The sequence below is a fragment of the Mytilus galloprovincialis genome, chromosome 1, assembly GCF_965363235.1.
Source record: "Mytilus galloprovincialis chromosome 1, xbMytGall1.hap1.1, whole genome shotgun sequence".
Taxonomy (NCBI): domain Eukaryota; kingdom Metazoa; phylum Mollusca; class Bivalvia; order Mytilida; family Mytilidae; genus Mytilus; species Mytilus galloprovincialis.
In genome coordinates, this window is record NC_134838.1 from 93,844,014 (window position 1) to 93,966,385 (window position 122,372).

The 122,372-nt window shown below is 31.2% G+C and overlaps 5 protein-coding genes across 10 annotated transcripts in view; 2 read left to right on the forward strand and 3 right to left on the reverse strand.

The window, feature by feature from the left end:
- Positions 1-893: 893 nt before the first annotated feature.
- Positions 894-25,893, reverse strand: LOC143045229 (transketolase-like protein 2). The gene is made up of 12 exons (XM_076217589.1): positions 25,690-25,893; positions 15,338-15,455; positions 13,154-13,267; positions 12,758-12,855; positions 12,095-12,286; positions 7,664-7,791; positions 6,882-7,078; positions 6,129-6,242; positions 5,302-5,509; positions 4,745-4,959; positions 3,654-3,870; positions 894-1,445 (listed from the first exon to the last, which is right to left on the reverse strand). Exons 1-12 carry the CDS (start codon positions 25,794-25,796, stop codon positions 1,273-1,275), a joined length of 1,881 nt encoding a protein of 626 aa, XP_076073704.1. The 5' UTR covers positions 25,797-25,893; the 3' UTR covers positions 894-1,272.
- Positions 25,894-41,839: 15,946 nt separating this feature from the next.
- LOC143045237 (transcription cofactor vestigial-like protein 4) lies at positions 41,840-77,346 on the forward strand. Of its 2 annotated transcripts, none has more exons than XM_076217609.1 (5): positions 41,840-42,179; positions 62,167-62,359; positions 67,396-67,754; positions 73,664-73,849; positions 75,337-77,346. In XM_076217609.1, the coding sequence occupies exons 1-5, from the start codon at positions 42,113-42,115 to the stop codon at positions 75,564-75,566; spliced, it is 1,035 nt and encodes a 344-aa protein (XP_076073724.1). In that variant the 5' UTR covers positions 41,840-42,112; the 3' UTR covers positions 75,567-77,346. The 2 variants fall into 2 exon arrangements, with proteins under 2 accessions (XP_076073724.1, XP_076073716.1); XM_076217601.1 differs by lacking the exon at positions 41,840-42,179 and adding an exon at positions 55,388-55,852.
- Positions 77,347-84,344: 6,998 nt separating this feature from the next.
- Positions 84,345-92,794, reverse strand: LOC143045246 (mitochondrial import inner membrane translocase subunit Tim17-B-like). The gene is made up of 7 exons (XM_076217624.1): positions 92,697-92,794; positions 91,525-91,624; positions 90,485-90,548; positions 87,888-88,016; positions 87,418-87,453; positions 86,446-86,520; positions 84,345-84,988 (listed from the first exon to the last, which is right to left on the reverse strand). The coding sequence occupies exons 1-7, from the start codon at positions 92,720-92,722 to the stop codon at positions 84,903-84,905; spliced, it is 516 nt and encodes a 171-aa protein (XP_076073739.1). The 5' UTR covers positions 92,723-92,794; the 3' UTR covers positions 84,345-84,902.
- A 2,137-nt stretch (positions 92,795-94,931) lies between these two features.
- Positions 94,932-102,956, forward strand: LOC143045255 (dolichol-phosphate mannosyltransferase subunit 3-like). Of its 2 annotated transcripts, none has more exons than XM_076217633.1 (6): positions 94,932-95,013; positions 99,045-99,084; positions 99,857-99,979; positions 100,521-100,550; positions 101,039-101,116; positions 102,798-102,956. In XM_076217633.1, exons 2-6 carry the CDS (start codon positions 99,082-99,084, stop codon positions 102,855-102,857), a joined length of 294 nt encoding a protein of 97 aa, XP_076073748.1. In that variant the 5' UTR covers positions 94,932-95,013; positions 99,045-99,081; the 3' UTR covers positions 102,858-102,956. The 2 variants fall into 2 exon arrangements, with proteins under 2 accessions (XP_076073748.1, XP_076073755.1); XM_076217640.1 differs by lacking the exon at positions 94,932-95,013 and adding an exon at positions 95,037-95,060.
- An 11,518-nt stretch (positions 102,957-114,474) lies between these two features.
- The window catches only part of LOC143045270 (uncharacterized), an 18,179-nt gene continuing 10,281 nt past the window's right edge, over positions 114,475-122,372 (reverse strand). For all 4 annotated transcript variants that reach the window (XM_076217674.1, XM_076217653.1, XM_076217661.1 and 1 more), the window contains exons 3-4: positions 119,777-122,372; positions 114,475-119,143 (exon numbers count right to left, since the gene is read on the reverse strand). The exon at positions 119,777-122,372 is cut by the window's right edge and continues 98 nt beyond it. In XM_076217674.1, coding sequence (XP_076073789.1) covers positions 115,611-119,143; positions 119,777-122,372 — 6,129 coding nt within the window. In that variant the 3' untranslated portion in view covers positions 114,475-115,610. The remainder of the gene's footprint in view (positions 119,144-119,776) is intronic.

A 122,372-nucleotide genomic window follows, 5' to 3' on the forward strand; every position in this document is an offset into this window, starting at 1 on the left:
AGTCAAAAGACCATAACTCTGCACAAAATTATCAGGTTGGAACAAAATTCAAACTTTAATCTGTAACTTGTCATGATAAAACATTAAGACAGTACACCAAATATCAAATAAATATCTTCAATAATGAAGAAAAACTGTGGAAAACTACTTTGCTGAAGTGACTGATGAACAGACGGAGTGCAAACCTATAGTCCCCTTTGACCTCGGTGTTAGGGGACAAACAATACTAAAGCACATAGTGACATCATAGAAGATTAAAAACAGCTAACAAATTATGAACAATATTTTATTATATCAAATGTAACCACAGATTTACATTAACAGGGTTATAAAAACAACTAACATATTGTTAACAGTAAGCTGTTTAGCACTTTAAATTATAAGAAATATGTTATATGCAAACTATATCGGTTGCTGTCATTTTTCCATACATACTCAATTTTTATAGATATAAATTTTCATTTTTTTTTTCATCTATCACATTTTTTTTTCACAAATCATATTTGCAACAGATACTCATAAAAAAAAAAGAAGAGAAATTAACCTTTATTTCTCCAGATATTTCTTTCTAAAGCTTAATGAAATTTCAATTCACATCTGATAAGATGTTTCAATGATAGTGTTTCAATCAGCCAATACAAGTATCAATTATTCAAAACCTGATTTTATTTAGTTGTGTAAAACTAATGATAAAAGTCTATCACATAGAATAAATATGTTTAAGTTTTGTTTACAGCAGTTATAAGGAAAAATGAAAGCTACCATATACATTTCACAGATTACTATACTTTAACATAGCACTTAATAGATCAGAATCATTATAATTCACATTTATATATCCTAAATGAAAAAATGGCCATGGTCGTATCAATACAATATGAATAATAATACTTACATCAAAAGAGGGTAAATATTGTGTATTTAAAGAAGCTAGCAAAAAATAGGCAGTTTAATAGCTTATAATTTTACAATTGCAATTAGAGAATACAAATTTTTATCTTGTTACAATATTACTACAACTCTATAGTCTCCTGATTATGTTTAACTCATTTACTACAATACTAAATTACTTTTTCATGATAAAAATTCAAAAATTCAAAATATAAATTATTCAAAAACAGAAATATCAAATTTTACTCCCTGTATTTTTTTTTAACCAATAATAATTATCTAAATCTCTATTAGAATTCATCAAAAACATAAATGTCTTAAAAAATGTGATGACACAATTAGAAATGTAAGGTCACTAAAAACATGTTAAACAACCAAGATCTATGCAGATAAAATCTGATTGACAGCTTTAACAATACAGTTAGCACTGATTCCAAAACGCTCAATTAACTCTGCTGACTTGCCACTACGGGGAATATCCTGTACAGCTAACTTTTTGACAGTGATGTCACGACATTCACTGACAGCTGAGCATACTGCTTCACCAAGACCACCTATAAAGTAAACAACAATATTATTATTTATATAAAAAAGATGCATCTAAAACTTTTATTTTGATTATAGCATCTACCTACAGATCGAATGCAACAAACATGCTTCATTTTAGTAAATTCTTATGCTACGTCTAAGTTAATTCTTATGCTACGTCTAAGTTAATTTTATGCTACGTCTTAGTAAATTCTTATGCTACGTCTTCGTAAATTCTTATGCTACGTCTTAGTAAATTCTTATGCTACATCTTAGTAAATTCATATGCTACGTCTTAGTAAATTCTTATGCTACATCTTCGTAAATTCTTTTATGTCAAATCCAAGTCATGCACAGTAGCTTTAGAAAGATATTGTGGTGGAATTTATTGGTTTTGGAAAATGTGTTGTACAGAAAATAATCTTTATCTCCTTAACTTAAGTATTGTAAGCATCAATACAAGCTTTCGAATTTGCTCCCTCAAGTCAATGACCAAATGAAGGAACAAACAAAACTAGATATCATTGAGATGGGAGCCATCTCTGTGGGCCATGCTGTGAATAATGTGTGGTCAAAATTTGTTATCTTTACTATAGGAAATGAGATTGTCTATTGAAACCAAAGTTTTTGACATTGAACTTTGACCTAGGAAATTGTACATACATGTACATTATAACACACCCTCTGGTGTTACTTAATATACATGTCAAGTATGAACTTTGAAATCATAATGGTTCTCAGGATATAGAGCAGACACGATCTTAACCATAAGACATGGGGTTTTCTACTGAAAAAAAAAAGATCTGACCTTGACCTTTGACTAGGAAGTTGTACATACTTTATGACACACCCTCTGGTGATGGTTATTATACGTGTCAAGTATAAACTTTGAAATCATAAGGGTTCTCTAGATTTGGATCAGACACAACTTGTTATGAAGGGACAGACTGATCACTGTGTGTAGGGTGACCCGCCGTTCAGCTAATTAAAATGTCATTTCTTCAGATGGCATCTCTTGATCTTGAAGAAGTAGAGGTGTCAAGTAAATTATAACAAAACAGAAGTATGAAAATAAATGTTTGGTGCTTATACTTCTCATCTACACTGTACTTGTATGTAGCAAGACCTGTCACACCATAATTACTTTATATAGCATGTTGTGTGTGTCAACTGTTACCATGACAACAGAGACATTTACTGTCTGATTCCCTCCAGGATTGGAATCAGTCAACTGGCAGTTTGTAAGAATGTATTTATGCTCATGATATGAAAAAGCAGACCTTTTTGAATTGGGGAAACTTTTATTCTAATTCTCCTCTACAATTTTTGTCAAAACTAGATAGCATTCAGATGGGAACTCTCTCTGTGGGCTCTGCTGTGAATAATATGTAGTAAAAAATGTATCTTTACAATAGAACATGGGGTAGTCATTTGAAATCAAAGTTTTTTACCATGACCTTTGACCTAGTAAGTTGTATATAAATTATGACACACCCTTTGTTGTTGGTTTATATACTTGTTGAGTATAAACTTTGAAATCCTAACAGTTCTCAAGATATAGAGTGGACACGATCTTTACCATAGGACATGGGGTTGTCAACTGAAACCAAAGTTTTTGACCTTGAACAATGACCTAGAAGGTTGTTCATAAATTATAACACACCGTCTGGTGTTGGTTAATATACATGTCAAGTATAAACTTTAAAATCGTTACATTTCTCAAGGTATAGAGCAGACACAATCTTTACCATAGAACATGAGGTTGTCAACTGAAACAAGTTTTTGACCTTGACCTTTGACCTAGGAAGTTTTACATACATTATGACACACCCTCTGGTGTTGGTAAATATACTTGTCAAGTATTAACTTTGAAATCTTAATGGTTCTCTAGATATAAAGTGGACACAATTTGGTATGGACAGACTGACTGATCACTGTGTGCCAATCAACCTAATTATTTGTGAATGATCAGTTTTAATAATTTAAGGCTCACATCCATTTTTCAAGTGTTTAGAACAAACAAACAAAAAACAAATCTGAGTAACAGGCTCATGTATCTAAAAGAATACCCAACTGAATTTCTCCATCCAAGCCTTTAAGACATTTGTATTTTGTAGAACACTAGAATTAGTGATTCACATATACCCACAAAATAAAAAATAATAGCAATGAATCCAAATTACACAGTACATCATTTACTCAAAAAACATTACCAATACTAAGTTATATCTTACCAAATGGATAATGATCCTCTACAGTGATGATCTTTCCACCTGTTGCTCTAGCACACTTGATAATAAGTTCAGCATCTATAGGTTTCACTGTAAATGGATCAACGACTCTGATGTTAATACCATCAATAGCCAGCTTATCTGCAGCTTTCAGGGCCTCTTCCAATGTAACACAACAACCAATCACAGTTACTGCATCATTGGCACTCTCTCGTACTATCTGATAACAATAAATTTCAATATAGTTTAGATACAAAATGAGACTATATACAACTGTATCATCAAAAGAGTCCATGTTTTTACATGTACCTGGTCATCATATTTCCTATTATCCTGATTTAGAGTAATTTCTCGCAATTTGATTGGCTGATATTGTCCTAATAACAGAATAAATTTCAGTACAATTTTTTATCACGTCAATTGGAATTATCTCCCTTATTTATTACGTCAATTGAAATTATCTCCCTTATACCATTGACCTAATAAAAAAAATGAGTTGCTTTAATCATAATATTTTTTTTATTTTTCATAGTTTTAGATTAAATATCTAAAATATATTTGTTGATGTTATTCTAAAATTTAATTTCAATATAATAATATGTAATATAACAAAATCAGGATAAATTCGTTACACAGTGTTCAATTGTCCTAATACGAAATTTATCGGGTCAATAAAATTCATATCGGGTTTGGCTTCGCCTCACCCGATATGAATTTTATTGACCCGATAAATTCTCGTATTAGGACAATTGCACACTGTGTAACTAATAATATTGCTCAAATTCAAACCTCACAATAACAAAAAATAATCTGCAAGACATAAAGCAACCACTGTCAGCCTTTTAGAGAATATAGTTCATTTTGTACATAAAATATCAATAGCATGTATTTTGGTACCACTATTTTCATTATAATTTAATTTATTTTGAAGTTTAATTTGTCAGACAAAAACTCATTTGAAAACCCACACATAATTCACATAACCTGATAAATGTACATACAGGCAAACAGTTCTTTTTAATAATAACATATGTTTACCCAAAGTGATCACACCATCATAAGTCCATTGAAGTTGTTAGAAGTATACTACTCACCTTTCCTTTGCCTACAGCAAATGGTTCTTCATTATCATACAAAACTGCAGAGTTTGGTCTACTAGTTCTGATAAATGTAACACCTTTTGTGTTGGCAGCCAGTTCTACAGCCCTCTCACAGGACACAGCATCACTAGGATAGAATACTGTGGAGCCTGGGATACTTCTAAACATGGATATGTCTTCTAATGCCATCTGAGATGGACCATCTTCACCTGGAACCAGTCAAATTACAAATGTATGTTGATGTGGTTTAAAGCTTATATCACTTATACACAATATCAAAAGTGTTACAAAGGCTTCTAAATTTATTTTGACAAATGTTGTAACAATCTGCAAATTTCCTTTTTTCCCCCTCAAGAATCTGTTAAGATCACAGATGTGGTTTCTCTTGGACATAAACTGATAAAAGTACATTACAAAGTGATTTTGCTAGTTATAATAACATGATTATCTATGTTAACTTCTAATTAAATATAGGATGAGTTCCTTAAAATCGTTTCAGACAAAAATCAAGGTGTTTTTATTTTAATGTTATCATTTTAAATTAATCTTACCAATAGAGACACCAGCATGTGATCCTACAAAATTGACATTGGTTTGAGATATGGCTCCCATTCTGATTTGATCAAACCCTCTACTCAAGAAACAGGCAAATGTGCTGACAAAAACAACAGCTCTGTCACGACAGGCAACTCCTATACCAGTTCCTATTAGATTTTGTTCAGCGATAAAACATTCAATAAATCGATCTGGGAATGCTTCCTGTTATAGAAAAAAATAAAATAAAATATAAAGTGTTTTCTCTAACATCAAATAATTACCACCCACCATGCCTTAATTTATTCCTATCAAATAGGGGCAGTTTCATTTAAACATATAAGATACTGTGGGTTTCAAAGTTAAGGATACTCACGGCCAAAATTAATACATTTAGTATAGCCAGAACTTCAACATATAAGATAGTCCCAATTTATTCATATAAGATACCCTGGACTTTCAACATGTATGATACAGATGATCTAAACAAACATATAATTTCTAGAGCTTAAACTGAGTCGATACCTAAGATTTTAAAAGCATTCAAAAAATAAAGGTATGGCACCCATGGAACTGGAGATAAATTACTTAGAATTCATTAATATTCGTTGGATACTAATTTTCGAGAATTTCATTGGAACAGGGAAACCACGAATTTAAATGTTTAATGAATTACAAATTTCCTAAAGGAATGTATGCAGACTTTGCCAAAATCATGAAATAAAATATCAATGAATATGCAAGATTACCTCAATCCACGAAAATTGATACCAACGAAAATAAATGAATCCACAGTAAAAGAATCAATTGAAGATTGGAGTTTGTATTGACGTTATAAATTTACCTTGAATTTGATGGAGAAAGTTGAGTTCTTGACATCCCCATCCATTGCCACTACACGGTCATTATTTTTTCCTATTTTGACTAAAGCTGTGCCATAGGCTGCTCTGGTGGCTACCTAAAATAAACCAGATAAAATTGTCAATTAATTCACCCTTTTTCATTGGATATTTGAATAAAGGAAAAAGGTTAATTTATATAGACAAAAAATTTATTGTATACATGTACCAAGTTTCCGTGTTAGTTAATATTCAAACGGTGTCATGCAAATTATTGTGCTGAAAATTTTTCACACAACATTAGTAACCTTAAAATGCTAAGTAAATGGTATATGTGTTATGAAGCAACTCTATAAAATTTCCTTCCAATTATATTTGAAATTGCACAAAATTTGGGGTAAACAAATTTGCATTGTTTAAAAGTGTAAAAGTCCTGGTTTTAAAAAAGGAAATGCTTAAAAACAATCTAATCAAATAAGGGACAAGTTTATGACCTAAAATAATTTAGGCAATTTTCAACAATCGAAATCATCCCCTGTGGTAGAAATGGGAAATTCCTTTGTTTTGCCATTTGACTGAAAACAAATCTAACAAAAGAATGAAATATGTTTTGCACATAACACATGGTTTCAACAGATTCTGTATGTTCTACACAAAACTCATTACAACTGCTAATGCACATAACCTTTTGTAAGGATGAGACAAACACATAATACAAAAACAATAGTGAAAGTGAGAAAAGTAACAAGCAAACTTACTGTTTGACCTTTCTTGTAATTTGGAGGTTCAGATAAAGCCACATTTTTAATACTGACTGCTGGGGCATCATCTACAATAGCAGCAGGTTTTAGTCCATGAGGTCCTTGGTTGGACATGTTATCTTTAATAGCTTTAAGGGCATTAGCTGACTCTTTACCTAGAGCCTTTCCATGCCAATTCATCTGATCTTCAATACCTGAAAAATTAAATTTAGTCATTTGAACATGTTTTACACATAAGATTTTTAGCTAACCTTATTTTTTTAAATTAAATAATTAACAGATATATTTAAGGGCTATAACCCCTGTAAGGAGTCTTCTGACAATTTTGGTCAAACAGGTAGAAGGGTAGAGCTTGATATTTCTAACATTTAGTATCAACAGATATTATATAACAACTAACAAAATGACAAACTGACAAACTGAACAAGGTATCAGTCATAGAGAACTCACATTTCCTGGAGGGGAGTTTAATGCCCCTTTCAACTACTAACTTTGAACTATCTTAGTGGACTAAAACTAACTATCTCCCCTTCCAGAGAAAAAAATATCCCAAAATAAACAAGTATTTTTGAAAAAGCTTCAAACAGTATCCTGATGATCATAAATCAGTACTAATTGTAGTAATTGAGATAAAATAATTGTTGTAATTTATCTTTAATACTATCTATATGTAATTGGCACTTAAGCACAAAGTCCTATTTTTAACATCTTGGCACTAAGCAGCCTCTAACTTGATTTATTCTCCTTTTTTAATATTTTCAATATAATGTCAAACTTACCTGGAATACCTTTGCCTTTAAATGTTTTAGCCACAAGACAGGTAGGACGACCAGTTACTGTAGAAGCATCATAGAAAGCTTTACACAGAGACTCAACATCATGTCCATCAACAATATAAGTGTTGAATCTGATCAAATCAAAAACATTTCAATATCATTATCTCCGTCAACAATATAGGTGTTAAATCCAATCAAATCAAAAACATTTCAATATCATTATCTCCGTCAACAACATAGGTGTTAAATCCGATCAAATCAAAAACATTTCAATATCATTATCAACTGGTTATACTATAAATTACAAGATGATTATGTTTTTCCATATATTTGTATCAATAAAGTGACTAAACAATTAATCAAAAACTGTCTCTTTGAACAGCTGCCTGAAAAAAAATTGAGTTAGTAATTGTAACCAGGTGCTCCACAGGGTGCAGCTTTATACGACCGCAGAAGTCGAACCCTGAACATTTAGGGCAAGTATGGACATCAACATTCATGCTTGAATTTGGATTGCGATAAAATTTTTGACATAATATGAGTTTCTGACACAAAACAAATGTCAAGATCTTACAAATCTATTGCGCAGTATTGTACACTTAAAGATTTCTTCTTTTAACTTGTCAAAAATTTGGAATTTGAGAAAAATTGAAAACAACTACCACCCCCCTTTTTTGCAATTAGTCCAAAACCTGACATTTCTTTATACATATTATACAAGTAGTGTAAAGGAGGTAAATCTGAACATACCCAACATTGTATGTTAAATGTTTTAGAATTACCTCCCTTACCCTGCTTTTAAAATGTCTCAATTGTCCATTGACCAGAAATACCCAGTTTTCCCTCTTTTTTGCCTGAAACATTTTGAGCCATAATCCCCCGAAGTCGATACTAACCATCCATTCATGGTATGGAAACTTGTGGTTTAATTTCAGAGAGATTCGTAACTTAAACATAAGTTATTGTTTGAAAACTACAAAAATGATTATTTTGGGCCCCCTTTTTGGCCCCTAATTCCAAAACTATTGGGACAATAACCCCCAAAATCAATCCCAACCTTCCTAGAAAAATGCTTGTTTTGGCCCCTTTTTGGCCCTTAATTCCTAGACTATTTGCCCAATAACCCCTTTAAAACAAATCCCTTCTACTTATGGTAATAAACATTGTGGTACAATTTCAGAACAATTGAAATACATTTTTACTAATACACAACTTTTTATCCTGAAACTAGATAAATGCTGTTTTTGGCCCCTTTCTGTCCCTAATTCCTAATCCTTTAGGATCATAACCCCTAAAATCAATCCCAACCTTCCTTTAGTGGTATTGAACCTTCTTGTAAACACAAGTTATTGTCTGTAAACTAGAAAAAATGCTTCTTTTTGGCCCTTTTTTGGCCCCTTATTCCTACATATTCAGGAAAATTAACCCCAAACTGAATCCCAGCCTTCCCTATGGTAGCACTCCACAGTTAGAAAATAAAATTAAAAATGAGCCACAAAATGTTTTATCATCTCCTATTCCTGGATTTCTAATACATTAATCTAACTGTTTGTCTTGTACTTGTGCATATGTATGTAATCAGTATATTCCATAGATTTGATTTTCAAAAGTTAAAAGAGTGAAAATTAATTCCTTTTATGTGTATCCATGGCAACATTCTGCATTTATTTACCATAAAATATTGCAAAAAGGGGGGTGGACATGTCACATATCCCCTCAAAATTTGGATCAAACTAGAATTTCAATGCCTTTGAGTGATACCTTTTTAGAAACTGTTTTCATAAATCTTCCTAATGATCAAATAAAAAATGGGTGTCTTTCGCCTCATTTTTTCGTAAAATCCAATCACAAACTTCGTGCGATAAAAAGTTGGAAAAAAACATTACAATAATTGCCGGACCAATGTATGGTAGGGACATGCAAATACGGACTGTCATACAGAAAACAGCCTATATTACATACATTACATAATTTTGATGTTCATATAAACCCAATACAAAGGCTATTTTAATACTCAGCTATCCAAAAATGAATTTTATTGCACACTAGCTCTCATATTTGAAAAATCCACAGGGGCCAAAATGCGAAACTACACACCTAACTGTGGAGTGCTACCTTAAGGTGAAATTTTTCCACTTCTGCCTTAATTTTTATTATATTTTCTGTGTTCTACTAGCTGTTACGATGAAAATAATACCTTAGTTTTTAAAATTGGTTCAGTAATAAAGATTTTATGAAGGTTAGCAGTTGATGTTGAAACGCGACAAAAAGTGATTTAAAAATAAATGCTGGATCATAGTGAAAAACTTCAAGTCTGTCTCATTTTTGGGTAAATTTCTAAAACTTTTCCTATTATCTTAATTTAAAATCATAAAATTACCTTAAAAGAGGACAAATTGTACAATTTTTAGGTATTTGAAAGCACTTATAGGTCAATTTTGCTGTAAATAGCATACCTAACCTTGGTTTAGAAGCTCTCAAGCAGGGTATAAATTTCTAGCAGTACTGACATCATTAAATTTAATTAATGCCAAATTATAATATAAAATCCTGCTAAAAATGTTTATTTGACTTATTTGCATTCAAAAATATAAAGCGATACATTTTTAGGATATCATATAAAGCGCAAAATTTGGTTACAATGGTGAAGCTAATGGAGTACAAATTTAAGACCGCAACATGTCTAAGTGTCAAAATGTGTATATTTGGTTGCTAAGGACAGTAAACAATAAAATAAACATAAATTGCATTCCTAGTAGATTTTTTACCTTCAGAACTAAAACAAGAACATAAAAGACTAAAGATTTGTGGTCAATTTTATCTTAAAAAGTGCATTTCTGTGCTTTCTGATGTGCCATAAGGTAGCACTCCACAGTTAGAAAATAAAATTAAAAATGAGCCACAAAATGTTTTATCATCTCCTATTCCTGGATTTCTAATACATTAATCTAACTGTTTGTCTTGTACATGTGCATATGTATGTAATCAGTATATTCCATAGATTTGATTTTCAAAAGTTAAAAGAGTGAAAATTAATTCCTTTTATGTGTATCCATGGCAACATTCTGCATTTATTTACCATAAAATATTGCAAAAAGGGGGGTGGACATGTCACATATCCCCTCAAAATTTGGATCAAACTAGAATTTCAATGCCTTTGAGTGATACCTTTTTAGAAACTGTTTTCATAAATCTTCCTAATGATCAAATAAAAAATGGGTGTCTTTCGCCTCATTTTTTCGTAAAATCCAATCACAAACTTCGTGCGATAAAAAGTTGGAAAAAAACATTACAATAATTGCCGGACCAATGTATGGTAGGGACATGCAAATACGGACTGTCATACAGAAAACAGCCTATATTACATACATTACATAATTTTGATGTTCATATAAACCCAATACAAAGGCTATTTTAATACTCAGCTATCCAAAAATGAATTTTATTGCACACTAGCTCTCATATTTGAAAAATCCACAGGGGCCAAAATGCGAAACTACACACCTAACTGTGGAGTGCTACCTATGTTATATGGAAACTTGTGGTACAATGTCAGAGCGATCCATACAGTTACACACAAGTTATCGTCTTGTAACTAGAAAAATGCTTGTTTTGGACCCTTTTTGGGCCTTAATTCCTAGACTATTTGCCCAATAACCCTTAAAATGAATCCCAACCTTCTACTTATGATAATAAACATTGTTGTACAATTTCAGAACAATTGACATACTAATACACAACTTTTGTCCTGATCCTAGATAAATGCTGTTTTTGACCCCTTTAGGCCCCTTATTCCTAAACCTTTAGGACCATAACCCCCAAAATCAATCCCAAGCTTCCTTTTGTGGTTATAAACATTGTGTTAAAATTTTATTGATTTCTTTTAAGGTAGTTCGCTTCTCAGTTTTAAAGTAATTAACTTTTCAAAACACTAGTTTATATTGATAGGGGATTAATAAAGGAATCCAAAGAGCAAAAAAAATATATAGGTCACTGTGCTTGTGTTCGAAATATAAGCCATTGAAATTTTGGCGGGAAAATATTCTCTCTTGACTTTCCATAGCTTTATCATTGACAAGTTTAAGGTGTCAAAAACTATTAAAAAGTAATTAAAATTTTATAAGACTTTTACAGATGACTTATCATTATACATGTAAAAGATTTACAAAAAGAAAAATGGGGGTCACAGGGCAAATTTTTTCAATGCATTCAAGTGGATAAAACCAGAGGGTTCCGAAAATCTGACAAAAAACCCAAAACATGACAAGCCAGCTTCCTCAACTTGTTCAAAAGTTATTATCAGGAAACAATCCGTCTTCAGTTGATGCTGATGACGTGATACCAATATATACAACCAAATTTTTTTTAATTTTTGCAGTCGTATAAAAAAGTTATTTAAATGAAATAGTTCCCAAACAAGCTGAAATAATTTACCCAAAAGCTTCAGCTCTTGCTTTGTAGGTTGTAACTTCATGCTGAAGGCTTGTTGGATCACTCTGACCAAGTCGATTGACATCAAAGATAGCCACAAGATTGTCCAGTTTGTAATAACTAGCAAATGCCATGGCTTCCCACACAGATCCTTCAGCACTCTCTCCATCTCCCATCAAACAAAACACACGGTAACTGAAAACAACAGTAATTAAAGCATTACATATTTTAGCAAACGATAAAAATATTTGATTGAGCAAAAATTGTTACAATGCAAGATCAAAACAGTCAAAATAAAACCTAGGAATTTAAAAGTATTCCATACATAATAGTGAGGGTCAAATAAGGACCAATCAAGTAGATAGTATGCTGCATTAAGTATCCCATACTATTTGTTTTGTTAGAAACATGTAATGTTGATGAAGGTCATAGAAAAAAACAAAAAACTAAAATATATAAAGAGCCATTTTACAATTTTTCATATAAATATGAACTCTAGATATAACCCCAGTCTTTTTTTCTATCTGTTGGTTTACCATGCACCCATTATATAAAGCATTCTCTCTTATTCTTTTTGGTAAAATCATCAAAGTAGAATTCGAAAATATTAATGACCTGCTTTAACTTTTCATTTGTTAACGTTTAAAATATACTGGCTATGTGTACCTTGCTTTGTCTATATACTTTCCCATGTAAGCCATACCAACAGCACAACTTAATCCCTGACCCAGTGATCCAGTGGCTACATCAACAAAGTTCAACCTCTGAAATCATTTGAACAGCAACATTAATTTTACACAAATTAAAGTAATTTAATTATTAATGTGATTTGCTTGGATATTTTACAATTTATTCTTTTGCAAACATATGACCCTTACAAAACTTTTCGGCTGTCATACATTCATGCATTATCCACAACAGTGCATATAGTTGCTTGTGCAATACTTAATACCATTTAATCAAATTCAACAAAAGCAATAATTTTCAAACATGAGATGATATGACCCTTACAAAAACTTTTCGGCTGTCATACATTCCTCCACAATAACTATATAAACTTACAGGTGTTGGATGTCCCTCAAGATCATTGTCTAATTTACGTAAGTTCAGAAGCTCTGCTGTTGGGAATAGTCCTGCCTCAGCCCAAGCTGCATACAGGATTGGAGCTGCATGACCCTATAAAAATTACATAAACTTACACAATAATTTTAGAACATAGGAATTGTAAGTTGCACTGTGTTAATACAGCTGTTTCATAAACCACACCTCTTTTGGGGGAGATATATAATATTCATAGATATTTTAGTTTTGTGTACATACTGGTTCCCAGATCAGTGGCGGATCCAGAACTTTTCCTAAGGGGGGGCCTGCTGACTGATCTAAGGAAGGGCCCGCTCCAGTCATGCTTCAATGATTCCCTATATAATCAACCAAATTTTTCCCACGAAAGGGCCCCCCCCCCCCCCCCCCTGGATCGGCCTATGCAGATATGATCTCTATGTTTCATCTTATAGACAAATAACTTGGGAATGTTACCAGTATAAATGCACAAAGTATGTGGTGGAATTGAATTCACAGTATGACATTAATGTGAAGGGAAAGGTGGTGCAGAATTTGAGTATAAGTTTAAACTCTTAAAACAAGTTTGAGGCATATAAATGTACAGCTCTATGATTTGTTTGACCTTTGAATAACAAGAGTGCACACGCTGAAATGTCTCACCTTCTATACTAATCATTGATATTATGTTGATAGTCCTAAGTATAAAGCTAAGCTTTATTACAACTGTCACATAAACTTAACATTAACCAAGATAACTAAACAAAGACCAATGAACCTTGAAAAAGAGGTCCAGGTCAGATGAACCATGCCAGGCAGACAGGTACAGCTAACAATGCTTCTATACAACATATATAGTTGACACATTACTTATAGTTTAAGAAAAATAGACCAAAACACAAAAACTTGACACTGTGCAATGAACCGTGAAAATGAGGTCACGGTTAAATAAAACCTGCTCGACTGACATAAAGATCATAAAATATTTCCATACACCAAATATAGTTGACCTATGGCATATAGCATTAGATAAAAAGACCAAAACTCAAAACCTTAACTTTGACCACTGAACCATGAAAATGAGGTCAAGGTCACATGACATCTGCCTGCTAGACATGTACACTTAACAATCATTCCATACAACAAATATAGTAGACCTATTGCATATGGTATGAGAAAAACAGACCAAAACACAAAAATTTAACTATAACCACTGAACCATGAAAATGAGGTCAAGGTCAGATGACACCTGCCAGTTGGACATGTACACCTTACAGTCCTTCCATACACCGAATATACTAGCCCTATTGCTTATAGTATCTGAGATATGGACTTGACCACCAAAACTTAACCTTGTTAACTGATCCATGAAATGAGGTCGAGGTCAAGTGAAAACTGTCTGACAGACACGAGGACCTTGCAAGGTACACACATATCAAATATAGTTATCCTATTACTTATAATAAGAGAGAATTCAACATTACAAAAAATTTTAACTTTTTTTTCAAGTGGTCACTGAACCATGAAAATGAGGTCAAGGACATTGGACATGTGACTGACGGAAACTTCGTAACATGAAGCATCTATATACAAAGTATGAAGCATCCAGGTCTTCCACCTTCTAAAATATAAAGCTTTTAAGAAGTGAGCTAACGCCGCCGCCGCCGGCGGATCACTATCCCTATGTCGAGCTTTCTGCAACAAAAGTTGCAAGCTCGACAAAAAAGTACATGTAGTGCATATCAACTTTCCGTTCTAGGATATAATTTTAAATGAAACTTCATAGTAAAAGTTGGCAGTTTAAGCTGTAAAGGGTGTTCCTGTCTGTATTTACAGAAATGCAACCTTTAACATAACTGAACAATCATACCTCCACCTAACATATTTCTCCAGAATGACAGGTGAACCATGAAATTTCACATGTATTTTTTTTCCATCCAGTAAATTTCTTTCCCACGAAAGTAAAATAATCCACAGCTGTTCAAGATATATATGAACTTGATCAACAATGGCATTTTCTTATCATGTAATTTATTTTTATGAAACAATATTTAATAGAGAACTTGTTTTTTTTTTTATATTTAAGATTATAGAGTCATATTTACTTTAAAAGAAATCAGATCTATTTAAATACATTTTATATTTGTTATTTTATAAGGTACTAACATGCAATGTTATAACACTAACCTTTGACAAAATAAACCTGTCATTAGAAGCACCTCGTGGTTCAGCAATGGTGTATCTCATAGTATTGAAAAACAATACAGACATTATCTCTGCCATAGAACAACATGATGTTGGATGTCTAAAATAAATAAAATTATGAAGTTATGAAACATGTCCTTACATCTGACATTCTAATGTGCTATGTTGCTTCTTGCATAGGTAAATGACAAAAGACAAAGGTCATATGAAGTTCTTAACTTCTTAGGGATCACCACTGAATAAACAATGAGTTTACAGTGACTTGACTGTTAGTGTTGCTATTCAGAAAATGCAACTCATTCAAAATTTTGACCAAATTGCAATTTGTTTTATTAAACCAAATTGTTCAACTGGTCTAAATATTGAACAAATTGTTCAGCCAAAATGTGAAATAGCAAGGTGATAAAATAAAACATACTTACAATCCTATAAGACTTTAACTCCACTTTAATGATGTTGTGACAAAATGAGTTTATCAGTTTGTATAGGCATATTATAGTCATTTCCATGGTGAAGGAACTGTCATTATTTTGAATTGCTATAAAAATGTCCAAGCTAAGCTTACCTATAGTTTTTCTTTCTAAAAGTATTCTATATGCTTTGATTACCATAATCATATTTGAATATTTATAAGCTTTATAATAAAAATAAGAATAAGAAGATTTGGTATGATAATCAGATTATGAGACAACTTTTCTCCTTAGAACAAAGAACCAGGATGTATTAAAAACAACTTGATGTAAACTATCACATGTATAGTTTGAAAATCACAAAAATAAACTACTGCTATTGTATTTTCAACAATTAATAATTTCAAATATAAGGCTTCGTGGTAAAAATGTCCTACAGGTAAATATAAAAGATCGAGATTGTTTCTAAACCAATTAATTAGGAACAAAGAACATTTAACCTTTTAATTCTTAACTAGTCTCAGGTAAAAAAAAAAGAAAAAAAAAGAAGAAAAATAGCGAAGATGCCATATTACAGGTATAAAGTTTTCTTTGATTTTCCATCAAAGGGGTATACATCTATTCATGCAGGTTCTACTATCAATTTTATTAACGCTGAGTCATGCACAATGTTATGACACAAGCAGGAAAATTCCTCTTATAAAGACATCCTTTAACTTATAGATTTACGGCCAAATCCTGTTAGCCTATTTGTTTGTAAAATCAACGAAACTATTGTTTCTCTCCTTACTTAAAAACATTAAATGTGGTTTTTAAATTGAACAACAGCAAAATATTAATCGATCACAGTTAAATTTTTGTTTCATATCAACTTTTTCTTCCTTTTTGTCAATAGATAAAAAAAAAATACAATCTCCTAATATTTTCCTTGCATGTTAATATTAACAGCATACATGTAGGTCTTTTTTCTAGTTCAAAATACAACAAAAAATATTTATGATAAAGAAATAAAAAATCTAAATAGCATTTTTTTAATTACATTTTATGGCTTCCCTATCATGTTTACCTATTGCTATAACTATAAAGGAAGTAAAAGTCATTTTTTTATCAATAGAAATAAAAACTTGAACAAAATTGAGACTTGTATTACCTAGGTGAAATCATGTTTTTGATCTATTCTGAGTTTAATATAAACATAATTAATTTCACCTTAAAAGGGGTTATGACAAAACATGTTCATAATTATCTTTTACAAATACCATTATGGTTTAAATACATATATATATACACTGCATTTTACAGTTAACATAAAAATTCATGGAAATTCTGTCAAAAAAGTGTTTGATCAGGAACAGTATTTAATTTAAACCTCCCTCCTTTTGTATTAAAGATCATGAAACAAAATTAAAAAGTGAGCTATCTAAATTTAAGTTCATGTTAGTCACGCTTCTTGGGTATATTTTCAAATTTAAAAAAAATCTTTAATTTATAAACCCAAGTTTTTGACCTGTTAAAAATTTTAAATTGTCGAATAGTGAAAACCATTTTTCAAAATTGAAAATAAATACACAAATGATGCTTGATTTTACCATTGGCAATCTTGATCATTGAGGCAATTGATTGAAAATTGTATTTGAATGCAGGCAAACGTCTTACTGACTTCCATTTTAAGTGAAAATTGTATTTGAATGCAGGCAAACGTCTTACTGACTTCCATTTTAAGTTTGTTTTTTGTTGTTTTTTTTTTTTTTTTAAGGTTTCATATTTTATTGAAATCTGTACATTTGTAAGTTGAATACATCGAATACCGGTATCTTATCCCGGCCTCGTTAACATTAGTAAATAACATATATATGCAGATATTAGTATTTGTTAGTAATTTACACATTATAATGACATAATAAAACTAGAGGGTCCAAGGACCCTGTGTCGCTCACCTGATATTTTTATTTACAATTGTTGCATGATAAATGCAACTGTTGTACTGTTGTTTAGTTTCAGAGATATAATACTAAAGAGTGCATTTGAAACCTATGTTTTATTTCAGCCATGTGGGCAGGCAGGGTCATCATACACAGTGGTCCCTGGATATCCTAGTGGTGATTTAAACCAAGTTTGTTTAAATCCGACAGTTGTTCAGGGGAGAATTTTTGTAAAATTTATCTAACAAGAAATGCAAAGTAATGAGAAAGTTGTGAAGTAGTTTTGTTGTTGCGCAACCCCCCCCCCCCCCCCCCCCCCCCCCCCCGCCTTTGCCAAAAAAAACAAAAAGGTAATAAAAAATTATCATATATGGGCAATCTATCCTATAAATGATTTCTGCAAAATTCAGTTGATTGTGCAACGGTTGTATAGCCAGCTGAGGTCGTTAAAAACTCTCTTTCTTTTGTTGTTGCAGATAGATCTTGACCTGATAAACAATTTTACCACATGTCAGATTTGCTCTAAATGCTTTGGTTTTTGAGTGATAAGCCAAAACTGCATTTTACCCCTATGTTCTATTTTTAGCTATGGCGGCCATCTTGGTTGGTTGGCCGGGTCACCGGACACAATTTTTAAACTAGATACCCTAATAATGATTTTGGCCATGTTTGGTTAAATCTGGTCCAGTAGTTTCAGAGGAGAAGATTTTTGTAAAAGATAACTAAGATCTACGAAAAATGGTTAAAAATTGACTATAAAGGGCAATAACTCCTAAAGGGGTCAACAGACCATTTTGGTCATGTTGACTTATTTGTAGATCATACTTAACTGAACATTTTTGCTGTTTACAGTTTATCTCTATCTATAATAATATTCAAGATAATAACCAAAAACAGCAAAATTTCCTTAAAATTACCAATTCAGGGGCAGCAACCTATCAACAAGTTGTCCGATACATCTCAAAATTTCAGGGCAGATAGATCTTGACCTGATACACAATTTTACTTCATGTCAGATTTGCTCTATATGCTTCGGTTTTTGATGATAAGCCAAAAACTGCATTTTACCCCTATGTTCTATTTTTAGCCATGGCGGCCATCTTGGTTGGTTGGCCGGATCACCGGACACAACTTTTAAACTAGATACCCGAATGATGATTGTGGCCAAGTTTGCTTTAATTTGGCCAAGTAGTTTCAGAGGAGAAGATTTTTGTAAAAGATAATTAAGATTTACGAAAAATGGTTAAAAATTGACTATAAAGGGCAATAACTTCTAAAGGGGTCAACAGACCATTTTGGTCATGTTGACTTATTTGTAGATCTTACTTTGCTGAACATTTTTGCTGTTTACAGTTTATCTATATCTATAATAATATTCAAGATAATAACCAAAAACAGCAAAATTTTCTCAAAATTACCAATTCAGGGGCAGCAACCTATAAACGGGTTGTTCGATTCATCTGAAAATTTCAGGGCAGATAGATCTTGACCTGATAAACAATTTTACCCCATGTCAGATTTGCTCTAAATGCTTTGGTTTTTGAGTTATAAGCCAAAAACTGCATTTTACCCCTATGTTCTATTTTTAGCCATGGCAGCCATCTTGGTTGGTTGGCCGTGTCACCGGACACAATTTTTAAACTAGATACCCTAATAATGATTTTGGCCATGTTTGGTTAAATTTGGCCCAGCAGTTTCAGAGGAGAAGATTTTTGTAAAAGTTAACGACGACGGACGACGACGACGGACGCCGTACGCCAAGTGATGAGAAAAGCTCACTTGGCCCTTCGGGCCAGGTGAGCTAATAAAAATATATACCATAACAGAAATAACAATTTGAATGTTCCTTAACAATCTAAATAGCTTAAAATTTACTATACTTTAAATAACAAAACATACAGGATATATATATATAAAAATATGTTTGAAGTAGAAAAAGAAAGAATAAATACACAAAATCATAGTGAATTCTGCATTATCTAAGACCAGATATTGGAGAGAACTGGTAATTAGAGAGAAAAAAATATAAAAAATAAAAAAAAGTTTTGCCTAGATGAATTTTGATTTAAAACATCCTATCCTATTTCTGTCAAATTTAAACATAAAGGTTTGCTTCTATGTTTGTACATTTATTTATTAGTGAAAGTATTCCACATTTCATCGAAAAGTTCCAGTTTCTTGTTTCTTACAGCAATGTGTTTCTCAATACAGTAAAGATCCTGTATTTTCTTTTGCACTCCAAATAATGTAAGTCTTCTCTTAAAATATTTACAACTAAAAATATAATGTCTGATATGCAGAAAAATCAGGTTGGTCACATTTCTACTAAATGCTTTTGAGATATCTCCAAAAATACAATTTTGAATAGTAAACGGAATACTTACACCATTTGAAAGAAACCAATGTTTAGTTTCATTTAAAAATATTTGTACAATCTCACAATTCCAAAACAAGTGTTCAATTGTTTCATCTTCTTTTTGACAAAATGTACAATTTGGGTTATCCATTATTTTTATTTTTATTTTATACAATAATTTGTTTGTTCCTAAAATACGCTGATTGATTCTATACTGTAAAAGAGGGACGAAAGATACCAAAGGGACAGTCAAACTCATAACCATTGCAATTTGGTATTATTTGTAACTACAAAAGGTAGTCTAAAAATTTCTTTCCATTCCCCTTTTTCACAATTTATAATTTCATCCCATTTTCTTTGCCCATTTGATAATATATTATTCTTGATAAGTATTGAATACATATCTTTTGTTCCCCTTGAGCTTCTCAACAAAATTTTCAAAAGGATGGAATAAATGGAATCAATAACTTATAATCATCAACAGCATAGTTTTTTGCTGCTTTTTTAACAGCAGAAATAATACTGTTATATTTCATAGCATTTTCTTCAATATCAAAATTTTCCTTTAACTGGGCAATGGAGAGAAATTTTCCATTTTCAGACATAATGTCATTTATGGAACAAATACCTTTGTTAAACCATTCTACATAAAAAGCTGGTTTATTACCAATTTTTATACATCTATTGAACCACAATGAACTTGACAAAAAATAATCCCATGTATGGGTTTCTTCTTTAGTAATAATCATATCCCATGCATCAATAACATCCTTCCAAAATTTGTTTTTTACATTATTTTTAATTTGGGATAAATATCTGTTTCCACTTTTGAATAGTCTATCTCTATTTACTGTTGACAAAAATACATTTTTCCATTTACATTCTGAACGAAAAAGTTTTCTAACCCATGTTGACTTCAAAGCTATGATAAATAGGTTAAGATTAATCATTTTTAAACCTCCCTCACAATAATTTTTTTGTAATATTTCTTTCTTTATCCTGTGCACAGGTGAATCCCAAATAAAGGTGTAGCAAATTTCATTAATCTTTTTTATAATCGCATCCCTAGGATTTGGTAATGAGATAATTAAATGATTTAAGACAGGTAGAATTAAAGTTTTTACCACAGTTATTTTACCAATAACAGTAAGATTTCTCCTAGACCAAGATTTAATTAATTTCTTTATGACCAGAAGTCTCTGTTCATAATTTATATCAACAATTTTATCTAAATCTACATCAAAATGAATTCCCAGTAAAGTAAAATCTGTTTAACCCCAGGATAACTTTCTTTCAGGACATAAGACATCATTACTATATTTTTTGTTCCCAATCCAAACTACTTGTGTTTTTGTGAAATTGATATTAAGCCCAGAAAGTTTAGCATACCAATCTAATTCAATTAATGCTGCATTAAGAGACTGTTCACTTCCGTCTAAAATTAATGATGTATCATCGGCAAACTGTGATAACTTATGTTCTACTCTCATCACATTTATTCCACAAATTTTTTTATTTCCCCGAATTCTGATTGCTAAAATTTCTGCACACAGTATAAATAGATAAGGTGATAAAGGATCACCTTGACGGCAACCACGTCCTACCTTAAAAAAATCTGAAAGGTTACCTCCTTGATTAACAGCAGATGAAATATTTTTGTAGAACACTTTAACCCATTTTAAGTTTACTTTCAGTCAGACAAAATGGTCCAGTCGGTTATAAAAAGCCATCGTTTTTGAAAAAAATCTATGAAACAAAAAACTCCATGAGACAAAAGGTTAATAAAACTATGTTTTTATTTTATGCTCTTCAAAAAAAATTTTGTTTAAGCATTTGAGCAGGCAATTTCCCTCTTTTGAAATGGTGACATTCTGCAGGGTTCTTAATGAAAACCCTGTTAAACTAAAGTTACATGTATTGTCCAGAAACTAAATGTCTTCGGACGACAACAACAACGATGACTTGATAGCATTTTCAATCTAAAAATTCTTTTGAGGTCATATAAAAAGTGAAAAATCTCCTAAATATTACCAATTTAGTGGCAGCAACTCAACAATGGGTTATTGATTCATCTGAAAATTTCAGGACTGATACATGTACATGAAGATCTTGACCTATTGAACAAACTTACTCCTTTTCAGAATTTAACCCCTAGGTTCTATTTTTAGCCATGGCAGCCATTTTTGTTGACTGATGAAAACTTCAGAAAAAAAAGTTATAAACAAGATACTCTAAGGAACATTCAATTAAAATGTTGAAGGTATTTTGCCCAGTAGTTTCAGAGAAGATTTCTTTAATAGTAAAGGACAATGAAGATAGACACCAAGTGATGGCATAGGCTCACATGTTACCCGAATTGCTGAAGTGAGCTATTTAGCCTAAGAAAAAACATACCAGAATGCTTTTAAAAAAAGAAATTCCCAACAAAAATTGTAGATGGACATCTGTTCCATTACTAAAGTAGGGGGAGCTAAAACATTTTTGTTGGACATGATCACAGGATTGCCAGTTAGGAGAATGAACTAGAAGCTCTAACATGTCTAAAGAGCCTGTGTCACTCACCTTGGTCTATGTGCATATTCAACAAAGGACACTCTGCAACATTGAAGATTAGAATAGAATTTGTGACAAAAATCATTTAGTCTGTTTAGTTTTTGCTTAAAAAAACAAAGGGGAAAATATCCTTATTTAAAGGGGCACTTACAACGAGAAAAATAGAAAATCTAAATAGGATTTATTTAGTTCAATCATTAATGAAAGTGAAATAATGGAATAATGATTTGCTTTTAGCAGCAAGTATAGTTCAATTTATAAGCTAAGAAACATTGAAGATTAGTTATTCACCTGCAAGTAACCCAAATAATTCAGTCGTTATATTCCGCTGATCTACAAAGGCTACATTAACGCCTGAACGTCTTCCTGGATAAGGACTATCAACAGGAAAAATTCACACCGCTATGCAATATGGGAAGTTGGCAGCTAAAGAAGGAGGAGATTCGGATTTTAATTGGTTTTAAATGATGTAAACTGATGTTAATTGATGTTAATTAATTTTTATCGGATTTGTGTTAATTGAACACACGTGTTTGGTAAGACAATTACAAGACAGTTGCGCAGACTCATTATCCTGATGACCGCCGATTGGCTCTCTCACAAAGAGCAGGCGACGCGGTCAATGATTATAAGGAGTTCAAGCCCACGTTTGGGAGAAAATCGGACACGGAAAGGGCTTGAATTATTCGAGTTTACTTGCAAGTGAATAATTAGACCTCATTGAATTTGTAGCCTCACCGGACACAATTACAAATGATTTTTGAACTGTGATTAATATTTTTTTTATGTAGACTACTTTTCTAGAATTGTTTATACCATAGAATTTAAGATGTATGAGGGCTTTCCATTTTGCATCATATCCCACATAAATTTTTATTCACGTTAGGATACTATAGTAAGATTTGCGTGACCCTGTTTTACAGGTCAAGAGAGCCACATATGGACGCAATTCCGAACAGCACTATATTGATATATCTTGCAGAAGAAATCAATGACAACAGTCTAGATTCAGAGATGCAAACAGTTTTTTTTTTCCTGTCAGACAATGGGGCCTACAGGGTACCAAGTTTTGCCAGACCCATCAAATTTCTGCCAGACCCATATTTTCACTCAAAAATCAAATGAAATTATGCTATTGAACAAACGTTAATTTTGATTTTGTTGATATTATTATTATTTTAAAATAACCTGTGATTCATAACAATTGTAGTTTATTGAATAATACATTACATAATATTGATCTGATTAAAAGTTATTCTTCACAAGAGTACTTGGAAACAAGATAGTCATTGGTAGTTTCATTCTGTTCAAATTCAAAATCTGACTCATAGTCGTACAAAGACCGCTTTACAGCTTTATGAACTTGAATAGGTGACTGGTTTGGTCTTTTACCGGGTTTCGACCCACTTACAAATTTTATCGGCCATGACATATTTGATAATTTCCTGAACTTATCAACTATGCTTAATAGACCTCCTTCCTAGAGAGCGAATTTCTAAAACAAAAAACATGACGGAAATACGGAGAATTGTTCGGGGCGAGATGGACAAGGTACGAAAGACTATTACTGGGCGGAAATACTGGTTCCCGGAGTTAGAAAATGCGGGGGAACAGGACATTTACTTTTATTAAAGATGATCGCAATTTTATAAACAAAATACTCTGCTGGGGCCGACGGGGATTTCAGTTTTGGCGTACCCAAGCGGACTTAAATATTGCCGGCCATCAGGTCCTGCACAGCTACGAGTTTTGCCGGACCTGCATAAATTCTGCCCCTTAGGTCCGACGGGTCCGACGATTAGTTGCATCTCTGCTAGATTGATAAAGCATACATTAATCTTTATCTCAAACACATTTTCATAGGAAAATAAGATGCACAATTTTGTTTTTTACTTCAATTACTTCAGCAGTGGTTGCAGACGAAATGTCGGTTATGTGTAATGGAAAGATTTTTGATTTTTTTTTTTTATGTAAGTTCTTCCTTTAAAGGAGCACTAAATTCAAGTTTATCCATTTCGGTGGTGTACTTATCCATGTTATCATTCATCTATGAATTTTTTATATAGGTCAACATTTCTTTCGGAGTTTTCTACACTTTTCAATAAAATTAACATATTTTCTTTTGACCATAAATATGGTCACACGAGTCTAAAAAACGTCAATTGTGGGGTTATTAGGGTAAGATAAAAGGCATCACGCATATGAACAGAATCAGGAGATATTTTTCTTTCTATATATTAACAATAGAAGGCAATATGCACTCACCTTCATTTTTTTTATATATAACTTGCAGGCCAGATTGCCGTTCTTATAATATTTTCAGAATGATTTTGTCATCATCATCAACATTCACCATGTGCAAATAAATTGTGTTATCATGAAAACAAGGGAATTTTAATAGGGTTTTTATTTATAAAAACCATTAGTGATAAATATAAATACATTGTAAATATGATCTCAGACGGCAAACATTGGAAATCATTCGTAATTGTGTCCAGTCGTAATTGCGTCCTGTGGGGCTATTTATGTGAACTTCAATTTAATCCCTTAGACTTGAATTTTTCCCTTATGTTCTATTTGTAGCCATATCTGCCATCTTTGTTAGCAGACAGGGTCATCTGACACATTTATAAACTAGATACCTCATGGATGATGGTTAAATTTGGCCAATTAGTTTCAGATATTTTATATAAAAGTTAACAATGATTGATAAAGGAAGTGATGAGAAAAGCCGAGTTGGCAAGGTGAGCTAAAAACGGTTACAAGTTGATTAAAGTATGAATTGGCTTAGAGAATTGCAAATATTTTGGTTTTCTATCTTGGCATTTTCTATGCAGACTTTTAATTCAGAATTTCAGTGCCAGTTGTTAGTCTAACATCTGAATATATCAGAACTTTTGTCATTCGATATCACCAAAATTATCTAATTTTGATTAAAAGGAAGGCTAGGAATATGGTACATTTATTAAAGGTTGACATTTGGAATAAAGAGCAGACAATGACAAACTTTTGTAATGTCGATATGCGGCTGTGAACTAATTTTTCGGCCAGACGAAATTTACTAAAACTTTCAATTTATAAGGTTTATCTTACCCTGAGTTACTTGCGTCAGTTGATTCAATGCTATGAATCCTTAATTTATTTGCAACATCTTTCAATTTCTGGAGAGTTTCTCTGTTTATTTTGTGAAATTCACTCATTTTTCCTGGATGCTAACACAGTCCGTAGTCGTCAGATTTCCACGCTCAACTGTATGGCCTTGACCCAAAGCCGGTAAACTGGTTTTGTGCAACTTTGTGTACTGCTTAGGATGAACCAATTAAGGACAAGGAACCAATCAAGATGTATGTCTGGTTTCCAGTTCATTAATTTATCTTCTTCTTCTTCTTTTGGTTTCTAGCGATCCTTCAATTATTGAAGATTATTCGCCGGGCGTCGACTATAAAATTTATAATTTACACTAATTTAGCAACAAAAAATCAAAAATAACAAAATCAAAAAATCAACATAACGTATGTACATTTGAAAAAATAAATTGTGATAAAACTATATACATTTGATAACAGAATAGTTAGGGATAGAATATGGGGATTAGAGCAGATTCTGAGATCATACTCTTGAATCCCTCTACCGTACTGCATGATACTATTTGTTGTGGCAGATGATTCCAATTTATAACTGTTCGTGGATAAAATGAATATTTATAACTGTCTTTAGATGTTTGTATTTGCCTAAATGAATGTGGATTGCTATGTCTGGTTCTATTGTCAAGTGGGATCAAAAGATTATGTGTAGGAACTGCAACAATTTCATGAATAATTTTGTAAAAGAAAACAAGTCTGTATCGTAAACGCCTAATTTCGAGTGGGTACCAATTTAGGTCTGTCATCATTTCAGTAACTGAGCTGGTGTTATGGAAGCGGTTGCATGAGAAGCGTGCTGCTCTTCTCTGAACTTTTTCAATTTGTAAATTTTGTTGTTTTTGATGTGGGTCCCAAATTGTTGAGCAGTACTCTAATTTTGGTCGGACAAGAGCTTTATATGCATGAGCTTTAACTTTCGGTGATGCTATTTTTAGGTTTCTACGAATAAATCCAAGGGACTGGTTTGCTTTTGATGTCATGTTATCTATATGTTTGTCCCATTTTAAATTTGATTGAAGAGTTAGGCCTAAATATTTTGTAGAGTCAACTTTTTCTAAAGAGTGATTGTGTAATTTATAGGTAAAGTCTAAAGGTTTGCGCTTTTGAGTTACACTGAGAATGTTGCACTTGTCAGGGTGGAAATGCATGAGCCAGTCCTGCTCCCACCTGCCGGCCGCTTCTAAGTCAGACTGTAATTTAAGTGTGTCATCTGGTTTTTTAATTTCCCTATAAATAATGCTGTCATCTGCAAACAATCTTAATGTACTGTGTTCAATATATTCTGCCAAATCATTGATGAAGATTAAAAATAAAATTGGACCAAGCACTGTGCCTTGGGGTACCCCAGATGTTACAGGAATTTTATTTGATGTTTCACCTTCAAGGACTACTGTTTGTGTTCTGTTTGTTAACAACTGTTTGTGTTCTGTTTGTTCTGGTTGTCTTTGCAACCTTTAATAAATACAATTTAAAATCCAGGTGAAAGAGATACTAACCTTCTGTACAAAGTTGGATTTCAATGATTCCGGTTTAAGAAAATAAAGTTTAGTTTTCCCTTATTCAAAATTTCGGAATGAATACACACTATGCTACCTGCATAGTTCATTAGTTTAACTTTATCCATAACAATTAAAAGAGAGGCACAAGGTACCAGTTGAACATTAAAACTCATATAAGGTTGCATTTTTGTTAAAGGGAAACTTCGCAAAAAAATAAAAAATTGATATTATGTCCATTCTGTATAAAAATGCTCAAATTTATAGATATTAAAGTTTTATTCCGCTAAATAAGAGATCACCATCGATTTTAAATTTTGAGTATCAGTTCTCTGCTCTCCGCCATCTTGTCACCTTCTCCGATGAAAAATCCCGATATGTCTATAAACCACAAAGGAACAAAACTACAGTAAACGATGTAGTCGTAATTGCGTGTCGATATCTTGTCAATCGTACGGTTGTTTTTATCTGACTGACTAACTTGATACGGAAAATTGTCTTATATTTTTAAATAACCATATAGTCTGTTATTTTTAAACTGATAATATTGTAATTAGTTAAAAAGTCAAAGTTCAAATCATAAATAAGTCTTCCGTGGAAATTGTTTTCGAAAATCTAATTCGTTCATAATTCTTTCAAGTAATAAACTTTATTTAAATAAATTCGGATCTTCCCTCATCTGATCACCAGCATGGCTAAAGGTATTACTCCCAAAGGTATTGGAAGGGGTGTAAGGTGACACGTCGAGGTATTCAATCGATTTCCTGTCCGGCGGGCTTGCAAGTTCATGCATCGTTTCACTTCTGTAGGTATTGATCAGTGTACACGACCGTTACTTATAACTTTCCATTTTGAACTATCAGGTGCATGTATAATATACATTTTTGTCTTGCGTGTCCGAAAGTGATATAATATACAAGTCATTACTGAACTCATACGCTTGTTTATAAATAACATTTCTGGTGTAAAGAATATATATTTATAAAAAAAAAATAATACAAAAAAAATAATTGAAGAAATACAAATCTATTTACATATTTTTCCAAGGGTTAATTTGGGAAAATGTAATATATACTCGTTGTCAATAGTTTAGGACAGATTGGAACATACCAGAATTATTGATTATAAAAAATGTGCGAACTTGTCGACGATTCGTGTATACATACGCCTGGGTAGAAAGTTACGGAACTATAGTCAGTAGCGCAATTTAAAATATGTATACATGTATACATTGAACATAAGAAAGAAACATACATTTTGTGTAAATTGTGGTAAAAGTTTTGTAATAGACTAGTACACGTATGCCAACAGTATGTAATCAACGAATTCGATAGACTAATGTATACCAAAAGAAGAAGAAAAAAAAGAAAGAAACAATTTGATTTAAATACAGGTCAATTTATAACTTGCTTTGGTTCATCGAAGTTAAGAACATAGTAAACTCACAGATTTATGTATCAATTAGATTGTTCTCGAATAAAGCTTTAAGGAAGAAATTCGTCATCATCACAATTGTTCCAACATTCATGTAAAATATATGCAACTGGACGTACACTAATAATCCCCAAGGGATGTGAATATTTTCTAGGAAAACTATTGAGTATCAATTTCGGGATTTATTTTCTTTCTTGATATTCAATGACAGCAATTTAAAGAATAAACTGCTTGTCGGATATTTGTCCGCTTTAGGGGTATTCTTGCAAGTTGAACAGACTTATAATAACATTCAAAAATAGGGAAAGATAACATTAAATTCGTTGTCTTTTAATTTTAAACATCGTTGGTCAAATAGTTATTTAAATTAGTAAATTAACTTAATATTTGAATTCAAATAAATAATAGCACCAAATATAATTAAATAATTCCACGGCGACCAATTTTATTTGTCACCAACTTGAATATGTATTTTTAATGTGTGTATTAAATGCTCCCACTGATCCGAATAGACAGTCACACCTGGCAAGGTGTGCCCTAGAGGCGTGGTTAAATAGCGAAGTGCAAATAACAATTTACCTTTCAACAAGCCATCTACGAGTATTGCCACAGAACCGTGAATACACACATCGTATAAACCTAGTCATAGCAGAGATAGTAAAAGGTCAATAATAGTACACCAACATATTGTCTTTACAGATTATTGTACTCTAATTTGTTCACCTTATCAGTCCGAAAATGCATTTATTAAAAATGAATTTATAACTTTTTATGTTGTCTATAAAAATAATTCGAATATACGTTTAACATAGATAATTTATCTCACGAATGAGTACAATTGAACGTCTGTGCGTTTTATCTTCTTATTATCGGATGGTTATTAGATAAAGCATAAGTCATCGGCGCGCTTACGATTACGTTAAAATATGATTAAAAACCAAGACTTTTAATGATTGTATTTTAAATCCCGGCATGCAAAAATCAGGAGAAAACGTCACGACCTACAGGAAGTAGTTGATATTTTTTCATTAATTATTGAATTTCTCCTTTATTACTGCACATATAGCGATAAAACTTTGTGAATGTATATATTATGTCATAATGAACACATTTAAAGCATAAGTAAAAAATCGTGAAAGAAACAATTTGATTTAAATACAGGTCAATTTATAACTTGCTTTGGTTCATCGAAGTTAAGAACATAGTAAACTCACAGATTTATGTATCAATTAGATTGTTCTCGAATAAAGCTTTAAGGAAGAAATTCGTCATCATCACAATTGTTCCAACATTCATGTAAAATATATGCAACTGGACGTACACTAATAATCCCCAAGGGATGTGAATATTTTCTAGGAAAACTATTGAGTATCAATTTCGGGATTTATTTTCTTTCTTGATATTCAATGACAGCAATTTAAAGAATAAACTGCTTGTCGGATATTTGTCCGCTTTAGGGGTATTCTTGCAAGTTGAACAGACTTATAATAACATTCAAAAATAGGGAAAGATAACATTAAATTCGTTGTCTTTTAATTTTAAACATCGTTGGTCAAATAGTTATTTAAATTAGTAAATTAACTTAATATTTGAATTCAAATAAATAATAGCACCAAATATAATTAAATAATTCCACGGCGACCAATTTTATTTGTCACCAACTTGAATATGTATTTTTAATGTGTGTATTAAATGCTCCCACTGATCCGAATAGACAGTCACACCTGGCAAGGTGTGCCCTAGAGGCGTGGTTAAATACCGAAGTGCAAATAACAATTTACCTTTCAACAAGCCATCTACGAGTATTGCCACAGAACCGTGAATACACACATCGTATAAACCTAGTCATAGCAGAGATAGTAAAAGGTCAATAATAGTACACCAACATATTGTCTTTACAGATTATTGTACTCTAATTTGTTCACCTTATCAGTCCGAAAATGCATTTATTAAAAATGAATTTATAACTTTTTATGTTGTCTATAAAAATAATTCGAATATACGTTTAACATAGATAATTTATCTCACGAATGAGTACAATTGAACGTCTGTGCGTTTTATCTTCTTATTATCGGATGGTTATTAGATAAAGCATAAGTCATCGGCGCGCTTACGATTACGTTAAAATATGATTAAAAACCAAGACTTTTAATGATTGTATTTTAAATCCCGGCATGCAAAAATCAGGAGAAAACGTCACGACCTACAGGAAGTAGTTGATATTTTTTCATAAATTATTGAATTTCTCCTTTATTACTGCACATATAGCGATAAAACTTTGTGAATGTATATATTATGTCATAATGAACATATTTAAAGCATAAGTAAAAAATCGTGAATTTTCCCTTTAATATAGATAATGTAATTTCCCATAGGAAACTCCTTTTGACGGCTAAAACTGTACCACTTTTACTATGAAGTTATGAAAAAAAAATTATATCCTAGAACAAGGATTTGTATAGTGACACTAGAATGAAAGTTAATATGCACTAGTAGCAGCAGCACTAATATTTTTTTTCAAAAGGTCAAAAGATTAGGCTGTGCGGCATATTTTCAATGTTTATATGCCTCAAACTTCTAAGAGTTTAACCTAACACTAAATTTCTTAACTTGCCCTACCTTGACTGTAGGGTTAGCACATGTTTCAATTTAAGGTCATGCGATACAATTACCAGGTGAGGTAATGACAATGCTAACGTAAATTGTTATTTTCGCGACGTCAAACTATGACTTATCGGGTAAAGATTCAGTTTTCGACTGATTTTTATCATTCAAACTTATTCAACTTGAATACAAGTTCATGGACCATAACAAATGTCATTTGGTTTGATTACGCGAGAAGATTATGCATTCCAATTTTCATGAAATAAACTCATCAGAGATATCAGTACTAAATTTTGTATATGCGCCAGACGCCTGTTTCGTCTAAAAAAGACTCATCAGTGACGCTCAAATCCAAAAAAGTTTAAAAGGTCAAATAAAGTACGAAGTTGAAGAGCATTGAAGAGCATTGAGGACCAAAATTCCTAAAAGTTTTGCTGAAAACGTAGATAGTGCAATTTTTTTTAATTTTGATAAATATACAGCAAAAAATTATGTTTTTTTCTACATTCATGAACATTTGATAAATGTGAGTTATTTCTGAATAAAAAAATGTATAAATTTTTAGGATACTTACAAATCACAGAAATTACAAATTATTTAACAAAAAACAATTTGTGTTTATCTTTTAAAATAAAAAAGTTAGTTCTTTCTTTCGAAACGGAAAATACGGCCACAAATCCGAATTTTGAGCAAATATTCAAAATTTCAACCTCATTTTACTCAAAAAGTAGCACATGAAGGTATTTTATTGTATATTTGATTTAATCAGGTAAAAAATAGTCTATATGGATATTTTTTTTCAAAATGTAAATACGGATAAAAACTGTATCGTATGTGCATATTGATATTTACTTTTTACACTCCCAAGTTATATCTCTATGAGATGAAAGATAGAGATCATAACTGGTGACCAGTACGATAACAATTTTAATTATCTATGAATATTCCATTTTTCCCCAAAAGAGGCGTGGTTTAAGAAACAGTTGTATTCACCGACAAAGTGCAACATATGAGTCGAAAATAAACTAGCAACACAATGGCATCAAAATCATTAACAGACAAATCATAGTACACGAAATATAACATAGAAAACTAAAGACTGGGCAACATTAGCCTCACCAAAATCTTGGGGTGACTGGGGAGTCTTAGGTGCTCTTGAAGGACAAGCCGTTCCTGCTCAACATGTAGCAACCGTCGTGTTGTTCAAGATGGTACACACCTGGTAATTGATCTTTTTCGGTAGGTCACATTCAGGATTGTAGTTCCGACATTAGTAACATATCTGTTACCATCTGTGAAACGGATATATCATAACAGTAACGCCGTCAGTAATTGCTTTAATAGCTTCCTAGTGGGTAGCAACCCTTTATCAAGGAAATCTTGATAGGAAATACAAGCCCGGGAACAACTGGAAGATATATACTCCGTATGCAGGTGCTGCTGGATGTTGCTGCATAGAAATGGAAAGTTCACGATTGGGAAGGTGAAATCGTCTGTTGTGTCGTAAAATGTTTTCAACTTTCACTTTTAAACACTTTTTAGATGTAAGTCAAGATATGAGGCAGACTTATCTGTATCCTTTATCTCAAGTTTGGCTGGATAGATGCCGGTAATTCAACATAGTCACCAAAATTTGATTATTTAGTGAGAGAACATCATCTATATATAGCGGAAAGTAACGTTAAAGAAGGCTACTAACTTCTTTTCTCTGCTCTTAAAAAGTTCCTGAATGAATTCAGCCTCATATGAATAAATGAACCAGAAGACAAGAAGAGGGCACATTTAGTTCGAATAGGAATGCAGATTGATTGTTAATTGTTGTAATTGATCTTTCTAGTCATTTACTCAGTTGATGTATTTGTGTAAACATGGTCGGCATTGTTGATCAGAATGATTCTGAAAGTAAATGAGATTTTTAAAAGATGTTGTGCAATACCTGATGTTGACATGAACTATCATTGATATGGTCATAATTAATTGTTTATAGAACTTTGAAGTTTTGAAATACTACGGTTTTTCTAAAACAGGAATAGATTACCCGAGATGTATTTGTCAAAACGTTTAGGAATTTTTGGTCCTTAATGCTCTTCAACTTCGTATTTTAGTTGGCCTTTTCACTTGTTTGATTTGAGCATCACTGATGAGTCTTGTTTTGTAGATGAAATGCGCGTCTGGCGCAAATATAAATTTCGATCCTGGTACCTAATGATGAGTTTAATCACTCACCTGCTCAAAAGAATGATAAAGAATTACTTAAAAAAAGTATTTGATAAATAAGGTGAACTGTTTGGTCATTTAATAACAATTCTTAAGTGTGTGTATCAATGATTTTTTTCATCAAAATACATACTATACACTATTGTACAAGTTATAAGTAAATTTTCGTCAAATATTGTACAAATTGTAATTTGTACAGGCCTTTTTTGTACAAATTACAATTTGTACAAAGTCAAAATACACCCGTCCATCTTGTGTATATTGCAAGTGTAAGGAGAATAAAATGGGGGTAATTAGAACTTGGCAGATGTTAAAGGAAAATATGTACATGATAATATTGTAAGGGCATGACCTTCCGTATCTCTAAAAAGAGGGTATCTCGCGCAAAAGTATTCTGATACCCAACTATGAACATAATTCATGTTTATTTTTTATTTTTTTCATTATTTTTTTTCATTCCGTGAATTTTTTCTTCTTTTTTTTTTCTTCTTTCACCTTTTTCATATTCATATATTTATTACAGAGCATGCCAGTATATATGTATGTATTATTCAATAAGTGTGTTATTTTTGTAAAGGAGACAGATTTGTAAAAGCAAATTGCTTGTTTCTGAATCCTGAATATTATTTCCTTTGTATAATACCGTATTATGATGAATTATCTGAATAAATATTGTTTAAAATATGAACGAAAATAAATTTTGGAACAGTCAGATGGAAAAAAAAACAATTTTCTGAACAATAGAATTTAATGGTAAGTTCTTATAAATATTAAAACAAAAAAAACATTGTGATTTAATAATGCCCCCCCCCCCCCTCCCCGGGCCTTTTTCACCTAATCACGCCTCTGCATACTTGTTGAAATTTCAAGCTAGATATGCTATTACATGTAGATGCACGAATGCCTATGAACTACAGAGGTGTAAGCCTGTTGTCTTGCATAAGCAAATTATATAGTGCTTTTATGAATAAAAGGATAACATTCTACTTAGAAAACGAGGACATACTGGCAGACGAACAGAACGGCTTTAGGAAAGATCGATCTTGTGAGGATCACATTTACACACTCAATTCTATCGTCCGCAACAATAAATCACTCTTTGTGGCGTTTATTGACCTCAGAAAATGTTTTGACTTCATAGACAGGGATATGATGCTATATAAGCTACTTAAAAACAACATTGATGGCAAACTGTATAACTATATCAAAAGCATTTATCAGAATTCCGAATCCTGCGTCCGATTAAATGGCAAGCTTACAAGTTGGTTTGACTGTAAATCCGGTGTAAAACAAGGGGACAATTTATCACCAACACTTTTCTCTATATTTATTAATGATTTGGTTAATGAACTGAACGATCTAGGTGTAGGAATCGATTTAGCTGATAAGAACTTGTCAGTTTTATTGTACGCTGATGATATTGCACTGATAGCTAAATCAGAATTGGACCTGCAGTGTATGTTGGATAAACTTCATCGGTGGTGTAAACAATGGCGAGTCTTGATTAATACTGACAAATCGAAATGTATCCACTTTCGAAATGGGAAATCCAAACAAACAGAATATAATTTTAGTGTTGGTAGAAATTCTTTAGAAATAGCGAATCAGTATAAGTACTTAGGTGTAACATTTAGCTATAATGGCAGTTTTTTATTAAATGCGGAAATACTTGCTAAAAGTGCTGGCCGAGGACTTGGACACATAATTGGTAAAATACACGGATTCAAAGACTTTGGATATAAATCGTATGAGAAATTGTTTAATTCTTGCATTGTTCCTATACTTGATTACTCGTCTGGTGTATGGGGGTATCGGAAATATCAATCAATAGACAACATTCAGAATCGAGCTATTCGGTACTATTTGGGAGTTCATAGGTACGCACCAAATCTTGCTATACACGGAGATATTGGTTGGATCCCGAGTCAATATAGACACTGGAAAAATATGGTTAGATATTGGAATAGACTAATTCGATTTGACAGAAACCGCATTACAAGAATAGCATTCGACTTTGATTATGAACGATGTGAAAATAATTGGTGTAGCGATTTAAAGGATATTTTCTACAAGCTTGAATTAGGACATTATTACGAACTGAAATTACAGGTTGATATGTCATTGGTGGAACTTAACATTTCTCGTTTTTATTCAGACATTTGGAGTAATTCTATCGAAAGCGTCTCAAAATTACGTACCTATAATACATTCAAAACTATTTTCGAAACTGAACACTATATTGAATTAAATTTAAGTAAAATTGAACGATCGTACTTGGCACAGTTAAGATGTGGAATTTTACCATTAAGAGTTGAAACAGGCAGATATTCAAGTGAAGAACCTGAAGAAAGACTTTGTATTTTTTGTAATCTTCAAGAAGCCGAAACTGAACTACACTTTATCTTTAATTGTCCGCTTTATTTGAATTGTCGAAATAACATTTTTGGTGAACTTTTAACTACAGAACTCTTCTTAGATCTGAATCATGAACAAAAACTGAACATTTTAATGTCTCTTCACACAAGAAAATTAGCAAAATATATCGTTCGTGCATTTCATATCCGACGTCAGGTGCTATATAATCTATGAACATTTAATTTTTGTGTATATTTATTCTAACTTTTTGAACTTTAATTTCAAATGATTTGAGAAATTGTGTATATATACATGTATAACGTGATTATGTTTAACCTTACTGATATTTTAAAAAGGTGACTTATAGGTCCAATGGGCCGGGTGTAACTTTGACTATAAACTTTGTAATTGTATTATATTTATGTTCACAAGTCACTATAATAAACAAATTACTTACTTACTTACTTACTGTAGATGACCTTTGATTAATCGGACGGTTAAAGTACCAGAACTCTGAAATGAAAAACTGGACAATTTTCAGATTCTTCCTTTCACGATTCCAACAATTGTTTAGTTTAAAAATATTTTATTGTCCAAAAACATTGACAATAGGATTAGACATAAGTTTATATGTCTCTGGTCTAGGTAAGTCGAGAAAACGGCTTGTATAGATATGCGATATTTTGTTTTGTAAACGCGGTGCATTGTTGTAAAATCGGAGACGAGTATTTATATTTCACGGTATGTTAAGAACTAAAGAAGGATTTATTTTCTTAAACATGGAAATAATTAACAGGACAAACGTCGGTATAACTTAATTCCCGTGCATTGTTTATAAACGAGTAGAGAAGTACATTGATTTACACACCGTGAGCAGGTAAAAAGAACAACACGGTAAAAAAAAACAATACAAGTAACTTATTTGATTCACAAAATCTTATCCTTATACAGGTAAAAAGGATAATACCGTATATTTTTAACAATAATATGAAATTGAACATACCTAGAAAAATCCCATTGCACGGGAGTTCGCTTTCTATGTTTATCTATATTTATGTTTATATCGCTTACATGACAATCGGCAGTATTCGGAGGTCTACTTGAAATTTAGTTAGATAGCGTTTAGCACGACTAAAATACATACGAAACGATGAATCATATTTTCGAGCCCTTGCTTTGTAAATTGTGCATTTTATAGAAAAAAATCGTAAGGGTTCGACGCCGGGAACCCAGTGTCTCGCCTACTTTTACTGTTAATCGCAGACTCAACAAAAATGAGGAAAAACATCAATAAAAATTTCCCTCTTGATACTGTCTTTTGATTGAAAGAAGCTTCCAAGTTTGGTAAAAAAATCCAGGATAGTTTATGAATCTAATAAATGTTTTATAAACTTTAACTGCAGACTGTATGTAATGTTAACTGGAAGAAAAACTAAGTCCATTTATAAGTAAAATACGGAAAAAGTGATTTTTTTGTTACAAAATTTACTTCTGAATAATATCTTATGATCAGAAACAAGCTTTTGTCTAAGTTTGGTAGAAATCAAGGATAGTTTAAGAACATTATAAAAATTTTAAAAACTTAAACCATAGAGTGAATGTTTTGTTTCTGGAAAAAAAAACTAAGTCCAAAGTTTATGAAAGTTAATAAAATTTTAAAAACTTTAACCACAGGGTGAATGTAATGTTTCCTCGCAGAAAAACTAAGTCCATTTATAAGTAAAATACGGAAAAGTGGAAATTTATTTTCACAAAATTTTCTTCTTGATACTATCTTATGATCATAAACAAGCTTCTGTCCAAGTTTGGTACAAATCGAGGATAGTTTATGAAAGTTATTAAAATTTTAAAAACTTTAACCACAGAGTGAATGTAATGTTTCCTCGCAGAAAAACTAAGTCCATTTATAAGTAAAATACGGAAAAAATGGAATTTTATTTTTACAAAATTTACTTCTGGATACTTTCTTATGATCATAAACAAGCTTCTGTACAAGTTTGGTAGAAATTCAGTATAGTTTAAGAAAGTTATCAAAATTTCAAAAAGTTTAACCACAGAGTGAATATTTGTGGACGCCGCCGACGACGACGACGCCGACGACGAAGGCTCGACAAAAAGAAGGTGTGGTATGATTGCCAATGAGGCAACTGTCCATAAGAGACCAAAATGACAGACATTAACAACTATAGGTCACCGTACGGCCTTCAACAATGAGCAAAGCCCATACTGCATAGTCCGCTATAAAAGACCCCAATAAGACAATGTAAAACAATTCAAACGAGAAAACTAACGGCCTTATTTATATAAAAAAAAATGAACGAAAAACAAATATGCAACACATCAACACATCAACAAACGACAAGCACTGAATTACTGGCTCCTGACTTGGGACAGGCACATACCTAAATAATGTGGCGGGGTTAAACATGTTAGCGGAATCCCAACCCTCCCCCTAACCTAGGACAGGTATAACTTTTTTGAATTAGACTTTTTTTTAAATAATTTGGATACACGGCGTTTTTGTATGTTATAAATCAAATAAGAGATTTTTTTGTCAAATCAATGAACATGACAGCCAATCCCCCATTTAGAGAAAGAATTGCTCAGAGAGCCTGACAATACTCTACAATACGGTTTACAATGAAACCTGAAATAAATAAACATATATTGCAAAAGTATTATTCTTAACAAAGACAAATGTACAGTTATCGTTGTCACGGATATGGAAGATAACATTAGGGTTTGACTGTCGATATACCCATAAAGATATCTAGAACAGTTGAGATATCCATACAGACATCTATCTTTTTTTTTTCTCGTTTTACAGATACACTTGATTCTTTTGCTTTAAAACGACATGGAATCGGTAGGAACTGATAAATTTATAGAAAGACATAAAACTTTCCTGTTTGTCGCGAGAAGTGACGACGGACCTAAATTATATATTGCTATTAATCAATATCCAACATTGTTTTATTTGCCAAATTATAGATTTTCTTGTGGAGTGTGAATATTTACATTTTTATTTTGAAAATATCGCTACAACACACACATAAGAAACTTATTTTTTCGGTTCGCGTGACTTTCCATAGGTTGATAGTGCAGCGTTTCCAGTAAATCAATCAAAGCATCAAGTTAAGTAGGCGAGTGACATTTTTCAAAAAAGGCGCTTAGTTAACAACTTAAATGTACCCACCTGACATACGGCTATATTTACTTTATATTTTTGTAAACTTTTCATCTTTTCTTTTTGTTTGCACGGTCGTCAATAATTCGTACGGTGCAATATTTTGTAATAAATATCAAAGGTCAAAATGAACATTCTGAAATTTCGCAACAATTAAACAAAATGGTCTTTAATGGTTCTTGCATGATATTTTTTTCCTAAAATCATTTGAACATAATAGAACAAAATGCCACAATTCTAAATCAGGTTGATATAAAAATGTCAATTGCGCAATATTTTCAGAAAATTTCATTAAAAAATCCTTCAATAATGATAAAATTGCGCTAAAGCAAAATATAGCAAAATATTTCTTTGGAACACACATATATAAATATATATATATCCCCCACATAAAAAAGTTCCTCAAATGAAATGGCAATGTATTAGATGTTTAAGCTTAACCGAAAATTAGTTTTGGAAAAGACCGTGACAACAGACAGTCACACGACAAAGCGAACGAGTTGTGACACACCGTAAGCTGGAAATATGGCGGTGTCAAACGGAAAACCAACGTTGAAAAAAATTAAATTAACAATGGAGAATTCGTCCCTTTTGTCGAACATTTTGTGTAGATTTTCCGGCGTTTAAAACTGAAATATCTAAATCTAGCAAAAGAAACTTGTAAGTTTTCAGGTAAATTCTGCAGTATATTTTGAAAAGTCTATAACCTTGATAACTGCTTAGTATATATATAAAATTTTACCGGGCATCACGGCAGAAAATTTCAGAATGGTGAGATCTACCTACTGTCTATTTAAGAAGCTAAAAGACGACTTTCTATAGCGGTTATAACACTTGAATTTAGAACTTTTTCAGGTATTTCCAATTGCCTCTTTTGCCTTAAAAACTGTTATTAATAGGTATAAGAAACTTTTTATAGGAAAAATGATCAGCAAAACAAGATCTACACATGAGTAAGAAAGACCAAAATCGTCAGTCGATCATGGATTTATTGCTCTGTATCGAGTATTTTTTTTAGTTCTTTGTGTTTCAAACTTTTAACTTGAAAATGCCTTTTTTTCTTGGAAAAAAAAAAGATAGATAAACACTATTTCAAAAATAGCAAAAATGATCAACAATTAATAAGGCAAAACCTTCGAATAACTTTAAATTTCCCGAAATCATTATAGAAGACTGTTTATATAAAGTTATATTGCTCACACATGACTAACATTTGCCCTTTTTTCGTGTTACCAAAACTTAAACAAGATGGAGAGGAGCTGTAAACACTCAGATAACCTTATTAGCAATGCAAGAAATCAACAAAAAATATATTGGTCATGATTTATATGCAAGTATGCAATGCTGGAGAGTCAGTTTATTATTGAAGATTCACCTAGACCTAGGTGAGCGACACGGGTTCTCTTAGATTATTTTTATATTTCTAAAACATCTCAGTTTGAAGAAAGGGGTAAGGATATATATACATCTACTGTTAACTTCTCAACCATCGAAGGAATTTTCTGCTTTTAAAAATAGTTAATACTTATAATTTTCACAATAAAGCACAATAAAATACCACCTTTTTTATCATGTCAGTTTTCCGATAAAGAAAAAAAATCCTGTGCAGCATACCGATTATAATCTGGCAATATGAAAATTTCTAGATCCGCCACTGAAATGTTTGTTTGAAGGAGTTATAAGTTCATATGATCCAATAACATGTATGGCCACGGTCAGCTCGTACTGGACCATACGTGTATACCCATACGGTCCCGCACTCCGGTCCAAATACTCATAATGGTCTGGAACATAAACAATTTTCAATTGAGAAGTGCCATATGTAAAATTAGAATCAGTGCACATAATCTCAAAATAGAAAGAGACAGGTATAAAACATTATATAGAAAGAAATCAAAGGCTTTGTAAGAAATGTACTCTAAATCTGGTTGAAGATGAACAACATTTTATAACTAGTTGTCCAGCATACAAAAATGATAGGGAGATATTTTTCAAGGAGATAAACTGTATTTGTCCTAATTTTATACATCTTTCAAATGAGGCAAAATTTGTTTGGTTATTTACTAATGAAAATTTGTCTGTACTTAAATATTTAGGGAGCTATATTAATACATGTCTAGATGTTAGACGAAATGTTAATTAATGTATGTAATAACAATGATAATTGTAATGATTTTATGGTTCTCATCCTGCCTGGAACTAAATGTATTTGACTTTTATAGAATGAAGATAATAACACCTATCTGAACTTTTTTAATGTTTCATTTTATTATATAAAAATGTTTTTCTGTTACAAATCATGATGTATTGTTCTATGTATACATGTTATTCTGCCCATCAAGGGCCCTTGATTGGAATAATAAAATATTCCGTTATTCTTATTCTTATTAGACATGTCAGAAATGCACAAATAAATGAAATTTCAGCTTATTAGGTTGAAGATCGTTGAAGAAGCCTTCATTGATTGATTGGATCTGGATGTTTGTCAGAATGGACATTTTTTTTTAAATAAAACTGTCCTGTTACGGTTTATAGAGAAAAAAAAACACGACTTTCTTTATATTTCTTTTAAAAACATCTAATTATTCGGCGGATAACTTAAGTGCTTTGTCTTTCAACTCAACCAAGAATCAATTAACATTTTTTGTGGCAGGGATATGCGTTTGATAGTTGAAACTGGATAAGTCACGGTAAATAGTATATAATTTAATTTTTTGTTTACGAGCGCATGAGATTCATGAGCATTTAAATTTCGCGGGAAAATATCAACCAACAAAATCACATGACTTTCTTACTATGATCATGTGATCTTAATGGAATTTCAGTCATGCTGGCCTCTGAGACGCACTGGGGTCGCAAGGTTTCATCACAGCTGCCAATTTCTCTTACTAGCTAACTGTTATCAAAAGGGCAAATTAAGCATTAAAAATCAGACAGTATCTGAAGGTTTATGTTCGTGTAAGACTTAAAGTGTATTTATTTGGGCAAAATATTTAATAAGGCCGAAGGAACATATTTAAGTGGATATTGATTTTTTTTGTCTCAGAATCCGAAGTCAATGTAGCCACGAATGAGCTGAAATGATGGAGACGCCTCTTGATGTTTTGTCGCGGGCAGCCTCCATGGTAGAAACGAACGAAGTGAGAGGTGAGTTTTTATTGTTAACATGAAACATTGTTTATATTTGTAGGAAACACGTTGGTCGTTTTCGTTTTCATCGTAAATTTATGTAGTACTCTGTAACAAGTAAATTCTTTGTTTATCAACATCGCTAAAATGAGACAAAGAAAATTTGACTTTGGTCATTTATGTATTTTTTTGTGCTTTAAATTATTGTAAATCGTACTTTCAACCTGTAGTAACGAATCTTTTGTTGAAAGAAATTCCTGAAATTCCTTTGACGGTGTTTGTTAATCCCTATAAAATGACTGCTAAAATCGCAGTTTAAGTTAATGAATTGTTGTTTTCACAAGTATGTGTAAGTTTGGGATTATAGAAATTAATTGGTTTAATGGAGATATGTAAATTTTCGTATCAGTTAATGAATGGTATGTGTGGAATTTAGGCCAGGTGGAAGGTGTTTAAAATTCTCACCAACAGATGGCAGAGCAGTACAGAACTTTTTGCAGTTTCTATATAAAATCAATTTACTTTATATGAGTAATCAAAGAAAAATGAAAACTTAAATTGTTTGTCAATGTATTGTACATTTGTAAATAAGGAAACAAATAATTATCAAGGAACAAATGTTTAAAATGTCACAAAGGTGTATCGTTGTATACAATACATGAAAGATTGTAAAATACACACTATGTATAAAAACTGCAATTATTATTATGCTACTAAATACAAGTTTTATAAGTTTTTTCTTTATAAGTATGAGTATTTTTCTTACAGGAAATACATGTATCTGGTTTGATTAGTGGTTTATATATATGTATTTGAGATTTATGATTTTGTAAATTAATGTACAGATAATTAAAGAAATTGAAACAAAAAGATTAAATTGAATAAGTTTGAATTGGAATGATTATGTTCTTTGTATGTGAACCTGAAGCTCTGATTTTCAAGTCAAACCTAGAAGTATTTTTTTCATCATTTTAATCTTTCCTTTCGGTTTTGTATTGAAAAACATTTGTTTCTCTGCCATCATTATTTCTTTGTCAATATTATGTGTGCATCTGGTGCTTCAAAATTGGTATTATTCATTTATACACTGGAGCGATACCTTTTGAAATTCCCTTAGGAAACTTGTACATGTGTCACCAGTCTAGTTGCTCAGTACAGATGAAAATAGGTATTGTTTCACAAATTCTAGGGACATAAATTAATAACGAATTTATGTTCATCTCCCCATGCATACAATGTTCATGTAGCTCTAACAAATAATTTAACTATATAAGGTTTCAATGTCTTATCCATTTTGTATTTTTAATTTGTATTACAAGTAGGTTCCCTTTTAAAAATTGTGTTTTATATGAATTAGCAACCAAGAATGACATCTCCTTGCAGACTTGCTTTTCATGGTTTTGCTTGTTTTTGTTTTAAATTTAAAAAAAAAAGGTTTTTATAGGAAATTTATTTAAATCTGATGTTGATGACTTCAGACTGACAGTTTTATTGTTCCAGCAGAGTTTTCAGCTAAGAATGTCAGTGTTGTATCATTTATACCTCAAACATTATAATCTTTTGTTCAGGAATGAATCTTATTAAAATAGTGATAAAGTAATTTGTGTTTCATTAAGCTGGCAAAATGTTGCTTAAATTTGTTTTCGTATTTGGGGAAAACATTACATGTATATGATAATTGTAAAATTTGATTTCCTATTGTTTAAAATGGTGCGAAAAAATTTGACCAATCTATTCATAACCAGTAGTTTTAATAGATATTTCACCTCAAAAGAATTGAATGGTGTCGAGGAATTTATTTTTTTGTTCAGTACATTTTGTCCTCAAGCATTATTGATGACCTGTTGAAATTGCCTAATTTATGCATTAAAAATAAAATCTTTTAACTTTATTAGACCAAAATAACTTAACTGAGGGTCTGTTTGTATGCTTTCTACATGTAACAACCAATTTAGGTTTTGGTATGTAAAATATTTAATATATATTGTTATTTTATTATGGGGGAAAAGTCCTTCATATAAGATAAACCTGTGTAATTTCAATAAAATACATGTAGGACAAACATTATGATTCAATGAAGGGGTACCACAATAAGATATATTTTATTACCAATTAAAGGCCCACAAGGGGCATATATATATTCAAATATAATATTGGTATATCAAAATCTGTATACTGAACTTTGTATTGTACCACAGTATGTGGCCTCTATTAAATAAGTGTTATGTAATCAATTTAAACAGATAACTAATGATATTTTTACAATCATTAATGTAAGAAGGCAAAAGTTGATTGGAGTTGGTTTGTCTGTTGAAGCATTATGCCCATTATGATTCCAATTCTCTTAAATGTTTCACAGATCCTGAATGTTCTGTGAGTGGGAATCTTTTTCGATCAAAGTACATGAAAAAACCATATGTATCAAATGGTCAATTTGTCATTTTGGGGCCTTTTATAACTTATAAACTATGCAATTTGGGTTTTGATCATTGTTGAAGGCCATATTAATGACCTGTAGTTGTTAACTTATATGTCATTTGGTCTTTGGTAAAGAGTTGTCCATATCTCTTTGGGAATCATACCACATCATCTAATTTTTAATCAACATTTATCAATTTTGCATATTGCAGATTCTTTCTAGTACATGTACTGATGCATGAAAGAATCGAATAAATCAGTTGTATGAACACTTATTTTAGTTGTCAGATTTACTACACAACCACTTTAACTAGCTGTATTATGGCTTAAAACACTGGGTTTATAAGCTGACCAATTATAGTTATTAGATTAAGAACTTCCTTCCTACTGAAGAAATGAAATTATGAAATTAGAGTATTTCTCCAACTTCCTCAATTACCTCCCTTGTGCGTTCACTACATTTCCTGGATTAAAACTTATAACAACGGAATTATGCAGCATTCAGCTGAAAAAAGTATTTATATTTACTTGTTTTAAGAAGATTATATATGGAATAGAGAACCAACATATATTTCTTGGTTTTGGTGGTGAGGGGGAGGGGGATGCTCATTTTAATACAAGGCCTGAATTGTACATGTACAGTGTACATTTAAAAGCTTCTAAATGCTAAATGGAAAGTAACCAGTAATAGTTATTTTATTTTTTGTACAAAATCCAGCATAAAGATTAAAAAAGTAATTTTAATGAAAATCGTAGCTACTATCCTGTAGCTGTAGTACCATTGATTGATTCGGAATAAAAAAAATAAAATATCTCTCTTGGTCTTCAACATCAGGAATGCTGTTTCTATTTTTCAATTATTATTCTCCCAAAAAAGGAGTTGGGGCCCACTGGTTTGTTTTTAGATGCCAGCAATTTCAGAATCAAACGCAGTCAAGTCATCAAAAATGTCTATTAGGACGCATCCTTAAGCAAATCTGAAACTGTTTACACACTGCAATGAAGAAAACATTGTTTTCCCCCTATGATAACAGAACTTTTGCCAAGGTTTCTCTGGTATATTATCTAACATAATATTTATGACAAGTATAATTGCGCTAGGAGACTGTGTTTTAAGTTATGTCAAGTGATTTTTTTGACTAACTTATATGGCAGATAGAAAGGAAGACTTAAAACAAAGATAACAATTGTGCAGGTTGATATAAGAAGATGTAGTTTAAGTGCCAATGAAACAACTCTCAATCCAAGTCACAATTTGTAAAAAGTAAACCATTAGGTTAAAGTACCCTATATATATAATTATTTGGGAAAAAATGTTACCATTGTGGAGTGGTTTTAGAAAAAATTAGTTAAACACATATTTTATTTTTTATATATTTTCTATTTTTTTAAAAATTTGTTTACCTTTAAATCCTCATCATCAAGTGGAAAGCTTTATATGTTGTTGTCTTATTGATAATCATACCACATCAACTTATTTTCATAACAGCTTAAGGGGGTAATCAAAATCAGAGGTGAACAAAAATTGACAACACCCAAATTAAAAAAATATCTACACGAAAACTGTCCACAATACAACATAATAAACTCTAAAGGAAAGCTTGAATATAATGAACCTCATCTAATACAGGCTATGAAATTTTGAACTGACCCACAATGACCCCTACTTCCTTATCAGGCTGCACAGTTCCCTCATTATAAAGGCAACAAATTAAACAGTATTTTTAAAGAAATCTTGTTATTATTTTTTAGAGAACTTGAAATAAATTTTTTCCACCAGCTTTGTTTATTTTTACTGCAAATTCATCTGATTCCTGCTTTGTTTATTTTGTTAACTTTATTTTGTTGTTTTAAATGCAATTTTTGTAAATTTTGTTTTCCATGGACCATTTTCAAAAAGAATTTTGAATCTTTACCTACATGTATATTCACATCTGGTCTACAACTGGAATTTTTGATATATTTCGATGAAATAATTAATATATAGAACACTCCAATTTGAAAGCAGAATAGTATTGGGAGCTAAGGTATAATGTAATAATATTTTCTGTCAGTTACTAATTAATTCATTTTGGTTATGTTTGGTTTAAAAGGCAAAACTTTGCAAAAACATGTAAAATTTATGATGTATACTAGCAACTGCGAAGTATAGGGCGGAATTACATATTGATTCATGCATGACAATATTTGAAATTGTTGAAATAACAGTGTTTTATTTAACTTGGTTTCTCCAACTTTATGAATTTGATCTTGTGTCTTGTGAGTGAATGAGTTTAAGGGGAAATTGATCATAACACAAATTTCATCAGCAGTTTCCTTGCCAATATTGATTTCGACAGTCATCAAATTTTAAAGCAACTCTTATACTTCTGAGCAGATGCAAAAAATATGAAAAAGAATACTTTATTATTCTAAGCTTTAAATTTAAGAATTGACAAGTTTAAATTTCATCCAATTAAAAATTAAACTATAGAAATGGAGGGTTCACCTGTAAAATAAAATACCCCTACTTCAAAATGGATTCAACAGCCCCGGGAGTCCATTATTTGATCATAAATAATTTATCAGAAAACTGGTAAAATTCAATACTGTAGAAGTCATCAAAATATTCTGAATTCCTCAATACTGTCAATGGCATATTAAATGTTAGTAATCACTTCACTAAACATAACTAAATACTCTACATAATAGTCTAGCCAACAATCATTCTTCTTTTTCTTGTTTAATCTTGCCAGCCAAAAAAGCAAACATTATGGAATTTTTTAGATTCCTATTTATCAATGAAAACACATTATACTAAATGTGTGAAATATTTGTAATTTCTGACAAAAAATTAACACCTCCATCAAAATGGAGTATAAAATCAATAAAATTCTTCCCACTGAATAAATGTAACAGAAGTTATTTATAATTTTAATTCACCAAAATTCTCTTAGAAGGGTAAAAAGGTGTTCTCAAATACCAAAAAAAATGGAAATAGTTTTACTGTGAATTCAGGCATTATTGCAATGTTTTTATTATTGCGAAAAAAGCGACAGGATTATAATCGCTATTATTTAAACTTGCATTTTTTTTCAATCCTTTACATGAATTAAACAGGATTTTTCTCAATATTGCAAAAAATAAAATCCCATTTAAGTCTAAAATGACAAAATCGCAATAATAAATGAACGCAATAATTTATGAATCTACAGTATAAAGCTTATCATGCCACAATTATTTTCAAAAATGTTTTCATCATTACTGTTGAAAGGCCATGTGAACTTTTCTCAAAAAGTGTCCATTGACACCTGCTCTAAGGACACTCTAATCATGAGGCAAATGTCGAGATGTATTTAGTATTGATTATTTTGTTCAATTCTTTTATAACAAATGAAGTCCAGAATAAGACAGTAACAAAAAGTTATGATCGCCTAAGTTCTGTCTTCTAAATATGAGTACATCTCATGGATGTAATTTTTAATCACCTAGTTAATTGCGATGAGAACATGTTGTGAAAGCAAACATATCCTATATAATATAAATGTAATTTCATGGTAAGTATATTTAACCCTATAAATTCATATAAAATCTCTTCTTGAGATTTCAAAAATCACCATTTTAACAAGTAATTGTTGTTGTCTTTATAAAATTCCTTTAGAATTAGTTTCTGTGGAGACCAATTTTTGTGGATAATTGATTTTAATAATTTTTCCAAATAGATGTACATTTGTAAGAAGATGTGGTATGAGTGCCAATGAAACAAGTCTCCACCCATGTCACAAGTCTGCATACAAGAAAATACAAAATTGATTTAATTTGTAATTTACAGCTAATCAAAAATCTTATCCTATTAATACTAAGCCTTAAAGGAACACAATTTTAGTTGCTTCATGTTTAGTTCTTTTCTCTGCATTAAACACAAGAAAAAAATGTGTAAATTGTTTTTCTTAAAACTAAGTTTTCAAAGACTTTCAAATAAATCCCTTTTAAAAGTATTGAAAATAATGAATCTTTATAAAGTCTCCTCTTTTAATTGCCTGGGATTGTCAGTTTCCAACTGGTGGTTCTCAGGACACCCAGCTTCTTCCACCAACAAAAACTGACCACCTAGAAAATAGCGCAATAGTGCTCAAAGTAGAGTTTTAACACCAATCAATCAATTATTTTATAGTGATTTAGATGATAACACAATGTTGACTGCTGTACCCCTATTTTTCACCTTTTTACCTATTGTGTCTGTTTGTTTTGTTCACGCATCGGTGACAATATAATGGAATTTGATGCGACTGTCATACAAGTGAGAGGTTTAGCTAGCTATAAAATCAGGTTCAATCCACCATTTTCTACATTTGAAAATGCCTGTACCAAGTCAGGAATATGACAGTTCTTGTCCATTCGTTTTTGATGCGTTTTGTTATTTGATTTTGCCATGTGATTATAGACTTTCCGAATTGATTTTCCTCTGAGTTCAGTATTTTTGTGATTTTACTTTTTAATCATAATAAAGACTATGGCATTTTAATAAAATTGAGTATGGAAACCGAATTGTTCCAAAGAGACAACAACCCAATCAAAGAAGATAAGACAGGCCGAGGTCACCAATGGGCCTTCAACGCAGCAATATGTTTGTTTCTATAAATGGTGATAGTCCTAAATTGCTCTATAAATTTGTAAACATATTGTTTAATAGGCCAAATTTTTTAACAACACAAGTTAGAATAAGAAAAACATTTCTGCAGCCTTAGCTCATGGTTAAGGAGTATAGATTATTGGCATCTAGATAATATATAATATCAGCTACAACTTATAATAATAGGTTTTTAGGGTGAGCCAAAAAATAGTTGGTGTGTTAAATGGTTTATATTCTACAATATCTATACGCATGATAAGCTGAAAAACAGATAATCTGTGAATGCACGGTATTGATTCTAGTATTTTTACTCATTCATTCATTCAAGATATTGTTGTTTAATGTTATCATACTTTATTATGATTATTTTAAGTGAGACAAACCAATAGAGTTGGATCAATTTTTTGGATAGTACAAGGCTATATAATACATGATTTTCTAAGAAGAATGATATAGTGTATGGAAAAGATTTCAACACAATACTTTTCAATCATGTTATTTTTTTGTCAAATGAATGAAATAATACAGTAAAGGCCATTGTATTGCATAAATGTCAATTTTGCATTCCCTGATGCAAAAGCTAGCATCTACTTTCATACATGGAAGTGGACATATCTGACAAAAACCAGCCATTTCATATAACCCTTATCATAAGGGTTTTGTTAAAAAAAATGTATTTTTAAAACATTGTTAGATATTTTTATAGAATTTTTTGGTTGATGTCATATTTTTATTTTTAAAAGGCTGTTTCTCAAATGTAAAATTAACAGATATACGAATGAGGTAGTTTTTACAGAAAGTTTCCCATCAAAGATTTAAAGGAGTAAGATAAAATTCCAATACATTACTAGATTAAAAATCATCTAGACCATAATCATTAATTTATTATAGGGACAAAAAAAGGAGCTACAAAATGTGTATCAAAGCTTTTTCTTTCCAAGATTATGTTTTTGAATGCAACATATGTAAGCTCTTTTTTTATGAAGAAATATGTGTACTTTCTGTAACAGATTTCTGGAGTTACCTCTCTTAGTTTGCAGTTTACAAATATATTCAACTGAAATTTAACAATGTGTTACTGAAATTTGGCCCAGTAGATATGTGGTGGTGTAATATTTAAAGTCTAACAGATTGTGTTGTATGTCTCAATAAAGTAAAATGACCTGAGGTAATTCATGTTTCATTATTACAAATTCTGCTTCAGACCAGCTGTTCTGAATAATTGATGCAAAATGATTTATACACATATCTATATTAAAGGTTTAGTGTAAAAGTATTGATATAGGCTATATATATTTATTTACTCAAAAGGTGTCAGAGACCAGAAAAATAGAACATAAATATATTTCTTCTGAGAAAACAAAGCAATTTGCACCTACAGCAATAATAATTATTTGATTAATAAATAAAGCAACATATAATTGATTGTTATCTTTTTTTCCTGTAGAGGGTTTAAAAAAAATGGCAAAACCCTCATGTTCAAGCATTCCAACAAACAAAAATTTCATATCTTAATTGGTTGATTATCGTTTATTTGAAACCTGCATAGTGTCTGATGTTGACAGAATTTGAATTATTTATTTCAAAGAAACTCAGATGTCTTTGGGTTATCTCCCATTGACTAGATATACTTACATAAATGGGAGATAAGTCTGACATTCTTAACACAAACTTCTGTAAACATTAATTTAACAATTCTACGATCTTCTATTTTATTGAGTTGATTATGGACCAAATAAAATTTAATGTTCTGTTTACTTATTTAAGGAATGTATGTTTGGTTTGTGGTTTAATTATAAAATTGACAAATCAGGAGTTTACCTTATTTAAGCAGAAGTCCTATCAATTTTTGAATTATTTAAATTCTTGTTTGAAATTTAAAGATTTTATCGAGGGTAGAGTTTGCCAATTAAAATTTACATTATTTCATTACTAGTGTTTGTTGAAATCTGACATTCCATCTAATTCAATATAATAGTAATGTCAACCAATAGTTTTGGCTACCTATAATGTTTTTATTTTAATCTTGTACATGAGTGCAACATATTTGTTGCATTCAAAAGGTATTGATCAATTAAATCTGTTGACAGGTTTGTTTAAGACTGTTTTGAAAAAATCTCATGACATAACATTACCCTATTTTAACAACAAAGGTCATAGTGACCAAAATTATAATTTAAGTGTTGCTATAAGTAGGCCAGCTCCAAATATTATAATGGTCATATTCAACAAAGATTTCAGTTTTAAAATATATATCACAAAATGGTTAAAATGTTTAATGCGAACATGCAGATGACTCCATTATACTCCTGCTCCTTAGTTAAAGGACCAGAGTATTGATGTCTGTCTGTCTGTCTGCCCTACAGTTCTAAAACACATTTCTGTTACATTTTTATCAGGAATTATGTATTAGGTACTGTTACATTTTTATCAGCAATTATGTATTAGGTATTTTATACCAAGCTTCAAACTGGTAATCTAAACAGTGTCCTTATGTTTGGTATATGAATTTCCTCTCACTCAAAAGCAGGAGCGGTAGTTCTGTTCTTAGTCCATCTTGTTAAGATATGAATATTTCGGTGGCGGATAACGGAGAAGGGAGGTCCTTGAAACCCCCTCTTTTTTGACGGTCAATCCTTTTGAAAGGGGGCATAAAATTGGAATCCCACTTTATCCTGGATTGGAACCCCTTTTAAAAGGGCTAGATACGTCCTTTACCCTCTTTTCAATTAATGCCTTACATCATATATTTATGCATTTTTCATCACATCATACTATTATTATTTTTTATCTGCCACATATGATACAGTTTTATGCTTGTTGATCTTGGACTATTGACAGATAAGTCACATGTTATACTTGGCCAGTCTTGTTGAAGTATTACCACCATATATTACCCAGTGTACTATGTTTGGCTTGTTGACTAATCACTCACATATACTTTAAGCCACCTTTAGTGTCTTTATTCCACCACATATACTGTCATCTAACATTTTAACTGTATACATTACATTCACATATTATCATATTAAACATAGTTTAGGGCTTGTAAAGTTTATACTTGCTTCACTCTCATCATACAATGCCAGATAGAAGTCGACAACAATTGAATGTATTCATAAAAAACATAATTATTTGACTTAATTTCTTTTCTTTATATACTCTCCACTCTTACAATACTTAAATTCCAAATGCCCTATTACTGACCTATGTATTTCTTACTTATTATCATGATCATTATAAAAAGGGAACTTTTTCAGTAATCAGATTTAGTACATGCTTTTAAGATTTTGCTCCATAAAATTCTAAAAGAGTTTAGTTGATTATGTATTCTTTGTGATAATAGAAGATAAATATACTTCCTGTGTTATTATAGAAGTATATCAATTATCATAAATCTTCATGTGATTGATTATATCTTTCATATGTAACGGAAATTATAAAAAAACTCATCTTTAATGCAGTTTTTGTTGATAATGCACATTGCATTAGAATTCGGTTAAAATCATGTTTTTAAAATCTTAATCTACAAGTGATGCTCTTCTTACATTTGTTTTTTACTGATATGACTACAATTCTTTTTGTAAATTTTTAAAACAATTGCTTGTTAATGTTAAAATATACCCCAATATCTCATGTTTCTTGAAGTAGAACTCTTTTAGTATTACAAACTACAGACCCCTTAGTTCAGTGATCTTTGTCTTTTCCACGCCAGAAATCGGTCCAACATTACCATATCTTGTCACAGGGATAATATACATGTAAGCTATTTCCATAATACTCTAAGTTGAAAAAATTAATTATATGGATCCAAAAATAATAAACAATTAGGAAGATCAGACCCATGTAAGAGGCATAATTTACCTGGTAGCAGTCTTGTTTTTCATAGGGTTTAAGTTTAATTTATGCAGAAGCTTTGCATTACTTCTGATTAATTAGCCTAAAATAAATTATTGCTTGATCTTAAAACGGAGACCTATTCTATTTTGGTTGAGTTGTCTTTAAACTTAAATAAAACAAAATAAACAAGACAGAAATTACTTGCATAAAGTTCACTACCGGTAGTTCTAATGTACCATATATAATTTTATTTAAATATATATTTTGGACCGTCTGTTCTGCATTTTTCTAACAACATGTACATGAATGGTTGCATTTACATGTACCAGCTTTGTTTTAGATTAAAAAAAAGTTCAAAACTTAATGTAAATACTTTACATAATACAAGATCAAACATATAAGAAAATAATCTAGAATGTGCAGTTATTGATTTATAAGTTGTTATAGGTAAAATTGTAGGTAATGAATCAAATGAGATGTGAGGTATATAAAACAAAATAGAAGTCCAACAAAAAAAAACTAAAATAAAACCATTTGAGGTCAAAATATAACTAACAACTGAGTCAAAACCATGTCAAGCTCTAAGTTTAGACACAATGCAACTTTGTTTTTTTGTTGTTTTTTAGCTCTTCTGGTGCAAATTCCAGTGTGAGCTATTGCAATGACTTTTTGTAATTGATCTGTCCTCATGCTATACCGGCCGTCACTGTTATCTGTCTCATTACTTTTTCACGAAAATTTTCTATATTTACCAATTACCAACTTTGTTTCCAATTGAATAAAATTTTCCAAAGGGAAATAACACCTTGATAGATCAAACTTTAATGCTTATACATTAAGCAATAAGTTTATAGTCAAATGTTAACTATGAATATTGTTAGACTAATTATGCCCCATGGACGTGAGAAAAGGGTCATTGAAATAAGAGGAAAGGTCATTAAATTAAAAGTCATCTTCAAACCCCTCGTTTTCAACCATTTGATGCAGATATAATACCTGTCTTGATTTTTTATACGCCTGTCAAAATTTTGACGGGACGTATTATGGTACACAAATGTCCGGTGTCTGTCCGTCTGTCTGTCCGGCGTAAACATGTCACACCGTAACTTGAGAACGACTTATCCAAATTTCATGAAACTTTAAAAAGTTGTTTCTTATTTGATGGTCTAATGATCTGTATACTTTTTGGTGAAAATGAGATTAAAACTTTTTGAGTTACGGCACTTTGTAACTAAAACAGGGGGTGTGTTTTTTTCACATGTCGCACCTTATCTCAAAAACGATTTTTGATTATTGCTTAAAACTTACTCAGAAACCATTTATAATTTTGCATAAAACTTCTACACAAGATGACAGGCGTATCATGCGCTCATGGCACAGCTGTTTATTGTTTTCTGTTCTTTTAAAAAAAAAAAAAAAAGGTGTTTCTGAAATTGTTGGATTCAAATGGTTGCTAAAATAAAAAATTAAGCTCTTGTCAAAATCAAATAACCAGTTATTAAGTTGCAACTTTTAATGAAGAATGCACACTGAAAAACCTACTGTTATTCCCATTGCTAAGTCAATTTTTCCTCCATTATGTTTCAAATATATAATATTTCGATATAGGGAACAAGTGGGTAAAATGACATTAAAAGCCTTCCAAAAAGTTTCCAAAATATTTTTAGTGAATTCATCAAATTAAACTATGCTAGCCTGGTTATGGGGTAACCCCTTGCTCAAACAGTAAGAGATTAAGCTTAAATACAAAAATGGCAGACAAAATATTTTGCCCTAAAAGGTCTTAATCGAGGATTCAACAGGGGTAGTGTTACTGTTTCTCCCCATTTATATGTTTAAACTTAATCATTATTTTGAATTAAAAAAAATCGTGAAAAAAATAGCTTGAAGATTGAATAAAAAGGATCATTAATTTCATTTTATACAAGTTTTGTATAGATCCTCTATGCAAAATGGAAGTGCATTCAGTATTTGTAAAACAATAGTGAACTTAAAGCCAGGTACAAGAATAATGAATGTAGTTTAATAAATAGGAAAGGAAGTCATTAATATTACTTTACCCTAATGGTGTACATGTAAGATTTTAAAAGATTAATGTACTTTTTCAAAAGCTAATTTTAACAATATTATAGGTTTTTGTTTACAAATAAGTTTTTGTAGATCTGAAATAAATGTTCACTCATGCTTATCAATTTATGAAAGAAGTAGTTTTGATCCAATGAGGCTAAAAGATCAGTAAAGTTCGTCAGTCAAAGTTTAAAGTTGAACCAATGGTAGTTCTTATTTGTTAAGTGCTCTCTCACGCACACAATACAGTATGTATACATTAGATATAGTGGCCCATTTATATTGTCTGTTTCTTACCTGGCCAAGTGCAATTCACCTGAGCGAGATGAATCATACTGGCTAACACTCAAATAACGATTTTAAAGCTTTAAAATTAGGAAAAGATAGCTGTCATTGAGGAAAAAACTGGCTGCACATAGAAATGCTGAATGTGAACAATTTATGAAATTTGGATCTAACAATACAATGTCCGTACTAGGAGAATCACACTTTGGATATAGTGAATTCAGAAGTGGATTTTTCTCCTCTGGTTTACCTTCTGGTGGTAGCTTACCATTTGGGTCAGGACTAGGGTATACTAGTTTATCTGGACCACCAGTCCCGTCTGTGCCACTATGGAGGCCTACTCCTTCATTACCTATACCACAGTACTGTATGGACATAAGATGTCCCTGTAATTTATCAAGGAGTTTTGGGACTAATGTTTTGGACTATGTGCCATCATTTTTGCCTCCTTGGTATTTAAAGCTAGCAGGTAAGGTTTTGATGATTGAAAAATAAAACAATTTACTTAATTTTAGTTAGAATATAAATTATTTTGACATTAAATTAAAAAAAATCTGATCGTAGTTAATTGAATTAAAACTTTTTTCTCTTTAAGATTTTTGAAATTCTTGTATATAATAGTACATGTAGTTAGTAACTTATTGACTGATAGGTAGACCACACATCAAAGACGTCAGATACAGCTGTTGTGCATTTTTGCACCGCAGTCAATAATATCAAACTTGACATTTTCTTCTTCATTAGGTTTTTGGAATGCTGCTAACAGTATATTAGTTTTTATATAAATACACTGAAATATGCACATCGATTACATTTTTTATATACCTGCAAGTCTGAAAAGAATTTTACTTACGTTTTATTTTGTGTCAACATGTCTCCACAATGTTGGTGGAATTTAGTGGGTTAAAAAGATCCCCCCAAAAAATAGAATGATAATTACTCATTGAAAATTGATATGATGTTGGTTCATTTGCATTGTTTTTAGTTCACAAATTGTGTAAAGTAAGGTCATGGTAAAATTTAAAAGATCTATTTATGAAGAAGGGCAATGTTCCAAAGGGAAACTTATTGGAATTGCCATAAATGAGCTTGTTTTAAATTATATGCATTATTTTTCTGTATAATACATGCACATATACGTAATGTACTAACAACAGTGAAATGAACACATTGAGTTTAATCTTAATTTAGTGTCTTGTCTCATGTTCAGTCTGAGTCATTTTAAGCTTGTGGTAAAACTTTAAACTCTGTACTTTTACTAACAATGGTTGTACTGTGATAGCAAATATAGGCCTTGGAAAATCCCTTAGGAATGGTTTTATTACTTATATTTCTACATAAATAGGCACTTATACCTTAGTTTTAAAGTAAATAAAGTAATATTAATTTATTATGAACTATTATAAGTTCAAAAGTATACTCTCCTACCAATACTTGGTATTTTCAGTTAAAAAAACTTTCTGGTTATGTCGCAATTGTCCTATTCATGTATTATAAACCTTTATAAAAAGGTGCCTGATCAATATATTTTGAAAAATAATTGCAATCATTATTAACAGATATAGACATCAACTTTTCACATGTTAGTGGACAATTTTCAATAAACTCCAATTTCATACATGTTTTCTTGATTTCAAAAAAGAACTTATCAAACCTAGTTTGGGGTATTAATTTTTTGGATAATGATGAATTTAGAAAATAGCTGCTAAAATGATAAGGGACCTTTGATTCAAGTGTTAAAAGAAGTCAGATAAAACCTTATGAAAGATGTGACTGCTAAGCGATTTTGTTATTACATAAATAGAAACATTGGAACTTGGATGATGTAGTCGATTCCATGAAAAGAACCAGTTCCAAATTCAGTGTTGGTGAGAAACCGAAGACCCAGTAGAAATGAAGACCATTAAGTTTTAACCATTTGTTTGAGTATCATGTTGTATGTTAAAATCTCTTAACACTTTTGTAAAGGTTCAAACCTGGCTTTTTGTTGTGGCTTTTCTTACTATTTGTTAAAGTTGGAATTGAAACTTTAATACTCAAAAAAATAACATCTAAATCCTGATTTTGCTTGAAGATATGGGGTCTTTATTTGGCTGTGGAAGACCCAATATGAAAGTGAGGAACTGTTATCAAAGTACTCTTCTTTTGGATTTTGTTTCCACCTTCTCCATATCTGATTATCATATACTTTCTTTTCACATTTGGAGCCCAAGATAACCATTGGGAATTAAACTGAGAACAACTTTGCAAACTACAAGTAAAGTCTATACAAAATGTGAATTCATCAAAAAATGTCCAATGATATTTTAACCCCACCTAAATCCTAAATAGACCAAACATTTAAAAGAGGGATTGAAAATACATGTAGCATGTTTGTAAAATTTGATTGTGAATATTTATTATCTGTTCCAAACAATTAAAACAATACCTGTCATGATAATCCTGAAATAGCTCAGATTCCAGGCATTTTAGTGTGATAGGCTGTGTCCAAAAATGGATACCTAAAACTCTACACTCCAGGAGGTCTCTGTAAATATTTATACTTTGTATATACATGTATTTACAATTGAACTTTTGTGTGATTTGAGGTTCGCTTGATATTTCAAATGTCAGTCAGTCCATTTTCAATCCAGATATACTGTAATGTTTTGGAAGAAAAATGATTTAATTAAGCAGAATAGTTGTGCTTACAGTTTAATGTTTCACAGTTAAATCCATCTATTAGATGGTAACATTGCATTACTCCCTGAAGCTATATTATGCTTGACACTATGGTGACAGTTGTAGGAGGACATGCTTCCTGTCTATTTATAACATGTCACATCAACCATATTTTAATGTTATTAATTTGCTTGTTAATTATCCAAAGAAAGGCAATATATCTTGTAGTAGATAGCTGAATATTTTGTATTTTGAAAATGTACCTTATGGTTAAAAATCCAGTATGTTTAGTGGCTGTTTCTTTTCTAAAGCAATGACTGACAGAAACTTCTGCACAAGCGTTACATATTTGCTAACCTCTTAGTTGCTATCAATCTTTTGTGGAATACAAATAAAAAATAGAGTTAAATATTTTGTGAAACCAATAAAAAAGCCATCTTTTCCATTTACCTTTCCAGAGCACCTGAGATCACCACTGTTTTTGGGTTGATTTAGTGTTGCTCAATATTGAGTTTTCTTTGCACTGTTGGTAGACTGTTGTTTGACTTTCTCATGCCTTTCTTTTTTCATGCATGGTGTCTGTTTTTCTTCAGCATAAACTTTTAGATTGTACCCTTGATATTTTTGTCTCTTTTTTCCATCTTTGAATTTTGTGCATCTGATGTCTGCTTTGGCAAAATTTGGCTTAGTTTTATATAGTTCATGAAAGTATGGATTAATAAACAATCAAAGATTAAAACTTGATATACCTAAAATGGAAAGGTATGACTGTTGCAAAAATATAGGTTTAACCAAATATTATGAAAGGAAAATAACAAATTTAACTATAAAAGTTTACAAATTCACACTAATGTTATATGAAATAAAGTGTTTGAAATGTTTAAATATCACTGTTATGATTTTTCCAACTTGTAAACATTCATCACATCCATATTTTCAAGTATTTGTGTGAATAAGACATTAATATAATAAAAATATCTAAAAATTTGTATAATTTCAAAATTACATTAGATATAATTTCATTTATTTCCATTTTCATCACGGATAACTTGAATAAAATGTTGTAAGTTTATATGTTTCTTAAAGATTAAAATCTTAGCTCAGATTTAATGTGTTTTATCAGAATGTACATCAAATTTTAAACTTTATGAATTTCTGAGCATGAAAATTTTAAATTGTAATAAATAGAAATAGAATATTTATCATAATATATAAGATGTAAATCAGAATTAAGATGACATATAGATTGTGGGGGAAATCGTGCAAGGGAGATAACACATTTATTTTACATTTATCACTTAAAATACTGAAATATCAACACAAAAAATCAAAACTTAAAACTCATATTTAAAGAAAAGTAAATTTTATAGATTTTAAGTATCATTATCTAGAAATAATTATAAATAATTCATAAATGTATTTACATAATTTAAAAGTGTTATTTTTTTTACAAAAACAGACATTTCCTGGTACATATAAATTAACTCATATATACATGTAGCTGCAGAACTGTAGCTATTATCCTTATAATGTTTTATGACAGTAAGCAACATAAAATCTTCATGTATATATGTCATGTATGTACAAGGTTGGTGCATAATGCAGGGTAATTTTTAACTGATTAGTTGCATGCACCAAAAAAAAAAAAAAAAACCATTACCCTGTTTGAATTGCATTTTTTTTATCAACCTCTTCATTCAACTAAGTATATTTGATTAAACTATCTAGATTTTTTCCCCATATTACTAACTCTCCATCATAATTTTTGCAAGTTATTTCAATTAATTGATACAAATGAGAAAATAAGTTCCTTATACTAAATTTTGGAGGACAGATTTAAATAGTGATGTTTGAGGAGTAAATATGGATGGACCAAATGGCATAGGAAGCCTCCTTCAGAAATCTTGAACAACAGATTAATAGGGATTAGGAAGTTGCTGTAAAGTTATGATATTGATGGAAATTTGAATAGTTCTGCATTTTTTCACATTCTTTATATGGCAAAACATTTTAAGTATTTTCATTTATTTTATGGAAAGATTATAAGGCTTTTTACTGAATAATGCAGCAATTTGTATTTCACATCTTTTACTGCTGTATAGATGTACTTTTATGCATGCATTTGTATACGTTTTATGTTCAACGAAAAATCAATCTGTGTCAATACAAGATGCATTGAAATTCAAATGACCCTATGCCAAACAAACACCAGTTTTCAATTCTGAATTCAAATTTCAAGTAATTACCATGTTCACACAGCTCTATCTCGTGCATCTGAAAAAAAAAATCGTTCAGTGATTATTACCCTGAAGTCTCATACAAATAGTGTACACGGCCCCTCTCATCAAAAACTCATTGTTACTGTCCACAATAAAGTTGCTAGCCAACCATTTTATGTCCAGGACAAAGACCTTTTTGTATGTTTAAGTTGTGTGAAAGAGGGCTTTTCATGAATTTGATGTTTATTTGTATGACAGGTCACCTTAATTCTGTTTGTATTTAAATTTTGTAGCAGAAAATAGGTTTAAATTCATTCATCATTTGGTTTAAATCGTGGGACGCTGACGTTATTCTTGTATTCATTTGTTTGTTCAGATTTTACTTACCTGCATTTATGGTTTCAGATTCATATCTTAGATTCTAAAACTCGGTCGACCGGAATTCCGAAAAGACTTCAGTGTATTGTAAAGGGATATTTCATTAAAAATTAGTTTCAATAAAATGAGAAAAGTAAACATATAAGGTGTCAGAGAATGTATTCATCTCAATACTTGAGAAAGGTCCCATTGAATAAAATAAGTAAAGAAATATCACAATAGTAAATTAGATTTATGATAAGTTATTATTTCTTCTTAGAATTTCACAGTATCAAGAGTATAATAAATCTATGATATATAATATGGTAGATGCTATTCAATGAAAATACTTGAATTTCTTGCCTCTATGAAGATAGATCTGCTGAAGGGGTTATAAATTTCGGCAAGAAAGACCTGTATATATTGTTTGTTTTAGGTAGAAACTTCCATTTGATTATTTATAGCTTAGATCCAGGACAAATTCTGACCACAATAATGTGAATCCAAATTTTCAGCAACAAGAATGTATCTTCACACTTAAACTCAGCTTTTCTGAAATTGGTATGCTAAAAGTCCTTGATGTTTTTTGTTTTTATTCATTGTATGCCTTTGAGACATACATTTTGGTACAAATATTATATTTTTTGCAAATGAATTTCGCAAATTTGGCAAATTTGTAAGACTGCTAACATTTTGATGAAAAGGGAATGATTATTTTCGCTAGAGTAACTATACAGCTATCAAACAATCACTTTAACATCATGAATATAGCTGTCTGTACTATTTTAAGATATTTTTGATGCTATATCTCTGGTTGACAGGTGTCTGCATGTTTAGAATACATCTTCCAGTTTGTGTGGTCGGCATATATCAAACAGAATTGGTCATTGTAAAATGTTGTATGTTTGTGTTATGATAGATCAGTTATATTATAGTTTCTTTATTACAAAAAGTATTGTATAATTTAACATATTAAATGTAAAACGTTGTCGTCCTTCATAATTTACATCTAAAAATAAGTATTGTTCTTAATCAGGTTGTTCTCTTTTTACATCATAAAGAGAAAAAGGATTTTGGTATACTTGCTAATTCATCTTTTTCACTCGATCTGTGCTGGTGGTCTGTCAGTAGCACCTTTCTTTATTATTTTATTCATCAACTACAAGTTATAGCTCCCTTACTTTCTCCTAACAAAATTTTAATTGTAATTTTAAAGTCAACTGACAACTTTTTTGGGGGTCAAAATACAAAAACTGTAAGGTCCTCTAACTTCTTATTCTCAAGAGCTCCGCCCTAACACCAAATACTTGATCTACTCCTGATATATGGCACCAAGCTTCATCTGTTTATGCCATACTGTGCGACACATTTTTAGTTCCTTCAGTGTTCTTCCTATTTGCTGGAATCTTTTATCAGGTATAAATGATAATAATTAGTCTGAAATAGCTCACAGTACTACTTGTTGTTACCATATTATTGCAGAATAAATTGTAGGTATGTTATACCAAAGATATTAGGCTCTAATCAATTATTTCTTTCTTTTCAGGTGACCATTTATTATACAAAGGACAGACTTCCTTACATGAGTCACAGGAATCACCTACTAGTAAAGAACTTCCAACAAAGATTCAGAAACAGGAAAGATTGAAGGAAAGACAGGGATTACCGCAGACACTTAATTTTGATAAAGATAGGGAGTCCAAGTTTTTATCAAAGAGTCGATGTACAGGAACACAGACGTAAGATTTGAAAACTTTATAAATTCTACTACTGAATCCAATTGAGAAAATGGTAACCAATGTGATATCCTATGCAACAGTGATAGAAACTAGTTCTGTTTGCTTTATAGACAATATCCTGTGAAATTCTCACATTTAAAAAAAAAATCACAATTATTAACTTAAAGACAAACAATGGTCCTTGAAAGCTATAGAATGACAAAGAAATGGTTATTTTCAAAAAAGAAATCACTATATTTATATTTTAACATGGATTAAGCACAAAGTGTTTATAATAATATTAAAGCAATTTCTTAATACAGGGCACCTTGTGTCATTGTCCACTTCATTCTGCCTTCCGGTCAAATCATAATCTTGTCTGGAGTACAGTCCCCGTACTGAGGGTTATAAATGTAATTAAACAAATAAGGACAATTGTTCAAGCGATTTAAGTACTCCGGTGAACGGTCAGTAACATATCTGTTTGGTCTGCCTGCGGACACTGTGACCAACATTTGTTTGCATTCAAAAACTTTTGTGGTTACTTTTTGAATGTAAATCGTATCCAGTGGCATAAGTTTTAAAGGAGCTTAAAATGTGAAAAGTTTGTAACTATTAACAGAAGGATATACATCTTTAATTTATAAGATTTAAAATCAACCTATATATTAGCAAGAAAATACATATTTGATTTCAATAATTTTCATATATAGAATGTCACTAAGTCATTAAATGGTGAACGTAGCTGCTGACGTTCAATTTGAATTAAACTTTGTTCAAGGAAAGTGAAAAATGCAAAATTCCTAAAATCTAGACCTGCAATGTTTATGAACTAAGTTGAAGAACATAATCTTTATTAATATTGATTAATAAATACTGGGTGGGGTTATTATCTATCATGATACAGCAATGCAGTTGTATAACAATCTGTAATAGTAACATTGATGTCCCATTGTAGAATGCCAGGTATTCCTATAATTTCTGTGTACAGACACATTACATGTACTTTGTTGTCAGCAGAATGCATTATTATCAAGGGTGAGATACTAAACAAAATATCCGCTGGCTAAGATATTATTTAAAAACTATTTCTTGAATGTCAGAAAATTTTATTCTGACATTCTTTTCAAATTACTATTTTGATTGAAATAAGTTGAATGTACAACCCATTAGTAGTTGTGAGTAAATTCTTTTGGGTTAACATATGAACTGGCTTATTGTACAAAACCAATCTTTCTATATGCATATATATATCTTTTTTTTTACCATAATATGTGTGTAACACTTCCAAAACATCTTTAATTCTGTAAATTTTTGTGTTACTGAGAGACAGGTAATCAACATCTGAACAATGCTTGGAATAGTAACTTTGAAACTTTGAAACTTTTCATTTCACTAAAGGCCTCCCATGAGGCATAATAGTACAATAAATTTAACTACAATATTATAATGCATGAACAAACATATATACATATGAGATGGATGAATGCAGCTGGAAGTTGAACATTACACATAGTCAATTACTCCTATATTTTACATCTACTAAATGTTGAAAATGGAACAATTAAATAAGGCAACAGAATGATTTCTAAGTAAAGGCCTCTGTTAGGCATATCTCTGTGATAAGCTACTTTCTTCTTATGAGATCTTTGTTGGCTTTCTGTCTCATTGACAATGTATTGCCCGACATTTTTTTTCTATTTTACCTGCTGAAAGTAACAAAGTATTCAGATATTATGCATTAAATAGCATAGACAGAAGTACGTCAGTGGTTGCCAAATCATGTAATTATTGTCTGTTTATATAGACCTACATATATTGTAAAGAGTACATAAACATCGGCTTCATGTAGATGCAACACTCCATACTATGAGTCATGGCTGTACCGACAGCCTGTAAGACAGCCTGTAATCGCTGTGTGAAGTAATACTATTACATAATACAATCTTGTTTGATCTATTTTAGTTCAATTTTAATTAAACATAAGGAAAGTGAAAGTAACGTCAACTTGGAGTAGCACACTTATAGACCACTACACAACCTAGAAAACAAACCACTGCATTTTTCATTTCAATTACGAAATTCTAATGTGAAAAATTCAATGTTGAATGTTGAATTTTTTTTCTAAACCAAAGTTTTTTTAACATAATTTTGGTTAACCACTCATGATATCTAACTCTTCTTTTTTCAATATTTCAATTCAAATTTATAAAGGTAGATAAAAGCAATAAGGTGTTTACTTAGATTTACGGGTACGTCAATTATATTCAGATCTTTCATAATTTGAAATATTGCTCATCAATCTCCAACTTGGCACAACTTAAAATTTGTATACAATTTTTAAATAAGTAAAAAAAATTAAAACCACAAATGTGTAATATTTGGTATTTGTTGCCAAAATTCTTCGTCTTTTACTACCTGTATGAATGGGAACCGATTTCTTGGAGATTTGCCATACCAATAAACAAGTGGGCGTCTCTTCACACACGAAATCCATTCAGCTAAAACATAAATAATGACAAAAAAGTAAATGACTCATTAAAGTTTATTGCACCACTATGCAAAAATATGTAAAAAATAGTAAGTTTTAATCTAGTAATTATATGATACCCTATCTTTAGATATCTGTATCATTAATGATTATCTTAACATGATCTTAAAGTAGCAAATATGTGTTCCTAGAGATATACCTATATCTATTAATTATTTCTATTCCTGTCATCATTTCAGTAATAAAAAAAATCGTGCAACATTAGCATGATCTTAATGCTAGGAAAACAGTATTAGGAAGACTGCAACGTGCTGTTTCCTTTATATTTCATTTGTTTTTATTGTTTTATAAACCCTAGAAGGTACAATATAGTAAAGAAGATGTGGTATAATTGCCAATAAGACAACTCTCCACAAGAGATCAAATGACAGAAATTAACAACTATAGGTCACCATACAACCTTCAACAACGAGCAAAGGCCATACCCAAGTCTTTTCTGTGTTTGAATTCTTAATTCTAACAGTTTGCCATATTTTCTTTAAAAAATATACAACTTGTGTGATTTTTCTACGACTGCAAAATTTTGAAAAAAATTTGGTCATATAATGGTATCACGTCAGCGTCGTCCGAAGACAGATTGTTTCTGGATAGTAACTTTTGAATAAGTAAAAAGAAATCAATAAAATTTGAACACAGTATTTATAACCACAAAAGGAAGCTTGGGATTGATTTTGGGGGTTATGGTCCCAAAGGTTTAGGAATTAGGGGCCCAAAGGGACCAAAAACAGCATTTATCTAGTTTGAGGACAAAAAGTTGTGTATTAGTATTTCAATTACTCTGAAATTGTACCACAATGTTTAATACCATAAGTAGAAGGTTGGGATTTATTTTAAGGGGTTATTGGGCAAACAGTCTAGGAATTAAAGGGCAAAAAGGGGGCCAAAAAACAAGCATTTTTTTTACTTTCAAGACAATAACTTTAGTGTAACTGTATGGATCTCTCTGACATTGTACCACAAGTTTCCATATAACACATGGAAGGCTGGGATTCAGTTTGGGGTTAATTTTCCGGAATATGTAGGAATAAGGGGCCAAAAAGAATCATTTTTCTAGTTTACAGACAATAACTAGTGTTTAAGTCTATGGCTCTCTATAAATTTTTACAAGAAGGTTCAATACCACTAAAGGAAGATTGGGATTGATTTTGGGGGTTACGATCCCAATAGATTAGGAATTAGAGGCCAAAAAGGGGGCCCAAAATAATAATTTTTGTAGTTTTCAAACAATGACTTATGTTTAAGTGTATGAATCTCTCTGAAATTAAACCACAAGTTTCCATATCATGAAGTGATGGTTAGTATTGACTTGGTGGGGGGGGGTTATGGCTCAAAATGTTTTGGAATTAGGGTAAAAAAGGGGGAAAACTAGGTATTTCTGGTCAATGGATGATTAAGACAATTTAAAAACAGTGTAAGGGAGGTAATTCTAAAACATTTAACATAAATGTTGGGTATGTTCGGTTTTACATCCCTTACACTACTTGTATATTATGTATAAGGAAATGTCAGGTTTTGGACTAATTGCAAAAAAAAAGGGGGGTGTAGTTGTTTTCATTTTTTTTCTTTCATGGAATTTCTCAAATTTCAAATTTTTGAAAAGTTAAAAGAAGAAATCTTTAATTGAACAATATTGTGCAATAGATTTGTAAGATCTTGACATTTGTTTTGTGTCAGAAACTCATATTATGTCAAAAATTTGATCGCAATCCTAATTTCGAGCTGTATCAAGCTTGAATGTTGTGTCCATACTTGCCCCAACTGTTCAGGGTTCAACTTCTGCAGTTGTATGAAGCTGTGCCCTGTGGAGCACCTGGTTTAACCAAATTAGGAAAAGGTGTTAAAAAGATAAACCTTAAAAAGATGTGAAGGTTGAGATCTCAAAGCCAGTTTTAACTTACCTCATGTTCATGTGCTTGTCCCAAGTCAAGAACCTTGTCATTGCTGTTGTCTTATTAAAGGTGGGGCAATATGATAAAATTTTCCCATTTGATTTTTTACGTATCAATGAAAAGTTTGCACAGTGTGAAAACTAAGTTTGATGTTGTTTGGGTAATTGGATGGAAAATCATATCCTGTGAACAGAACACTGTATGGTTTTCCTGGGCAACAGTATCAAATTGAATTGAAAATTGGATTGAAAATAGTTCTGTGTAAAAGCACTTTTATGCTACTATTATATCCTATTTTTTGAGAATTTAGTATTAATGGCAGATCTTTTATTATCTCTGAATAATATTTCAAAATGTTTATAGAAGATTAAGAAGTTGACCTATTTATTGTGTCTACAATGTATTGTTGAGAAGACTAGTTTGCCCTCTAGATGTCATTAGGTTATTTTTGTAGTTGGGTTTCTGTCACGTCTCCTTTAATTCATATCTTATTTAGTTGGAACATAAAATATATAGGAGTTACAATATACATAGAGTATTTTATATTTACTGTATCAGGAAATGATCATGTGTGTTATTTTTGCTTAAGTTTCAAATGTTTTTGTTTTATTTTTCAGACAAATTTCAAGTGCAGATCCAGAGTTACCAATGTATTTAAATGGAGCAAGATCAGACCAACTGACAGTTGACCAGTATGCTGCTGCTCACCAAGCTATGCTTATACAAGCCAATCAGTTGATGCGAGAACGAGGCTCACCTCCAAGATATTCAAGCTTAGATTCTCATGACACTCCATTAAACTTATCATTATCAAATTCAACTTTAGCATCACAGAATTCCTCATATTCCACACATGTTCCAAGACCATCAGTTATTACATGTGCACCAAACGTAGTAGATAGAGGGCAGCAAAGTCTGTCGCCATCCATTTCACCTCAGTCTCTTCCAAGTCCCAGTCGGAGGGAAGTCAGAACAGGTAAAATTTTGCATTATATAATTACTGTAAATTCAGAAATTATTGCAATGTTTTTATTATTGTGAAAATGCAGCAGTGTCATAATCACAATAATTTAAACTCACATATTACATAATTCAACAGGATTTATCTCAATATACAAAAATTAAAATCGAAATTTAGTCTAAAATGACAAAATTGCAATAATTAATGCAATAATTTCTGAATTTAGAGTATCTAAAGAGAGTGGGAAGGTCAAATGGTGTGAGCCTTTAATAATAAGAAGATGTGATAGGATTGCCAATGAGACAAACCTTTATACTGGAGACAAAATGACATAAAAGTTTAGTGTAAACATGTTTTATTTGCTTAAATATGCAAAAGCAATGAGAAACAAGTTAATCAAACTGATAAAGTCTTCTCCATTGAACAATTTATAACAATAGAATATTTATGAATTATGCATGCAAACAATACAATACATTATATATATTGGATATATGTAAATACAGATGATGTATAATGATGTAAATAGTTGTACACAATATACATATACAGGCACTTTATTAAATCCCTTTGACTCTTTGATAAATTCTTATACATTCTTAGAGAAGTTAATATATAGCAAAGGTCTCCATATCGTCTTGCCTGAAATTCTCAACTTCCTTGAAAAAAGCATCTCCATATGCAGGACCAGTTTATTTTCTGGGAGTTTAGGGTTGATTGGGTGGGGTACCTTATTTTTTTTCACTAACTTCAGGTGCAGATTCTTTTATTACTGTGGATTTATTTATTTTCGTTGCTATCAATTTTCGTGGATTGCTGAAAACTTGCATATTTGTGAATATTTGATCTCATGGTTTTGGCAATCTCTGTATACAAAGCCTCTTGCAAATATGTTATTCGATGACCATTTGAATTGGTGGTTCACCTGTTCCCACAAAACCACGAAAAAATGGATATCCCAAGAATAATAATGAATCCACAGTATCATACTTACGACTGCTGTAGGTAGACAATTCGTAAGAACTCGGGTGTGAAGATTCATTTTAATAATCTTATCTATTAAGATATTCTCTGTTTCCTAAATGGACAGAATTGTGACATTGAATAAATAAAACACTTACAAATATTGGTTGGACTGTACTGTAAAGAGTAAAGATAACTTAAAGTTTGCATTATACTCAAATTTGTTGTGTTAAGCCTAAGTCAAATATTAAACATTAAGATTAAACAGAACATTCAGGTTACCTGGACAAGTAGGATTTAGATCCCTAAAAGATGTCAGGATTTATGAAAAATTGGTGTATTTTATTAACTAAATTGTTAAAATCATTTTCACATATAATGGGCATAGCATAGAAGGCTTTAATGCAGCCAGCTTTTTGAATAGCTTTTTTCATCCAATAATTATCTCAGATAGTACAAACCTTTCAGTGACCTCCTTTTGCTTTCTTGTTTCATTTCATTTTATGCAGAATTTTGGTAGCATTTTCATTTAAAAAAAAAACATAGGTCTTTTAAGCATTGAAGATAGCAAAGAAAATGATTTAAATGATATCCCCGGCTGAATTTTTCTCTCAAGTTTTAGTCTATAAGCAAACTATGTAACAGTTAAAAGACTGCCACAATGTGTGACTGTCCCTATTTAACTTAGCCTTTAAAATCTATGATAGGATATATCTATGAATGAGGTACTGAATATTGTCAACAAAGATAAACCCAATGGTGTCAAGTAGTAACTATGATAGTGTGAAACAATATGACAATGTTACTTAATCTAATCTGCCAAAAGATGAATAATTAATGGTTCCATCCAAGGTTATACTCTTTACCTTTTAAATTACGGTAAAATCAACCAGTAAAAAATCAATCAGTTTAAACTGTAACAGATACTACGATTGGTACGGGTATATGATCAAAGCGCAACAGTGGAAGTCTGGTACCGACAATTTATTTTGATCAAGGGGTACAATGGTATAAAGATAACATCAATAGCTAAATTTAAATTGATTTAGTATCTTTTTAAGTGATAAATTGTATACTTGTAAGGATTGTACCCTGAACTGATATCTTATTTCTGCCAGTAAACAGTATTAAAATGTTTAAGATTAGTAACATAGTATTATTTAGGTATTTAGCTTGAGTAGAACACACTCAGGTCAACTAAAGATGTGTCTCCAGAACCAAGATTTTTTAATTGAAATTCACTCTACCTCATTTGTTTAAGTTGATTTTTTATAATCAGTCCATCATTGTTCAGGCTGATGGATATTTTATATTTATTTTTTTTTATTTTTTTGAAGAAGTGAAAGTGATTTCTCTTCCTTTTTTATTCAGTCATATATTGTTCAGGCAAGTTGGAATTTTTCTCTTTTTTTTCAATTTTTTTTTCAATTAGTAATTCAGTATTATATGGGCAGAATATTCAAATGCTAGAGACTTGATAAAATCAGTTGAGGAATAAAAACTATCAAAGTGTCCTTACATTGAGTCATCCGATAATTCAAGGGATGGTAAAACATCCAGTTTACATGTTATGTTTGGATGTTTTACAAATCTTTACAAAAGAAATCTATATAAGTAAGATGTAATTCTGGTTAGTTTGCAAGTTGTGTAAATATGTTTGTCATATCAGTTTCCTTTGCAATTAAAAAAGGTCAATTTCAAATAAAATGTAAATAGAAGTATTAATTGTTTAAGGGGTTGTACATATCAGGATATACCTTGCATAAGTAAGTTCATATGAATAATCATTGCAGTGGCGGATCCAGCCATATTAAAGGGGGGGGTTCCCAACACAGAGTAAAGGGGGGGTGGGGTTCCAACTATCATGCTCCCATTCAAATGCATTGATCGGCCAAAAAAAAAAGGGGGGGTTCCAACCCCCGGAATCCCCCCCTGTATCTGCCACTGCATTCATCCAAAATAACTATACATTTTTACTTCCAAAAACCAGAATTGCAGTAAAGGTATTTGTCTCAAAAAGATGTTCAACAATGTTTTTTTTTAAATGTTAAATTAACAAAAATAAGCAAAAGTTCATAACTACACATTGACAACAAGTAAAAAATTAGGTTCACTTAGTATATAGTTTAAAAAAAAAAAGCTATATCATTGCTTTAAATATACATGTACATGTCATATTCCTAATTATCCAAAAAATTACAGATATTTCATCGACAAATTAAATAATTTCATATTACAAACAGAAGCTAATTGGACACAAAATATGTTTATATTGTCAAAACTAGTTATAATTGCCTTTAACATGATAATGAGGTATAATTGAAAATTTGGGCTTTAAAGTCCCCACATGGTCATGCATCCATACCTTCCATTCTTTGCACTTTTTGACATATTTATCTCGAAGACAAATCTCCAATTGGAGACAAGTCTTACATTTTATTATGAAAAACTTATTTTGGATTCATGAAATGAAAAGCCGCTATTAAATGAACAAAAAGGGTAGTACTTATCATATTATAGGCTACAGCTTTGTGGCAGATAGCGCCATCTGTCTGTCTGTGGTCCGACTAATGACCATAATTTTCCAAATAAAAACAGTTACAAAGAAAGGCAACTAGTGCCTGACAACCATATAATTTGTGGTCCACACAGGAGTTGAAGTAGGATTAGAGCGTTGATTTTTCTGAATCAGTGCTCTTGTTTAGGTGATTTGACAGTCTTTAATCTTTTAATAAATTGATTCACTACATAGGATGCTGTAACATTGCTATATTTAATAGATTTATTCAAATTATTGGGAAGGTGTCATTGATAAATAAGGTTTTGACTAGATTAAAAAAAATGTAAAGTTGATCTGCTTGGCTCACATCCTACATTGTAAGTGAAGCATATTTTTCAGTGGTTGCTTTAAGTGATCTCTCTTTTTTCTCTCTCCATATAATGAATTTGGTATTGATAGCTCTATGATAGTCTATGTTCAATTTATTCACTTTTCTGGACTACAGGAAATTTAAAGCTTGTTATATTGTGCAGATAATTGTCCAATGTTGAAGACTGCATATTGTCCTGTAGATATTATTTGGTTTCTTTCCCCCTGCTCCAAATGGTAGTGGTAGTGGTATACAGGTTTGTCCAACCATCGATCCCTCTGAAATACATTTTTCTCATATTTTTTCTTTAACTATAAATCATAGCGTCTTGATGTTTGGTACGTGACACATAAGGCATCACACGTTTTTTTAAGGTTAAACAATAAATGAAATAAAAGAAATGCAAATAAAATCATTCATCATAGCTAAGTGGTATTTGGTGCAACCCTTACTTTTTGTACCTTAATGCAAATGCTAAAATTTTCTGCATAATGCATCTTGTCAAAACAAATTGTCACTTAATTCTCAAGTTATGTATCAGGTACTAATTCCCATTATACTTTCTGGATTATAGTCCAAATAACTGACATTAGTGATTATTATTTATGTCATGAAAAAGATTAATAAATATGCTTTTAACAGATTTTTGTAATAGATCTACATTTTTATGTCAGTTTGAAACATGTATTTATTACATAATATTAAGAAAAAAGACTGTACTCTGGCTTAATTCATTAAACCAGTTTATTTTGATAATTAATAGAATGTACTATAAATTGTTGTTAGTCATATGAAAATATTTTCAATGGTTATGAAATTAATTTTTTTTAAGGCGTTCTTTTCTTGAAATAAACTCTCGTTAATGTTGACATAGACTTAAGGTGTCACAATATTGACCTTGTACTGTCATATATTTAAAGTAGCTTACTTAATGCTACAATTACTTTAAAACAAAGTTAGTCGTACTGATTTACCCGTTAATAACTTTAAAATACTGCCTTTAATGGACCACAGCTTTTGTAAATAGTTGAAACCAAAGTATGTATGCAATTGTTTGGGTTTTAAATGGGTTTTCCTGTAATCGCTTGCAGTGCCTTAATGCCTTGACTAACATCCTCCCATTATTTAAATATTGATACTGTTTAAAGGTATATTATTGAAATAAAATCTACTTTTCAATGCAAAAAAAATGTTGTTGAAACTCATAAATGAATTAAAAAGTTTCATTATTCTATAAATAATAGTAACAAATGCATAATGGCTTGTTTGTGTCTGATTATTTCTCATTTCACATTAAGATTCTTTTAGTTTCTCGATCATTCTTAAAATTTATTTTACGACTTTTTCAAAATTGGAATAATTATGTAGTTTTTTTCCTGGTAGCAAGTGCAAAAAGGACAATTATATTGTATAATCTGCGTGTCAAATTATGATGTAAATCTGTATTTGTGGGAAAACTCAGTAACAACTGCAAACCACTTAATAGAAAACAAAATGATACATTGAATAGCATGCGATTATGTTATATAATAGATCATATAAATGCATCTAATTGTGATTGCATATACATTACAAATTATGCTGACACAAAACATTCTATTTTCCCCGTTTAAATGCATTTGGCTAAATGCATTTGTCGAAAAATGTGAAAATATATATAGCTCCTAATTTCTCCCAAATGAACTGACAAATGTTATGACTAAGTCTTACTTCATAAAACAAGACAGTTAGATTTTAAACTTAATATTCTTTTTAAAAACTAAGTAGACTTGTTGCTTCATTCATTGAAATTCAAATCATTATTTAATTCATGAGCTATGTCACACCCAACATTAAACTACTGTAAAATCAAGATATAGAATTACATATTCATTCAAATTGGCCTTTGCAATTAAAACAGTTCCTATTTGCATGTCAGTGAGCGCAAACTTGTCAAGTTAAAAAAAATAAAAACAAACATTTCAAGATGTGAAACAAGATCTTTGCTTGGACAACCAAAATATAATATCAAGTTACTTAAGCATGTTTCAATGAATTTCAGTCTAAAAAGGTAATTCTTAATTTATGCAAATAAATCTTTTTTTCTTTCAGAATTATGTGATCCTGCCATAGAAGAACATTTTAGAAGGTCATTGGGACGGGACTACTCAGACTTCGTATCTTCCAAATCTTCTCCAAAGACACCAAGTTTGCCATCTCCTTCTGGCCCTCCTCCACAGCTTCCCTCTCCTCCTGTAGAGAATAAAACACAGATAGCTACAAATGTTTCAATAACAGGTAAGTTTATTAATAGACAAATTTCGAGTTTGATGCATTCTCCAATTCCAATGTTGATCAAGTAGTTGGAAAACTATTATGCTATTTTACACGACTTATTCGGCAAATTAAATTCTCATAATTGACAATCAGCACTGCTGTCATTAGGGAAATGTACGGAACAAACATTATGTCTAGTTTATCCTGCACAATGACTATCACTAAGACGCTTGATGCACGTTATAAGTGCAGGGATACAGGATCCCCTTCCATCTGGTAAATGACGTTATAATAGCATGCATAATTGACGAGGTTTTGCCAGTGAAGGACAGACTTGAAAATGGTCTATTGCTTTCAATTTTAGCTCAACTGATAGAAATGGTACTTTACTGACTTTCTAGCTTTACACATGTTGCCATAGTCCCCAACCAACCCTTTGCATTAAGTTAGCTTTAGAATGTAAGCGGAACTTCATGGAATAGTACATGAATATAATTTCTAATTTGAAACTTTAAGAACAACTGAGAACAAACCTGACCCAAACTAGTACATATATTGATAGGTTGAGTTTATATTGTGTATTAATACCAGGTGAGCAATACAGCTGCTTTAGCCTGTTGATCTTTTCTGATAAGTTAGACTAGATTTATCCCAGCCTACATATTTCAAGTGAGAGCCAAAAAATTAATAACAGTTGTATTTTTTTAAGCCATTGATAGAGAGCTTAGGAAGTCAAAATTTTATTTGCCAATTTTTAAGTACAATGAATAATTGAATGGAAATGTCATACAAGAAGGTAAAACATTGTTTAAGAACATAAAATTCATAACAGTGACATGCCTTACGGGTCTTAGTGACAGATCATAAATATAAAAACATAACGCCTACACTCTGGATTATAATTCTTACAGGAAAAATATGTAAAAATAACTTTTTATGGTCAAAAAGATAAATCTGGAATTTATCCTTGTCCTGTTTGTTATTAAAAATATTCTCATTTTCTGTAATGAAATGTACAAAAGGTATATTTTAAAAACACTTCCAGCAGCTGAGTAAAATATAAAAGCTATCTAACTTCTTATATTGTGCATCTCAATTGTACTATTCTTTTGAAATGAAATAATTTTCATGTTTTTTTACACAAGAATATAAATCAAAATAACACTTGATATATTTTGTTTATTGGAATAATTTTTCTGAATTAACCTTCATTAAAATTGCTAAACTCAAACATTTGAAAGCCAAAGATGTATATAGATATCTGAATATGTTAGGAGATAAATGACCAAAAGGAACCTAAAAAGTTTGGCCAAATAAATCTTAAGGTAAACAGGGCATATATATACAAAATACTTCAAGTGTCGGAATATTATTTTCTTAAAAGTCGATCAGTAGGTACCGGTAGTAATCATAAGGACTTATATAGAGACAAGACAGAATCCTTGAAGCCTTTACTTAAAACATTAAGTCTTCGAAATATTTTTACAAATATCTTATTTGTCTTGTAGGTTCTGTGGATGATCATTTTGCTAAATCCCTTGGAAACAGTACATGGACTGCACTGAAAGCCAAAAAAGATCCAGTCAATGAACTGTTCACAGGCTCAGTGGATGATCACTTTGCCAAAGCTCTAGGAGGAGATACATGGTTAAGAATTAAAGCTGAAAAAGAAAATGGACATTGTACAAGCTTGTCACAGCAAAGACATGACTCTTCCCTACTGTCTACTCAACATTAATATTGTTTTATGTGTTCACTCAAGTGTGGATGACCATGGAAAATATGTCACTGCCGTACAGTTACTAAATGTTATGTTTGCTACGTTTCTGATCTCAAAGCTCATGACACAATTCGGAACATAAATTTAGGTGCAACTTTGTAATGTTATTTTCTCAATGTAAAATATTTGCTCATAGTTTCTGGTTGAAATTAACACAAGTGGGTTAATCTCAAAGATCATTTTTTTTTATTAGAATAATATTTTCTTGCCAACAAAAAGTTAAATAGTTTTTGTTTTTTTATATTTATAGTACATTGTATATATATAATTGAGGGTAGTTTTAATAAACCTATCACTTATCAACAGCATGTTATCTGGCATTTAAAATTTAAAAGAAAAACATTCACCACTTCAAGATTATTTTTTAGCAATTTGGATCTCAATTTTTCATGAATGAATTTCTTACATTCATTGAGAAATTTAAATTGCAGTTTGTTATTTTTGCAGGCCTTAAACACGTCATAAAAAAATAATTGACATTGAAAAATTGTCTTGTAAAAAGACATTATGTTTTTACACTAGTGTTTGATGTTCTTAATGCAAATTTAACTTAACAAGATTCTTATAGCAGAATGTATTAATTACATGAATGAAAACATTGATGTGGCTCAGATAATTCAAATTGACATGACAACAAAACAAGTTGGGTGGAGGAGTTTATGTTGATAATGTTGTCATATAATTAATTCTTTTATTGTGTAAACTTTATGGCATAAGTTTTGTCTTGCTGAACTTACAATTGTTAGGTAAGCAAGTAAAACATAATTATTTTTCTGTGTTTTATGTAAATTGCTCAAGGTCATTTAAATGTCAAGGTCAAATTTAAAGTTACTGTACAAAAATGAAATCCATAGCCTCCATGTGATTGTGGTTCTAATCTTCTGAAAAATGAATTTTGAATCAACTTTAAACTTTTGACATAAACATCAGAAATAATTTATCAGCAAATTGACAAATTGAATTGACTTGTTTATAAATCTGTCGATATATAGTACACAATTTTTCATTTGACCTTTTAAAGATTGTCATATTTATTTCAACATTACCTAGAGCTACTTGTTCCCACAGTGTAATGTATAAAACAATATTAGTGTCAGCTGGAAAGATTCTGGTTGTGCTATGAGAATGAACTAACAATAGAAAACATTCCTGATTTGCAGGTTTTATTGTTTGTTATCCAGAGGAGAAAGAATAAAATGTTGAGCAGCATATTGAGAGAAAATGTTAATGTGAATGGAAGAAATATAGTGGACATTTTGTGCAAATTTTTCTTTTTTTTTAAATGCGGGTTTTGAAATGGCAATGTTTCTTGTCATATGCTTGTCTTGTATATTGTGAAGTAAATTTGTGTTGTTTATAAGACTATAGAAATGGTCATTATATGTTTCATTGTTTGAAGTGTCATTTTGAAATATCTTTGGGAAAAGTATTGTGTAAATGTATATAAAAATATATATATATTGGTATTTTCTAAACATTTGCAAAAACTTTTGTTTTTATCATCAATTGAGTTAAATTTATATGATTACCCCATTCATTATCGTGACATTGTCTCACATATTGTTTTACATTCTTGAGCTTAACATGATATCAGTTTTTTTTCATATTGATGCTCGTGGTTAAAGATGTACATTTCATTCATTGTAAATAATTTATGTCAGACATTTCAACAAGTTTTTTTCATTGTTATGTTGTAAAGAGTTATATTAAAAGTAAGTGAAAATAAAAATAATACAAATTTCTTTTTTTATATTGGCCTAAATGTTTATAACTGGCCTTAAACATCTCAATGATATCATTTATAGATATAAGAAGATGTGGTATGAATGCCAATAGGACAACTCTCCATCCAAGGCACAATTTGTAAAAGTAAACCATTATAGGTCAAAACAGTCTTTAACATAGAGCCTTGGCTCACATCAAACAGCAAGCCAAAAATGACTAGTGTAAAACCATTCAAACTTGAAAACTGACTATTTAATCTATAGAAAAAATGAGAAACGTGAAACACTTAAGAACCACATCACTATTTATACTTTTAATTTAGATAAACAAATTTAATGTAAAATGAATTTGAGTTTAAAATTTGATTCAAAGCCGACAGATTTTCTTAAGTGTTTCTAAAATCTTATAATCCAGATTCTTTCAGTATGGCCAGAGAGCAAAGAGAAGCTAAAGATACCATAGGGTCATTCAAACTGACAAAGCCATGGCTCCAACAAACAACAAAGACAAGAGTGCACACGCTGAAATGGCTCGATTTCTTTCTCATCATTGATATTATGTTGATAGTCATAAATATTAACTACAACTATCACATAAACTTATCATGATCCAAGAAAATGAGGTCAAGGTCATATAAACCAAACGAGAAATACATGTACACCTTTAATACAATCAATCATTTCACTAAATATAGTTGACCTATTGCTTATAGTTTCTAAGAAACAGACTTAACCAATAAAACTAAACATTGACTAATGAACCATGATAATGAGGTCAAGGTCAGATGAACCATGCCAGGCAGACATTTGCAGCTTACGATTCTTCCATACAACTAATATAGTTAACATATAAGTTATAGTTTAAGACAAACAGACCAAAACACAAATTTGTAACACTGAGCACTGAACTGTGAAAATGTGGTCAAGGTCAAATAATACCTCGGAGACTGACATGTACATCATAAAACATTTTCATACACCAAATATAGTTGACCTATTGCATATTATAAGAAAAAAAAAGACCAAAAACTCAAAAACTGAACTTTGACCACTGAACCATAAAAATGAGGCCATGGTCAAAAGAAAATTGTGTGACAGACATGAGGACCTTGCAAGGTACGCACATACCAAATATAGTTATCCTAATACATTTGTACTTAGAATAAGAGAGAAATTAACATTACAAAAAATCTGAACTTTATTTTCAAGTAGTCACTGAACAATGAAAATGAGGTCATGGACAATGGCCATGAGACAGACGGAAACTTCGTAACATGAGGCATCTATATACAAAGTATGAAGCATCTAGATCTTCCACCTTCTAAAATATAAAGCTTTCAAGAAGTTACAATTTGCAACATATTAAACTTGGGGTGATCTCAAGTGCCTTGAAAGGAAAGCAGATCCTACTCCCCATGTGGAACCAGTCGACAAAGGTTTGAATAAGAGATGTGTGAACTGTTAATCATCAAAGAAAGCAATTTTATTAATGTACCAATTAGTATGTCACTGGTATTAAACTTCTCATTATATTTTCAATTACAAACGGATTACCATTATATTTTCAATTAAAAGAATTAATCTTGATGCAAATTATATGTACCTTGACATGTATGTTTATATAATGAACTATTTCTATCCCATGCACTTAGGGGCAATATGTTTTTCGATCTGTGAATTCGTTCGTACAGCTGTCCGGCTTCAGATTTAAGTTATTGGTCAAGGTAGTTTTTGATGAGGTCGATGTCCAATCAACTAGAAATTTAGTATGCATGTTCCCTATGATATGGTCTTTGAAATTCTAAGGCAAATTAGAGTTTCTGCCCATTATTTCATGGTCCACTGAAAATGATAATGCAGGTCCAGCATCCGTGTACTACTATGCACAACTTCTTGTTTCCACTTGAAAAAGTTAACAGATGTATTGATTTCATTTGCAAAAATATGATTTCTATCCAGCACAGCTATATATTGATTAAATCATCTCTTGAGATAAAAGATAGAATTTCTTCTGTGTCCAAAAAATCATTTATTACCCTTGTCTTGATTCCATTGATGACTTTTCAGAACACAGATGAACAATTTATAATCAAAACCTGAACTGTTACTTCATTTTATAGCTCTGACTTGTCTTGTCTAAGTGGGCTGTCCTCCAAAAGGGAATCAAAGATTGGTGGTTGACAAAATAAAAAAGAAACCTAGTTAAAGTCAACAATAAAAAGCATTACAAAATGCAAGAAGTCTAACTATCCCAGTTAAATATCTTTTGCCTTTTTGAAAATTGTGTAAATAATGAATGTAAGTTGTTGTGAATATGAGAGGTTTAGTAGTGATACTGAAAGACTCCAAAAAATGAATTAAAAGAGATATAGAATACACATCAATGAAATAACGTCACAAAAAAACACCTCAAAAGACATCCAAGGTAAAAATATGGTCTTATAAAAAATGGACAGGTGTCTATTGAATTTGTCAACACTGAAACATTAAAACTTAAAAGGTTGTGGAAAAAGTCACACAACAAAGACCTGCCTTCAACAACAATTATGAAGAAGAGTTGAAATGACAAAGACAAACACTTTTTTAATACTGAGCAGGATAATGGAAGAGGGTTAAATTAGCTTTGGAGTTCAAGATTCAAAAAGAGCAATGGAATCACTGTGGTTACTGGCTGGTTCTCTCTACTTGAGTTATGAAGCACACACAACATAGTAAGTGAGCTGATTAAATACTCTGAGCAAGCTGGTCATGCTTTAGATAATATTCATGCCCTTATCATGCAATTTATGGAAAATATATACTCTGATAAACATTTAATAAAATGGGTTTGTAGATGTATTACAATTCTCTTCATTAAACAAATTTCACAAAAATACACATCATTATGAAGAAAGGGAGATAACTCAATTCAGATATTGCCTAAAATTGTTTAATTTGATGTTCAAAATAAGAAATGCTGGCATTCTTTACACCTTGAGTGCTTAATCAACTTGAATTAGAGGTCTTAACACCTACCCATTTAAAGAACTGAGGGAATCAACTGTATGTTAGTAAGATGATACAGCATTGAATCGAGATTGAAAGTTTTTGTTGAAAAATCTGGACTTAGGAATGTTGTTTATGGCTGTGCCGCAGTGACAACAATGTATAAGTTTATGGTTAAGGGAAACCACTAGTGTTCAGTTAATAATATTTGGTATGCAGTTGCATAAGCATTGGCACATCTTTTTTCCATGGAGATTATCTAGCCCCACCCCCGTCATGATCTATTGACTTTAATACATTTGCATACTTTACATGATGAAGTTTGCTTCTAAGAACTGATGCTTAGTCAATGATATTTGGGATGCAGCTGTATTAGCATTGACAATTTTCATTTCCATAGAGGTTATTTGGTTTATATTGTCTCAATATCAATGTACTAACAATTTGTTTACTCCCAGAAATGTAAAGGAGTCTATCAAAAACCTTAACTTTTGAACTACTGACCAAAAAGTTTGGATTAGGTTAGGCATATGGTGTTTCTCTATGTAGTTTTGTTTAAATGTATTGACTGAAGTTCATTATATATGAAACTTTATAGGGAAAATATGTACATGATCCAACATTTTTGCAATCCTATAAAATTCCAAATGAAGCAGTCAATACTTTTAATTACATTTTAATGCTAAAACCAGGATATAACCAGTTTCTGTACAAATTTTCTCAGTAACTACAAGACTTAGTATTGATATATGAAACCAATCTTCATCTAGTTATGTGATAACATATGAAAGGTTTTAAGTTACATTTTGTACTTTGATGTTTTACTTCCTGTTTTTCCCAAATAACTTTATATCTGAAGTGGTGGCTTAATTAGTGTGCAATTGCTCACAGTACATCTTGTCTGATATTTTATGGGGTCATGTCGAAAATTGAACTTGACCTATCAATTATGGTTTATGATTGTTGTTTGCTTTATCTCAATGGCAAATATTTTATGCATGTGTGTGGTAAGTTTATTTCCAAAAATATGTTTAAGATTGTATTCTAGTTACAACTCATTACCAAAACACCTATCCTTTTTTGTTCTTATTCCATTTTGTCCTGTTTAAAAACAGATCAAAATTATTTGAACGAAGAAACTCTGATTTAAATCAAAGCTATTTTAATTCTCGATGTCCAAAGAGAAGTAATTTGAAAGGTACAGAAAAGAAATATTAACCTTATTCTAAAATGGAAAGACAACCAACATGAATATAAATATTTGTACATCTCACCTGCTTTAATACAACTAAATAAAATAAACCTTGGAAATTCTAGTAACTTATATGTTTTAGGAATGGGTATCACTAACCAAATCTGAAACACACCAAACATAAAACTGAAACACTAATTATAGTAGGTTACCTAGTACTATAAATTTAGTGACCCACAACTTAACAGGTATCTCCCCAATACAACAGGCAGTTGCATTTATAAATCCAGTCAATGAAATACATAATCAATGGTTAGTTTTCCGTTGATGTAATTTCACTAATTTGAGATATATTCTTTTACTTGGGTACTAAATTGGAGGGCAAATTTGAAGACTTTTATTGAAATAACAAAGTATAGATAAGTGGTGAAATCAAGGATGATAAAAGAAACTTCCCTGAATGTAGTGAAAAAATAATAAAATTTGTTTGAAACTTCTTATTTCATAGTCTAGTGGTCAATATAAAAAGTTTAATTGGTTGTTTGTGCAAGCTAACCTCCAATACACAACCAAGGGAAATAACTCAAATTATGAACACGTCATCAGATATTTGGCTCAATTCAACTAGTTTCCTACTTTCAAAAGTGCAAGAGAGTATATGTTATCACTCTTGTTCACAATTAAAATTTTTAGGTGTTTCAGGTCATGTGGAATTACAAATAATACAAGCAGCAATTGCTGTCCTGCTGGTTTTAAAGGTGTTACATATTAACACTATGTTAGGTAAATGGCAAAGTCAATGTTTTGGTAAAGAAAACCAGCAAAATAACTCAAGTAATTGTACACTCCATATACTGTAAAATCTTCCCAAATTGGGTTAATTTTTTCAAGCCTTTTTCAAAAAGTTAAAGATACAAAAATCAGACAAATTTAATGAAGGACAACAGAAGTGATCCTTATGTGGTACAAGAGACTGCTAGCCGCTAGGTAACAATTAAATAATACAATCTTTTAAGGATAATTGTAGCCAAGATTAAATGCAACCAGCCTAGTGGTTCAAAACAACGATTTTTTAAGGGATATAAATGGGGAATGTGTCAATGGGATGATGTCCCCACTTGCTTATAATGTTATAAAGGGAAATAACTTGATCTGAGTTCTGTGGTGATAAGCATTCTTTATAAGTTTCATAACATTTATTTGAAGAGAACAGTAATGAAAAATTCGTCTATTTTTCCCATTGAAAAGGGGCTTATCTCTAGAACAGTAAAAATAGATGCCACTCAAATACAAACTTGATCTGTGTTTTGTAGTAATAAGCATTGTTTAAAAGTTTTATAACATTTGTTTAAAGAGAACAGTAATGACAAATTTGTCTATTTTTCCAATTGAAAAGGGCATGTCTCTAGAACAGTAAAAATTGATGCCACTCAAATTCAAACTTAATCTGCGTTTTGTAGTAATAAGCATTGTGTATAAGTTTCATAACATTTGCTTGAGGCAAACTAAAGTTAGAGAACAGAAACCCAAAATTCAGCTATTTTTCCATTTGTAATGGGGCATAACTCTAGAACAGTACAAGTGACGCCACCAAAATTCAAACTTGATCTTTGTTTTGTGGTATTCGGTTGAGGCAAACTAAGAACTGAAACTAAAAATTCAGCATTTTTTCCATTTGTAAAGAGGCATAACTCCAGAACAAAGGGAAGCCACCAAAACTGGGGAGGGGCATAATAAAATGATCAGACAGGTATTGGAAATACATGAAGTTCTGTTTTCCTTTTCAGTAGGTGAAATAAAACAATGCAGGGATGGGGTAATTGAAAATGGAATGGTAATTAAGTGTAATGTATTACAATTTTTCATGTAATTGAATGTAATCTGTAATTGATCATTTTTTAAATTACATGTAATGGTAATTTAATTAAATACATTGAAAAAAGCATGTAATGCTCAATTACTTTTGAATTACATTTCAATTACATGTACTTTTATGGTGTTAAAGATAAGGATTTGTGTTTAATAATTTAAATTGTAAAATTATATTTATTTTTTAAATATTGATATCACATACTTTTTTAATATTTGAAGTCTGTAATTTAATCTGAAGTTTTTATATTATTTTTTTTTACCTATAGAATTTTTTTCTAAATAGTCTTATAATTTAAAAAAAAATGTGAGAATCATATTTTTGTGTTGTTCAGTTTTTAAGAAAGATCTTTAACTAAATAGATTGATAACAATGCATCCAGTTGAAGGACGCCTCCGGGTGCGGGAATTTCTCGCTACATTGAAGACCTGTTGGTGACCTTCTGCTGTTGTTCTTTCTATTGTCAGGTTGTTGTCTCTTTGACACATTCCCCATTTCCATTCTCAATTTTTTTATCCAATAAATTACTAATAATGTCTCTTCCATGAATAGGGCTACAATAAATAGAACTACTATCAATTTTTATGTATTCTGTATTATCAATCTTTTCAGCTTACGGTGGTACCTAACACTACAGGGAGACAACTCTATAAAAACAAGCTGAACCTTTAATCACGTTCTATTGTTAAGGAAAATTTGAGTTCTCAATGATCAAAATTTGTGTTTATCAAACTGCTATATATCCATTGAAATTTTTCTGATAAAGTGTGTGGTTCATTTTTTTTTTTAATTTTAATGTTTTTGTCAAAGGATCAGAGTAAACACTTTGTCAAAATTTATGAAAATTAAACCAGCAGAATTAATTTTAGTCACTGTGTTTGGTACCACCTTACCTCATACGAATGTAATTAATGCATCTATATTGCAGCATGGTTTATTTGGCATATAATAACATAACAACATGATTTCTCTAATATTTTATATCAAACATTATGTGGTGATTTCTTTGACAAAAGAAACTATTCCATAAACAATATTTAACAACAAAATACATTTCAGGTCACTAACTTTGAAATCTTTCAAGTTAAAAATATCTCCATGGAGCAAGTAAATAAAAACATGATTATGTATAGATACAGTTCTATAACTTTGATTAAAGCAGAACTGTATATCAAAGTACTCATATAATAAAACTACAAATATCACAATAACAATTACTCAAAAGACATATACATATGTAATTGTTGTACAAATCCAATAGACAGATTCACATGAGTCTGATAATACACAATCTGTCGTAACTCGTGCAGATTTCAATTTAAAAAAAAAAGACATTTCATTATGTGTTAACACATAAGTACTGTACATAGGCTGAAAATTATATCCGTATTAACATGCCCATGGAAACAATATCAGGTATACAAAATCCATTGACGAACCTCCAGAGAATTGAAAACATCAATGAAATAAATAACAAAAAGTGCAATGATAAGATGGCTGGAGATTCATCAATCCTTTGTTTGTCATTGGTAACTATTTTGTTGTTGTCCAAACATGGGTGATACACCTGCTGAAGCTGAGGCATTGGGATCTTCCTGCATCATATTAGCTGAAATTACAAAATGAAAATTGAATATGAAACTGAGCCAGTTTTTGTAAAATCCTTATATAAGCTGTCTTGTAAAAAATTCTTGCTATTACAATTTCATTACATAAAACTGTGACTTACTCATAATCTAAAAACATAATATTATATGAATTACCATTTTATATATTCTTGAAAGACTAAATGGAATGAATAGATGTACATTGTTAAACTTGAATTTAAAGGCAAGAAAATATATACATGAATATATGGCAGGAATTCAACCAACAAACTCTGTGTCTATTATAAAGATGTTTAAAACATCTTGTTGGTTTGAAAAATGTAAAATCACAAAATACTGAACTCAAAGGAAAATTCAAAACAGAAAATCCCCTTTCTGAGAGACTAGAAAACAAAAGAAACATGTGATTGATGTAAATAAGTGTTCAAAGCAATTGCCAAAAGGAGAGACAAAGTTCTGAAATCACAATTTAGATGAATAAAACTGTGTTCTTCATGCACTAGAAAATTAGACTAAAAGGGTCTATTAACTCTGCAAGTATAATTTTAGTGGTTTAACTATGCTGTGGCAATTTATTACATTACTGATCAAAGAAAAGTTAGAGACAGTATTTTTGTAAAGCATTTTAAAACCAAAATATGATAGTTGCTTTGTAGTTATGAAATTTCCATAACATCAAACTCGTTAAAAATTAATAACAAAAACATGTAAAATAAACAGCTGTTTCAAGTTTCTGTTTTATAGCTAGTTTATTCTACCTACAGCCATGGAAACAAAGAATTAACTGGAATCTTATTCTTGTACACAAGTTATCAAACAAATAGTATTTTTATTTTCTACCCTAAAATGACATCATTTCTAAAATGTATTTTCTTATTAAAGTCGTTATGAACCTTGAAACAACTGTGTGGTTAGAACGTGTTAACCTGGTGGACTGTTACCATAACCTAATGTTAACCTGGTGGACTGTTGCCATAACCTAATGTATGTTTAAATTAATTAGTGACTAAAGTGTTATAACATTTAACACATTATGTTTTGTACAAATAAAAAAGATTACTCCTCTTTTTCTTTTATTTTTTAACTATTGCAGTAATTTAGGGATATTTTGCTTTGAAATAAAAACTAATGTAAATCGTTAACTTATTCGAAAACACCTTCATCCTTTTTCAAGTCCAGCAACTTTACAGCTTTTTTTTTCTAGAAGGCAAATAACGGAAATAAATCTTTTGTTATAAAGCTAAAAATAACCATCCCTATCACTATATAAGACTAGCATTTAAACTATTTTTATACCATGTTTTAGCAATATATTCTGACAGCTGATATGAATAAATTATTTTACTTATTCAAAATATTAAACAGTTTCCATAACTGTCAAATTCTAACTCAAGAACCCTTCCACAAAAATAAGTAAACAGGCATTTTTAATTAACAATTAAACAAGAAAGGACCTTACCTGCATTAAATTGTTCTGCTGAATATCGTGTAAACATAATACCCAATCCTTCAATCACGGCTAGTAATACTCCACCTATAATTATACAATAATGAGTAGTTTAATTATTAAAAATGTATTAAATAGTGAATAATGTAATTTTACTTTTGTTATCAATTTTTGTCTTTACTGATCATTTTGTCAGCTCTGAATGAAAGCATTTGGGGCAATCTTTTTTCATTCATACCTAAATCAAGTTTTTTAACTGCTAAAATCACTTTGCATTTTAACTGCTTAATATTCATACATAAATCAAGTATTTTAACTGCTAAATCACTTTGCGTTTTAACTGCTCAATTCGCTTCGAATATGAGGGTTATAATGTATGTTGATAATCTGGTATTTAACAGTCATCAAGCTAATATATATTTATTTTACTATTTTACCTATGATATAAGGACTAGAAACTGAATAAAAGCATTTTTGCAATTGTGATTTAGTAAAGCATATGTATTATACATGTAACTTATAAGATTTGGGAAATTTACTGAATGAATTTATGTTTACAAAAATTATCATGCACTTAAATTACAAGAAGGATTACTGAAACCTATTACATACACTATACACTAGCTTTTTACATTAATTATAGACTGTTGCCACTGATGCAATTAATTTGTTTTTTATACTTCGACTTTTACCAATTTAAAATATCTGTGAGGCTGAAATATGAAATTGAAACAGGAAGAAGACATTGTTTCTTTTGATTCTAAAGTACAAAATAGTAGTTGACATGACATAGTTATATTCCTAAAACATGGAATAGGGCAAAAGAATAACATTGTTTTTTTTCAGGTGATAAAAAATAATAATGAAAGATTGCATTTTATAAAAGATTTCCAAATGGACATATAAAAGTGTGCTGCAGAAAAGAAAGTTTAAAACGGTGGAAACCTGCTGTCAAATATATCTTATCAAATAAAGTAAACATACCAACAACTGCAGATCCTAACATTGCTCCAGCTCCATCTGAAAATACATATTCAACATTCACTACAAAGAGTTAATGTCCTTAAAATTTGTTTTAAAAGTGAAGGCAAGCAATTGTTCATAGCATTAGATAGTCCTTAACTGACTGTCAGTAAATATCAATTGGGCAATTGCAATTAATTTTGTAGTGTTAGGCAGTGTTGGGGATATGTCTTTTTATAATTATCTTAATAATCAAACAAATTTATGACAAAATCTGAGAGAACCCTCCCAATTTGCTCCTTGAATTTAGGGACGAAAAACAGTGAATGAACTTGGTGTTGGAAGTAGGGAAATCTTTTTTGTTGTGGGTAAAGTACATGATATCAGTTATTGTTAATTCACAAAAAAACTTAAAATAAATAAAAGTGAGCAAAGAAGATTTGCTTTTCAAATTGTGTGAACTTTTTTTTCTTCTCATTATGGAAACTTACGTCTAACAGATAATATTGCCCCAGTTAAGGCACCACTTGTTATGGAATTCCAGGGATCTTCTTTTTTCCTGATGTATACTAAAGAGCAGTCAATGGCAGAGAATAAACCACCCCACACTGCAAAATTTCCTGAAATAATAAAAATTGTATGACTAATTTTCAATCTGACAACATGTTCCCAAGTTAAGGCACCACTCCTGTTTGTAAAAATATTACATTGCTATCTCAAAACTAGCAGAACCTTGCTATTGACATATTGATAACTCACTTGAAGTATTCATTTAACCAGAATGTTGATATTAAGCTACAGATGTGCAAACACATCCAACAATACAACATGCATGCACACATGAATCTTGATACCACATTTAAGTAAGCTTATATTCATAGATCCTGACAAATGTGACATAAATTTCATATATGGCCATTATGTGGAAGAATATATTACTATTCAGCAAACAAGGAGTAACCAGGTGCTCCGCAGGGCGCAGCTTTATACGACCGCAGAGGTCGAACCCTGAACAGTTGGGGCAAGTATGGACAAAACATTCAAGCATGATACAGCTCTGAATTTGGATTGTGATCAAATTTTTGACATTACATGGTTTTTTTTTACACAAAACAAATGCCAAGATTTTACAAATCAATTAAAGATTTCTTCTTCAAACTTTTTAAATCTAAAATTAAATAGTTGACACAGCATAGGTTTCTGACACAGAATGAATGTGGTCTAATGAACTTAAAAGGTTTTTTTTGCCTTTGAGCAATTCACTATGCTGTTGAATATTAATCCTCTCAAAAAAATGTTTGAAGAAATTTTCTTTTTATTTATGAAATCTGAAATGAGAAAAATTTAACCCCCCCCCCTTTTTTTTCACATCCCCGTTTCCCTTTTTCAAAACTGATATCAATTCAAATTTCTAATGGAGTTTGCAACAATAACTACTCATTTAAATACATCATAAAATATTAAGATGTAAAAAAACTGCTTGTTATCACTGAATGGTAAAGATTATTTAAATTTATCAGTTGGTAGTAAAAAGTGTATATACATTGTATATTGTATATAACAAAGATTTAAGTTGATTCTGGACAAAGAAAGATAACTCCAATTAAAAAAAATTCTTGCTATTGCACAATATTGTGCAATAGGATATTTCTTGCTTACTATTCTGGACAAAGAAAGATAACTCTAATTAAAAAAAAATTTGCTATTTCACAATATTGTGCAATTAGATATTTCTTGCCATTGCACAATACTGTGCAATTGAAAAGACTTGCTATTGCACAATACTTAATATAATAATTTTAGATACTGATTTGGACCAACTTGAAAACTGGGCCCATAATCAAAAATCTAAGTACATGTTTAGATTCAGCATATCAAAGAGGCCCAAGAATTCAATTTTTGTTAAAATCAAACTTAGTTTAATTTTGGACCCTTTGGACTTTAATGTAGAATTTGAAATTTGAAAACAGGACCAAAAATGAAGAATCTACATACACAGTTAGATTTGGCATATCAAAGAACCCCAAGGATTCAATTTTTGATGAAATCAAACAAAGTTTAATTTTGGACCCTTTGGACCTTAATGTAGACCAATTTGAAAACGGGACCAAAAGTTGAGAATCTACATATACAGTTAGATTCGGCATATCAAAGAACCCCAATTATTCAATTTTGATGAAATCAAACAAAGTTTAATTTTGGACCCTTTGGGCCCCTTTTTCCTAAACTGTTGGGACCAAAACTCCCAAAATCAATACCAACCTTCCTTTTATGGTCATAAGCCTTGTATTTAAATTTCATAGATTTGTATTTACTTATACTAACGTTATGGTGCGAAAACCAAGAAAAATGCTTATTTGGGTCCCTTTTTGGCCCCTAATTCCTAAACTGTTGGGTCCTAAACTCCCAAAATCAATACCAACCTTCCTTTTGTGGTCATAAACATTGTGTTTAAATTTCATAGATTTCTATTTACTTAACCTAAGGTTATTGTGCAAAAACCAAGAAAAATGCTTATTTGGGCCCTTTATTGGCCCCTTATTCCTAAACTATTGGAACCAAAACTCCCAAAATCAATCCCAATCTTTCTTTTGTGGTCATAAACCTTGTGTCAAAATTTCATAGATTTCTATTAACTTAAACTAAAGTTATGGTGCGAAAACCAAGAAAATGCTTATTTGGGCCCTTTTTGGCCCCTAATTCCTAAAATGTTGTGACCAAAACTCCCAAAATCAATACCAACCTTCCTTTTATGGTCATAAACCTTGTGTTAAAATTTCATAGATTTCTATTCACTTTTACTACAGTTAGAGTGCGAAAACTAAAAGTATTCGGACGCCGGACGACGACGACGACGACGACGACGACGACGACGACGACGCCGACGCCAACGTGATAGCAATATACGACGAAAATTTTTTCAAAATTTGCGGTCGTATAAAAAAGGGATGAATGTGTAATGGCATTACATGGTACATGTATATCATGCTCACATAAAGCTTGCTAACAATTTTTTTATTTCTAGTTCCAAATGTTGAAATGAGTGAACCATACTTTCTTTTAGAATCTTAAGAAATAAATCTGTTACCTCCAGTTATTGGAGCTCTTTGTCTTAATGTTAAAAAACTTCCAGCTAAGCGTCTGTATGTTCCCTAAAATTATACAAGAACTCATTTATAATACAATTGGAAACAAAGACAAAAATACCACTATATTTTATTTTTCAAATGAAACAATTATCTGAATCCAAAAGTATATAACAATTAGTACATATAATGGTTAAATGGACTAAATTTAATTATTTATCCCACATCTTATTAATATTAACTAGAGGCTCTCTAGAGCCTGTGTCGCTCACCTTGGTCTATGTGCATATTAAACAATGGACACAAATAAATTCATGTCAAAATTGTGTTTTGATGATGGTGATGTGTTTGTAGATCTTACTTTACTGAACTTTCTTGTTGCTATAATTATCTTTATCTATAATGAACTTGGCCCAGTAATTACAGTGGAAAATATTCTGTAAAAATTTACAAAAAATTTATGAAAATTGTTAAATATTGACTTTAAAGGGCAATAACTCCTTGAGGGGTCAATTGACAATTTTGGTCATGTTGACTTATTTGTAGATCTTACTTTGCTGAACATTATTGCTGTTTACAATTTATCTATATTTATAATAATAATCAAGATAATAACCAAAATCTGCAAAATTTCCTTAAAATTACTTATTTTCGGGGCAGCAACCCAACAAAAGAATGTCTGATTTGTCTGAAAATTTCAGGGCAGTTAGATCTTGATCTAATAAACAATTTTCCCCCCATGTCAGATTTGCTCTAAATGCTTTGTTTTCAGAGATATAAGCAAAAATCTACATTTTACCCCTATGTTCTATTTTTAGTCATGGCGGCCATCTTGGTTGGTTGGCCGGTCATCAGACACATTTTTTAAACTAGATACCCATTGATGATTGTGCCCAAGTTTGGTTAAATTTGGCCCAGTAGTTTCAGAGGAGATGATTTTTGTAAAAGTTTATGGACGCCGGACACCAAGTGATGAGAAAAGCTCACTTGACCTTTCAGGTCAGGTGAGCTAAAAACTAAAGCTTTACTATAGTCAACTTACCTTTGGTGCATTTCTCATTCCTTTAATACCATGAAAGATCCCTCCACCAATACAACCCATAGAAAAGGCTCCACCACAGTCATCTACAATTCTCCAGGGACTAAAAAAGATTGTTATGTATATGTTTAGCAGCTGTCAAATGAAGACTAAGGAGTAAGATGGAATAAATTTAAGTCCTGATATTCTTATGATGATAAATACATATAGCTAAACCTGATGAATCCCCTTATCCTATCAAGAAGGCTAAAAACATCAAAATGGCTTATTGTAAAGAGCTTTGTATCAAAAAAAAAAAATCAATTTTATACAATATAATCAAAAGATATATTTTTCAAAATATGTGAGTTCATGGTCTAGTGGTTAAGATCAATGGCTACAGTAACAATGCTGAAGATCCCGAGTTCGATTCTCACTCAGGGTGCTTAAAGTATCAGTATATCAGAAGGGTGATTTTCACCCTCTCACACACATCTCTGGTACCGAGACCAGAGTTTAAACTAGAGTGGGTACTTTAGGGGCCTCGGTGGTTAGTCAAAGTTGCTCCCGTCTGACCTGAGATCAATCTGCTGATATCACTTCAGTTTGTCTGTTCCCACCCAGCAGCCCAGTGGTTCTCTCCGAGTACTTCGGCTTCCTCTACCATAATAACAGAATCTGCTCGGTGTCCTAACACCCCCTGGTGTTGGGGTGGGGATTGTCCTTATAAATATTGAACATTGTAAATACGTTAGTGACACATCTCCATTAATCCCGATATGAAGTGTTTATGGATTCCTCTGTACCCTCACAGCTATCGAGGGGTTCTTCCGATATCAGAGGAATTTACCAGTACAACATACATACATTTACAACCTTCAAACATTAATATTGCCATTTATTGGTTACTTTGAAAAATCCTTCTATATCATATGACATAGTAGACTAATCTAGTTTTCATTCCATTCAATACATCTCACTATAACCTCCACTAGATAAAATATAAGAAACACTTTTGTTCAATACGCAGTAATTTTCCGCTTATGCAATTATTTACCCTTTCATTTTAGGTGCGAAAATTTCGTATGAATGAGAGCTAATGGCGACATTGAGATATATGTTTTCTGCTTAAATCATTTAAGTATACTCAATATGGACAAAGAACACAGTATGATTGATTTAGAATTAGAAATTACCACGGATCCCTGGCATATTCGTCCATGTCCTTGCTTTTGGTCTCACGTTTTCAACCACCGGAAGTAAAAGGTCAAATCTAAGATAATATTGTTCGACAGTACATTTACACATCGAGAAAGTTCATTGCACTTGATTGTTTTATATGGAACAAAGTATCATGAGACATATATTTCTGTGACCAAGATCATATATAATATTAGTCCATGGTTATAACAAAAAATCACAATTATCAAATATTCAGTTTGAATAGACATAAAATTAAAACAAATCTTTATGTATAATTTATTTATGTACTAATACACTTGCTTACATCCCTAAGCGCTTTTGCCCTAAGGCCTTGGTCTCCTTTCCATTTTAGTGACTTGTATTGTTTATTCCTTCAACTTGTCTTTCTGAATAAGAGACAAGGTGGACCGCTGTATAGCAAACTATATGATAAAACATTGTATTGTATTGTATTGTATTGTATTGTATTGTATTGTATTGTATTGTATTGTATTGTATTGTATTGTATTGTATTGTATTGTATTGTATTGTATTGTATTGTATTGTATTGTATTGTATTGTATTGTATTGTATTGTATTGTATTGTATTGTATTGTATTGTATTGTATTGTATTGCATTGAAATGCAATGCAATGTATTGTATTGTAATGCAATTGTATTGTATGCAATTGCACTGTAATGCTTTTATTGCAATGTAGCAATACAAACGCAATGCAAATATAATATTGCATTGTATTATATTAACTTGCATTACATTGTAATTATTTTGTAATAACATTGTTATTATATTATATTGTATTGTATTTGTATCTTATTTTATTGTATTGTTGTATTGTATTGTGTTGTAGTGTTTTGGTACAGCATCATATCATATTATGTTGTATTGTATTGTATTGTATTGCAATTGTATTGTATTGCTTTTATTGCAATGTAGCAATACAAACACAATGCAAATAGAATATTGCATTGTATTGTATTAACTTGCTTTACATTGTAATTATCTTGTAATTACATTGTTACTATATTATATTGTATTTGTATCTTATTTTATGATTGTTGTGTGTCATTGTATTGTTGTATTGTATTGTGTTGTAGTGTTTTGGGTACTGCATTGTATCATATTATGTTGCATGTATTGTATTGTATTATATTGTATTGTATTGTATGTATTGTATTGTATTGTATTGTATTGTATTGTATTGTATTGCATTGTATTGCATTGTATTGATTTTATTGCAATGCAGCAATGCAAATAGAATATTGCATTGTATTGTATTAACTTGCATAACATTGTGATTATCTTGAAATTACATTGTTATTATATTATATTGTATTGCATTGTATCTTATTTTATTGTATAGTTGTCTGTCATTGTATTGTTGTTTTGAATTGTGTTGTAGTGTTTTGGTACTGCATTATATCATATTATATTGTATTATATCATATTATGTTTAATATATTGTCAACCATTGAATCGTTTTGTCATTGTATTGTATTGTATTGTATTGCATTATATTGTATTGTATTGTATTGTATTGTATTGTATTGTATTGTATTGTATTGTATTGTATTGTATTGTATTGTATTGTATTGTAATGTTATTGTTATTGTAATTATATTGCAATTATATTGCAATTGCATTGTATTGCTTTTTTTGCAATGCAGTAATACAAACACAATGCAAATACAATATTGCATTGTATTGTATTAACTTGTATTACATTGTAATTATCTTGTAATTCCATTGTTATTATATTCGTCCCCATTCACAGGTAATTCCTGCCTCATATTATTATATCAGAGACATATAATGTATTTAATAATATAGGGTTATTGCATGAATATTGGGGAATATTGTCCCGAGTAGAATTTTATATTGCACGAGCTTGCAAGTGCAATATATGTTCTACGAGGGACATTATTCCCCAATATTCATGCAATAACCCTTTTATTGTATAGCAATATAATATTTGAAAGTAAAAATAGGTTTAAACTAAGATTTTGTTGTTGATGACGTCATGAATTTTGAAAATTTATTGCACTAGTGCAATATTAGAATTTATTGCACGCTAAATTTTGGTTACTTTCTGTGGGAAATATTATATTGCTATACAATGATATGTTGTATTGTATTGAATTGTATTTTAAACGCTTTAAGTTCATACCCGTTTACAATATCAACTTTGAATAGTCCTAAAATGAATCCGTCCTAAATGTTCATATGTTAATGAAAAGTACAACCCGATACTCTTCAATATAAAGGTTGAAAACAATAAATGTAAAAATTGCAGCTGACGAAATGTGAAACGTGTGAGTCTTAGAGTCAGGATTTCTCCCTAGCAAGCAATCATTTCCATTTAACTGATAAATCATCTTTCTTTACTCGGGTTAATACATTAGAGAAAGATTGGCACATTCATAATCAAAGTCAACTTTCCGGGAGTGTGGTATTTCCTTCTAGAGTGGGGTGCTCATTTTCGCCGGGGACACAATTTCGCCGTTTAAGGATTTTGAGGTGTAAAAACTTCAAAGGATGGCTGAAATGGAAGAAATGTACCCGTAAATTATATTTTTACAACAAATATAATATTTTTTTAAACTGAGACAAAATTGCGGCTCCTACCGAAAATGACCGAAAAACGGACAACGATTTTCGGACAATTTCCTGAATAAAAAACACAATTTCAAAGAAGTATTTCTAAGTAAATATTGGACTGAATGCCCTAATTTTGAATTCTTTATACCTTTGAAATGTCTGCTATTCATCTATAATGCAATTGATTTGATAAAAATTGTTAAAAGCTGCGGTTATTTGGTTTTAAATAGATGTGTAAAAACGGCGAATATGTGTCCCCAATTGACAAAACATCCGGAAATTTCAAACACCCTTTAATCTAACTTTTCAGATGATTTTCTTAAAACAAACCGGTTTTCAAGCTAAAGTATATTTTGCATTTGTAGTTATCTTCATATAGAAATATCAGTATACTTCAAAAACATTTAGACCTGAACATACATGTAAACTGTAGAAAACATGGAAAGATGTGGCGAAAATGAGCACCCCACTCTAATGAGTAAATTATGTAGTGATGACTGATATTTTGCTGCTTGCTGGCCAGTAGATAGTCCGAGATTACTCTGACGTCCAACGGCTGTTTTTCCAGTCAAGCTGGGTCCCATGGCCCCAGCTTGTCTGGCAAAACAACCGTTGGACGTCAGAGTAATCTTGGACTAGACGTCGGAGTAATCTAGGACTAGCCGGTAGTCTGAGATAATTTTACTCAGACATCCAGTTGATGTTTTTCCATGTAAGCTATGGCCATGGAACGAATCCAGGTCCGTTTGGGCACAATCACGTTCCCCCCTTACAGTTTCACAACCTACATGTTCGCGCCCAATTTTTATGGGTTTTGTGTTTAACAACTTTGTAATCAAGTTTTGGCAAGCGTATTCCAATAAGTATATTTGTTGTCACTGTCTCAAAATAAAGTAAGACAACGTTTTTTTTTGTGTTGAATAAATCTAAATCATGTTTTGGATAGTGTATTGTAAAAAAAAGAGAATAAAAAAAAAAGGCCAGGACGGAAGTCGGGTACGTGCAAGAAGCAGGACGACCCGAAAGGAATAATTACATTGCCGTTATCGGGAGAAAGAGTTACTGAACTATAAGTAATAGTAACGTTAACCAATTTCCCCAGATAAATAGAATAAACAAGTAAACAAAGTGACCACCATTACACATTGTTTCTTAAGAAAGTGAGATTCTGTCTATGTTTTTTTATTGTGTTGAATTGATCTTAATCATGTTTTGGTTAGTGTATTGCTATAACTTTATTTCATTGTTTCAAAACAAAGTGAGATTCTGACCACATTGGTTTTTTTTGTGTTGAGTAAAGATTAATCATGTTTTGGTTAATTGCTATAATTTTTTGTTTTATTGTTTCAGATAAAAGGGCCAAGCTGTTAAAAAGGATTATCTTTTGTGTTTTTATTTAAAACTTTCAATGTTTTACTCATACCAAGCTAAATACATGCAGTTTTTACATCAAACCATTTAAAACAACAATCATGATTTTCCATTATTCAACAGGAATTTTTTTTAAATTGGGTGCAAACATGTAGGGTGCGAACGTGCAAGGTGCGAACGTGTAGGGTGCGAACGTATATTGGGCGCGAACAGACCTGATACTGAACCCAGTGGATCAGCCTTTGTATGTCAGAGCAATCTGAGATTCTCGGGCTAGATGGGTCTTTATTAGAGTTGGTCCCTTTTTGTCGCTAAATTTTTTCTTGTCACTTAATTCAGTGAGACCGAGATTATGGCCACAATCAACAAACTGACTATACTGCCATGTATTTGGTGCGCATACTAGACAATCCCCTCCCCCTTTTTCATATCAGGTCTTTGAGTAGTCAAAAATTAAAATAGGCTTGCCAGACGTCATAATTATCATACACTTGTTTCTATTGTATTGTTTATGATTTATATTTATTATTGCACTTTAAATTGTTATCTTTAAATAAGTTCTGTTTGCAATGCGCCGACGTATAGTTGTCAATGTGCTGATGGATCTTTGTACGATGTACATGTATATCCATGGGAAGATGGACTATCCACATACATGAGGGTGGTAATGGGGGTACCTTCATGAGGAATAACGGTAAAAATTCTTGACAAATGTCGTTAACGGTAATTTTTGGTGCATGACGATAAAATATGCACTTTCTTTTAGACGATACAAAAATCGATTTTAACGAATCACGTTAATTTTTTTTCTAAAATAACAGTAACAAAAATTATTTGAGACATCTGACAAATCACCATAAGCATATTTTGACAAATCACGGTAAAATTTTCTATTGAAATGGATAATCAAACTTCCCATGGATAGAAACAAGTGTTTGTGTTATTATACCATTAATAGGTTATTACTATGCCCATTCTAAACATGTGAACCTCCAGACGGGAATTTCAAAAATCCTGTTTTTAAGGGTCCCATTCATTCCTCTCATTGAACATGTTGAAGAGATCAAAATCCTGTGCATAAAATATTTCATGAATGAACATTTTTAGGCACCTTTTATAACCGTTTACAAATGTTTATTTTTAAAGACGAAAAAGTCTGAGTGTATCTTAAGTGTGTAAGGTATAACTAACATTATTTGATTATGCAAGATGTGTAAATTTTTACCTGGTCTGGCAGAGGCAAAGTAGCAAATGATAATAGTTTGATTGAACAATAAACAGGTGATAGGATATTAAATACTGGATATAGTTAATCATATGGCATATGCCAAGGTTTAAAGCCCAAGATATACATCATACATGTATATACCAGTGTTGATAGAAATTGCTTTATTTTTGTCAAAACATCAATGGGAAGGTTTTGATTGCAAAAAAACTTTTAATTAACTTTCAACTCAGCAAAGAAATACTAGCTATTTCACACTCCGATGCAGACATTATCCGTTTCACAAATGATAAAGGATGTGTTCTGAATGTCAATCTACAATCCTGTCCCCTTTTCATGAATGTGACCTACAGAATTAAGACTTGTAACCGGGTTTGTACTAACATGAGCAACATGATGGGTGCCAGTGTGGAGGAGGATCTGCTTATCCTTCTGGAGATCACCCCCATTTTTTGGTGGGGTTCATTGTGCTTAAAAAGCACTCACTAATCAAAAACAAAACAAGAAACAGAAGATTCTCAGTATTTCTTTCAAGTGATATCATTCAAATAGAAACTGAAAGGCTACAAGAATACTATAAATATGTAACATTCAGATGGAAGAATCAAGAAACAACACTTTAAAAGACAATTTTTATATCGGACAATTATATTTAAGACAAAATTTATTGCTATAAAAAACGTTTAGACCAAAACTTCCCTGTCTCATGACCTTAGTTTCACACTCTATCACATTGATGAACAGTTTTGGTAAAGCACTGTTGAAGTCCAGGAGTCGGTTTCACAAAAAAACTTACGACTAAGTTTGATCTTAAGTATACTGAAATTGTTCAAGACTTACGATCAATCTTAGTCGTAAGTTTTTTTGTGAAACCGACTCCAGAAAATTTCCTATAGTTTATGTTAATTAGGGGGAAAAGTCTTAGCTAGCTGTGTCCTATTTTTTCAGCATGGTCATGATGTAACAACCTATATACAATGTTATTTCTTCGTTATTCAGGTACCCAGTACTCAAATCATAAATCTTTATTGATACATTTTAACATTCAAACCAATAATAAAAATGTACAGTTACAACAATATCCAACTCAAACTTATATTTTGACAAAGGACAGGTGATAACTCTGCTGATTGTAATTCTTCTTTACAGGTATAAGTTGATGATAAAACAGTGCATGTGAAACAAAATGGTAAATATATGTTATGCATATGTGAGATTTATTTTGCTCTTGGTCATATTGGTTCCATAGATTTAATATCTGTTTGGAAAGTTTTGCACCATGTGCATGAATTAGATGTTTCATAATATTTTCAGTAAAATGTTCTATTGGTAGTTTAAGGTTAAAGCATATTATGGTTCAAATATTAAAGTCATTGTAAAGTGTTTTAAAGTTACTTAACAGCTGAAACAACCATAGGCAAATCTTCAACAGAAAGTAAAACATTTGAATCTGTTTTGCATTTATAATGCCTTTGTGGTTTTTCCTTGTCGTACATAGAAACATAAGAAAGGAATGTATCTATAGTAATTCCAACAGGAAAAGATTTATCATAGGAATTTACTATCAGAGCTTACACCGTTACACATCAATATATCACTGCAGCAATAACACATTGACCAAGGTATGCTCTATACCATATTCTATTAACATTTTGTTTATACTGTAATCAGAAATTATTGCGAATGATTAAAACTCACATTTTGATTTTTTTTTATGAATCAAACAGGATATATCAGATTATTGCAAAAATTAAAATTGCATTTTAGTCTAAAATGACAAAATAGCAATGATAAATCACACAATAATTTTAATTTACAGTACATGACTTAGAGACTGAGGAAGCCAGCATGTTTTCCATAGTTAACTCAGCACTTAAATATCTGAATTGAATACTAGTATGTTTATGACAGGAAGCACCTGTCTGTCACACTGTACAGTTAATTATTGCTTTTATTTCCAGATACCAAAGTTGTTTCAATGGTTGTTTGGTGTTGGTGCCTTCCTGAGTGTGTGGTTGGCAGTAGTATTGGAATATGTTCACGTTCAGTCATCTAGTTCATTTAAGTCATTATTTATTATACCAGTAAGTTCATAAACTTAAGTCAACATTTTTATATAGAAACTGAAAGAGCCTAAGCTAAGGTAGTAAGATATAAGCAAAATCAGAGAGATATGTGAGCAGTACATCAGTGAATGTGAATTTGCCTTAATTAAAAACAAATGTACGCAATAAAGTAAATTTAGAATAAATCTGTAGAAAAAATATTTGGACCAAATGCACATACAATGTTGTAGCTACTTTAAGTAAATTCATTGCTGATTTTACTGTATACTTTAAATACTTTGTGCCATATTTTCTCACATAATGAATTAAAGACCAGGCTGTAATCACAACATTATTAAAATTAGACTTGTAAATTTCTGGAAAAGCAACCTTATATTATGAGGTTAATTTATCATACTTTAGCAATGGGAAGTTCTGTTATATTATCCTAATTTTAAAGCAGTTTGGCAATTTTATATGAAAATTCAAAGTAACAATTGTATTCTGGTTCTGAAATCTTTAATATCTTTAAATATAAGTATAATATATAAAAAGCTAAAATTGTTTTCATCTTTTGTAGCTGCCATTGATTGCTCTAGTCTCATTTGCAGTAAGTATGTTGTATAAGTCAACAGGCATAGTATTAATTAGAAATAAAAGAAATACATTAAATTTATGGTTATTTTAAATTCAAATGCTAAATATTGTGTTATAGATAGAAATCATTACCATTGGTTTTAGCTCTGTATAATTGCACCTTGTCGGTCTTGCTGTAGGGTGCTCGCCTCAAATGCAAAAGAACAGGGTTTGATGCCCCCTAGGTCAGGTAAAACCAAAAACGTAAACATTGGTATGTGCAGCTTCTTTGCTAAGCTTTAAGGAGCAAGAGCAAAGACCGGTCAACTGGGAGTCAGAGTATTGTGTCCAGTAGAATAAGAATTCTTCCTGCAAACTGGAACATTAAAAATCAGGCTCAGCCTGTCATAGTATAAAGTATGATTTATGTTCATATAGAATTAACATGTTCTCCCTGAATATGCAATTAGTTTGCCATTTGTCATAAACTATCTAATAAGGTATCCATGTACTTTTTTGCAGATATATTCTTTGGGTGTTATCATATATAGAGTTGCCATATTCAATAACTGTGAAGAAGCATCAAAGGAACTTCAATCGGTAAGATCTCAATTTATCAGAAAATTTAATGTTTGTATGATTGATTTCCTTCATTCATCATTCCTTACATGTCGTTACCAAATATTGAACAAACCTATCAAAATTGTTGAAAATAGATAAATGAAGATATGATATAAGTGACAATGAGACAACTCTAACAAGTCATAATTTGTAAAAGTAACAACTATAGGTCAAAGTTAGGTCTTCAACACAGAGCCTTGGCTCATACCAAACAGCAAGCTCTAAAGGGCTAAAAAAAATGACTAGTGTAAAACCATTCCTATTGAAAATGCCTATATATAATATGGTTTGCATAGGCAGCAGCCAATTTATTCTGGTATGGAACTATTAATTAAATGGGTTATTGGCAAATATCCACTGTCTGCTTGACATTATATTTGAGGGGGGGAAAGGACCTTTATCGGTACTCCAGAATTTGTTTTAAATCTGAGGATTTCGGGATTGATCCTTTCAGGATCAGGGAATTCATTTTTTGGAATTTGGGGATGGCAGGATTTAAATTTTTTAAATTCGGGACCTCAGGATTTCATGTTTTAAGTCCAGGATTTCAGAATAAGGACCCCTTCTACCCCCCATCATATTTGACAAAATGATTGTTTATAATCAACTTAGAAGCACAACAAAGGTTAAAACTAAGTGTATTTATTTTTAGCTTTTGTCATTCTTTTATCAACAAATTTCTATTTTTTAATGAATAACTTTTTTTTTAATTCATAACTTAACAAACTCACTGAAATATACACTTTCTGCTAAATATGATTTCATGTGGGCTTTTTACTGACCGTTTTTTTATGCCCACAGAATTATCTCCCTTTAAGCCCAAAAATTAAAACATATTTTAGGTCAATATATATTTGGCTTATTATTTTAGGTTGAGACAATTGTTGAAATAAGAAGAAGAAAAATTCTACCATAATCTTGTTTACTTGACAACTGTTGAACAGTTTGATATACATGTAACAAATTGAAATTGAGTCATAATAAATCTGAATTGAAATAGATAAATAGAGAATTAAACACTTGCACAAGTTTTATAAGTGATACCAGTATCAAAGGAGTAGGGGCAATAAGGCCCTTATTTGGCCCAAAAATTACTGCAAATTTAAAAGTTATCATTCATACTTTTAAATTACTGAAAAGTATCTCAGGTAGAAGGTAATCGGAAAAACAAAATAATTTTGGACATTGAACAAGTTACCATGGCAACAAATCATGCCTTAATTTGCATATTTTGTAAAATTTTGTGATTTTCCATGTTTTTCATCAAATTTTCAAGTATATTTTCGATTGGAAAAGTATGTGCGCACCGAGGAAACAACTTTATATTTGGTGAGATTTTGTCAATAGTAATAATAAAGCTTCAGTTAAATTATTTTGTTGTTTCTTGGCTGCGCACGAAGTTTCCACAACAGAAATAAAGATAGAAAACTGCATAAATTCTGAATTTTCATCGTTTTTGTGAAAACAGTACATATTATGACGTAATTGTGACGTCATCACATAAGAATCTTAATTTTTTTCATTTATATTTCTTGACCCTATGCATTTGCAAAGATTATGTGCCAATTTGAAAAAGTTATCAAACATTTTATTTTCTTGGGCCAAAACCAGGCCTTAATGCCCCTACTCCTTTATAAAGATTTTTTTATTCTTTTTTCAGCAAATAGAGGAAGCCAAAACTGATTTACAGAAGAAGGGATTCAAGTTTGACAACACATGACTTCACTAATCACAGATTATTTTTATATAAACAATATTTACAAAACTGTACATATAAAACTGTAAGAAATATTTATTCCAATAAATAAAGTGGATCTGGAATCTATGTTCTTGTTTCTCATTCTGCAAAAACCTTTTAGTTGACCAATTGTTATTTAAACTCACAACTGGTCCAAACCTTCTTAGTGTTTATACCACATCTCCTTATCTTTTACATGTGGGTTTTGCTCATTGTTGAAGGCTACACAGTGTAGTTGCTAACTTCTACATCATTAGGTCTGTGGTAGGTCTGTGGTGGAGAGTTGTCTCATTGACAATCATATCACATCTTATTTTTTATGTTGAAATCTGTTGAAATCAAAATTGATTTGATTAATGAAAGTTAAGTTACCTGAAATGAGTTGTTTTACTTGATTGATTTTAACAGCCAACAATTTGTGTCAAACTAAACAGAATTGACATCAATTTGAACGATCTTGACTTTTATTGTAAATATCTATATGATATACAGTTGTAAAGTGACATTAGCTGAAATAGTTTTAGCTACACCTACCTTATCAGTTATATTCTGTATCTGAAAATATCTTCAGATATTGTATAAGCATGGTTTTTTGTCTAGATTGACATACTGATAGTGATCCAGCGGCTAAGGTGATGGCGGTTTTAGCTAACTTCTTAAAAGCTTTATATTTAAGAAGGTGGAAGACATGGATGCTTGATATTTTGTATATGGATGCCTCATGTAGCGAAGTTTCTGTCAGTCACATGTCCAATGTCCTTGACCTCATTTTCATGGTTCAGTGACTACCGGTACTTGAAAAAAAAGTTAAGATTTTTTGTAATGTTAAATTCTCTCTTATTATAAGTAATATGATAACTATATTTGGTATGTGCATACCTTGCAAGGTCCTCGTGACATCGGACAGTTTTCACTTGTCCTCAACCTCATTTCATGGATCAGTGAACAAGGTTAAGTTTTGGTGGTCAAGTCCATATCTTAGATACTTTAAGCAATAGGTCAGGTATATTTGGTGTATGGAAGGACTGTAAGGTGTACATGTCCAACTGGCAGGTGTCATCTGACCTTGACCTCATTTTCATGGTTCAGTGGTTATAGAGAAGTTTTTGTGTTTTGGTCTGTTTTTCTTATACTGTATGCAATAGGTCTACTATATTTGGTGTATGGAATGATTGAAAGGTGTAAATGTCTAGCTGGAAGGTGTCATCTGTCCTTGACCTCATTTTCATGGTTCAGGAGTCAAAGTTAAGTTTTTGAGTTTTGGTCTTTTTTCTAATACTAATTGCAATAGGTCAACTATATTTGGTGTATGGAAATATTGTATTATCTATTTGTCAGTCGCACAGGTTTTATTTGACCTTGATCTCATTTTCACGTTTTATTGCTCAATGTTAAGTTTGTGTGTTTTGGTCTGTTTTTCTTAAACTATAAGCAGTAGGTCAACTATATTTGTTGTATGGAAGAATTGTTAGCTGTACATGCCTGCCTGGCATGGTTCATCTGACCTTGACCTCATTTTCATGGTTCATTGGTAAATGTTTAGTTTTCTTGGTTAATTAAGTTTATGTGACAGTTAATATAATATATATAATAAAGCTTTATATTTAGGACTATCAACATAATATCAATGAATAGTAAAGAAGGCGAGACATTTCAGCGTGTGCACTCTTGTTTTATTACTAAATGTCTTTTTTGGTTTAAAAAAAAATCTCATCAAAGATACCAGTATATACCAGTATGTAACACCCAGAAACATGCCCATCCCCAAAACGTGTCCATATCACGTCACTTGTCTGCAAAACATATCTAGTTGATGAATGGTGCCAAAACATGTCCTTTTGTAGAATGCCCAATCATATCTGATTTTAAAATGAGAGTGCACATGCTGAAATGTCTGGCCTTCTTGACTAACCATTGATTTTATGTTGATAGACCTAATTATAGAGCTTTACTACAAGTAACACATAAAATTAACATGATCAAAGAAAATAACGTCAAGGTCAGGTGAACCATGCCAGACAGACATGTACACCTTACAACCAATCTATGCATTAAATATAGTAGATGTACTGCTTAAAGTATCTAAGAAACAAACTTAACCATGAAAACTTAACATTAACCAATGAACCATGAAAATGAGGTCAAGGTCAAATGATAACTGCCAGACAGACATGCACACCTTACAATCAATCTATGCATTAAATATAGTTGATCTTTTGCAAATGGTATCTAAGAAACAAATTTACAACGTCCACTTGTATTTTTGTCCTTCTGATGAGTTAAGCCTTTTTCAACTGATTTTTATAGTTCGTTCTTATGTTCTACTGTTATACCACTGTCCCAGGTTAGGGGGAGGGTTGGGATCCTGCTAACATGTTGACCAATAAACCATGACATAAGGACAAGGTCAGATGATACCTGCCATACATAGATATACACCTAACAATCCTTCTATACAACAAATATAGTTGATCTATTGCTTAAGCAGACCAAAACACAAAAACTTAACACTGAGAAATGAACTGTGAAACTGTTCAAGGTCAAATAAACCTGCAAGACTGACATGAATATCATAAATTATTTCCATACACCAAATATAGTTGACCTATTGCATATACTATTAGAAAAAAAAGACCAAAACTCAAAAACTTAACTTTGACCACTGAACCATGAAAATAAAGTCAAGTTCAAGTACACCTTACAATCAATCCATATACCAAATATAGTAGTCCTGTTGCTAATAGTATCTGATATTAGACTGTACCACAAATACTTATCCTTGTTCACTGATCAATGAAATTAGGTCGAGGTCAGTTATCCTATTACTCATAATAAGAACAAAATTGACATTACAAAAAATCTTAAACTTATTTTTCAAGTATTCATTGAACCATGGAAATAAGATCAAGGACAATGGACATATGACAGACAGAAACTGCGTAACATAAGGCATCTATATACAAAGTATGAAGCATCCAGGTCCTCTTGCTTTTAAATATAATGCTTTTAAGAAGTTAGCTAACCAGTGTTGACCATTATTACAAAGTGATTTATAATAATATATTGTTGTTTAATAACAAATTTGGTTATAATTGCTCTTTTATTGATATATACTCATTTTACTCTTCCATCTATTGTCCTACCAAAGGATGACTGGAGAATAGAAATATGATAATGTCTTCTTTATACCAGTAGTAAAACTCTTGCCTAAGTGGGGCGTCTGCTTGGCTGAGAATGATGTAAAAGTATGCAGCTGCATGTCTGGTCAGAATGGAGAGTTTTTATCTTGTACATTCTGTAGGGAGAGTTCCACACTCCCTTGTAATAACTCTGTTGAGTGTCCCTAGGTGGACTGCTTGAAGGCAAAACGTCTTTCTTTATTCAATATACTTTCATTTTCTTGTGGTGGTCCAAATATATGTAACCATTATTTCAAACCGCCTTAAAAGTATGTCACAGGAGTATAAACATCCAAAAGAATTTACAAGAAAACAATAAATTAAACTGTAGAAAACTAATTATTTGCAATTTTTATGCACGCTCTAAATATGCATGAAATGTTTGCCACTGGACATTAAGCAATCAACAGTCTACAAGTTAAATTAAATTTGCAGTTAGGCTAAATATAAATTAAATGGGATTGAACAAACTACTGCCAATAAATTTTGAATTTTCTTTCAACTCTTTTACTTTTTTTAAATTCAGGTAATTGTGCCCAAAAAACTTCAGCATTTATGAACTGATAGCGGCTTTTATCTTTTTGATTTTGCAAAATTCGACCTCTTCAAATACTGCAAGTAACATGTTTACTATGACTGTTGTATAGGATGATTGTAAAGTGTACATGATAATCTTGCAGAGTTAATGTGCCCTTGACCTCAATTCCATGGTTCATTGCTCAAAGTTAAGAAGGGTGTCAGTGCCTGAGTGGTCTTCTTCAGCAATCACTAGCGGGTCAACACTCAGTTTGAAATATCTCTTGTGGTGGTATGTCTGTTTGCACCTATCTTAATGACACCGTTTACCTTTTTCCTGTAATAGGTTGGTGGTTTTCTTGGGTACCAATAAAAACTGCTTTCTTTTGATATATATGAGAGTGCTGAATGTAGCTGTATACACCAATAATCAAAGGTAAGTTTGAGTTGATAGGTCCTATTTAAGATACTATATGATTGTAGCATGTACATCAGATTGTGACCTCATTGTCATGGTTCAGAGTAGCATTTACCTGTAGTGTTCGACTTTAAATCCATTTCAGATTCTATAAGAAATAAGTACACTAATTTTTAGTTTATGGATTGTAAGTTTTACATATCCAGCTTCATAGGTGCATTGCTAATGTTCAGTTTTGGCAGTTATTTTTTTATGTGCTCCATTGTGACCTAATTAATTGCACAAGTTATAAAATGTGATATTTTGATGTTATAAATCCTTTCCAATACCATTTTATTATCCACTTAAACCGACATAATCCCAAACTTAAACATGCAACCTATGGAACAGTTTCAAAGCCAAACAAGAGTGCACACCCTGATATGTCTTACCTTCTTTACTAATCATTGATATTGTATTGATAGTCCTAAATATAAAGCTTTATCACAACTGTCACATAAACTTAACATAAACCAAGAAAACTAAACATTGACCAATGAAACATGAAAATGAGGTCAATGTCAGATGAACCATGCCAGGCAGGCATATGTACAGCTAAAAATTCTTCCACATATAGTTGACCTATTGCATATAGTATTAGAAAAAAAGACCAAAACTCAAAAAGTTAACTTTGGCCACTGAACCATGAAAATGAGATCAAGGTCAGATGACACCTGCCAGCTAGACATGTACATCTTACAATCATTCCATACATCAAATATAGAAGACCTATTGCATTCAGTATGAGAAAAACAGACCAAAACGCAAAAACTTAACTATAACCACTGAACCATGAAAATAAGGTCAAGGTCAGATTACACCTGCCAGTTGGACATTTACACCTTACAGTCCTTCCATACACGGAATATACAAAACCTGTTGCTTATAGTATCTGAAATATGGACTTGACCATTAAAACTTAACCTTGTTCACTGATCTATGAAATGAGGTCGAGGTCAAGTGAAAACTGTCTGACAGGCATGAGGACCTTGCAAAGTACGCACATACCAAATATAGTTATCCTATTAATTATAATAAGAGAGAAAAAATCTGAATTTTTTTTTCAAGTAGTGACTTAACCATGAAAATGAGGTCAAGGACATTGGACATGTGACTGAAGGAAACTTCGTAACTTGAGGCATCTACATACAAAGTATGAAGCATCCATGTCTTCCACTTTCTAAAATATGAAGCTTTTAAGAAGTTAGCCAACGCCGCCGCCGTAGCTACCGCCACCGGATCACTATCCCTATGTCAAGCTTTTTGCTTGCAGGCTCGACAAAAAACATCACTAAGGGGGCAGAACTTAAACGAGATTTGCTAAAGGTACAGCTGCATACCCAATATCGTTAACTTTCCTTTAGTGGCTCTTTTAACTAACTTTATCTCAATATTTAACAAAATGTTGATGCCAGAAACAGTAAGTGTTTGTTACTTCATACAAGGCAAGGCAAAAATCTGGTAAAGAGAATGGGGAATGTGGAAATGGATATGTGTTTTGTGGTAATTGGCAATGTGTATAAGATTGCTAACATATGGTTGAGGTAAACTTTAGTTACATAATGGAAACAAAAAATTCAGCATTGTTTTAATTTGTAAAGGGACATAAATCAAGAACACTAAGAAGTGATGCCACCAAAATTCAAACCTGTTCTCTGTTTTGTTGTAATTTCCATTGTGTATAAGATTCATAACATTTAGTTGAGGCTAACTTAAGTTAGAGAACAGCTGTGAAAAATTCAGTAATTTTTTCATTGGTAAAGTGGTGCCACCCAAATTCAAACTTGATCATTGTTTTGTGGTAATAAACATTGTGTATAAGTTTCATAACATTTGGTAAAGGCAAACTTACATTTCAAGAACAGAAACCAATTTCAGGATGTACAGACAAATAGACAAGGGTAATGCCCCATTCCGACCTTATTGGTTCTCAATAAATTTTCAGTCGAGCAAAAATACAATTTGTTGATAAGCCCAGTCAGTGCACATATGTTTTTTAAGTGGTACATGTATTGGCATATTTTTTTTAATTTTTTTTTGTTCATTGACTTCAATTGTTTTTAAATGTTTAATACTATGATATCAAGCAATCTTGTATATAATTAACACATGTGTCCTGTTCTTATTGAGTATGACAACTAATACTAGTGGTATCCTTACTGCTGTTGAAATCATAATATCATTTTCCATACGTAAAACATTTTATTTGTCTAAAACTATGGTCTAATTAATGATATTCTATGTTCTAAATTTGGTTAATATATAGCTTTAATAAATTTTTACACATTTACTTACATTTAACATATATCACATCAGAAATAGAATCTTAAGAAAGGGACAAATATAACAAAAAAATAATCCACAACAAGCAAACATTGGTTCACTACAATATTAAATGCTTATATTGTTCTATGACAAAAATATGGTTTTATTATACCCATGGAAATGTAACAAAATTATTTACAAAAAAACATGATATAACGTAACAAAAAGCATTCAAGCAGTAAAAAGTTAGTATGAAAGGAGAAATTCTCTATGAGTATATACAAACAGGAGAAATACATTGTAGAAAAGCTATATATGAATTGGATTGCATTTTGTACAAATTAATGATTGTTGACAATTCATATACATAAAAGCAAAAGTGATAAATAGCTTGATAAAAATTAAATAATTTTACTGGATATGCCTTTTCAATTGTAAGTTTTGACATCCCATAAAAGTTCTATGCCTTTCCAATCTTAAGTTTTAACATCCCATAAAAGTTCTATCAGAAAAAATGTCTGATAGATTTTAAAGACAAAATATAGCATTCAATTTTAATAAATGTAACAATAAAATTCATTTTAATATGTTGCCCAATTTATAAACTTTTCTTACCTGAAAGAAGACCTGTATTCGTAGTCAATATCTTGAAATATCACTTTTATAAAAACAAATAATGAACTTTTTTTAAATAAAATGATTTGTAATATTTAGTTTATAAGGGAAATTACCTTCAATGCAATAACAATGTATTATAGAAGAGACTGGTGATTTTGTTTTGCAGGGTTGTCTTCTCTTAGGCTCAAATTATGAGTTATAAAGATGTTTTAAGTCAAATCTAAATTTAAGATTGAAACTTTTTATTTTTCTGGTTTCCTTTATTTGCTTTATACTCAAAACATATAATCCTCATATTACTTGAAAACTTGACGAACAAATGATTTTTTTTTTTTACAAAATTAGTGAATCATATCAACCAATTTATGGTGACCTTCTTAATTTTTAGTATAGGTCAATCATCATCAAACAATAAGAAGTAAGACATTTTCCTTGAGATTCTTTAGATTTTCTATAGTTACATACCCATATCAAATCACTTCTAATTTATTACAGATTACTTTATACGTGTATAAAAATTACTTTGTTTTGAAATGAGAAAACTCCTCAAATATAGCTCCTTACCAAGAGAGTTGAAGAGACTCTTTTAAAACTTATTGTTTCTATTTCCAACATTAGCACCTCTAACATATCAGGATGTCAGGTCTGGAAAGTTACCCCCCCCCCCCCCCCCCTCTCCTTGGAATAGGAAAAGTAAAGAAGAAAAATCTCCATGCATGTATCACAAACTTATACATTGTTAAGAAAAAAGAATGAAAGTAAATGTGTCTTGTACATTACTCATAACATATTGGATTTACTTGTAAAAATACTGGTCACTGCTGCCTTTTCTTGCAGCTTTATCAAAATATAAATAAATATGTGTTAAAACAACCATTTCAATTTATACAACCATTGGTAATATTTTGTGATGTTAATGTACAAAAAAAAATGCATAAGATGATAAAAATATTATACTGTGAAGGTTGATATTAAATATGCAAACTGTGATCGTCCAACAAACAATTATATCATATGGCACATATCTTAAGCACAATAGAAAATGTGGTTTTTAAATGTCATGGATATTTTTCTATTTACAAATATATAAATATATGAATGTACCATGTGTTCTATTCATGTTGCATTTGAAAACTTGCATCATAGATTTGACAGTTTAAAAGTAGTGCAGATGAAAACACTTAATTTGTTTGATTATATTTGAAAGTAGAACCGCAATGTATAAAAATATTCTTCAGTCCCACAAACAAAATAAAGATTGTTTTTTCTTTCATTTATATTTGTTATCTCCCTTTATCAGTAATTTATTCTTTAACAGATTCAAGACAATTAAATACTAAGTACAGAAACACTGAAAAAGTAAAATACAAATGTACTACGCAACATTAATGTACAAAAATATATAGTCACTAGAACTCAACTCTACTTTTACTAGGATATTATGACATATTTGTTCTATAAGTACCATTCATGTAAAAATACATATTTTTTAAATTTTAACTGAAATCCAGAATAACTGTAAGTCATTGGGGCAGTACAAGTACTATTACTGTTTTTGTGATGTAGTAAAGGATATATTTGTAAGTTAACAATAGATATCAGGCCCGTAGCCAGGAATTTCCAAGGGGGGGGGGGGTGTATTTGGACTCACAAACTTGACTTCAACAGTCACAATTTGAACAGAACGTGGACTTTAACAGTGCTTATTTGTTTTTCCTAAACCCCCCCAGGCTACTGGTATGGATATCAGTTACTCTTTTCACAATCAAAGAAAAATCAATAATAAATACTTCCTCATGTAAAGCAATTTTCTTATTAATTCAATGTAAAATATTTCCTGAAATTACTTGTAGCAGTATTCTGTATCAACAAAAGAAAAATCTCCATTTGCCAATTATTAACAAGTGTAAAAAAAATCTTGAATTTATGCTGACAGATGCCGTCTTTTTTTTTAAATTTATTTATTTATTTAAAAAAGAAACTCTCTTAAACTAGTCAATTTCACTTCATTTTCTCATATTCTTTTCACTTGCAGTGTGTACATGTGTATGTTATGCTTCAATCAAAACAAAAAGGCAAACATTAAATATTTCTTCTAATACAGCTAAATACAATAGCATTAGTGGCATGACAAAATCTTCATATTAAAAAAATAAATAAGTAAAAACAAATTTTAATAAAAATCAAGAGTTGTATAAATGCTTTAAAAGTATCAATTCAACATCAAATTTACAAACAATGAATTTGTATATATATTAATACATCAAAAATAATATTATAACACACAATAACCTTTTTACAGCCTCATTTACATGTAGTAAAACACATGATTTTGTATTTGTTTATTAGACATTCAAAACGACAAGTTTTCTTAAAGATTTTGGATGGCATGTGATAGAACCATTTTGATTAGCAAATCTAAGGTTAAATGAATGTTTTTAACTTTTCTTTGATAAATTCATGCGAAAAATTTCTGGAAAATGGTTTGGTTTTCTTTCCCTATAAACCATATAAAACCCATTCTTTATATTTTCTTGAAATCCGAAATATGATTAAGACAAACTAGGGTTTCATATAACATTGAACCTGATTATCTTATTTTCCCCCTGTCATGCCTGTTGTATAAAGTTGAACTTTTCTACAGTTATTTTCAACCCATGTAGAAATCTTTGTATCTATTCATAAGATTAAGGAAATGAAATGTTACAGAATATTGAGTGTTTGTATCACTGCAGTATAAAATTGAAATCACATTTTATTTTATTTGACTTTAAAAAATGTGGAATTTTGACATAGATGAATTTGTATATGTCCTAGAATGAAAATAGATTTTCTACACATTTTATACAATTGAATTTTACTGACACAAACTAATATATGTCCAAGATCTTATAAGCATATTTTCAATTTTCCCAGTAATTTCTTGTAAAATAAAACATAAAACCTCAGGTCCTAGGATTATGTGTATTACTGCTTTAATCTTAAAACTGAAAGTTCATTTGTTGTCACAGGTGTTATGATAAAAAATAAATTAAATACAAATATTTACCATTATACAGTAATTTAATTGAATACTTTAAGTACTGTGCCACATAATTCATTACCCTAAATATTATTTTTTTACAAATAAACACCATAATATCTTTTAAAAACTTTTCATAAACAAAAAAATTGTTTAACAAGTGGTTCCTTACAATTGACTTCAACTTAATTTGTGAATAGAAATTTATAAGTCATAAACCTTTGGCCTCCTCTCTTTCAAGTCTGCAACTGTGAGTATAACATGTCAATTTAGAATCCATACCCACAACAGAGCTTAAAAATATCATAATATCTTGGCATAAAATCAGCACTGTCTTTTAAGTCTTATTGGAAAAGGGTCTTCATAGTTCATATCATCATAAACTGCTTGGAGGGTACTCAAAATATAATTTAGAAAAATTCAAAAGTCTGACTTAAAAGTATGAAGGCATTCTAAGAGTGTGATCACTGCATGTTAATAATTTTTTTGAGGTGGAAGCAAATAAAAACAAATGTGAAAAATAAAGATGAAGGAAAAAAGCCAAGTGATTACTTTAACTTGATGCTGACTCTTTCATCCTAATAAAAATGCTTTAACAGATTTCCAATGTTTGTCAAAGGACTGACCAACTTATAAAACCTGTTTACTCAATTTTACTTTTCATGCCCTAAAGAAGAAAAGAAGAAGTCAGGCATACTTTGTTACTTTTCAAATTTAAATATGCAATAATTAAACATTTATATAAATTATTAAAATATCGACTTTTGTAAAAATCATATAAAAATAAAACTTGAACAAAAAATAACAATCTTCAATGCTTCAATAAACAAGTGGGTACTATATCTAACAACCAGTGTTTGTTAAACTTTTTAAACTTTTGTTCAATGTAACAATAAACATGCATCTACCCCTAATCATTGATAACTAAAAGAAGAAATAGATGACAATTATGACAGTTGGCTTTATATTATATATCAAAACAGGAAACAGGAAACAGGAATGAAAAAGACAAACTCGAACTAAACTGGTGTCTAGAAGTCAACACACTTTGCTTAAATTTAGAAAGGGTTTTGCTATAAATATTCAATAGATATACCAAGATGTGGTGTGAGTGTCAATGAGACAACTCTCCATCCAAATAACATGGTTATGTTGATACAGCATTTTCCTTAACATAAACTCTTGAAAACTTGTCCGATTAGGCACTGACTTCTAGAGATATAAAATATCTGGGCTTCTTTTTTTTATTTTATGAGAAATAAATCTTCATATCCAATTGCAAATAACAACAAAAATTCATATGCCTGTATATGTAGGCTATAAATAGGCCTATAGTTCACATATTAATTTCAAATAATAATTCTTGATAAAGTTTACCAAAAAAAAAATACTGGTTTTTATCACTAAAAATTGGGAAGACACAAAAAGGGGATACAAACAATTTTATCTTTCCATACTCTTTCCTTAAAAAAAGAAAAAGATATGAACAAAAAACCATGATTTTTTTTGTTGCCACTTGGGTTCCTTTAAACCATTATAATAAGGACAATATGTCAGTCATATTGTTTTTTTGGTTTTTTTTGTGATTTAGTATTCGGAAAATATGGTTTTGGTTCTGGTATTATATATACTGGATTACTAATACTTGCTCTATCAAATTTAAAATGTTTAACCAGTTTTTTATCATTTCTGAGGGACATTTTGATACAAATTTGATACAAAATGTCAGGGTAAAAACACTGCTGTTTGGAGAATTGTTTTTGAAGATATCTTGGTGAAAACATTTTGGTCAGCGTTCAAACCTTACACACGAACCTTTATTTAAAACCTAAATAATAACTTCTTTTTTTCAACATTTACTAATAAATATTAATTAGCAAAATGGCCTAACTTGTATTTCTTCACCAAAAAAAGATTCAAATTTGATAATAAGCATTATACCCCTCCTTCTGTTAAATTAACAAACAAAAAATCAAATAACCAAAGTAAATAATTTTGGCAATATTTCAACTTTTGTTAAACAAACAGTTGCTTGACAATACTCTAACTAACCATGCTAAACATAGTAGCACCACATCTTAAATATGCTAACATTTAAATATTTGTTTAATCATTAAGATAAGATCAAGTTTTGATATTTTTCAAAATGAAGCTTGATAAAAAATATATACTAATACTTAAATAGTTATTGTCAGCTCTTTAAATTCATTTCATTAACAATATATAAACAACAGTAGACATAACTGTCATAATAGATATATCTATTTATATTTTTTTAAATTTCATTTTAAAGCATAAAGCTTAAAATAAAGTATCTAAATAGGAGGGTAAGAAAGAACATCCAGTATTCAGGAAATATAAAAACAAAAGATTGCATTATATCCAATAAAAATTTAAATGTCATTATATCCAATAAAAATTTAAATGTCAAGATAAGCTATTTTTTTTTTTAATTTTCTTTTAAAAAATACATGAACAGTTATCGTTAAAAATCCTTATGGTTTTTATGAAAAAGTGAGATACCAGCTTTTCGTACCACATGAGTTACATATATGAATGATCATACTGAAACTAGTAAAAATATTAATGATACTTATTTGAGAATTGCTTCTGTAACATAAATTGTAACAAAAAATAAATAAATGCAGTCTCTTAATATACATGCTACAGACACATTTTCATTCATAAAATCTATGATTCATCATATTATATAACATAGGGTGTCTGTAAGCTTCCTGATTTTCACCTGTGGCAGCGGCTGTGCCTGGACGTGGTACAAAGTCTCTTTCCTGAACCACGCTTGCACCTGATGGATGTGATAATTTAGCTGAGGCAGCGGCTGCCGCAGCATATTGTTTATCTAAACTATATGGACTGTTCTGAAAATAACCCCTTGTGTATTCACGGTCAAACACAGAATGTTGTCCGGGCACACCTGGTGGTAAGAATGGACTATTTGTAGCATCAGGAATATGCTGGGCATGATATACAGGATCCCGTGAGTACATGTATTTGTCAAGATGAAATGATGAGTTCAACATGTTACTACTAAACATACTAGATGCAGTTGTCTGAGGTAGTGCCCTGAAGTCTGTGATGCCTGTAGATGATTGACGGTATCGTTCATCAAATGTTTTTTGAGATGTATGTGCAGCAGCAGCTCGGTTATACTCAGTGAGAGTTGAAGCCCCAGGATATGTATGCCCACTAAAGTAACTACCAATGTCAAATCTGTCCATTGGGAAAGTGTCATGTGCAAGTTCTGGCCTCTGTGCTTGTGGAAGACCAGGAAAGACATTTCTATCTGCCACTGCACGTCGAGACTGCTCAAACATAAATTCACGTCCAGGAAGATAGTTGTCCTTTCCAAATATTGAAGCTGATGGAGCTGCTGTTGGCCTATCGATTGTGCGTCCTAAATATGGACTTTGACTCCAATGAGCTGGTCTAACCTCCTGACTAGCCCAAGTGTTGTGAAAGGGATTTCTAGCCATAGTTGCCATAGCAGCAGTGGAGCTACTAAACATATCTTCACGAGGTGGCACAGTTGTTGGTCTTCGAAGTAATGATGCATTATTATGTTGAGCTAAGGCATTGTCTGCCATTCTATGCAAATTTTGTAATGCATTCGGGTCACCCTGTGATAGAAAAGGAGTACTCATTCTTTGCCTCTGTAAAATTGCATCATTTTCTGAAAATCGCATGAAAGTTGAAGGAGTTGATACTGAAGGGAATGGACTTTCTGCTGAATGAATAATTGGTGCTTCTCGTGTAGTTGGAGGCATAAATGTGTTCATAGAGCTAATACTTTCATAAACATTGTCAGGTATTCTATCAGATGATCTTGATACATTTTCACTTCTACTACTGTAATGATCCTCAGTTTGACGGTCAATGGACAATATTTCCATTCTTTTATTCGACATGTCGCTACCCTGACTATTTTCTCTGTCATTACTATTTGTACTAAGGTTCAAAGGTGGTGCATTTGCACTGAGATTCAAAGGTGGCAAGTCTTTCTGAGGTGAACTTGGAATCTCAATTGGCTCTGATGTTGGTTCATTTTGAGAATTCATCCTTTCAATTCGATCATCCTCTGAGCGGCTAGCCGAATCAAACTGTTGAAGGTACTGTCCTAGATATTCTTTGTCAACTTCTGGCATAGTTGATTCCGATTGAGAGCCATAATCAGGATTTGCATTTGATTGTGGTTCAGGTTGTTGTATTGGTTCCATGATAGGAGATTGAGTATTAGGCAAATTTTCAGCTTCCAAATTAGAATATGGAAGACTGGCTTCCCTTTCATTTCGCTTTTCTTCTACTGAAACTTCTCTAGATGGTGTAGCTGTGTAGCTTCCAGATAGTGCCTCAACAGAATCTCCTTCTCTCCTATTTTCAAATCCTGTTTGGCTAAGAGTACTTGGCCCATAATCTATTGTTTGGACAGATTTAGGAGGAGATGACTCAAAGTCCCTTGGTGTATGTGCAGGAACACTATGAATATGTTCTGTAATATTTGATTTGGGTGGAGTTGACTCAAAGTCCCGACCAGGTGTGTCCATCTCATCTGGTCCTGATTCAATATCTCCCTCATCACTGTCAACAACAGGTGGAGGTCTAGGAGCAGGAGGTGGTTTTAAATCATCTTCAAAATCTGTGTCAATACCACTACTCATTTTGTCTGATTCTTGTTCACCTTGCTTTTCAACTACGACACTTTCATTTTCAATTTGAGGTTCTTTCTTTTCTTCAGTTTTTTCTTCAATCTTTGCTTCAATGTTCACCTCAATCTTTTCTTCAATCTTTGCCTCAGTCTTAACTTCCGTCTTTATTTCTATTTCTTCCTCCTCCTCATCCTCATTATCATCCTCCTTTTCTGATTGCTTGTTCTCCAAATTTGAAACAAGATGTGCGTTTTCCTTTAAGTTTTCATCTCCTATATATTCTCTAGTATCATCATCATCTTCATCAGGATTTGGCGTACTTAATAGAGGAACATCTACAGTGTCATCATCATCTTCATTCTCCCTTGGAATAGTTTCATCTCCCTCTTTTTCAGAATCATTTTCATCATGATTACTTTCATCATCTTTTGTTTCATCCTTTTTCTTGTCTTCTTCTTCAGACTCAGAAGGTGGTCTTACTTTTCTTGGTCTTCCTGCTTTCTTCTTAATTTTGTTAATGGGTGATTTTACTACAGCTTTTTTACTCTTTTCATCCAAAATTACACTTTTAGGTTTCCTCCCTCTTTTCTTTGGAATCTTTTCTACTTTTTTACGACCTCGCCTTCCTTTTGGTGTGACTTCACTCTTTTCATCCTCTTCCTCCTTTTTCTCCTCCACAGCTTTTTCAACTTTCAATTTTGATTTTTTTGGTCCCCTCTTTCTTTTCACAACAGCATTTTCCTCTTTTTCTTCCTTTTTTATATTATCCTCCTTTGCATCAACAGTTTCAAAGCTAAGATCAGTTTCAGGTTCTGCATAATTTATTTTCTTCTTTTTCCCTCGCCTCACAACTTTCGGTTTGGTAGTTACTATTTTTTCAATACTGTCCTTATTGTCAGGATATTCTGTATCAGTTGGTTCATCTTCATTTTCAATTTTAGCTTCTACTTTCACTTTTTTGTCTACTTTCACTTTATTTTCTACTTTCACTTTATTATCTACTTTCTCATTTGATTTATTTAAATGATTAATAGGTCTCTGAACAGGTAATGGTAATGGGACCATTACAGATTCATCACCAAATTCATCGTCAGATTTAAATTCATAGAGATCAACCACTTTATTTGCTACAAGAGAATCAGACTTTGCATCGTCATTAGTTTTATTACCAGTAGAAGTGTCAGCACTGTTTGATTTATCAATAACTGAATCATCTGGAGTTTCAATATCCTCACTTTTTGCTACTGCATTCACGATTGCAGTTATTAAGTCTAAGCTTGAGTCTAAAGAATTAACAGTGATGTCATTCTCTGATTTTACAACTACATCACCAGAAGCAGATTTTTCTTTTCGCTTTTCCCTTTTTTTGAAAACAATGTTATGAATTTTTTGCAAGTGATAACGGAGAGAACTTTTCTGTCGACATTTGAAATCACACATATTACAGGACACTGGTTTTTCATTTGTGTGCTGCCGAAGATGGACTCTCAGATTGTCTGCATGTCTAAATGCTTTACCACAATATGAACAACCATACTTTCTCTCTCCTGTTAAAATATATAGAAATAAATGGTTAACACAGATTTATGTCTCAAATACTTGTATCAATACTGAATTAATAACATCTGAAATTGCCAATATAGTAGACATGTACATGTATTATACATGTATATTTCATTTCAAAAATGTCTTTTTTTGGTGGGGTTTGTGTAGCTCAAGTCTCAGTCTTTGGTTTTCTATGTTGTCAATTGTATACTATTGTTTGTCTTATGGTTGTCATTCATTTTTTGTCATGCATGGCTTTTCTTCTTTTTTCTGACAATGAGTTTGAAAATCCTTTTGCTATCTTTTGCCACTCTTTTATTGTATGTTATTTGCTAGTTGTGTTTTTTACTGATGTTTTCATTTCAGTTGTGGATTGTAATGATTCAAAGAAGGTCAGTACCAACATAAATACAAATGTATGTAACTTCATCATTTTAATTTTGAAATATATTTACTGAGCCTTTTGCGATCTTAACCTATTAATGACTTCATGGTTCAGCTAACAAGCAAGCTAACCAAAGATTCTACCTTTATCTACACACTCAATGCATTTTGCTGTAACATAATCTGAATTATATACAAAATGCATTTGTTATATATATATATAACCAACCAGATGACTAATAGTACATTACCTGAATGTGTTACTAAATGACGATCTAGATGACTTCTTTTGAAAAATGAAAAGTCACATCCAGAATGAGCACAAATAAATTTCTTTTCTGCTTGATGATGAAAATCTTGCAAATGATTTTTGAGTAGTTTATGTGACCGAAATGATTTTTCACAATCCTCAACAGTACATTTGAAAGGTGTTCCTGTTTTATGAACTACACAATGACCGGATAATGCACCTGAAGTCCGAAACTCTTTATGGCACTGTTTACACTTGAAAGGTTTGTCAATACTATGCCATTTTAAATGCCTTCTCATATTATCTTCTGAGTGAAACATTTTTTCACAATCCTCGTAAGTACATTTGAATTGCTTTATTCTTGAACTATGAATGTTTACAAGGTGTTTCTTTAAGTTTGCTTTGTAGTTAGATTTGTACGAACACTGTGGACAAGAAAACTTTTTCGGACCATCAGGATCGTGTTTTAGGATATGAGATTTTAAAGATGATTCATATTTAAACTCCTTTTCACAATGAGGACACTTAAATGGAACTGGACCCTGACAACTTTCCATGTGTTGTTCTAGTGTTATTTCAGCACAGTGTACATATCTACTACACTTTCGACATAGTTTATGATCCATACGTTCCTTGTGTTCTCGGTGCATATGGTCTTTTAACTCATCATCAGACTCACAGAAAAAGCTACATCGTAAGCACATAAAAATATTGTGAGAATGAAGATGCTTTGCCAACATTGCTCTTTTGTGTGCAGTATAGTCACAATGTTGACAATTGTACACACTATCTGTTTTTGATCTCTTTTTTGAAGAACTTTGGTTTTCAATAGATTTATTTTCTGAACTAACACTATCATTAAGGTTTTCTTTATCTTCACTTTGATTTAAATTTTCCTTTGATACATCATCACATTCCATATTGCTCTCATTTATTGTTTCTGAATATACACATGTTTTGTCTTCATCCTTACATTCAACATGAGATTCTTCATCTTTCTTTGTTTCATCAGTTGTTTCCAATTCTGTATTCTCATCTTGTCCGTCCATTACCAATTTTGCTTGATAAACAAAGCATTTTTTCAAATGTCTTGTATTAGCTGCCTTTCCAACTGAAACTTTCTTACAATAAGTGCAGACAATCTCCTCTAATGGTTTCATTTTCCTTTTCTCTTTTTTCTCTCCTTTCTCAGTGTCTATTGGTTTTTCACTTTTTCCTTCATTATCAGCTTGATTCTTACTATTAGGTTTTTCACTGTTATTTTCAATATCATTTTCATTTTCAGTTTTTGTATCATCTTTATTGTTATCATTCACATTATCAGCCTTTTCAGATTTAACTTCTATCTTATCAGACTTGATTTCAGCACTATCACTTTTTTCTTGGTTTTCAACTGTTTTTTTCTTTCTTATTTTCTTCTTTTTTACTTTCACAACAGTACTTTCTTTCAATTCACTAGGCTTCTCCATTGTCAAAGATTCACCCTTCACCATTTCAACACTTTCATTCTTATCAGTAGTATCATCTATTGATGGTTTTATTTCACTCTGAGATGAGGGTTTTATTTCACTCTGTGAAAGCTTTGCTTTCTTCTTGATCGCTTTTGGTTTTAAAATGATATCTTCTTTAATCAAAGACTTATTCTTACGAGATTTCACAACCTTTTTACATTTATTATTATCAGTTGATTCATTTGTGACAGATTCTACATGTTCTATATCTTTGTCATTCTTTTCAATTACAAAATCATCATCTTTAATATTCATGAATTCATTTTCATCAAAGTTGAGTTTGCGCTTCTTTGGGGTAGAACAACGTGGGGATTTTGAACGTGACCTTTTTTTCTTGCCAGAACTATCTCCTTCTTCCTTTGATGGGTCATGTTCTTCATCACTTTGATATTTACGATTTTTAACAGGAGTCCGTTTTGAGGAGCGAGGAGAAACACTGAGACTGTCAGATGTGTTAAAACTACTAGACTTTTCTGATTCTTCTTTATGTAATTCATCAGCATCAGTGTCTTCTGTCATATTGGATTTTTGTTTTGATTTTGTTGATCTTGATCTATTTTTAGATTTTGGAGAAACTTTTTCTTTACTTCCCAAATCAACAACACAATTATTATGGACATCTTTACTATCTTTACTCTTATTGTTTTTCTTGTCGGACATTTTCCTCTTTTTTACATCTTTTACAGTGGTTGTTTTCTTTGTCTTTGAAGGTGGTTCTAGTTTTCTTTTTTCTCCTTCTGGTTCACATTTTTCAATATCATTAATGTCTTCATTGTGATGTACATTATTCTCTACAACTTTCTTTGATTTTTTAGGTGGAGTCTTTTTCTTTACACTAATTTCTACGTTATCATCTTCCATTTTTTCATGATTCTCATCTTTATCATTTTTATTTTCCTCCATTTTTTCATTGTCCAATTCAGGTTCTTCATCATCAATATTATTTTCCTGAACTCCAGAGTCATTGTCCTCGATCATTTCTTCCTCCTTGTCAGAAGAGTTCGCCATAGTTTCTTCTTCAACTTGTACTGACAAAGCTGACAATTTAGAAATGCCTTCATCAAGAGTAACTAGTCCAGGCTCTCT

What these genes read in the sequence shown, in the direction of transcription:
- LOC143045229 (XM_076217589.1), bottom strand. Translation starts at nt 25,796, where the DNA reads ATGAGTGAATTTCACAAAATAAACAGAGAAACTCTCCAGAAATTGAAA. An exon ending in CTTTCTCCATCAAATTCAAG is followed by an intron (nt 5,510 to 6,128) that starts GTAAATTTATAA and finishes TTTCTATAACAG; the next exon opens with GAAGCATTCCCAGATCGATT. An exon ending in AGAGGATCATTATCCATTTG is followed by an intron (nt 1,446 to 3,653) that starts GTAAGATATAAC and finishes TTTACTTTATAG; the next exon opens with GTGGTCTTGGTGAAGCAGTA.
- LOC143045237 (XM_076217601.1), top strand. Translation starts at nt 55,540, where the DNA reads ATGAAATTTGGATCTAACAATACAATGTCCGTACTAGGAGAATCACAC. An exon ending in TTGGTATTTAAAGCTAGCAG is followed by an intron (nt 55,853 to 62,166) that starts GTAAGGTTTTGA and finishes CTTTCTTTTCAG; the next exon opens with GTGACCATTTATTATACAAA. An exon ending in TCGGAGGGAAGTCAGAACAG is followed by an intron (nt 67,755 to 73,663) that starts GTAAAATTTTGC and finishes TTTTTCTTTCAG; the next exon opens with AATTATGTGATCCTGCCATA.
- LOC143045246 (XM_076217624.1), bottom strand. Translation starts at nt 92,722, where the DNA reads ATGGACGAATATGCCAGGGATCCGTG. An exon ending in GAATGAGAAATGCACCAAAG is followed by an intron (nt 90,549 to 91,524) that starts GTAAGTTGACTA and finishes GTATAATTTTAG; the next exon opens with GGAACATACAGACGCTTAGC. An exon ending in GGCAATATTATCTGTTAGAC is followed by an intron (nt 87,454 to 87,887) that starts GTAAGTTTCCAT and finishes ATGTATTTTCAG; the next exon opens with ATGGAGCTGGAGCAATGTTA.
- LOC143045255 (XM_076217633.1), top strand. An exon ending in AGTCATTATTTATTATACCA is followed by an intron (nt 99,980 to 100,520) that starts GTAAGTTCATAA and finishes CATCTTTTGTAG; the next exon opens with CTGCCATTGATTGCTCTAGT. An exon ending in TTGCTCTAGTCTCATTTGCA is followed by an intron (nt 100,551 to 101,038) that starts GTAAGTATGTTG and finishes ACTTTTTTGCAG; the next exon opens with ATATATTCTTTGGGTGTTAT.